Source organism: Schistocerca nitens, chromosome 10 (genome assembly GCF_023898315.1).
Source record: "Schistocerca nitens isolate TAMUIC-IGC-003100 chromosome 10, iqSchNite1.1, whole genome shotgun sequence".
In the NCBI taxonomy this organism is placed as follows: domain Eukaryota; kingdom Metazoa; phylum Arthropoda; class Insecta; order Orthoptera; family Acrididae; genus Schistocerca; species Schistocerca nitens.
The window spans coordinates 51,916,704-52,023,903 of NC_064623.1; the positions used below are offsets into that span (position 1 = coordinate 51,916,704).

Below are 107,200 nucleotides of genomic sequence, written 5' to 3' on the forward strand. Positions count from 1 at the left end.
ATTCTTGTTAGCATCTCATGAATGATCCACAGGCATGACACAGTCTTCTTTCTGCTGGTTTACATTATCTGGTGAAAAGCTTCCTTTGATCAAGGAAATATATTTAGCATTTTGTTAAATATGAGCTTCAAATAGCTAATGGCAAATTCCATATGTTTTGTATTCCTGAACTTAAGCAGACATGTCCCTCAAATGCGAAATGCGTTCGCTACAGATACGTTGATGATGTCACATCAGTACAAAAACAGCCCTGAGATTCTCACATCTCTGCATTGGTAATGGGTGTATTTTCACTTGAAAGTAGTTCACAAGCTTCAATATTGCAGAAAACATCAGTTCGTCTTATTTCACCTTTTATTATTCTCGCGTACACACTTAGCTTCTCATTTGAAACACTTAATACAAAAATTGCGATTTATATCGTTGTTTATCCACTACTACGGTCGATTTTCATGTCGATCTGAAACACCGTGTTATTTTTCTTTTTCTCGCCACAGTTATTCAAAAACACATGATCGGACACAAGTTGCAAATAAATAAATCTGATTATTAAATTAATTCGAAGATAGTGTTTAGCCTGTCGTGACCAGAAGTTTCATAAGTATCCAAACCAATCTAAAGATGCTTAATTGCGAGGTGACAGGATACTAGCGACAAATTATTGCGCAACATAAAAGTAATATTTGATAAGGTGGAACGTACGGCTACTGCGCTTTAGACAGTTCAGAAAGACGTGAAACTCAATGGTGCTTGAGAAGTGGTCAGTTAGTGGCGTTAGTACCGAGAGGTGTCGTCACTAGTGAAAGTGTCTTGGTGCGGCTGGTTCCGTGCCAGGAATTCTGTTGTGCAAGTTACAGTGCTTGCACGCCAAGCCGCCTATTGTTTTTGACGGTGGCACATGGATATGTTTGTAAATAAGCCGTCGATGGCGCGACAGGGAAGGCGAGGCCCGCTACCGGCCATCATGCAGTCTTATGACAGTCTCTCTGAAACTCAGGTAGTGGGAAACACGGTTAACCACGATAGCATAAAACTGTATCATCCCGGAACAGACGGCGTCACCATCACAAATCAGTTTACGAGCTTAAAATTAGGATCGCAGAACGACGATAATGCCACAAACGGAAGCAGCTTCCTGCTCATCGACGACCAAGAAAATCTTCAGGTGAGAGTTATGTTGAGTTACGTTATTTAAAAAAGAACTGTTTAAATACAAAACCGAAGATACCAGTTCAGTTTCTGTTAGCAGTGTTTGCGTTGTTTCTTAAACATATTCCTGGCAATCAATTTGTGAGAGTATCTGTAATTTTGTATCATCCTCATTTTGTTTTCTCATTTCATCATTTGACCCAGGTAAAAAGAAATGTGTTCATGTGATGTGTCTACAGTAGACTTACAGTTATTCAGGAGGTGTGTGGAAAAAGAGAGAGAGAGGGAGAGAGAGTGTGTAAAGAAATCATTATTTATGAAATATAGCATAATGGATAGTTGTTTATCGAATACCTCATAGTGCCACTACTGTCAGATAGTACACTTTTTACAATAAGTAGAAAGAAATAGAAGTAAAATGACGCTAATTTTTTATATTATGTACAGTAGTGAATGTTTGTATGTCTTCTGTTGCTATTGAAAATAATAGGCTTATATACTATGTTCTATGTATTCATGTACAGGGCGAATCAGAAATGAGGAAAAATGTTCCTAGGGATGACAAGCCTTGAAGAATTTGTCCCCTCTTGGATTGTTTTGTCTACAGAATATGTGAAAAGACATAAGCGTTTAATGTAACACTGAGGGTGCATTACATTATGTATCAAAGTCCTTGTTTGTATCAGCCAGCAGTTGAAACGTGTGGCATAAAACTCATCAAATTGTGGAGTATCGGTAATTGTAAGACAACTTGTGAGGAACATATTGCCAGCTGTGGCAGAATGAACTGTGTGTGGGGTCTCCTTTACTCCTAAATTATTTATGTCCTACCAGAACTGTCCTTACCATATTTGTATGAATGTGAGTAAAACAATAATTTGTTTGTAGTTTAGTGTGTGACATTTAAGTGTTTGACACTATTCATGAAGTATTTTCCCTCATTATTGCTTGCCCATTATGCTGCTGCCTCCCTTTCATGTTCACCAGTATCATGTACCCCATGGATCACTCCACTGCCACTCATACTATTAGTTGATAGTTTCACATTTGTCTTTTTAATTGTGAATAAACTTAAATGAAGTAAATGCTAGGCTTCAGTGAAGTAACCTTATTACTGATCAGGTTTGCTTAATTTTACTTTGTATTTTGTGTAGTTTACTTGTACCACATCGTGAATAGTATTAAAAAAACAAAACTGGCACTCATGTAACAGAAAAAAGATGTATGAAATCTCTTCTCAAACATAATCAAGTATTTCTGCTCTTGAATAATCTTTAGACATAAAGCTTTTTTTCCCTTCACAGTCACAATCAAATACAGGTTAATTAAATAGTTTTATTTTAAGTCCATGTGAAATAAACAGAATTGTATAATGTGTGTGTCGCTCACATAACAGAATCGAGGGAAATGCAGATATTGTATTTCCCAAATACAACAATTTTTTAGGAAATTGTCCTTTTTTAGTTGATATTCCTCCATATCACTAGGCTTTGACAACGAATAAATTCCCGTTCATTTTTAAGGAAGGTGGTACGTATTTTTTATATTAAGTGCTTCGTTAAAAACAGATTCTCAATTCATGAGTTTGTTCCCTTCTATATCTGTCTCAGAAATTTCAATCGGTTTTACAGAGAATAAAATGTTGCCAACATAACTTCAAACAGTTCTTTACCCACACAGACTTCCTTTTGTGCTGAATTTGGTAGAGGTATTCATGCACTGGCTGTGCCTTTACCAATAGAACTTTGTTTCTTGTAAGGAAATAAATTTGGCTTTGCTCTGATATATTCATTCCCCCTTTTTCCCTACATTCATTTATCGTGGTGTTTGTTTTATTTGTACTTTTTGTAGTTTCCCTCTTCTTAAATTTCTCATTTTTCTCATTCACTCAGCAGAAGAGTATGACATATCGTTAGCTGTTAGCTGAGGAAGAAAAACAATTGCTTAATTTTGTTTTCGTATCAAATTTTCCAATAGAACTCACAGAAATAGTACAGCTAGTGACTGTTATGTCCCTAAGGTTAATACAGCATCACTCACATTACATAACTGCAGTTTGCCATACCATTTAATAAAAATCATAAAAAGTTAATTATTTACACAGATCATAAAACATTACAGAAGCGTCCGATTCCACACATCTGCTTTGACCCATGACGTCACAAATATGGAGGAAATGACCATTCTCAATGTCTCCAATATGACACCTATGACGTCATTACATAAACGCAACAACATAAAAACAAGAAACACATCTCCCTCCAAAAATATAATCAAACTAACGGGATCAGCATGCGAAATTGGGAGTTTTTGGGTGGGAACAAACTAATTTAAACACACAAAATGACGACAAGAAACACAAAATTCCCACATTCCACTACACTCACAATATCCACAGGAATCTGTCACTTCCCTACACCTACATAGCTCATCAGAAATTGTCTATACCACAAAATAAAAACCAACAACACCCCAAAATCATAACCAGACTGCAGCTCTTGATATCACAAAACCATTCTGGAAACATCCCCCAGGCCGTGGCTAAGCCATGTCTCCGCAATATCCTTTCTTTCAGGAGTGCTAGTTCTGCATGGTTCGCAGGAGAGCTTCTGTAAAGTTTGGAAGGTGGGAGATGAGATACTGGCAGAAGTAAAGCTGTGAGGACCAGGCGTGAGTCGTGCTTGGGTAGCTCAGTTGGTAGAGCACTTGCCTGCAAAAGGCAAAGGTCCCGAGTTTGAGTCTCGGTCGGGCACACAGTTTTAATCTGCCAGGAAGTTTCATATCAGCGCACACTCTGCTGCAGAGTGAAAATCTCATTCTGGTTCCATGAAGTAGTTTAGAAATTTCCTTATCTCTTAAAGTTTAGAAAAGAATTTCCCTAGCCCATCTACCATCCATTTAGCTCACCACATATACGACCCACCTTAATTCTGCTTTCAATACAATAATAAGTATGCCTTCCAATCCAGTGTATTCTGTGAGTCACTTGCTTGTTTTCCTGTGTCTCCCTAGAAATTCCCAATAAGAATGTCTTCATTGCTTAATTAGCGACTGTCAGCTTTTGAATGGTTTTTGTACTAATATACCCTATATTTAAATTTAAAATTAATTTTTGATGAACTTACTAAGTTTAGTGCAACAACTTCAAGCTATTTTTGCTGTTCTCTCCATCCACTATCTGTAACATTGGTTTTTTGTGGAATTCTGAGATTATTCTGAGTTTTAATATAATAAATTTCCGTGAGAAAGAAAAACTTCTGCCCACAAATTGGCATGGATTTAGAAAGCATCATGCATTTGAATTTCCTTTCTTCCCACACAAAGCACAGATGAAGACCAATAGGCAGATTCCATATTCCTAGATTTTCAGAAATCGTGTTACCCTGCTGTGGCTGGTTAATGAAGGTTCAAACATACAAGAGTAGGTTCTCAGGTGTGTGAGTGGCTCGTAGACTTCTTAAGAAATATAGCTCAGTTTGTTGTACTGGACGGCGTTTGTTCATAAAAAAAAAAAAAAAAAAACGTGTTTTGTGGAGTACTCAAGGGGATTGTTATAGGACTGCTCTCATTATTTATATAAATGATATGACAGACAGGATGAGCAACAATCTATGACTGTTTGCTGATGACACTGTAATGTGTGGGAACATGTTGATGTCGAATAGCTCTGTGAGGATACAGGATGACTTAGATAGAATTTCTATTTGGTGTGATGAATGGCAGCTTGTTCTAAATGTATAAAAATGTAACAAAAAAGAAATCATTTATTGTTCTAATACAGTATGACTAGTTTCGTGCTTGGCACAGCAACATCATTAAGAGATATGAAGTGGAATGAACATGTAAGGTCGGTAGTAGGAAAGACGAATGGTCAACTTTGCTTTATTGTGAGAATTCTAGTAAAGTGTAGTTGATCAATAAAGGAGACTACATATAGAACATGAGTGTGACCCATTCGTTAGTACTGCTGGAGTGTTTGGGTTCATCATCAGACCGGATTAAAGGAAGATACCAGAGCAATTCAGAGGTATGCTGCTAGATTTGTTACCTTTGGGATCAGTCAGCATGAGAGTATTATGGAAATACTCTATGAACCCAAATGAGAATCCGTGGAGGGAAGACGAACTTTCTTTTTGTGAAACAACGGAGAAAATTTAGAGAGCTGCCATCTGCAGCTGATTGTAGAATGATTCTACTGCCACCAGCATACGTTTCATGCAAGGACCATGAAATCAAGACAAGAGAAATTAGGGCTCATACACAGACGTACAGTCAGTCGTTTTTGCTTCATTCCATGGGTGAGTGGAATAGTAAAGGGAATGACAAGCAATGGTACAAGATACCTTCCACTGTGCACCATACAGTGGTTTGTGGAGCATGTATGTAAATGTAGATCAAGTCATTGTCTACAGATGCCAAAGTACAAAAATTAGTGACGTAGCCATGGGACTGCATTGTTAATTCGTAATAAAATTTAGATATTTTGGCGATATCATAACATATGATTTCAATGAAAAACACATGTGGTGTAATAGAATAAACAAACTGATGAAACTACAATATATCAACAAAATACATGCAACAAAAAAGACCTATGACCAGCTGCAAAATTAAATCACTAAAAACACTTACACAGCCAGAAATAACATATTTGAGTGAGGCCATTTTCGAAAAACGAACACTGCTGAAATAGACACATTCTTCAAGATAGAAACAATGATAAGCAGAACATGCTTAAGCAAAAAATACCCAAAAATTGGACACTGGAAACTAGTTTCTAATGAAGCAGCGTACATAGATATGGAACTATTAATGAGTTAAATCAGGAAGAAATGCATCTCAGTTTTTGGGTGTTAAAAACAGAACCACAGTAAACAGAATTATCGGTAGAATGACAGAGAAATTATAAAACTATAAAGACAAAATTAGATAGACTGTGGTAACAAGGAAGATATGAGGAAGCTACAAATTGCAGTAGAAGATTTAAGAAACAAATCAGGAAAAAGTAAAGTAACTGAAAAATAAACGAACTAGATTACACATAAAAATCAACATATAAACAATGGGAAGGATGATTTCAGACAGTGAATGAAAATAGGTAACTGCAAAACACTGTGCATAAAACTGGCTTAGATATTCAAGAAAAGATCTTAGTTCCACATATAAAACTTGTAAGATACACTGTTGATACATTTTCGTTTTCACACACGACAAGCTTGGTTTTGAAAATCTTATTTGTTTAATGAAAAACATTTTCAGCCTTTTTTAGTGTCCTGTTTTTTTTTCTGTTAGTCCGGTCATTGTGCACAACTTCCTCAAGTACAAAACCTCATCAAAGGGTTCCAAGGCCCCATTGGTAATTTGTACTATCTTCATTTCAATGTGTTGATTACACCACTATTTTTTCCTACTGAGGACCACATAAAATAATTATGTCTTCTTTCTTCTCTCCTCTCTCTCTCTCTCTCTTTCTTTCTTCTGCCCATATAGGATTAGACTCTTCCTTTGTTTTATGCTGGAAGCCCATGAAACTTTTTACTTTTGCCCTGAACGTTTTCTTTCTTGTATTTCTTCCTCTGTTATTTCCGTTTTCTGTTTTAATGTCTTTGACCTATGTCATTGATGTTTTTTGGGTTTCTATCAAGGAAAATTAAAAGTTCTTTTTTCCATAGAACACAACTCTTGTCTTCCTCATTGTGTCTAATATTTGTTCAGTTCTTCCATACATTTCTTTATTAATTCTGAATAGCCATTTCCCTTTGTCATATTTTGGTCACAAGATTTCCCTGATTATTGTCCTTTTTTTCTTTTCTATTACACCTAATTGTCTGTCTGTAACAAAAGGCATTCTGCAGCATAAAGTCATTCTGGTCTAAAGACAGTGTCGTAGTGTCAGAATTTAGCAGTTATGCATATGCCGTCACTAGCTGAGTGGTCAGTGTCACAGACTGTCAGTCGTAAGGGCCCGAGTTCGATTCCCGGCTGGGTCAGAGATTTTCTCTGCTCAGGCACTGGTGTTGTGTTGTCCTAATCGTCATCATTTCATCCCCATAGATACGCAAGTCACCAAAGTGGCATCAAATCAAAAGACTTGCACCCGGCGAACGGTCTACCCGACGGGTGGCCCTAGTCACACGACATTTGCATTTTATTTTATTTATGCATAAAAATTTCTTGTTATACAGGTTTTCTGTTAATCGAGAAGCCACTTCCATTTTCCTTGCCCTTGGTAAGTTAGCTTCTTTCTCCAAAGCATTTGGTCGTATATTTAAATTTTGTAGCCATTTTTATTCTTCCATAATCAGTTTCTGTGTATTTCGGTTCCTCCTTTGAATCTATCATATACTCTGTTTATTTCTCCCAGAAGCTATACATAGTCTTGCTTTCGAAGCTCTCTTGCAGGAAATTCATCTGCATTATTGCATCTTGTATAGATTCAGCTAAAATAGCAAGGTCACCTTCAGAAGCCCATCAATTAGTTCCCTGATTATTCCTTTTTCTCCCAGCTATGATTCCTTAAAATTACTTTTTCTTATTTTCCCTGATTAACTTTTGCACTACACAATTGAGCAGTGGGCACAGTCCATCTCCTTGTCTTACATCAGTTTTGATCTTGAAAGCCTTGGCAGTTTCATCTAAAAATTTGATTTTGCTTTTTCTATTTGTTTATAAATACTTTGGTCTTATTGCAATTGATTTTCATGTTTGTTTTCAAACTTGCTCTGTTAAGATATTTCCTTTTCTTATTGTATGCCATGTCTGCTCAGATTGCTTTTCATTGCAAAAATTGTTTGTTAGGTGACGTCCGCCGAACAGTTGGCCGGCAGATTAGGTTGTGGTCCTCAGGCAAGACTGAAGGTAGTGTCTGTCCTGGGAAATGCCGGAGATGGCAAATCTCACACGTTAAACCACACCTTCTTCTGTGGCCGAGAAGCATTTCGGACGTCGGAAGGACAGGACTCCTGCACGATGGGGGTGTGGGCAGCTCTAGAGCCTTCCGGCACAGCCATCTGCCTCGATACAGAGGGGCTACTGGGAGGATCAGGCATGGATGAAAACAGGAGAACACGACTCCTCCTTAAGGTATGACGACATTTTATGCTTTCCCGTACTTTTTTTAATAAAACTTTTACAGTGTAGTAGTCTAATGCAACCATTTGATTGCTTGACACAATAAAAATCATTGTTTGACAGTACCAAAAATTAAGTTTGAGATTTTCAAATTATTTAATTGGAAAAGCAAACCAATGAATATCACCAAGAAACTGAACTTCTTCATATGATACTCAGAATTACTTGATATTTTAAATGCTTAACTTTGGATGTAAATTGATTGGATCCTAAGTTTGTGTATGTTAATTAATAACCTGAGAACTATTTGTACTTGATCTTCTTCTTCTGGTCTCCAGGAGCACCAGTTACTAATTATGCTTTGGTGTAAACATCATTTCACTCTCAATTCCAACACGAAACACAATGGTTCTTTCAACAAGGCTTCCTGTCCTGTCCTGTCCTGTCCTGTCCTGTCCTCTCTTTGTTAATATATACGTTTATCAATGTAGTAACTGACAATTCATAGATCCAAGCAAAATTAATCTTGGACAAATGACTTACTAGCCCTATACTAACTCACTGTGTTGCTTCAGTCATTATTGACATTTTTTAGTGCCTGGTTCCAAGCCATCTTTATATGGTACTGTATCTGTACTAGTTCATGAAATAACAAATGAGACTAATGCAACAGGCGTACAACTGGTTCAAAGCAAACAGCCTGTGTAATACAGAACAAATAAAAATTACGTAACAGATGCTATAAACAGTGATCAGTTGCATACACTATGTGGAATTCCACATTTAAAGTTCCTAGGCATGCAGATTAACTACACGAGTAAGTTAACCAGAAATACTCAGTTCTGTACTCGTACTTGGAAGTGGCTCTCATCATGTTGACATACTGACAGGATTGTTAGTATACTCTGCAAATATTGAATTCATTGTGTAATCTTCTGAAACAATCTTCTGAGGTCAAAAAAATATTTCTTCTACAGAAGCGTGGAATAAGAATTATTTAATGAAGACTCTCCTCCATTGTGATATTTATGGAATACAATGTGTGAATGAGTGAACTAGTCACTAGCCACATATAGTAATAAAGTGTGATCGCACAGGGTGAAGAGATTTCTTATTAGGAGGCTATTATATAAAATTGTTGCAGCAGTGGTGTGAACTTGTTAAAAATATGAGAATGCTGGGACTGCCAGTGAGGTAAGTAGTGACAGTAGTCCATCAGAGTAATGTGTTTTTGCCCAATGTTTTCTCCTTCTAAAACTAAATTCATACACAAATTAAATGTCCGTTTTGAAGTTTAACCAGACTAGGAGCACTGTCACGAAATTTAATCACATACATGTAGTGAGCAGTGTGTACTGTTGAGGCAAATCGTGGTTCTCCACAGGTGCTGGCTGTCTCGGACATTGTGATCTTCCGAACGCGGGCCGAGCGCCTGCACCGCGACATGCTAGTCTTCCTGGGCTCCGCATCGCGTGCCTACTCGCAGCACTTTTCCGCCGCCCTCCAGGCAGTCAGTGGGAAGCTGCGCGCTCTGGGGGGAGTGTCGATGCCCTCCCTGGGACCGTCTGTCATCATCTTCCATGAAACTCGACACACCAGGCCCCTGCAGCAGAGTGAGTTTCAGAGCTCTGTAAGACTCAATGTATCGTCACCTCAGTGCTGCTGAGACAAGAGATGTGCTTAGAAATATGCAACATTTAGTTGCTTGTACAAGCAAATACGAGTACTATGTTAAGTAGATTTTTCAGTAAAAACAAAAAGGTAAAGCTGGCGTCAACACATTTTAGTGTTCCATACCTTTATCGGTAAATATGGTACCCTTGTAGATACTCTTTGTTGTCTATCTGTCTGTTTCTCCATCTGTCTGTCTCTTTGACTGTTAAGATTCCTTCTTCTCAGAAATGGATACATGTTCCAAGCTGAAATTTGTCACATACTAAGGTATATGGTCCCTTGATAGTGTAAAAAATTTCATCTTCTATGTCACTGTAATCAAAAGATCACATAATTTTGATACTTCCAAACTTATTTGTTGTTGTTGTGGTCTTCAGCCCTGAGACTGGTTTGATGCAGCTCTCCATGCTACTCTATCCTGTGCAAGCTTCATCATCTCCCAGTACTTACTGCAACCTGCATCCTTCTGAATCTGCTTAGCTTGTTCATTTCTTGGTCTCCCTCTGCAATTTTTATCCTCCGTGCTGCCCTCCAATACTAAACTGGTGATCCCTTTATGCCTCAGAATATGTCCTACCAACCGATTCCTTCTTCTGGTCAAGTTGTGCCACAAATTTCTCTTCTCCCCAATTCTATTCAATACCTCCTCATTAGTTATGTCATCTACCCACCTAATCTTCAGCATTCTTCTGCAGCACCACATTTCGAAAGCTTCTATTCTCTTCTTGTCTAAACTACTTATCGTTCACGTTCCACTTCCATACATGGTTACATTCCATACAAATACTTTCAGAAATGACTTCCTGACACTTAAATCTATACTCGATGTTAACAAATTTCTCTTCTTCAGAAACGCTTTCCTTGCCATTGCCAGTCTACATTTTATATCCTCTCTACTTCGACCATCATCAGTTATTTTGCTCCCCAAATAGCAAAACTCATTTACTACTTAAAGTGTCTCGTTTCCTAATCTAATTCCCTCAGCATCACCCGACTTCATTCGACTACACTCCATTATCCTCGTTTTGCTTTTGTTGATGTTCATCTTCTATCCTGCTTTCAAGACACTGTCCATTCCATTCAGCTGCTCTTCCAGGTCCTTTGCTGTCTTTGACAGAATTACGATGTCATCTGCGAACCTCAAAGTTTTTATTTCTTCTCCATGGATTTTAATACCTACTCCAAACTTTTCCCTTTACTGCTTGCTCAATATACAGATTGAATAACATCTGGGAGAGGCTACAACCCTGTCTCACTCCCTTCCCAACCACTGCTTCCCTCTCATGCCCCTCGACTCTTATAACTGCCATCTGGTTTCTGTACAAATTGTAAATAGCCTTTCGCTCCCTATATTTTACCCCTACCACCTTTAGAATTTGAAATAGAGTATTCCAGTCAACATTGTCAAAAGCTTTCTCTAAGTCTACAAATGCTAGAAACGTTGTTCCAATGTTTCTACAGAATCCAAAGTGGTCTTCCCAGAGGTCAGCTTCTACCAGTTTTTCCATTCGTCTGTAAATAATTTGCGTTAGTATTTTGCAGCTGTGACTTATTAAACTGATAGTTCGGTAATTTTCACATCTGTCAACACCTGCTTTCTTTGGGATTGGAATTATTATACTCTTCTTGAAGTCTGAGGGTATTTCGCCTGTCTCGTACATCTTGCACACCAGATGGTAGAGTTTTGTCAGGACTGTCTCTCCAAAGACCGTCAGTAGTTCTAATGGAATGTTGTCTACTCCCGGGGCGTTGTTTCAACTCATTTATCAAAGCATATATGATACTTTCCGTTGACATAGGGTCATGAAATTTGGCAAGAAGCAAAATTTTACAGCACAAGTAAAGGAAAAAATACTAAAATTGTTAATTTGTAATTGTATCAGATGCAAAAAATATTTTTTGTGATATGTTAAAAATTTTAACTTAAAATTGAAATATTCTCAAAAGTCTTGGAATTCTTAGGATTGGTGTCTTGCAGGTGTCAATATTGACAACAGTCAAAAACCGTCTAGATTCTCGATTCCCTGGATCTGTATACATAATTGAGCTTGTATGGAACCGTCAGTGTGAGGCCTACTTGCACGTGGCCAATTTTTTTTGAGGTATACGGTTGTCAGTACCTGTAGGAAACCAGCAAGTCCTGCTGACACAGTGCCCATGATTAAATCTGCGATCGGCCTGTTGCTGCCCGCAACACTCGACACTGACAACTACTCTTTGACTGTACAGTTTGCAGCCTGGGAACAGTGACTTACATAATAAAATAGTTGATAATTGCTCAGTGTAAAGTCTGAGCTCTGTTGCAGTTGGTCTGCTTGGTCCCACCCATAGGATCTGAGCAGCTCGTGAATTCGAGCAACGGAATTCAGGGAAGTGCAATAGCAGCGCTGTTGTTCTCTATATACATAAATGATTTGGTGGACATGGTGGGCAGCTGTCTGCAGTTGTTTGCTGATGATGTCGTAGTGTAAGGTAAGGTATCGAAGTTGAGCAACTGTGGGAAGATACAAGATCTTTTAGACAAACTTTCCAGTTGGAGTGATGAATGGCAGCTAGCCCTAAATGTGGAAAAAATGTAGTTAATGTAGATGAGTAGGAAGATCAAACCTGTATTGTTCGGATACAGTATTACAAGTGTGCTGCTTGACACTGTCAAGTCATTTAAATATCTGGCCGTAATGTTACAAAGCGATGTGAGGTGTAATGAGCATGCTAAAACTGTGGTAGGGAAGGCAAATGGTTGACTTCGGTTTATTGGGAGAATTTTAGGAAAGAGTGGTTCACTTGTAAAGGAGACAGCATGTAGTATGCTGGTGCAACCTATTCTTAAGTACTGCTCGAGTGTTTGGTATCCGTCAGATTGAAGGAAGACATCGAAGCAATTCAGAGGCGGGCTGCTAGATTTGTTACTGGTAGGTTCAAACACAACATAAGTGTTACGGAGATGCTTCAGGAACTCAGTGGGGATCCCTGGTGGGTTTTCGAGAAACACTATTGAGAAACTTCAGAGAACTGGCACTTGAAGCTGACTACTGAATGATTCTACTGGTGCCAACCTACATTGTGTGTAAGAACCAAGAAGATAAGATACGAGTGATTCTACTGCTGCTGACCTACATTGTGTATAAGAACCAAGAAGATAAGATACGAGAAATAAGGCTCCTATGGAGGCATACAGACAATTGTTTCTTCCTCGCTCTATTTGCGAGTGGAACAGGAGGGGAAATGATGAGTAGTGGTGCAGGGTACCCTCCATCACGCACCAAACGGTGGTTTGTGGAGTATCTCTGTAGATGTAGATGTGGACTCCATTGGTTGCTCTGTTGTTTTCCCTGATTGTGTCTTCAAAATCTGACTGCTTCAAGGCTTTACTGTTTTTGATGCAGAGTTATATGTAATCCTGTGGGACTGGAGGAAATGATATGTGTTCAGAGTGCCGAATTCCTCATCTGTTCTGGCTCCCTAAGTGCTCTGAGTATTAAGGGGAACGAAAGGGTGGATGTAGCAGCCAAGGAGGCGTGCCACTGTTCTCAGATACTTCAACGTGCCACAATACCACATGCTATTGCCTCAATGCTGAGCTGCGTGTTAATGGGAAGAAGAGTGGCTGGAAGTGACAGACAATAAGCTGCATCTTATAAAATCCATGATGCGGCCGCGACGTACCTTCTTCCACCCACACAGTAAGGATGAGGTCCTCTTCACTCCTCTTCACATAGGCCAGAGTCCTATGACCCACGACTTCTTGTCCCAGTGAGAGGATCCTCGTCCATATAGCTCAGAAATCTGACAGTGGTTAAAGTTTGCAGCAGATGTGTTCTGCGATGTGAAAAACTGCACATCAGTCCATGTGTCATGGTTGATGGGAGTTTCCTGTGTCTTAAACATTTTAACCTTAGAGTGTAAACAGCAGAAAGTGCTGCAAAGATTGCAAATGGTGCCTGTGCACAAGGTATGACAGTAGCTGTCTTATGTGAGCATTTCTAAAGCGATGCGAAATTTACACATCTGCAGCCAGTCTGTCCGTACTTATAAGCTACCATTTATATCTTACGCTATCTTACTTTTGTGTTCTGTGTGATTGCAGTTGCACGACACACAAGAATGCAGCACACTACAGCATTAACTGCTAACCATCCTGTCACGCACATGGACTGAACTGAGGGAAACCATGAAAAGCCAAATCAGGATGGATGAACACAATACAAATATTGTTACAGAAAAACATATTGTACATTTTAGTAACAAAGGCAGTTGGTCTCACATTCATCCCATCAGTCATTTGACACCCACTGTTGGATAAAGGTCTTCTGGAGAATTTTCACGCATTACAGCTTTTTGCTATGTGCGTTTGTGTTGCCTATGCTTTTTTTTATATATTATCTGCCTATCTTCGATTAGCTCATCATCTCAGTCTTTTCTTATCTCTTGGAATCTTGCAGAGGATTTAAAAGTTATGGAAAGTTCAATTTCCATAACACAGTCATTTTAAGTGAATCGTTGCAGGCTGATGACATGCGCTCCATGATAATTGGTAATTAATGGATCTGAGGATGACCTAAAAAGTGTCAAAAACTGTTATACACTAAAGTAGAAAGTGACCTAGACTGTGCTTATCTTTCTATACATTGCAAGAGGGTCATGGTGCCCTGTGGACATTCTCTCTTCAGTTTGAATTTAGAATGTGACTTGTGCGTAAGACACCTTTCTTTCCTCTTGATTTTTTTTACCCTCACCCTCAGGACAAAAAGATAAATAGGAAATACTGCCTGTTCCTCTGTTATCAAACAGTGGCTACACTGAATGGTGTAGTAATGATGTTACAATAGGTTCAAAGTTAAGTTAGCTGCTGTGAAGATGATTAGTTCCAGCTCAGGCCTATCGGCAGCAGATAAACAGCACACTGAATTTTGTGGTCGCACGGGATTTACAGCGCTCTGTGTCTGCACAAACTGAACGTAAATTATGGACTGACATTAAGAACTGTTCCTAACAGAAAATTGGAATTGGGCAGTGAGCTATGATTGGTCAGCTCAGTCAATACAAGTGTTGCTGATAAAATGTGAGGGTCTCACTGTTGAGAAATGCTAGGTTTTATTTCTTTGTAGAGTCCACATTGAAGTGAAATTTTGTTCTGGGATTATGTCCTTCATAAAACTGGTTAAAAGCCAATTCACACAGAATGTGAACAGAACTTCAGTCAACAGTACATCAAATTATGGAGTGTTCACACTAGAAAGAACGTCAACACATCAGTTCATTTAGACCAGCACCAAACCAGTCAGAAGGTAGTATCAGCATTAAGGAACTAGCAGTGATAAAGTTTATCTTTGGCCAAAGCAAATTCCATAACAGACGTTCTTGATCAGTTTAGTATAGTACACTACTGTGAAGTGAAACATCATTTCAAAACATGGACATATACACACAAATACAAACAGTGTTTATAAGGGAATAAATAGAGCCTGCTAACCTTATCAATTGTTTTTTTCCCCCAATCCAGCAATGAATGTTAAAAAAATTGTATTTTCCTCCACTAGAGCTGGCTTTTCACTCAAAAAATGGTTATTTAATGGAAATTGCTTCATCTATTGATGATGTTCTTATTTATATATGTTGCAGGTGTCAGCTCTGTTGAGGTATTGTAAAACGTAAATCATTTTTCGCCTCCCTTGAGGAAGAACCTTCAGTGTAAAAGATATGCTAATTGCCATGGAACATTTTCAGTGTGTCTCGAGAAAAAGCAAAATAATTAAAATAAAGGCTCAGAATCACAAAACCGACTGTTAAAACAAGAGTGAGCTAACAAAAATAGGTGGTTAACTTCCAACATCAGCAGGCGATGACATTGTTTTCTCCCCACCAAAGTCAACATCAATACTTTCTTCTTGAGGGACATTGACATTGACATCCCATTTCAGCCTGTTCTGTTGTATGAATGCTTTGTTTTGAAAAGCATTGTGGAATAATGTGACATTCCATTCTGTCTTGTTCTGTTTCATCAAGTTGAAGCAATCTTAAAAGTTTCCACTCGGTGACAAAATGTGTTCCAGTAGTAGTGCTGTGCAATATATTTAAAGAGTGTGTGATCTTGAATAACTTTGGGTTGTTGAATTCTGTACATGGATGTTATGGCCTACTGCACAGCATTCTTTCCCTATGTTTCTTCGCTCTACTTTCATTGTTCACTAGTTGTGAACAAAGCTCTGTGTTGTGCCCACAGCATTAGATGAAACCCCTGAGGACGTGCTGCGGGCCAGGTTTGCACAGTGCGGCCTCGAGATGGACGCCTTCAGCTCGCTGCACTATGTGGGCATCCAGACGGTGAACCAAGCTACTGACTTTGGGACCCTGAGGTTTGCCGTGCGGTCAGAATTGGACAACTCTTCTGTCAGGTCCCCACGGCCTCCTGCACTGGTCTTCCACACTCTGAAGGTAACATTTCTGTGCATGTAGTGTGCAATGATGAGCCTAAAAGACAAATGCCAAAATAGGTCAACAAGATGAAGCTTTCGTTGCATACATATTATTATTATTATTATTATTATTATTATTTCTTTTCTTTCTCAGACGTTATGTCTGGTTAAAAATGGAAAGTGACGTGGATCTTCATCAAGCGTGACTTCCTTTTAACTGTACGGTATATGTTACATTGCATTTAGGAATTTTCGGGTAATGGAACAAGTATCAATAATTACAGATTTCTGTAGTTGTATATACAGGGTGGTCCCGAATTCATGGTACAAACTTTAATGGTAGGTGCAGGACATTGTAACAAGGATATATTGTATAGGAATGTATAGTCCCAGGTGACGCGGTGAGGCGTAAACAGGGGAAATAACGGCCGAAAGGAAAACGAAAGATTTTATTGAAATCGTTGTTGACAAGTGTCATGTTTACAGTAAGTGTTCAAAATTGCGTCCACCATGAGCGATACATGCTTGACAGCGTCGGTGCAGCGATTGGCGTACACGTTCAAAGATGCCTGGTATTTCACGCACACCTGCAGCAGCTACAGATATGCGAGCAACGAGATCCTCATCTGAGTCAACTGGAGTCTCATAAACAAGGCTCTTAAGATGTCCCCATAAAAAGTAATCGAGGCAAGAGAAATCAGGAGATCGGGGTGGCCAAGGGACTGGTCCACCACGCCCAATCCATCTAGCACCAAACGTGGCATTCAGGTAATTCCGTACAGCAGTGCTGAAGTGTGCTGGCGCTCCATCGTGCTGAAACCACATGCGGTTACGAATGGCGAGCGGAACATCTTGCAGCAGTTCTGGTAACACTTCTTGCAGAAAAATAAGATAGCTTTCGCCACAGAGTCGCGTGGGTAGTAAGTATGGCCCAATCAAAAAGTCGTTCACAATACCAGCCCACACATTAATACCGAAATGTTGTTGATACGCATGTGGACGCGTTGCATGTGGATTATCTGTTGCCCACACATGGGAATTGTGCGCATTAAAGACACCCTCGCGTGAAAATGTCGCTTCATCTGTAAGTAGCACATGACCTACGAAATCCGGCTGCAACGCACATTGCTGCAACAACCACTGGCAGAAGTTCACGCGAAGAGGATAATCTGCCGGATTCAATGCTTGTACTTTTTGAAAATGGAAGGGGTGTAAGCGATTTTCATTTAACACTCTGCATACAGTCTGATGTCTCACATGTACGTCACGCGCAACAGTTCTTGTGCTTGACTCGGGTCTATCAGCCACTATGTTCAAGATGCGTTCTTCCAGTCTTGGAGTGCGTACAGCTCTTAATCGACCAGCGTCATGTCTGTTGACGTCGAACGTACCTGTTTCACAAAGTTGACGATGTAACCGTTGAAAAATTCTATGATCCGGCATTCGTCGATTAGGATACTCCGCGCGATACATTCGTAACGCAGCTCTGGCGTTACCATTTGCACGGCCGTACATGTAATGCATGTCTGCTTTTTCTGCATACGTCAAGTCACCCATCGTCTACGGCAGCACAATTGTGAATGGCGCTTGTCCCTACTGCGATACATCATGTTCATCTACTGCCCTCTACCGGCAGTGACACCAACCGATCACTCCATTTCTCTTTCCCCTGTTTACGCCTCACCGCGTCACCTGCGACTATACATTCCTATACAATAAATCCTTGTTACAATGTCCTGTACCTACCATTAAAGTTTGTACCATGAATTCGGGACCACCCTGTATAAGTTTGGATGTAGCTGTATTGCGTTGATGTACTGGTGGATATATTGTGGTATGACTCCTGTAGTTGATAGTATAGTCGGTATAATGTCAACTTTATCATGATGCCACATGTCCGTGACTTCCTCAGCCAGTTGGATATATTTTTCAATTTTTTCTCCTGTTTTCTTCTGTATATTTGTTGTATTGGGTATGGATATTTCGATTAGTTGTGTTAATTTCTTCTTTTTATTGGTGAGTATGATGTCAGGTTTGTTATGTGGTGTTTTATCTGTTATAGTGGTTCTGTTCCAGTATAATTTGTATTCATCATTCTCCAGTACATTTTGTGGTGCATACTTGTATGTGGGAACATGTTGTTCTATTAGTTTATGTTGTATGGCAAGTTGTTGATGTATTATTTTTGCTACATTGTCATGTCTTCTGGGGTATTCTGTATTTGCTAGTATTGTGCATCCGCTTGTGATGTGATCTACTGTTTCTATTTGTTGTTTGCAACGTCTGCATTTATTTGTTGTGGTATTGGGATCTTTAATAATATGCTTGCTGTAATATCTGGTGTTTATTGTTTGATCCTGTATTGCAATCATAAATCCCTCCGTCCCACTGTATATATTGCCTTTTCTTAGCCATGTTATGCGATCTAAAGGGTTGTAGAGATAGTTATGAAATTGTAGTGGTGTAGCCGATGTATTTATATGAGTGATCGCTTTGTGTATTTTGCTAGTTTCGCCTCGTTCTATAAAGAATTTTCTTAAATTGTCTACCTGTCCATAATGTAGGTTTTTTATGTCGATAAATCCCCTTTCTCCTTCCTTTCTACTTAACGTGAATCTTTCTGTTGCTGGATGTGTGTGATGTATTCTATATTTGTGGCTTTGTGATCATGTAAGTGTATTGAGTGTTTCTAGGTCTGTGTTAGTCCATTTCACTACTCCAAATGAGTAGGTCAATATTGGTATAGCATAAGTATTTATAGCTTTTGTCTTGTTTCTTGCTGTCAGTTCTGTTTTCAGTATTTTTGTTAGTCTTTGTCTAGATTTTTCTTTTAGTTCTTCTTTAATATTTGTATTATCTATTCCTATTTTTTGTCTGTATCCTAGATATTTTTGGCATCTGTTTTTTCCATCACTTCTATGCAGTCACTGTGGTTATCCAATATGTAATCATCTTGTTTAGTGTGTTTTCCCTTGACTATGCTATTTTTCTTACATTTGTCTGTTCCAAAAGCCATATTTATATCATTGCTGAATACTTCTGTTATCTTTGGTAATTGGTTAAGTTGTTGATTTGTTGCTGCCAGTAGTTTTAGGTCATCCATGTATAGCTAATGTGTGATTTTGTGTTGGTATGTTCCAGTAATATTGTATCCATAATTTGTATTATTTAGGATGTTGGATAGTCTGTTCAGAGCAAGGCAGAACCAGAAAGGACTTAATGAGTCTCCTTGGTATATTCCACATTTAATCTGTATTGGCTGTGATGTGATATTATTTGAATCTGTTTGGATATTAAGTGTGGTTTTCCAATTTTTCATTGCTATGTTTAGGAAGTGTATCAATTTAGGATCTACTTTGTATATTTCCAATATTTGTAGTAACCATGAGTGGGGTACACTATCAAAAGCTTTTTGGTAATCAATGTATGCATAGTGTAGCGACCTTTGTTTAGTTTTAGCTTGATATGTCACCTCTGCATCTATTATCAGTTGCTCTTTACATCCTCGTGCTCCTTTGCAACAGCCTTTTTGTTCTTCATTTATAATTTTGTTCTGTGCTGTATGTGTCATTAATTTCTGTGTAATGACCGAAGTTAATATTTTGTATATTGTTGGTAGGCATGTTATGGGGCGATATTTAGATGGGTTTGCTGTGTCTGCTTGATCTTTAGGTTTATTCCATGTGTAAGTGTATCAGGCAATGTGTATGGGTCTGCAATGTAACTGTTAAATAATTTAATGATATGAATATAATAGAGGGAAACATTCCACGTGGGAAAAATATATCTAAAAACAAAGATGATGTGACTTACCAAACGAAAGTGCTGGCAGGTCGATAGACACACAAACAAACACGTGTATATTTGTGTGTCTATCGACCTGGCAGCGCTTTCGTTTGGTAAGTCACATCATCTTTGTTTTTAGATGTGTTAAATAATTTAGTTAGATGTGAATGTGTTGAGGTGAACTTCTTTAGCCAGATATTTGCTGTTTTATCTTTTCCAGAGGCTTTCCAATTGTGAGTAGAATTAATTGCTTGGGTGACTTCATGTTGCAAAATGATCTCTTCAGGCATTTGTGGTATCATCTTGTATGTGTCTGTTTCTGCTTGTATCCACCGTGCATGCCTGTTATGTTGTACCGGGTTTGACCATATGTTGCTCCAAAAGTGTTCCATGTCTGTTATGTTTGGTGGATTGTCTATTTTAATGTGTGTGTGTTATCTATTGTCTGGTAAAATTTCTTTTGGTTTGTGTTGAATGTTTGGTTTTGTTTCCTCTATTTTCACTTTTTTTGTATCTTCCAAGTCGTTTGGCCAGTGCTTGTAATTTCTGCTTCTTTTCATCTAACTGCTCTACCGCTTCTTGTTGTGAGATTTTACCTAACCTTTTTCGTTTTTTGTCTGATATTTCATTTCTTATAAATTGTGTTAGCTGTCCGATGTCTTTTCTCAGTTTTTCTATTCTGATCTGTAGCCTGTATTGCCATGCTGGTTTTGTGGGTTTCTTCTGTGTGTTGGTTGGTTCTGATCTCTGCCTAGTGTGTATATTTAGTGTAGTGAGTGCTCCTATATAAATCACTAGTTGTAACTCTTCCATAGTTGCATTTTCATTTATTTTGTTGTGTATGATTGTGTTGATAGTTGTTATTGTTGTTTCGACTTGTGGGTTATTTGGTGGTCTATGCAAGAATGGTCTAATGTCTGTATTTGTATCTTTGTATTCTATATATGTCAGCTGAAATTTTTCTTCTATATCTGTGTGTCACTTCGTGTTCTATTTGTGCTTGTTCTTGTGGCTGTCTTAATATTTCATTTTCCTCTGATTGTTTAATTGATTATTATTATTATTATTGTGGCTCTTTTCCTGGTAACTTTTAATCTTTGATTGGGTGAGTGCCTATTGTGTGTTGTTAAAGTACTGAATGTTGATTTTGCATTGCACACTGCCAGTAGTATCTTGCATGTACATCAGTTTAGTTATTTTGTTAATTCAAACATTGTATTCTGTAGACTGAATGTGAGGGAGGTCCTGCATGGCTCTGTAATTAATAACAAAATACATTATTGTAGGAATGCAGCTTTTCCAGATGTTCTCTGTAGATTACTTTGATAACTACTAATCATTTTTTTAAATGGTTAGGGGAGAAAACAACAAATTGTGATATAGAAAAGGAACATAGAGAAAGCTCTGAGCAGGTTGTAGGCACGCAAATGAAAATTGAAGGCTTAAGTTCACCTTTTGGATATGTTTTAATACAGAAACCTTTTGAATTTGTTTTAATACAGAAACCATTACTTTCCAGAAATTTTAGTCTCCTCTAATTGTACCACTCCACTGCATTTCATCCACTCCAACATACTTAGATGTTAGCTGAGTACTAATCGAGGTTGAATAACAACAGTTATTACGTACTACATGATAAAAGCTTATTTTTCATGAACATTGTCTCCCACTGCGCCAACAGGAATGCACAACACAGTATCTCAATGTCTTGTTTATTTAAAGAAAGGTAAATGTATGTTTTTCATTTAGTCTTGGAGTTAAAGATGTACAGAATTTTCTGCCTTTCCTCTCCAGGACAATTGGTAACATTTTTGCAATATTTAGTTAGTTTCAAGTTCCATGAATCCCTTGCACTATAAATTGTAATGTTGTACAAAGAGTCATTTTATATTTACATTGCACATTAATTTGCAAATGTGGCTGCACGCTGAATATTTGTCAGCATTGTGTGCTTTTTTTGTAGATGGGAATTAGTAATTCTTACCCACCACCTTTTTCACATTGCAATAATATAAGTTGTTCTACAGAATAGTAGGAGTTGTCAAGGAGCAACTTTTTCAGTTGGTTTTCAAGTTTTACTGTGCTGTCTGTCAGACATTCTTATATCACTGAGTAAGTTATCAAATATTTATCACAGCATTGTGCACACTCTTTTTTGAGCTAAAGACAAACTTAATGTGGAGTAACGAATGTCATTTTTCTTTCTGGTACTGTAATTATGTACATCATTGTTCCTTTTGAACTGCAGTGGATTATTTACAACAAACTTCAGTTTCATATGATAACATTGAATGAAAATATGCGAATGTTGAGCTACTGATCTGTCTGCCCCCAAGATTTGCAGTGATTCTAAGCACGAATGTGACTGAACTACTAAAAGATCTAAAATGTTCTTTTTCCATTTTAAATTCTCATCACTATGGACACCTAAGACTTTTGAAGTTTCCACTCTATTTATTATTTCCCCACCATGTGTTATACTTATCACTGCTATTCTACCCCTGTATGTGCAGAATTGAATACGTTGTGTCTTTTTAAAATTGACGTTGAGACCATTTACTGAAAACCAGTCAATGATATTTTGAAGAACACTGTTTACCATTTCTTCTGTTTCTGTATGTATGCTTGGATTGATTACAATTCTTGTGTCATCTGCAAAAAGAACTAATTCTGCTTGTTGCATATTAGACAAAAGATCATCTACACATATGAGGAACAATAGTGGGCCCTTGTTTGAACCTAGGGGAACCTGATATGTGATTTCTCCCCAGTCAAAATAATGTCCCTGGGCTACATTGGTTGAATGTCTAAATGCGGCTTTCTGCATTCTTTTGCTTACATATGACATTATCCGTCAGTTGGTTATACCATTAGTTTCACGTTGTTGTTGTCTTCCGTCCAAAGATTGGTTTGATGCAGCACTCCAAGCTGCTCTATCCTGCGCAAGCCTCATCATATCCGAGTAACTGCTGCAACTTACATCCTTCATCCTTCTGAATCTGCTTACTGTACAAATCTGTCCCCCCCCCCCCCCCTCTCTCTCTCTCTCTCTCTCTCTCTCTCTCTCTCTCTCTCTCTCTCTCTCTTTTTCTCTTCCAGTAGTAAATTGGTGATCCATTGACGTGTCAGAATGTGTTGTACCAACTAATCCCTTCTTCTTGTCAGATTGTGCCGATAATTTCTTTGTTTCCCAATGTTAGTCAGTACTTTCTCATAAAGCTCGTAAAATTTTAGTTTAGCTGTGAGAATACTGTGATCAACACGATTATATGCCTTATGTAGGTATCAGGACATACCAATTGGCACTATTTTGATATTTATAAAGGAACTTCACTATAACCATGAAAAGGTAACTTGTGCAGATTGTGTATCCTGTGCTTTAGTGATGTATACAGCTGCCCATTTAAGAGGAATAACTAAAGCTCTGCAGGAATGGAGCCTTGTAGTACCTGGTCATATTTGAAGGTAGCGTGTTGCGTATCACCGACAAACATTTATTCAAACAAAATTTAAGATAAGTAAGTTCACACAGAATCCTGGACAGCACAGCTAATTGAACGGTGATCAGCATAACGTTGAGGAACTAGGCATAACAAACTTCTGTAACTGAGCTCACTGTCTTTTACATCCTAGACTTTGTCATTTTCAATTGTGTGTAGGTAAAAGAACAAAAGAAATGAAATATGGAAGCTGAGTCCTGTATAGTCTTCAAAAATTGCATTGTCCTGTGGAAATAACAGAGTATAAAAACAATGATTGACTAATTAATTTTTACAACATGCAAATTTTCCACCTTCCCTATTTTTGTTCTTTCATGTGTGTGTATATGTAAATGAGAAACCATTCAAAATTTGGCAATCAATAATTTTTTCTTGAATAAAAACAGCAATGCAGAAAAAATGGATTCATTTAATCTTCACACATAAGATTAAACATTCAGAAACACATATCGCCAAAATATGGAATCATTCCAAGCAGTTCATAAATTAATGTAAATACTTCCATTGGTTTTCATTCTGACAAATGATGAGTGTCTACACATTAACTGTTGTAACTGCTTCATTGTAACTTACTGTTCCATCAAACTTGGTATTGTGCCATATCTTTCTGCAACGTGAATGATGGGAAACTGAAAGTAAGATAATTTCTAGTGCCAAAATCAGTTTGTGTTTAGTATTATTCTGGAAAACATTAAAAATTATATGTATTGAAATTGATGACATTCCAACTCAAAATCATTGGCTGTAGGAGCCCTATCTTTATCATTCAGGTACAACAACAAATTGCTGAAGGTGTTAGAGAGCTGTGAGATAAAATTAAACCACACTCCTCACTCTGCAGCAACAGGTCCTTCATCTGGATACATGCACAACACACAAAAATCCTTCTTGAAACCCAGGGTACAGGAAATGATTTGATAGCAATAACAGCCTTATGGCTGAGATTTGGATTCCAGGTTCTTCCAGTAATGAGCTGTATGGGACAGTAAGTTAGAGACAAGTTTTACTCAAAAGAAATACATTCACAGAAGCAAAAATGTAATTGATTATCTATAGCCATGGTAAGATTTCTTCAATTGAATTCACAAAATCACATAACTGTTTACTGTGTGTGTGTTTTTCTGTCTTGCACTGGAAGGTACAGTCTCGCTCATTCACTGGTTTTCAAGATCCTTACAACAGTAGGTAGCTACATGTTGATGCCACATTTCGAGACTTTCAGAAAATCTTCAGTACAGTTCCGCACTAAACAAAATACTTGCTTACAGAATATTTGAACAGATTCACTATTGGATTCGAGACTTCATCAGAATATTTACGAATGTCACATCCTCTGTGCTTCAAGGTCGTGTAGCTTCACTGTTACTATGAACAATATACAATGTGTTTGACTATCCCATGTACAAATGAAAGAGCTGAGTAAAGGACAATGGAACAAGTGAATAATCCTAATAACCATAGGTCTGCAAATGAATGGTTTCCGTGATACTGCCACATTTCGTACCATGGCAACGTACTGTCCATGTGTACCTTCATTTCCTGCACCATAAGCTAATAGAGTATTTGGGTGATTTTCTGTGTGGTGGAAGGATGAATATGTGGTACATGTGTGATGGTGTACTAGCATACTTTTCATGTTTCTGGTGTTACCAGTTGCGGCTCACCAGTACTGTGACGTCCTAGATCCTCCAACTTGAACCTGTTGGATTTTTTTGTATGGGGATGTTTAAAAGCTTTGGTGTATTCCAGCCCTGTCAATAGTGTCAATGCTTTGGGAATGCATTGTGGGTGATTATTGATGCATTTGGGGCACACCTGGGATTTTGGAACATGCACGGGCACTGATGAGGAGTCATGCTGTAGCCTGTCTTCACATGAGAACAGTGGCCATGAGGAACACTTGTTGTAATGTGTTTGTCCTCAAGTGCATATCTGCAGGTTGGATCATCAGGGACTCTGTTATAAGGTGTTGATGTAACATAACACGTCATGTCACGAAAACCATTGGTTTCCAACCTATGTATGTTAGGATTACTAGTGAACTAACTAGTGAATGTCCTAATCTCCTCCTCTTCCCCCTCCCCCACTTTCCCTCTCCCCCTCCCTTTGTCCTCCCCCTCCTCCCCCACCCTCCACCTCCTACCTCCATCTCTGTTCATCACCTTCCCTTTGCTCCCTGTAAGTCTCTTATCACACACTTTCCTTATCCATCACCTCTTCCCTCATCTCTTTGTACATATCCTCCTCTCTCTTCTTTACATCCATCTCCTCCTCCCCTCACTCTCTGACATTATTTATTATTATTGCAAATGCAACCTTGATTGGGAATGCAAATCGCAGTGAATGGGTAAATCGGTTGCCAAAATTAGTATACGTGGTATGAGGGAGACCTTACCAGCTGCTATATCTGTGAGAATAGTGACTTAATGACAGTATTTAGCTTGGTTTGAGTCTGCGAACAGGTGGGATCATAAAGTTAGCCATAACAACAACTTTTCTGTTTTCTTTAAAAAGGAAAAGAAAACCATGCATTTTCTTAACACAGCTTAATATATTCTTTCCCACAGCCAGTTTAATGGAAAATGTTTATTGTATAATGTGTGTCTATATCTCCAGTGGTTTAGTCAGTTGGTTGAGAAGGAATTCATCCAGCTGAATCTTTACTTGAATTTGTGTGAACTGAAACAGAACAATTTCAGTAAAATCATGAACTTATTGAAATGAAATAAATCAGAATTCATTGTTCTGGCTTTATAGAAGAACATAATGAGAAATTCTTATTCAGTTTGCCCCTAAATGATGTCTACGCTCTCTGACAGGCCCATTGGCTCGACAATCGTGTAGGTAGCCTGTACGGTGCGTACACCAACCAATATTTCAGTGCCTCACTGGTGGCATTTTTTCCAAAGAAATAAGCCACAAACTGAAATCATTTGAATGTTAGCAGCTCACCAAAGTACTACGAACTGACATCAATTCAATCTTTGCAGCACACCAAAGATATAATCGCCGCATATAATACACTGAAATATCACTTTCAATTGTATTTTTTCTCTCAAAATATCAATATTCAATGTGGAACTGGTTGTTGTTATGAAAATGTGTGACAGTGGAACTGTCAGAGTGTAGGCACATTTTTCATTGAGATTTTCATATAAAAATACCATCTAAATTTCCAAATCAGTCGAGCGTTTTGCTAGTGGTGATCTTTCGTACGTAACATGTATAACCCTATGGGGCTTGCAGATGATCAACACTTGATGCAAAGATTGACAGGTGAGACTTGGTATAACTTAATGTAATGTACATAATAGGTAAAAAGGTCCAATATTGTTTTGCTATATAATTGACAGCCAGTTGCTGTAATCATTAAATAATTAGGAGTAACTGTCTACAGAGATTTAAAGCAAAATGGCCATGTAACTGTCACTGGACGTGGGGGTAACAGATGCCAGACTTCGATTTATTGGAAGACTCCCAAGGATGAGCAATTCACTCACGAATGAGGGGGGGGGGGGGGGGAGAGAAGGAAAAAAAAACACTTTCAAAGAAGATATGCACACTTCTACGTGGGTTCATTTAGTCAACAGTGATAAAGCCTTGGAAAGATATTTTGCACCATAGAGAACCTTATTTAAAAATTCCAAGAAACTGTGTCCAAAAACAAATGGAGAACATACTACTTCTTCTGTGGGGCATTCGGAACCCATGTCTGGAAGTGTACCATTTCTGTTCTACAATAGTTTCAATTCAATGATATGAATATAATAGAGGGAAACATTCCACGTGGGAAAAATATATCTAAAAACAAAGATTATGTGACTTACCAAACAAAAGTGCTGGCAGGTCGATAGACACACAAACAAACGTCTGCTTGTGTCTGTGTATGTGCGGATGGATATGTGTGTGTGTGCGCAAGTGTATACCTGTCCTTTTTTCCCCCTAAGGTAAGTCTTTCCGCTCTCGGGATGGAATGACTCCTTACCCTCTCCCTTAAAACCGACATCCGTTCGTCTTTCCCTCTCCTTCCCTCTTTCCTGATGAAGCAACTGTCAGTTGCGAAAACTTGAATTTTGTGTGTATGTTTGTGTTTGTTTGTGTGTCTATCGACCTGCCAGCGCTTTTGTTTGGTAAGTCACATCATCTTTGTTTTTAGATATAGTTTCAATTCAGATGTTTAACTTATCCATTTTTGCTTGAGAAAGTGAATTTGGCATGACAGTCCAGTTATTAGGTAACAGTTCGAAAGGAAACATAATGACATTTCTATTTATCACTTAAGCACATTTGTTTGTAGTAACACTTTAGCATTGCTTATTTACATTACTCCAAAACAAAAAAGAACCCAGCATACTTTACGTACCCTTTGATACTGATGCATTATAACAGTGGTTCAATGTGGCGACCACCAGAGTTGCTACAGACATTATACCAATGAAGCATGTCCTGGAACACATTCTCCATCCCACCTGGCATCTCTTCAATTTCTAGTGCAGTCACCAGAACTCATGCCAGCAGATCTTCCTCTGTCTCTACAGGAGTCTCATAAATTAAACTTTACATATGACCCCCCACAATAAGTGGTCCATAGGAGCTAACCTGGTGATCACATGGTTGGACCATCTCAGCCTATACATCTTTCACTATATCATCTGCTGCAATGTCTCCGAACCCCATGTAAGAAGTGAGGTGGTGCACCATCGTGCTGAAACTACATTTCCTGATGGACATTCAGTGGCACAGCTTCCAAGAACCATGCTGTCAACCCTACTGCACACCAGGACAAGACATTTCTCTTTCCCTCAGCGGAGGTGTAGGAGCTACACATCTGAATTGAGAAATCACCATAGAACAAAAACGGTGCATTTCCGGATGTTGGTTCCTATTCAAAATATTATGTACTCACTCTCCTCTACAAGTCCTAGAAGTTTGGAACAGGAGTTTCCAAACGCCCTGTATATTATCTCGTATGACATATATCTCACATTATAAGTGCTGTTGAAAATAAAAATATAGAAATTCCAGTTCATATGGAAGGATGTTGACAGTATTCTGCCTGCATGCCATCTGCAAGCAATACAGAGTAGGAAGACAGGGAAGTGATTCTGGTAGAATATGTAGCCACCACCACACACTGTACCATGTCTTGCAGAGAACTGATGTAGGTGTCGTAAGTAACAAATTTTCTGTCTTCAAAAATGGAATAACAGTTTTGCAGTAAGCAATTGTAGTCACCAATGTGTGTTGTCTTCTTCTTGCTTGTCAAAAGTGACTATGCGTTGAACTTAATAACTTGAAGCTGCAGCTTGGTAGGTTCCAAGAGAATGGCTAACCATTTAGACAAAAATTTTATTTAATAGTCTGTGTGTATGAAAACTAAATATGCATAAATTAGTTTCCACATAAATTATAGTTAATTATTACTTCAAATTAATTCTGTATCAAGTACTGACACCAGAGATCAGAGTTCAGTCCTGTCATCACTGCCACGTGTAACATAACTTTTTCTTTGTGTCAGGATTCTCTCTTTTGTCTCCTACTTAAAAATAGATACAAAATTATTAAATTGGTTAATGAATAATGTAGTCCATGCCAGTGTGTTTCGAGGCTCATCGTTTATTTTGGCACATTTGTTACAAAAACATGAACAGATCTCGTTTCATCTGCTCAGCTTCACAAGTACCTGGAGAAGACAAGTACCATTTGCAGCTCACTCTTTCATTTAATTCAAGACAGCTGAAAGTGGTATGGTGGCAAACATAAAATTTCTCAAGTGAGTGCCTAGTTGATAATGACATCAAACCACAAACTGAAACACAGCAAGTTAATCTAGGGGGAGGTGTGATGTATTACAAGAGTTACAGTACAATGATCTGGCTTAAAACAGCTGGAAACTAATACACTGAGGTGACGTCATCCGGAGTAGTGCAGCAGCTCAAAGCCGTTGTAAGTCCCCTACAGAAATATTAAGCCGTGCTGCCTCTATAACTGTACATAACTATGAAAGCATTGCTGGTGCAGGATTTTGAGCATGAACTGACCTCTCAGTTATGTCCCATAAATGTTCAGTGTGGTTCATATTGGGCGATCTGGGTAGCCAAATCGTTTTCTTGAATTGTGCAGTATGTTCTTCAAACCAGTTGTGAACAGTCATGACCCCGTAACATGGCACATTGTCATCCATAAAAATTGAGTTGTCGTTAGGGAATATGATGTCCACGATAGCTGCAAATGGTCTCAGTTGGATCATAGGACCCGGTCCATTCCTCGTAAACACAGCCCACACCATTGTGGAGCCACCACCAGTTTGCACTGTGCCTTGTTGAAAACTCAGGTCCACGGCTTTGTAAGGTCTGCACCGCACTCAAACACTACCGTCAGCTCTTACCAACTGAAGCTGAGACTCATCTGACCAGGCCACAGTTTTCTAGTTGTTTGGGGTCCAACCACTACAATCACGAGCCCGGGAGAAGTGCTGCAGGTGATATCGTGCTGTTAGCAAAGGCACTTGTGTTAGTCGTCTCGTGCTGTAGCCCGGTAATGCCAGATTTCGCTGCACTTTCTAACAGATACATTCGTCATACATCTCACATTCATTTGTGCAGTTATTTCATGCAGTGTTCCTTGTATGTTAGCTCAGACAACACTACGCAAATGCCACTACCCTGTCATTAAGTTAAGGCCCTCAGCCACTGTGTTGTCCATGTTGAGAGGTAATGCCTAAAGTCTGGTATTCTCAGCACACTCGACACTGTGGATCTCGAAATATTAAATTCTCTAGCGATTTCCGAAATAAAATGTCCAATGTGTGTAGCTCCAGTTACCATTCCACATCTGGTAATTGCACATGTGTGGCCGTAATCATATTGGAAATCTTTCCTTATGAATCACAAGAGTACAAATGACAGCTCCGCCAATACACTGCCCTTTTATACCTTGTGTACACGGTACTACGACATATCTGTAAATGTGCATATCACTGTTCCATTATCTTAATCACTCAGCTTAGTGTATATTGCGGGATGGAGCACTATTTTGGCTAACTGCCTTGTTTTTCTATATAGTCATTTCCAGGAACAGAACTTTAGCATGCACTGCAAGGGCTAGTCATAAAGTTTTAGTTGTCAGGTCAAGAAAATAAAGCGTTGTTTGTCAGTACATGTCTACAGTCATGCCACAGCCTGTTGATAAAGTGGAGACAGGTAGCAACATTATTTTGTGGCTCTGGGAGAGGTGATAATTTAACTTTGTGTGTGTGTGTGTGTGTGTGTGTGTGTGTGTGTGTGTGTGTGTGTGTCCTATGCTGCGACGTCAGTTGGATGCTACTGCTGCTTCTGTGTGACAGGTACTGAACGAGAAGTTCAGTGGAGAGATGGAGGTGCAGCCACGCACGCTGTTTCCTGACCAGTACTTCAGCTGCCCAGCCCGTTGCCTGTCCTGTGAGCGGCGCTGTGAGGCCGGCATGGGGCATTCCAAAGAGGGCCGGCCCCACATGTCATCTGGCCGCTGCAGGTGCATAAAATCTATACTACTATATAAAGACAAGTCGTAGTTTAACGTTGTTAACAAAAATCTCAAAAAGTTCTTAACCAATTTACTAAAAGTGATTACATGATACTCTAATAAACGTTTATACGGACATAGGATACACTTTTTAATATACGTGGTATATAAATACATATATACTATATAAGGAGGTAAGGTTTTTAACAAAAGTCTCGGACAGTAGTTGACTGATTTCCTTCAGGTTTTCAAAAAAATACCCTAATAAACATTCAGACGGACATAGGTTACATATTGTGTCACAGTTTAACATTTCACTAAAAATCTCAGTTCTCCACCCATTTACTTCAAATTTTCACATGATACTCTAATAAACGTTCAAAATGTTCTTGCAAAAATCTGAAAATTCTTGACCAATTTGAAGTAAATTTTTACACAGTACTCTAAAAAACAATTGGGTGGACATAGGCTACATAATTTTAATGTATATATTATATAAATGTATACATAAAATATAAAAAAGAAATATTTTTAGCAAAAATGTTAAAAAGTTCTTGATCAATTTTCTTCAATTTGTTGCCATCTCTGCAATAAACATTCAGACGGACATGGGCTGTATATTTTTTTCAAACAAAAATATACAGGTTACTGCAAGAGAAAAATATTGTGCCATGAAACTGGGTGACTTAATTTTCTTTCTCACAGTCTGTTTTAACTAAAATATCAGGGAATTTAAGCCATTACACAAACTGTTTATCTTAAATATATTCTTTGTCCTTGTATACAATTTTAAACAAACTGTGTGTACACAACAGATTGCTGTTCACGTTATTACTCACAGCCAGTTTTAACAGAAAACAGGAAAAGTTGTATTTTTAGATTATCAGCTTGTGATTAGAATACTACTACTATGGAGTCTGGATCATCTGAAACTTTGTAATCCTATCAATTTACAGTTTAAAACTTCGCAGTACACTTGTCATTAAAGCAATTCTCCTCACAGACCCATCAATTGGAGATGTCTCTTTCATACTCCATATACAAATGAACACATCAGATTTACCCATTCATTTTAAGTTATTTCATTTTCCAATCGAAGTTTCCTTTAAAACACCAATAAACAAGGCTCGAAGTTAAGAGAGAGCGGGATGAGGAGGTAGACAGAGAGCGAGGGAGGAATAGATGAATAGAGGCAAGGGGGGGGGGGGGAGTAGGAGGAGAATGACAAAGATTGGGGGGAGGAGGTGATTAGTAAAGAAAGGGAAAGGGGGGGGGGGGGGAGGAGATGGACAGAGAGAGATGGGGGAAAAGTTAGATTAGGACATACATGCAATTCCCAATTGCTAAATATACACACATCAAAAAAAGTTTTGCATTACCCCAGTTCCCAGAACTCCTGGAGATAGACGTTGACTGTGGATATTGTATCACAGACACAGTCCCTTTGACTGTTCGGAGATGTCACTAAACCTGCCCAAAGGTGTAAACAACCATGCATGAGCAGCGCCCATTAGACGGAAGGGGTCCGACAGCCAATCAGTTCGTCATTGCACCAGGAAGGAGGTACACAGCTCATGTCTGTATTTCAACCCTGCCTACACGGTCAATACCGCAAATTCAATCACGCCCGCATTGTTACTTTATGCCAGGAAGGGCTCTCAATAAGGGAAGCGTCCAGGCATCTCGGAGTGAACCAAAGCGATGTTGTTCGGACATGGAGGAGATACAGAGAGACAGAAACTGTCGATGACATGCCTCGCTCAGGCCACCTGAGGGCTGCAACTGCAGTGGATGACCGCTACCTACGGATTTTGGCTCAGAGGAACCCTGACAGCAATGCCACCATGTTGAATAATGCTTTTCCTGCAGCCACAGGACATTGTGTTATGGCTCAAACTGTGTGCAATAGGCTGTGTGATGCGCCACTTCACTCACGACGTCCATGGTGAGGTCCATCTTTGCAACCACGACACCGTTCAGCGTGGTACAGATGGGCCCAACAACATGTCAAATGGACCGTTCAGGATTGGCATCATGTACTCTTCATCGATGAGTGTCACATGTGCCTTCAACCTGACAGTTGTCAGAGATGTGTTTGTAGGCAACCTGGTCAGGCTGAACACCTTAGACACACTGTCCAGAGCATGCACCAAGGTGGAGGTTCCCTGCTGTTTTGGGGTGGCATTATGTGGGGCCGACGTATGCTGCTGGTGGTCATGGAAGGCGCCATAACGGCTGTATGATATGTGAATGCCCTCCTCTGACTGATAGTGCAACCATATCAGCAGCATATTAGCGAGGCATTCGTCTTCATGGATGACAATTCACGCCCCCATCATTTACATCTTGTGAATGACTTCCTTCAGGATAACGGCATCGCCCGACTAGTGTGGCCAGCATGTTCTCCAGACATGGACTCTACTGAACATTCGTGGGATGCACTGAATAGGGCTGTTTATGGACAGTGTGACCCACCAACCACTCTGTGGAATCTACGCCGATGCCTTTGAGGAGTGGGACAATCTGGACCAACAGTGCCTTGATGAACTTTTGGATAGTACGCCATGATGAATACTGGCGTGCATCAATGCAAGAGGATGGTCTACTGGGTATTAGAGCTACCGGTGTGTACAGCAATCTGGACCACCACCTCTGAAGGTCTCGATGTACGGTGGTACAACATGCAATGTGTGGTTTTCATGAGCAACAAAAAGGGCGGAAATTATGTTTATGTTGATCTCTATTCCAGTTTCCTGTACAGGTTCTGGAACTCGTGGAACCAAGGTGATGCAAAACTTTTCTTGATCTGTGTAATTAGAGTAGTCTTGTAACCAAGGGCTTAAGTGGCTCATGCTTGTCTCAGCCTGTGCTTATTGTGTATCCTGTCGCTTCTTCTCCTTCTTCTTCTTGTCCCTTTGTGCCCACAATACCCAGCACCTTAGATGAACTGATTTATGTATTCTAATTTTTGCCTTCAAACGAAGTGGTCCAGTGGTAAAAAGCTAGACTCGTTTTTGACAGGATGCCATTTCAAATCCCCATCTGGACATGACTAGTTAGATTTTCTGTGATTACCCGGAATTGTTTTAAGTCAAATAGAACATGATTCTATATCTACATCTACATACATGCTACACAACCCACCATATAGTGCTGTGCGGAGAGTACCTTGTACCCCTACCAGTCATTTCCTTTCATGTTACACTTGCAAACGGAGCAAGTGAAAAAAAAGAGTTTCTATATGCATTAATTTCTTTAATTTTGACCTCACAGTGTCACTAAGCGAAACCTATGTTGGCTACAGTCAGCTGCAAATGTCGCATCTAGAAATTTTCTCAATAGTATTTTGCAAAAAGTACGTCGTTTCCCCTCCAGGGATTCCTGCTTGAGTTCGTGAAACATCTCCGTAATTATCATATGTTGATCAAACCTACCTGTAACAAACCTAGCAGCATACCTCTGAATTGCCCAGATGTCTCCCTTTAATCCAACCTGATGGGGATCCCAAATGCTTGACCAGTACTCAAGAATGCACCTCACTCGTCTTCTATCCATGGTCTCCTTTACAGATCAACCACACTTCTGTAAAATTATCTCAGTAAACTGAAGTCAATTATTCACATTCCCTACTACAGTCGTTTAAGTGCTTGTTCCATGTCACATCACTTTTCAGCATTATGCTTAGATATTTTGTGACTGTGTCAAGTAGCACACCACTAATATTGTATTCAACTTTACAGGGTTGTTTGTCCTACTCATTTGCATAAACTTAAAATTTTCTGAATTTAAAGCAAGCTGCCATTCACCACACCAAGTAGAAATACTGTCTAGGCCATCCTTATCCTCCTACAGTGACCCAACAATGATACTTTGTCGTTTACTACAGTGTCATTAGCAAACACACATTGCTGCTCACCCTGTCCTTCAGATCATTTATGTCTGTGGAGAACAAGAATAGTGCTATCACACGTCATTTAGATACTCGTGATGATACCCTTGTCTCTGAAGAACACTTGCTGTCAAGGATGTTGTGCAGAGTCCCTTGAAACGGCACAGCCAGTGTCCTTCCCCAGTTGTAGCTTGTGCTCTGTCTTTTAATGATTTCATCATTGATGAGATGTTCATCCCAATTTTCCTTCCTTCCTTCCTTTCATTCATTTTCCAATTTTTGCGAGTTCCTAGAAGTTTGTTTCTTATGCTTCTCTTCGCATCAACAAATTAACCTTTCCTCGACGCAAGAATCTCTGTCTGACCATTCCGTTTCAGGGTTTCTGTGTTTTCCACTAAATCACTTGAGATTCCTCTGACACAGCCTCAGCCGATATGCTTTGTGTTCCTTATCTGTTAGGGCTAGTGCTATCCATCAATGCCCTTGAGTTGGTAAACTCCAACCACATTTTCCTTCCTCTTTCTTCCTGTATACCTGGCTGTCCCAAAACAAGTGCCAACATGCACACAACCAGGCACCTGCAAGCAATTGTGCCAAACAAACATTTCTAGCTTACAAACATAGCAGCCATTAGCTGAGTGTGTAGCACAGAAGTCTTCTAATAATGTAGTTGCTGGTTTATCGCTTGTAGTGACACTTTTTTTCTTTTTACTGTTATTTAAGTTCTATATTCATTATCAAATACAGATGTGCAAATGCCTTATTGTTAAAAGAAAAAAAATAGATGCATCAATAATACTACGCTTTTTCCTTTACTATTCAAGTGAACTCCATGTCTGGTAAAACAGCCTCTATCAAGAGAGCGGACATCTGTTAATATAACATTAGTGAACATCTTACATGTGTTTTTAAGTTTTTAATTCATTCTATGAATTTTGTTGTTTATGGGTTTACAGGTCATGTCTGTAGCAAAAGTTTAAGAGTATGATATTTGTATTAGAAGTAATAGATGTCTCAAGAGCTGTTCAAATATGTTTGCAGCTATATTTTTGGAAATGTCATTTGCTCCAGCACAAATCATTACCTTACCCTGTTTAGTATAATCATTTTTCATGATATTTCTCATCACTTGTTTCATATCAGCACCTGGCCTAATCGTACTTGTCACTGCCAATGTGTTACTAATGCTTCTAAGTTCTTGAAGAAGTCCTTTCATGTGGTTGTCTCCATATACATTGATTTTTGTTGCTATCTTCCCAGTGAATAGTTTATATATATTTACACTTTTTGCATGTGTTTTTGGGTCATTTTTCGTAGAGATATTTGTAGTATCAGTAACGGTATTGCTCATTTGTCACGTTTTCATTCTGTCGTTCACTTCTAGTGGAGGGAAAGCACTTTTATCATTGTTCATTTCGCTGCATTTTTCTTTGAGCCCGAGAGCAGCAGATTTGTTCCTGACACTCAATACGTTTGCACTTTCGGTTTTATTTCGCCCAACATATAGTGAGGAATATTTGTAGGTCGGCACCGTGTGTAACTGTGTACATCCGAATTGCTCAAATGACAACAATCCTTAAGAGGCAATTGCTTCTCTAAATTTGTACATTTTTCACTCATTGTATTTCACTCATTGTATTTATTTTTAAGGAGTTGACTTCATTTTGCAGTCTTTTTACTAACTTGTCATTGTCCCTCAAAACTGTTTTAATTTCTCGTTGGCATGTTTTTGTAATGAGCTCTTGACATGACCACACAAACTTGTTTGTTTCAAATTTTATAGACACCTTAGAGCGCGTCTCATGAAACCAAAAGCCACATACAGAGCACCAAATGCCTTTTACAACATTTTTTACCTGCATTTTACACTTATTATCCATAACAATTCCATTTCTTTTAGGTCTTTCTTGTTACAACAATAATGTGCGCCATCTTCTTCACCTGCACGAATCCACTATATTATAGGTGTGTCTCTTGCTTCAAAGCTTTTAGGTAGTGATGTTAGGTGATTGTGTAGACCTTGGAGAGACTGCATATCGATCACAGTACCATATAAGGAAGCTAGTAAAATGAGACATGCCGTGTCTGATCTGAAGAATCCAGAAACTCCTATGTAACGCAGAATTGACCGTTAGGTGTTACAAGAGGTTCACCGCCAGTATGAAAAGATGCGAGGAATATTCTTTGTCAGTAGAAAATCCAGGATGGAATAATGACAATATTGTGAAAACCTTAAATTGCTAGTCACCATGAAGTACAGATATTGAGTCACAGACAGGCACAACAAAAAGACTGCTACACAAGTAAGCTTTCGCCTGAAAAGCCTTTTGAATTAGACAAAACACACACACACACACACACACACACACACACACATATACATTTTCCACATCCTACACACGCATATGCTACCCTGCCTCTTCATCTCCAAGTAACTACTGCAGCCTACATCCTTCTGAATCTGCTTAGTGTATTCATCTCTTGGTCTCCCTCTATGAATTTTACCTTCCACACTTCCCTCAAATACTAAATTGGTGATCTCTCGATGCCTCAGAATGTGTCCTACCAACCGATTCCTTCTTTTAGTCAGGTTGTGCCACAAAGTCCTCTTCTCCCCAGTTCCATTCAATGCCTCCTCATTAGTTACATGCAGGGTGTATACGACCTGGGACAACCGGGAGATGCGGGAAAAACCCGGGAAATTTTTCATCCGGGAGAAAACCGGGAAAAACCCGGGATATTTTTAGAATTTTGGGAATTTTTCATTGTCTTAGTTTTCAGTTAAATTTTTGTAATTTTGACTGGTAAGAACCGATACTCTAACAAAGGATATTACTGTATCCCGTTACTGCAGAATAATACTTCAACAATAAAACATAAATGAGAGAAAAAATGAAAATAACTTAAATTGCAAAGGAAATGCGCCATATGCAACGACGACACACAGTGCTCATGCAAATGTCTGCCAATTGAAATTGTGTCAAAGGCTTTAGGAAGATTATGCAGTGCTTCATAACAACAAATTGCCTCCAACGAGCGTGAAGTCATAACTGTTTACAGTCGATTTGTTTTAGCAGTTACACGCGGGCTCATGCGCATGCGCAGTTGAGTCATGTTTGAGTAGTGAATTCTCCCGCTTCTGGCAACAGGAATGTGGCTGTTGGCTGTGCAAGCAGTTGCAGCAAGCAGATAGATGCTACCGGGAAAAGGGGGCGCCAAATTCATATTCTTGAGGAAAAAAACTTGTTTCACAAAGCACCTAGCGTCCAGCGCATGTTTGTCTACCGATTATTCATATGAATTTGAAACACTTCCCTGTTGGTTTTTGAACATTTTTGAACACATTTTAAGTTATTTCTGAATGAATCATAAGTTGACTTTTGAATGCATACATAGTGGACGTGATGTCTCTGTCATGAGAATCCTCGTCGCATCTAGAAATAAACTTTGCGCAGACAAAAGGGGACAAGACTATACGAGCTGAGGGAGTAAAGCCGATCAGATGAATGCCAATCGCTGTCTGATTATGTGGTTGATTGGGTTTGCGAATGATAAGCATTGTTATAATTGCTAGGGAAATCCATAGATTCAGACCATCAGAATGGATATAAACAACTGACTGGAATAACAGGTGAGAAAGATTATGTGTTATCTTCTCGGTGTATCCAAGAAAATGAAATTTTGACAGAACATTTTTGGCCAAATCGCTACACTAGTAAGGACCAGTAGTACAGTCCCTGGTTAGGAGCCGCGTAAGTTCTATTCTGGAAGTAAGCGGAAAACGTGTTGCTCTAACACGTAATAATGCTTAACCGGAAAATAATCGCGGGGCAACTAAACCTGTGATTCTGGCAAGGTTAGTGAAGTTAATCGGCGAACAAATTTTAACAGTGGCAGCAGTAGCTACAGAATTGGTGATGACAAAATTGTTTGTTAGAACGAGGAAGGAGAAGAAACTGGGACATCACACAAATTATGGAAGAATAAGACGATCCCAAATTTATATAAAAATTTTGCAATACTACTTTTGGATCTCATGCTTGAGAAGCTGGTGCGTATGAATGAAATGTGAAACTATTTCCTAACAAAGCTCTTTGCTTGTAGTAGGCCTAATAGGCATTTGATATTGGTACTTATTGGATTATATTCTGTCATGTTATAAAAATGGCCATTTGTGTCAAAACAGTCTCGTTTATTTGGTGTGTTACAAAATTGCTGCCATATTAGAAAGGCCTATTTTGTTTTTATCTACCAGACAGTGACAAAAGAGACGTAATCAGATCGAGAAACCACACCAGTCTAGGGTATTATTTGTATTAACAGCTTTTTCAGTATTAGATGACGACATTTCAATTTTTCATGCAGCAAAACGTTTGACGAACTTTGATCAGGTAGTAGATTCTTTCGCAGAAAGGAAAGCACGCCATGTAAAGCTGTAGCAAGATCAGAGAGTAAAAAATGCTAGGAGCTAAAGTTTGAAGAAATGTGTAATTTCTTGCTTATCTCTTGTCAGTATTGGTTTTGTATATGCTATATTTAATTTTATGTCACACAAAACCGCAAGTTATTAACTAATAGGCAATAAAGAGTTCAGGTTTTCTGAAGAGTTCTTGTTCTCTCGATTCCAAATAATCCCATCTGTTATTAATTGCGAGATTTTTTTAAAGAGGGGCAGGCTGTCAAACCGGCCAACTGGGAGTAGGAGAGGCACCACAGGACATTTCAATTTCCACTCTCCTGAATATACTTTGGACGTGCGGTAGAAAAATGCTTTATGAAGAGGCGTGGCACTGCACTTTGGCATACTTAAGACCAAATAACATGTCTTATATTTCCTCGAACACGTATGTTTTATGTTTCAGACTCTTCAGAAAGATGTGCACTACAAGATGAACATATTTCGAAAATTCCTCTTTTTTTTTTTTTGACCCAGTTCGCAAACATCGTAGATTCAGGACTGATGCGCAGAGCAGTCGGAGTTATAGTGGGTAGTCTCCACGTGACCCGTGTTTACATTTTGTGATTTTGCTGTTTCCCCTTCGTTTACTCTCACGTCAAATGAAAACAAAACGGATATCTGTGGCCGGGAGCTATCAAGTGAATTAAAACACATCACATAATTACGGAAGGGTGAAGTATGTCATTAGTTTCAGATTTTATTTTATTTCCACCTTTCTGACAGTCAAGCATTAATTGCCTTGTGGAATAATGAAGTTATTTTTGTCTGTTTGCTAAAGAAATTTGACTTTTGTTAACCTTTTCCGCAGAGGCAGTCAATATATTTGAAACAAAATGTTTAATTCCACAGCACTGGCTACTTTCAACTGTTCGCTGCATTTCAAGTGCACATTTTCATTTTCTAGCACGTATGGCATTATGCCATAATAAAGAACCAAACATGATATAATACAGTATTGGTGCACCAAGGAAATTTACATCCAAAAAACCACACTGAAAAGCTTAATATCAGGTCGAGGTTTACTTCATATGAATCTGGACATACGAATGTGCCCTTTAAGTATGCACTTTAAATGTGCACATTTTAATACGGTTCACGAAATTCCGATGCTCTTGCAGTATCCTCTGATGCCTTCTTTCTTTTATGACATAATTTATTATCTTTCAATGTTTTACACGTACGTACATACGGGCTACCTACGTCATGGTAGCTACCCAAGTGTGGTGTCGCCTGTTATCTGCGCTCTCTGGCAACTGCTGAAACGAACCTATTTCTAACAGGTCGCGGGAAAATATTGCGAATGGTGGTTTGAAAAGCATTACTTTCAAAGTAAATATCCTTTCACGGAAGTTGAGCTATGTGCAAAAATGTACCATGAATTTATTAAATCACAGAGCATTTGACTCTCATTTAAAAATCAACTCTTTGATGACAAGCCATTTAGAAGAATTTCGAACCCTGGAAATCAGACATTTATGTCATTATTAAAAATTTTGCTGGCACATTTGTGTGATGTATGTTAAAGTGTAACACGCGCAAAAAAAATCAACAGTATGTGCGAAAGCTTAGCTTCTCTTGCAGCTTGAGACCAATATTATATGTGAAAGCTTTGCTTTTCTTGTAGGAACACTATGTATATTAATTTAAACTATTAACTTTCCCTGTTTGTGTGTTCATGCTACTTAACAGTGATGTTGCTGTTGGCTGACTACATCACGTGTCCTAGGCTCTGAATATCCGCTGTCATCAGCTGGCGAGATCACATGTCATGAGCTACGAACGGCTTACAAAAGCGCATCGAAATCTCGATTTCAATGATTCAGAAAGTAACATGCGGTGTTTGGTGGAATTCCAATGTATGCTTTCATAATACGAAAATATGCGGTGTACATGTTGCTGCACATCAAAGATATTTCCAAAACGTGTCTTTTTCTCTGAGTTTCGCTTTTTAAAGTGCCGGGAAATTGTACGCCCGTGTATAAAACCATAACCATTCAAAGGATTGATAAGGGAAAATATACTGTCACCCGGGAGAAAGTGTATTTTTAACCAGGAAATCCGGGAAAAATCTGGGAATTTTTTTTCCTTGTCCACGTATACACCGTGTACATGATCTACCCATATAATCTTCAGCATTCTTCTGTAGCACCACATTCCGAAAGTTTCTACTCTCTTCCTGTCTAAACTATTTATCGTCCATGTTTCACTTCCGTGCATGGCTACACTCCATGCGAATACTTGCAGAAAAATTTCAAGCTTAAAGTCGGATAATAAATGATTAAAGAAATTTTTTATGTGATATAATAACAATTTTACAATTTTCTGTCCCCCCACCCCTTTTTTTTCTATTACTTGTATTGTGAAATCTTTCATCTTGCCAAATTTAACCCTTTAATGAACAAGTTTGTGAGCGTCAAAATATATGATGTAAATGGTCGTACCATTTGATTGCTTTGATTTAGAAGTGTAATATTTTTACAACACCAAAGGGCTGTTGGCCTCAGCCCGTGGCATACATTTCAACTTCATATGTCTACCCGTTCCAGAGAGAAAACAGATGTACAGACAGACAGTGTGATAATTTGTTTCGTATGATATAAATACAAATTAACAATTTTCAGATTTTTTTCCTTCGGTTGCAATGTGAAATGTTGCTTCGTATGAAATTAACAATTCTCGGTCGACAAGAAGTAACGTGTATGTTTTGATGACTCAGTTTTTGAATATCAAAATGTGTGACATAAGTGGCCGTGTATTTTGACTGCATTGACAGAGATGCTTCAGTTTTTTACTTAACCAAATATACTAATATGCGACATAAAATTTAGCTCGATGCGTGCACTCGTTCCTGAAAAAAAGGGTTTTGGACAGGCAGATAGACAGACAGACAGCCAAACAGACAAAAGGGGACAATAAAGTGATTCTATAAGGTTCCATTTTTACTGATCAAGGTATGGAACCCTAAAATGACCTGAAATCAGTGGACGGGATCACTAGTGAGTTCCAGAGTCGTACCGGCGGGCCAGTTAGCACGAAGACTGCACATAGGGCGTCGAGTAGAATAATTGAACAGGTCCTCATAAGCCACTTGTTTCTGTAGTTTGCTGAGCACTGCTTGAGGAGATATGAAGATTGATGTCACTGGGCAGTGGCTGACTGGGAATGAGTGGTGACTCACAGTATACCCTGTGGCAACCCAATGGAAGGGTTTGGGTTTGGGGATGTATGAACAATGTTGCATACCGTCACATGTAATCCCAGTAGTGAAGTATAGAAGAGACAGTTTTATGGTACAGGACTGTTTTTTTATGGTTAAGGTGCTATCCTTTTATTGTGCTTAAGAAAACTGTAAATGCAGAAGGATGTCAATACTTTTTTCAACACTGTGTACTGCATGCAGTAGAGAAACAGTTAGGAGTTGTTGATTGATTGTGTCAGCGTGACAGTGCTCCCTGTCAGAAAGCAGCATCTGTGAGACAGCTACTTGTGGACAATAGCATTCCTGAAATGGACTGGCCTGCCCGAGAACTTGACCCGAACCCAATGGAACACTGTTAAGATGAATTTCAACACGGGCTTCCCAGCATACAAATCACACTACCACCTGTCACTTCAGCTCTTGGGGATGAACAGAGTGCCATTCTTCCACACACATTCAGACACTTTGTCCAAAGTGTCGTTGGCAGAATTCGAGTTAACAGAAAGGCAGAGGAGAATGTACCCCTTATTAATGTCCACTAATAGTTGTCCGGTAGTGTGTGTCGAACAAATTCCCGTGTGCTCTCATTCTGCCATTCTCCCTGATTTAACCACAACTAGCATAACAACGCCTTTACCTATATAACAGGAATTTGGTGTTAACTTAGTCATTTGTCATTTTCGCTCTCCACCTCATCTTGCCTTTTTTTCTATCAGCTCCCTTTCTTTGTACTATTTATTACATTAACCTTCCTATTTATTATTTCTCTCACTCTTTTAATGTCTTTTCACTTCTCATTTTGAAACTTTTATCTCTGAACTGATGCTGTAGCAGTGCTTTCCAGTCATTTTGAACTCCTGTTTGATACCTTTTCCTTTATGTTTTATCTTCTCTCACCCTCGCAACATGTACATGTACGTCCTGTTGAACCTAGAGTCTGTGCGACCTGTTACCCGCACTTCTCCTTTCTAACTTTCCCTGACAAATTCCTCTTTCCTCAGTAAAGAAGGTACATTTAGTTTGAAATGCTAGAGTTCACATTTTCTTCTTTAATGTATCTTTTAGCAGTACTAGGAATTGTGCCATTTGAGGATAACTATGGATCAGTATTTGTGTCTGTAAATTTAATAACTTTCTCAGTTGAATTTTTTGTTTGATGCATCATAACTTACTTCCTATGAGGAAATATTTCCAGTGAATATACCTTCATTCTTTTTCTTGTGTGTAAAAATGTTGTTGACGATGGAAAATTAAAAAGTATGACATGTATGTGCAAAGTGAGGAAATGGTGTAACTTTTATTTGGCTGTGTTGCAGATTTCAGCACCAGTATGAGAACTGCCAGTACATCTGCAAGATATGCTATGGCAATGGGATGGAAGTTATTGTGACCCCCTGCCTCACATCTACATCGGACACATCGTGGTTTGGATTAGCAAAATACGCATGGTCTGGGTACGGCACTTTCATTAATCGCCTTGGTATCAAATCTCTCTCTCTCTCTCTCTCTCTCTCTCTCTCGCTCTCTCTCTCTCCAGTCCATTGCTGTATACAACAGTACTCATATAACAGAAGCTGTTGAGACTGAGTACTCAGGTACATGGTTTAAACATTTCTACCATGGTGCATTTTTTAAAAAATGTATTAGTGTTGTTTTGTCACTCTATATATAATGTAATATCTTGTACAATCTCAGGTCACTCTCTGAGTACATTTCATTCTTTTATTGTGGTAGATTCAGTAAATAGCAATGTATCATGAAAATAGTTGATTTTTTCCAGTAAATTAAATAAATTGTGCCTGCATCTAGTTAAGTATATTTCAGAGGTCAGGCACTTTGTTGATAGTTATGCATAGAGCTGACAGGTGATGCTGTGTGTTGACAGGTATGTGATAGAATGCCCAAATTGTGGAGAGATCTACAGGAGCAGGCAGTTCTGGTATGGAAACAAGAATCCGGAGGATGCGGCAGTTCGCACAGAGATACGGCACGTGTGGCCTGGGGTGAGTTGCCTTTTCAGGTATTGCTGTGTAGGTTTCTGTGAGGGAGGAGAAAGATAGCAGGAGTAGATAAATTGTTTTGATGGCATTGAGTCATCATTTCTGAGGAAAACTGATGGAACCCACATTGGCAGGTAGTATAAGCCTGTGTAACAATATGGGTGTTGCTCTGTTACAATATTAAGTGTTGTGTATACCCATATATCGTTCATTATAAACTGAAAATTGGGAGGTTATATGTTCTTTAATGCCCGATCGTAACACAACACACAGTCAGTCAACATTTAATGGATCGCAGGCTGTCTGCACAGCAGAAGGTCATAGCAGAAGGTGCTAACTACATAGGCAGCAGGGCAAGTATCAAATAACACACCATAAATTCAGAAATGTATTTGAGTGTATTCTGACAACACTTAAACGAAAAAAATTACTGTTACATTAGACACTCGTACATGAGGGGCTGTTGCAAATTATTGATCGTTCATTATTGAACATGTATGATCTTAATATTTTGTGATCTAGTAACAAAATGAACATTATAATTTCTGGACACACACTGTTAAAATGTTTCAGTGCTAGGCACAGTTCAGTCTGCTAATTTTATTGAAGATTCTCAATATACCGTCACACATCTTGATTATGATTCATGATTGAGTACACATTACCACTGCACAAGACAGTACTTTTGAAGTATTATTGTTATTGATTTCACGTGCCAGCAAAACATAAAATTAGGAGAACCATCACAATGGTTCACTATTCAATCCAACAATGTCTCATTACAGACTTGGACTTCACATGACAGTCAGGAACATCGGCAACAAGGCCCAGCTTCAGTTACTGTGCCTCATGCAGAAATAGTTGGCGGCAGCATGCTGAATTAAATGTTCAAATGCTGAGCAAGGTGGAATGTCTGTACACTTGCAAGCTCGAAGGCAGATGAAACTCAGGACTGTGTATTCATGAATTGTGGCAGAGATTTCTAACTATGGATTCACCATCCAGAAATGCATTTATGCATTGAAAGTTATATGACCATTTACATCTCAACTTACCGGCAACTTTTTAAAAAAATTAGCTTCTCTTAAAGTACAGTTAGAGACGAATCTAAGAGACTTACTAGTGGCCAACCCCTCCTGATTCATTAACGATTTTCGTAGGTGTGCCAACTGCTATATGTCTTCCAAACAATTCCACATAACATGTGTTACACGACCTGCTTCCTGTACAGGAGCAGCTATGAAAGTTTTGAGGATGTAGAACAAAACCTGGAACACACTCTAACAACTGTGTCAGAATCCTGTCGGGAAGTTTCCCTTAAACCAACTCCCTGAAAGGCACAAGTCAGCACCTATATCCTGGACCTGTCAGTGTTACACACACTTCAGTGCAAGAAGACCTGTCATAAAGTAGCAGCAGGACACGGCATGCTGAGAAAATTGGCAACAATATGTGGAGAGCTTGTAACCTCCCCCTCACTTATCGACCTTAATGACAGTGAAAAATTAAACCGCGTGCATCTAATGGAAATTTGGGAAAAGCAATCTTCACCAAAGCTAATCTGTCGGTAAAGAGGGAGGAAAGGGTTACATCTAAATGAAAGGTAATATGCAAATGAAATTGATGGAAATTAACTTTGAAAAGGGGTAAAGTTAATAAGGAAAGTAAATGCGCGGTCGTTACGTTAACATTTAACTGGCGTTATTTAGATATTTGAGATTTGGCAAAAATTACGGTCACCAGTCCTATGGACAACTACTATAATAACTGCAAAAGAAAGGTTATTGCACATATAATTAGCACTAAAAGCGTTGCAACTGAAGGTTGACACATATTGTGTGAAAACTGAATGTTTGTTAGAAGTAATAAATTTCACTACACTCTGACTTAATTTAGCAAAAGAATTAATAAAACTGGAAAATTGAAAGTTAATTTAGTGACTGAAATTAATATTGTTTCTGAAGCACTACGAAATTCAATAAAATAAGGTTAGTCTTGGACTACCTCAACAATTGTTTCAAAAGCTACTTGAATCTACGCAATTTAGAAATAAGAGATTTAACTTTGAACTTTAATTAAATGATTCTGAACAATTAACAATAGTAAAATTTAGTACGTACCAAGCTGAGCTGCAGTCACAGGTAAGCTAAAATGTGGTAACAAAACTCGCACTCTTAATTTGTGCTTGTGTAATCTAAATATTGTAGCCAGCTATGAATACCTTAACTGAACTTTGAAATTAAAGCAGTGAAATGGAATGATATTACTTTAATGCTGGCGTTTGAATTTCAACGACACTCGGGTTTATTTCGGAAAAGGAAGGTACCCTGCTTGGTAATGCAATTGGGACAATGAGCAACAAAGGTTCATGTTAAGTTGCTGTATTTTGCTCATGGAATAGTTTGAAAAGCTGAGGTCTGCCATACAGTTCTAAAACTTTACGTGCTTTTAGTCTTTCTTGTTGGTTGATTGAAGGTTTGAAGTCGTCGGTCGAGGAGGTGGCGTCAGTCACTCATTGTCGGCCGTCGCTGTTGCAGAAGCTGGATGTTGGCACGCCTTCTTCTCGACACGGTCACCAGGTGAAACAGGCTCTTGATGTGTGCCAGCTAACGCTTCCCGTCCGCGACACCGTGTCAGAAACTATCATAGCAAGTCGAGCACAATTACATGCTGCCAAACCCCGAAGGCGCGGCAACTCGCGGGAGCCACACAACACACCTGCTCCACCGCCCTACTACAGCCAGACTCTGCTCTGCCTGCACTCCACGCGGCAGAGTTAACCCTACCAAAGATCCTAAACACTTTGGTTCTCCACACGACCTATCGATGTAATCGTTCGATAGCATAGTTTTCCCTAGGCCAGACCCAGCGTAAAAATACAAATAATATTTCCAAAACAAACCAATTATACATCGACATCAATGCATAAATACATATATATAAATAGTAAAACAAAAACAGTATATAAAGACACAGAAATGTCATATCTTCAGGTAACAAAATAAGGAAAAAAATTTATAGCACAATAGAGGGAAATAGGAGGATATGCATTTCCGGCGTTACAAGTTAGCCCAAGGAAGCTGAGAACAGCAGCCCAGACACTGTACTTCTCCACAGCAGAATATGCCTACCCGGTGTAGTCCGGTTCAAAACTTGACAAAAGATCAACTTAAAACTTAAATGAAACATGATTATTAATAACCGGTTTAGTGAAACCCTCAATAAACTATACAAAATAACCTGATTTGTGCACCCCAAAAGTCCCAAAGAGACAGTTGTGAAATACTGAGCAGCTCACACATACTTTTTAATGATCACCACTCCCTGTAGAATTGGAAGACTAAAATCCTGGAAAAGGTTCCTGAAAAAAGTACTTTGCAAACATCCTAACAACTACCTCCACTAGAGGAGATGGTCAGCAGTGGGAACATGAGATGGAAGCCTGAACCAACTCAGAATGGGCGTAGCCTGAATGAAGATAAACCTGACCAAGAAAGACCTTGCAGATAAATATAGTGACGGAAGTGACCAAGAAAGACCTTGCAGATAAATATAGTGACGGAAGTGATTGTAGGGAATATCATGACATGGGAAATCACCTGACCTGTGCTAACTGTCCCAGTAAATGTACCATTCGTGACTTAAATCAGGGGAAATAGTAAATTGCTGGACATAGCGCCATTTTTGGTTGAAAAAACTTTGCTCTTTGGACATGGAAAAACTGGCTCTGCTCCTCTTCATAATTGAGTTACATAAATGAGGATTGTAAAGTGTGTGTGTGTGTGTGTGTGTGTGTGTGTGTGTGTGTGTGTGTGTGTGTGTTCACTATCTCATGCACAACACCTTGTGGCTTCAATGTCAATGCATGTCAGGGGGGACTGATGACCTCAGAAGTTAAGTTCCATAGTGCTCAGAGCCATTTGAGCCATTTTTTGCATTGTCAGGGGAACACACATGCACAGGATGGGGGAGCGGCATATGGGAGGGATGCACGCACCGTGTTAGCAACGTTTACCATACTGACCTGTTTCTGTGGTGAGTGCTGCAGTGCAGTTTGCCCTGACTATATGTCTGTGTTGTCTGTTGATGTTTACACGGTTGCTGTCAGAATAGCTCCGTTTACGCGGTTGCTGTCTGAATAGTTCCTGAAGGAACCACCTGTGGATGTTGTGATGAGGTATTGACTCTCCGAAACTGGTTTGCCTGAGGAAACATGTCGGATCTGGGGAGAGATGAAAGTGATGTAAAAATCCATACAAAGGGATCGGTTCTTGAATGACCATGACCAAAAAATGCCACAGGAATTTCTTGCCTAGACAGAGGTCCACAGCCACTTCACACTTCATAAAAAGTTGATGTGAGAATCATTTGCGATGAATTATCGAACAGGTGATAGTGTAAGCTCGATTGGTGGGTTTTCCATGGTAATGGTGCTCACTTCTGAGCCAGTGTAGATAAGGGAGTATTGATTTGTTGAGTGGTCTAACTTGTACAAATATCTGGACACAACAGTTTGTAGAGGTATGAAATAGAACGATCACATAGGCTCAGTTTTAGATAAAGCAGATTGCATACTCATTGGCAGGATACTGGAAAAATACCATCAGTTTGCAAAGGAGTCTGCTAACAAGCCTGTCCTAGAATATTACTCATGTGTGTGAGCCCCATATAAATATGTTGAACTGAGGATATTGACTTTATACCCAGGAAGTTTACACAAGGCATCACAAATTTGTTTACTCGCAGCAGAGTGCCACTGAAATGCCATAAACTGAATTCACAGATGCGTGAAGGTAAATGCCGATTAACGGGTGAAAGCATTCTTACAAAGTTTCAAGAAGCAGTATTAAGTGAGGAATCTAAGAATACACTTCCATAGAGAACTTAAGAATGATTCAGACGTATCACAGCACTTTCAGAGATATTAGATGAGCTGTCGTTCTTCTTGTGTTCTATATGTGAGTGGAACAGCACGAAATCGTAATAAGTACTGCACTGGAAATCACCCTCTGTCATGCACTGTTAGGTGGTTTGTAAAGTATGAATGTGGATGAAGAGTGACAAGCAAAACATAAGCATAAAGGTAATTTGTCATCTACCATTTAGGTGGATGAATCACAGTTGCATAGGACTCTTTCAGTGAACCTCAGGGTGGCATCTGCCTTTCTTATACTTTTATGTTATTATCTCACCTTAAATTCTTCATATTCCATACACAGAGTTATTTTGCAGTAAAGACTCTTTCCAGGGATTTATTGGCAATCATGTAATCAAAAAGTAGTGGGTCCTTTTGTGCAGTATGATCGATTTGTTTGGAAAATGAACAGTACTAGCTGTATAGCTGTTTGGAGTTGGCCTGACCGTGCTTCCATATCTAATATCTTCCATATCTAATATTTGCATCCATTAAGGAGGATGAACAGAGATCTATCTACTTGGATGTCCTCAATCCAATCCCAAATTTAATTCAGTATACTATAAGCACAAATTTTGTTCATTAGGCAACTGTGAAAACTGAATCAAATGCCTTCCACCTCCCTTGCCCCCACCCCTCTTTAAATATCATTATACAACAGCAAGTGAATTACATTCCAATTTACCACAAACCCAGAGGTAAAGGTGATCACTGGCATGGAACACTGTGCAAATGTATCCGAGTAACAAAGGTGAAGGTATCTTTGATTTGTCACTGTGAAACGACATTTAAGAGTAGGAGGAACTGTACTATGACTCAGTCACAAACTAACTTCCAAATAATACAGGGTGATCAGTCCTTAACGCAACTGCCTGGTATGCATTTTTTTGCTTTACTGGTACCCAACTAGTGGTGGGGAGTATATTTCCCCTCTGCTGCAAGGTCTTTGTTTGTGTAGAATTGTTGGGATACTAACATGTTTCTTATGTGACAGAATACAGTGAATTGAATGAAAGTGTTTACAGGGAAATGGTGAAATATAAGTACTCTATCCCACTCGAAGTATTAATGTGTATTTCATTTCATATGTGCATACAGAATCAGCATGCGCTGTAAGGAGATTATTTCAAGAAGAATTTCCAGATGTTCAGGTTCCTAATCCGAGTAAGATTCATTTATTGATAAATAAATTTTATGAAACGGGAAGTGTTCTTGACAGGAGACATGACAACCACATCCAGTACTCACAGAAGAAGCTCTCGATAACAATGGGCATGCTCTGGAAAGGTTTCCTAGAAAATCAGTTCGACTTCTTAGCAAATGGGATTTCCTTTGTGTTCAAATGGCTACTAAAGTTATTGAAGTTGCAGCTATATAAAATTACTGCAGCACAATAAATTAAACTGGGTGACTGCAAAATGATGTGGTTTATTGAATGTATTTCGAACAGAGTGCATGCCGCAGAAATTGACTCTCAGCTAACTTTATTTTCAGACGGATCATGGGTCCATGTAAGTGGGTATGTTAATTCACAAAATTACCATTACTGGAATTCTGAAAAGCCTAACGTAATACAAGAGGCTCCCCTGCACGATCAAAAGATAGGTGTGTGTTGCACTGTTAGTGGTGAGAGAATAGTAGGCCTTATTTTTTCCTGGAAACAGTTACCAGCGAGAGCGAGAGAGAGAGAGAGAGAGAGAGAGAGAGAGAGAGAACAATTTGTGGCTTCCCCCCACCCCCACCCCCCACCCCCAATTAACTGAGAGAGAACATGCTTTTATGATATTTCAGCAGTGCTCTGCAACGGCACATAAGCCAAACTTCGCGTTACAGGAAATTTGTGATGTGTTTCGAGATAGAGTTTTCACCAGCAACATACAGCCTCCTTGTTCCCCCAGAGGGAACTGCAGAGTGTAACGAGCAGTTTCCTAGGTAGGAGTCAGAAATACTTGAACAATGAAGGGAGGCAGTTCCAGCTTCTCCTTGCTTAATAAATGAGTGATTTACTTTTCTTTTTTTAAGTGTTTGTTTTGTTTATATGTTAGAAATAACTCATACTGCAAGCTGTACTATATTTACTGCAGACATCCTGTAATCCATGCTACAGGCACAGCAGCCGACCTCCTGGGCCAGCTGCACGCCACGAAAGCTGTAGCATTAACAGTTGATCACCCTGTTTGATGTAAGAATTGAATGGCTGTATCACATAATGAAGCTGTTAGTCCTGACCAAGTCGTGCCCATTTCAACAAATGGTGGATAGGGATCACTTGTCTTCTTCAACACACAGTTTTGGCCTTACAATATTTCATCTTTCATTTGTTCCACATTGTGTTCGTATAACATATTTATGTGCTTACTCATATGTTTATGTGGTGTAAAGAAATGTTTGCCAGATCCTTATGAATGAATTAACATATCAGCTACACAAAGTGGACCTTGAGTATTCAATGAAATCTCTTTCGAGTGGACTATTTTACTGTTAAAAATCTCACTTGTTGATGAAATGATTAATTGCCTAGTATTACCTTCTCCCTTAGTTAGAAATTATTCTGGAGGGATTGATATATGAAGTGTTTTGTAAATGATAGTCTAAGCTATGCTAATTTTACTTTCCACAATTCACTGAGACATTGCAAGAGCTGTTGCAGGTCCTGTTCGTTTTGTTGTAATGCCTCTAGATGACAGCATTGTGCTGAATGAATATAGCTTACTTCAGTGAATTTAGTCAATTGTTAAAAACCAGTGGGAAATCTGTGTAGCATCAGACGAACAGTGTATGCACACTTTTAAGGAAAGCACAAAGAGTGTTTGAGACTAACTGTTGCAGCAGTGTGTAACTGCATTTATAGGATACAGAAGTCTTTTTGGTCAGTTCATATGTATTGTAGTCATTAAGAAGAAGTCATTTTGTGATAGAATGTGTTACAATTAGTCTTTTTCGTCAGTTACATCCACCCAAATAAAAGACTTGAACCTAGCACCTACAATTTTACAAAACTCAAAATAGCAGTCCATTTGTGTATTTTCAACTGCATACAAGGGGCACTAAAAAAACTGGAATTATTTTTTAAAAGCTATATATTTTTAAATTATTTACAAAACTACCTTATCCCTCTCAAAATACTCTTCATTCTCTCTCTCTCTCTCTCTCTCTCTCTCTCTCTCTCTCTCTCTCTCTCTCTCTATCTATTCGTTTAGTCGGTTCCGACTCTTCGTGACCCCATGAACCAAATCACGCCAATTTTTTCTGTCTTGCACTTTCTCCCGTAGACCTTCCAGGTTGGAACACATTGCTTCTGTGATGCCATCGATCCATCTCATCCTCTGACGTCCTCTTCTTCTAGTTTCTTCAATCTTCCCCACCATTAATGTTTTTTCCAGCGAGGCATGCCTTCGCATTGTGTGTCCAAAGTAGGTCAGCTTTTGTTTTAAGATTAGACCTTCCAGGGAGAAATCTGGTTTAATTTGCTCCAATATTGATCTGTTGGTTCTCTTTGCAGTCCATGGAACTCTAAGAAGTTTCCTCCAACACCACAATTCGAAGGAGTCAATTCTTCACCGTTCAGCCTTTCTAATGGCCCAGGTCTCACATCCATACATCACAACTGGAAAGACCATAGCCCTCACAATACGGATCTTTATTGCTAGTGTTATATCTCTGGACCTTATAACCTTGTCAAGGTTTGACATCGCCTGTCTACCGAGCAACAGGCGTCTCCGGATTTCATGGCTGCAGTCACCGTCAGCAGAGATCTGGGAACCGAGATAACTGAATGTGGTCACTACCTCCATGGTTTCTCCTGCTATATCCCACAAATTGGTAGGTGTAGTTGCCATAATTTTCGTTTTCTTCACATTCAGCATAAGACCAGCCTTTTCACTTTTGTCTTTCACCTTCAGTAAGAGTGTTCTCAATTCTTCTTCACTTTCTGCCAACAGGATCGTATCATCCGCGTACCTGAGGTTGTTTACATTTATTCCAGCTATTTTAATTCCTGTTTCTCCTTCATCTAGCCTCGCATTCCTCATGACATGTTCTGCATACAGATTGAATAAGTACAGTGACAGTATGCAGCTTTGCAGGACCCCTTTCTGAATCTTTATCCATTTCGTTGTTCCATACATAGTTCTCACCGTGGCTTCTTGGTCAAGGTATAAACTCCGTATCAGATGAATGAGGTGATCTGGTACACCCATGTTTTCAGTACGTTCCATAATTTGTTGTGATCGACGCAGTCAAAGGCTTTGGCGTAGTCAATAAAGCAGAGTTATACATCTTTCTGGAATTCTCTCACTTTTTCCATAATCCACCGAATGTTAGCAATTTGATCTCTAGTTCCTCTTCCTTTCCTAAATCCAGCTTGTTCTTCTGGCAGCTCTCGATCTAGATATTGGCGAAGTCTATTTTGTAAGATTTTCAACATAACTTTGCTAGCATGTGAAATAAGTGCGATTGTTCGGTAATCTGAGCATTCTTTTGAACTTTTCTTCTTTGGAATGGGGATGAATACTGATCTTTTCGTCTTCTGGCCACTGCTGCATGATCCATATTTTTTGACATATTGAGTGCAGCACTTTCACTGCATCCATTCCAGTGACTTTAAACAATTCTGCTGGTATTTCATCATGTCCACTAGTTTTGTTATCAGCCATATTTTCAAGGGCCCACTGGATTTCGCTCTCCAAAATATCTGGCTCTAGTTCTAAATTAACATTAACATCAGCAGTAGGAGCCCTGTCATGATGCAGTTCTTTCTTGTATAGGTCTTCTACATATTCTGCCCATCTTTCCTGCCGGCCGCGGTGGTCTCGCGGTTCTAGGCGCGCAGTCCGGAACCGTGCAACTGCTACGGTCGCAGGTTCGAATCCTGCCTCGGGCATGGATGTGTGTGATGTCCTTAGGTTAGTTAGGTTTAAGTAGTTCTATGTTCTAGGGGACTAATGACCACAGCAGTTGAGTCCCATAGTGCTCAGAGCCATTTGAACCCATCTTTCCTTAACATCCTCTGCTTCACTCAGATCTTTCCCGTTTCTATCTTTTATCATTCCAATTTTTGCCTGGAATTTTCCTTTAATTTCTCTAATTTTCTTATAAAGATCTCTTGTCTTCCCCATTACGTTACTATCTTCAACTTCCTTGCACTGTTCATTAAAGAATATATTTTTATCTCTTCTAGCTAATTTCTGAAAATCTTTATTTAATTCAAACATAGCTGATCTATCTCCCTTGATTTTTGCTTTCCTTCGTTCTTCTGCAACTTGCAATGCCTCAACCGATAGCCATCTAGCCTTCTTACTGTTCCTTTTCTTGGGAATGTGTTTCTCTGCGGCCTCCTTGACAGTATTAGCTACTTCTGTCCACATCTCTTGCGAGCTTTTGTCCTCCAGCTGTAATACATTAAATCTGTTTTGTACCTCTGCAGCATAGTCGGAGGGTATAGAGTTAAGGTCGTATCTGCAAGTTGGGATACTTTTTGCTACATTCTGAAGTTTCAGCCGAAATTCTGCAATCAGGAGCTCATGATCTGATCCGCAGTCAGCCCCAGGTCTTGTTGTAGCTGACTGAACCGCACTCTTCCACCTCTGATTACAAAGTATGTAATCAATTTGGTTCCGGTGTTGGCCATCTGGCGAAGTCCAGGTATATAGGCGTCGTTTTGGTAGTTGAAACAGTGTATTAGTAATTATCAATGAATTTTCTTGGCAGAATTTTAGGAGTCTCTGTCCAGCTTCATTTGTTGTACCAAGACCATATTTCCCTGTTATACCTTCTACAGCTTCATTTCCCACTTTTGCATTCCAATCTCCAACTATGAAGACGATATCCTTTTTTGGTGTTGACAGTAGTAATTCTTGTAAATCTCCATAGAACTGGTCAATAATTTCCTTTTCAGCATCGGTTGTTGGTGCATAAACTTGAATTACTGTGATGTTGAGGGGCTGACCTTGAAGTCTGATGGACATCATTCTATCATTTTTATATTTGCGTCCCATCACAGCTTTTCTCACTTTATCACTAACTATGAAGGCTACTCCATTACTTCTGTTGTTATCGTGCCCAGAATAATACACCATATGGCCATCCGAAGCAAATTCTCCCGTGCCAGTCCACCTCATTTCACTTATTCCCAATATGTCGATGTTAATTTTCTCCATTTCTCTTTTCACTATGTCTAGTTTTCCTTGATACATGGATCTTACATTCCATGTTCCTATGCAGTGCTTCTCTTTGCACCATCTTACTCTTCGTGAAGCTCCTCTCAACCTGGTTCCCCCCGGAGATCCGATCGGGGAACTTGAAGCTCCGGAACATTTTGAGCTGAGCGAAGCCATGGGGTTTTCTTGGGATAGTTCAGTGGTGGTTTCCCGTTGCCTTCCACTGTCCTCCAACTCCTATCTGCTCACCGACTCAGTTTCCCGCTGGGGTCGGTTACCCAACCTTCCGCTGAGTTGCTCGGCTTAACAGGGGCACCACGTGTAGGTAGGAAGTTGGAGAATTGAGGTGACAGAGGCTGTGAGAACTCTCTTGCTGAGTTCTTGTAATCGCGTATCACCCCCATTTTATGCCAGAGTCTCATGATGTCTGCAGAGACCCCCCCCCCCCCCCCCAGGTCATTTCCTGGGCCCATAGTCTCCATTACAACTAATTTATTTGTCCCATTGGTGCTTCCATTGTTCAAAACACTTTTTGTGGTCATCTTTAAAAATGGCTGACAACTCCTCCCTCATTTTTGTCTTGGATTCTTCAGTGTTGTGAAATTGGTATCCTTTCATGCCCTTTTTCATGTGTGGAGATATGAAAAAATCACACAAGGCTGGGTCAAGCAAGTAAAGTGCATGAGGCAGCAGAACCATGCCACTTTAAGCCAAAACAGAGACAATTGTGTGTGCAGGTGCATTGTCATGGTAGAAGAAATCTTACGTTAAAGTTTGCTGAACCGAGCTCCAAGGTAACCCACTAATCTGAGACAGTTGATCAGTTGTCTGTTGACGGTCTGTGAACACGTGATCTCGAATTTTTTCAATATTTTCTTCAATTCGGGCAGTTGATGGATGTCCAGAATGGGGTCTGTCATCGATCGATATGTCACCATTTTTAAATCGAGCCAACAACTAGTACACTTGAGGTTTTCCCAAAGTGTCATCTTGGTAAGCTTTTTTCAACATTTAAACTGTTTCAGCAGCACTTTTACCGAGTAGAAAGCAAAATTTCATAGCTGCACATTGTTCATTTAAACTTGCCATAATAAAAGCTGAAACACAAAAAAGAGCGCTAGCAAAAACAATCACTACAAGTGAACAGAACAAGCAAGGTCGACAACACAGGTGGTACTGAACTGGCAATGAGTTGTGCTGTACATGCCTGCAGCAGATGCAGAAGGAATATGAATCTTGAAAATTATCTGTCGAACTTTAAAATCTTATATCATTTTAAGTTTCTAATTTTTCAGGTTTATGTAAATTATAGTAGTATAAAGCCCCCAAGTACAAGGATGTTCCAGACAGTAATGATCTACTTTTTTTCTCAACTGCCAACAATTTTGCAGATGAAGGGCACAAAGTGTGAACTCTTTGAAGTTTCCCAAGTGTGTGACAAAATTTCCATTTCCTCCAATAACGTAGCTGCTTCAGTGTTTCAAAATGGCACCTGCAAATGACATGCATTACAAGCAGCGTGCCTTCGTTGGAAACATTTGTGTGAAGTGTATGGAGCATGAGGTGTTGACAAGAAGACGTTTGGTTACTGCACACAGACGGTAAAGCCACCAGAAGGCAGTTTGATGGAGTTCCACTGTTTGCAGCGAGTTGGGGAGACTGTTTGCAGCTGTCACACTTGACACAGTGCAGCATGCGGATGTTTTCATTCGCAAGGATCGACGCATTATGACTTAGCAGTTGGCATTGCTGCTGTCAATCAGCAAAAGAAGTGTTGAAGCAATTAACCACACTCTTGGATAGTCAAAAGTGTGAGCGTCATGAAAAAGGGTTGATTAGTGTTATTCCACCCGCTCTACAGCCCTGACCTAGTTCCCTAGGACTTCCATTAAGGGATAGCATTCGTGAAGACATTTTGAGAAGTACACAGTGGAGAAACGGCTTCGTGACCAGAGCAAGGACTGTTACCGATACGGCATACATGCCTTTGGCTGTTGCCAAAGAAAGGCCATATGCCAGAATGAGATTAATGTGGGAAAAAAGGGGTGTAGATAAAATATCATTGGTTCATTGTGTGATTTTTATTAGATGGGATAAATAATTGTGAAAGAAAAAGAATGTGGAGTATTACTTTCTTGGCGACCCTCATTCGTGTGTGTGTGTGTGTGTGTGTGTGTGCGCGTGTGCGTGTGCGTGTGCGTGTGCGTGTGCGTGTGGGTGTGCGTGTGGGTGTGCGTGTGGGTGTGCGTGTGGGTGTGCGTGTGGGTGTGCGTGTGGGTGTGCGTGTGGGTGTGCGTGTGGGTGTGCGTGTGGGTGTGCGTGTGGGTGTGCGTGTGGGTGTGCGTGTGGGTGTGCGTGTGGGTGTGCGTGTGGGTGTGCGTGTGGGTGTGCGTGTGGGTGTGCGTGTGGGTGTGCGTGTGGGTGTGCGTGTGGGTGTGCGTGTGGGTGTGCGTGTGGGTGTGCGTGTGGGTGTGCGTGTGGGTGTGCGTGTGGGTGTGCGTGTGGGTGTGCGTGTGGGTGTGCGTGTGGGTGTGCGTGTGGGTGTGCGTGTGGGTGTGCGTGTGGGTGTGCGTGTGGGTGTGCGTGTGGGTGTGCGTGTGGGTGTGCGTGTGGGTGTGCGTGTGGGTGTGCGTGTGGGTGTGCGTGTGGGTGTGCGTGTGGGTGTGCGTGTGGGTGTGCGTGTGGGTGTGCGTGTGGGTGTGCGTGTGGGTGTGCGTGTGGGTGTGCGTGTGGGTGTGCGTGTGGGTGTGCGTGTGGGTGTGCGTGTGGGTGTGCGTGTGGGTGTGCGTGTGGGTGTGCGTGTGGGTGTGCGTGTGGGTGTGCGTGTGGGTGTGCGTGTGGGTGTGCGTGTGGGTGTGCGTGTGGGTGTGCGTGTGGGTGTGCGTGTGGGTGTGCGTGTGGGTGTGCGTGTGGGTGTGCGTGTGGGTGTGCGTGTGGGTGTGCGTGTGGGTGTGCGTGTGGGTGTGCGTGTGGGTGTGCGTGTGGGTGTGCGTGTGGGTGTGCGTGTGGGTGTGCGTGTGGGTGTGCGTGTGGGTGTGCGTGTGGGTGTGCGTGTGGGTGTGGGTGTGGGTGTGGGTGTGGGTGTGGGTGTGGGTGTGGGTGTGCGTGTGGGTGTGCGTGTGGGTGTGCGTGTGGGTGTGCGTGTGGGTGTGCGTGTGGGTGTGCGTGTGGGTGTGCGTGTGGGTGTGCGTGTGGGTGTGCGTGTGGGTGTGCGTGTGGGTGTGCGTGTGGGTGTGCGTGTGGGTGTGCGTGTGGGTGTGCGTGTGGGTGTGCGTGTGGGTGTGCGTGTGGGTGTGGGTGTGGGTGTGGGTGTGGGTGTGGGTGTGCGTGTGCGTGTGCGTGTGGGTGTGCGTGTGGGTGTGCGTGTGGGTGTGCGTGTGGGTGTGCGTGTGGGTGTGCGTGTGGGTGTGCGTGTGGGTGTGGGTGTGCGTGTGGGTGTGTGAACATGCTAGTGAGGGTATTGTGCACACAATTGAACTTACATACAGGAATGAAGTGTCGATTGTCTTAGTGTGTAGTAACAGAAGTCTCATTGGCAGGGTGCAGGTGGTAACCTCATTGGCACACAGAACGCCGCCCGCAAAGTCCTCGATGGTGTCAACTACATATCGGAAGCAGTGGCGAGTGTCGGGTCACCGCCTACACGGCTCCTCTCCTCCTGGGTCACAGACCAGATTGCTCCACGCTATTGGAAGCCTAACAATGAAATAAAGGTAAGCAGTTGTTGTTAATGTGGCCATCATTCACATGAGCCTCATACTTTCTGAAGCTTTGATCGGACAGATTTCTTGTATGTGTTAATTATTGTAGGCTTCTCTGTACACTTCATAAGGATAACAGTCAGTCATTTGTGTAAAATGTTATGAGCTGGAATTTTCTGTGAACTGTCTCAGACATTGCTGTGTAAGCTGCAACATTCTTTTGAAGGAAATTAAGCAATTGCAAAAGCATAATGATTAACTTATATTCAACTAATATGAGTAAAGAGTGTTTTACATAGCTCCATCAGTTTGGATAAGGAATACCAATCCGGTTGCAGATAAATCACTGCTGGTAGAACACAGGATTTGATACTGGGTCCACTGCATTCTCAGTTGATGTAAATTATCTTCTCATTTGTTTTTGTATAGTAGCAATAGTTCTCTTTGCTGATATTGCAAATAACACGATGCAGTCCATTAACATAAGTAATTGTACATATACTGTTGGTTCAATTATTGATTGATTTTCTGTAAATGACCTACCATTCAGAAACATTGAGTTTCGTACAGTTCTTTATGAGATAGAATGGAATTTTTGGAATTCTGTGAATCACAGGATAGCATTGAGGAAAGTAACAACGAAAACAGAAGTTCCAAATTCCTGCATGTGCACATTGATAAACATGTTAAATCAAATAGCATATTGTAAAAGTATACTGCAACCAAGCAAATATGCTGCCTTTTGTTGTTGACTTCTGCAACCAAGAAAATACGCTGTCTTTTGTTGTTGACTTCAGTGATAAAAATTTCAAACATTTAATTTATGTACTGTATTGACAGTAATCTTTGTTGGACTGTAAATAAAATATTGGGAAACTGAAGAAAATTTATTAGAACCATTTTAGAACTAAACTTTTGTATTACTGCTGTACATAATCATTATTCATATTTGAGTGTCTTAATTAATCATAAAGTACCGTCTGAATGAAATTTGTCTGTCTGAGATGGCAGCCACCTTCTGGCAGCATCTTGAAGTTTTTCATCAGATTCAAAATGTTGGGAGCAAAGCAACATTCCATGTGCTCGGCAAGTCTTGATGTTCAGTAGATCTTCAGAAATATCTGATATGACCTGATACAGAAGTTATTGCATTTTCTAGGCAATTTGTGGCCAAACATTGTTGTGCAAAAACACAACAGTGGTAGTCAAGAGATTGTGATCTGAATGACTTGCTTCTGTTTTCTAAATGTCTCACAGTAGGCTTCAGAATTCATTAGCCTGCCTTGTACCACAAATGTGATTCCTTTAGCTTATCACCAAATGATAGCCATAACTTTCTGGCCTGAGTGAGTTTGGAATTCTTTTTGGCTTGTTTGGGCAGGGTGGCATGAATGCTGTTGGTTTAGTTTTTTGGTTATCAAAAAGAAGTTTTGGAACTCAACAAGCACCAAAATTCTGGTACTCCAATTATTTAGGTGCAGTCTCATTCAGAACACACAAATCTGAGGAAAGTTGTCCAGTGGATGAAATATAGTGAAATACAGATTTTCATATATATATAAATTAGTTGCTGTCTAGAGATGAAAGACAATTTGTGTAATAATGAAAATGGTGCCGTTGATGCACAACACCTTCACTCTCCATACACACCACAAATTTTCCAAGAAATGTCAACATCTTCTAATTTTCACTATTTTTTTCCCTGTAAAACAATAATGCAGAAGAACTTTTACATTTGCAGCTATCTGACAACAGAAAACTTAAGTTTGTTAGGTGGCTCAGAGCAGAGCATCTCATAAAACTAAATGTATGAAATGTGAACTCTTCAGAACTGCAATATTAAGAACAATAAACCATGACTGAATTAAAAAAAAAAGCACTACAGTGAAATTTGTGACTACATATATACCACTGTGTTCTGAAAAACTAATGTGAATGACTTTTCTTCCATGATTGGGTGTGTGAAAACTGTATGTGATCAACAAAATGTAATATCTTTTCCTTCAACTTTATTTACTGAAGTAAAAAATATTGTAAGTACTGATTTTGGCTGTAATGTGCTTCACCACATGGTGCCTTTGTTTGATTAAATAGAGATCTGTGCTAAAGCACATCTGGATGTACACAGAATGAATAGAAACTGTTTTGAATTTTAAACTTTACATCCATGGATATTACGAGATATGTCTAATAACTTACCTTGGTTTATGGATCCTCCTAAAGCCTATAGTGTATGCCTTTTTTATTTGTAATAATTATGTAATTAAAAAAAAGAAAAAAGTCATATCTTTTCGCAAACTAGGGAGGGATGCATAGAAACAGTTATTGTATTTCTCTTGTATTTCTATCCCAGAACTTGTTGGGTTAATAGAAGCAATCAGTAAAGATGAGAGATAAATAGAAGTAAGCACAAATTGCAAAACAGCCTAAAATTTGTTCAAAACATATTTAGAAAGTTTGCTTGTCCATTTAGTGAAGGGTGATTTCACTAAGATCATCACTGAAACTAATTTTGTCTTTTGAATGAGAAGAGCACTTCAAAGCATCAACACATGGAAGGAATGTCCTGATAACACCTTCTTTACTATTAAAAAGACCTTCATCAGTTAGTGAAAAGTTTTAGTATTAAGATAAGTTGTATAAATAGGCCAACATAACTGTTATCTTAAAACTCTGACTTTTAAATGTATCTTCTATATATCTCTGGTTTGATTTTCCATAAAGTAGCAACTGAAAAATCGCATTGCTGTAGAGAAAGTTGGTCTTTTTAGAGCTGCCTGGAAAATAAGCAAGCTCTTCAAAAGTGGTAGGTAAAATGAGATCTTAATTGCTGTCTTGAATAGAATAGTCAGAATCTTCATCTGTAGATGATTGATGGGCAGATATCTCTCTATATCTCTCTCTCTCTCTCTCCCTCTCCCTCTCCTCTCCCCCCCCCCTCCCTCTCTCTCCCCTCCCTCCCTCTCTCTTCCCTCTCTCTCCCCCTCTCCCTCCCTCTCTCTCCCCCCCCTCCCCCTCCCTCTTTCCCTCTCCCTCTCTCTCTCCCCCCCTCCCTCTCTCTCCCCCCTCCCTCTCCCTCTCTCTCCCCCCTCCCTCTTTCCCTCTCCCTCCCTCCCTCTCCCTCTCTCTCCCCCTCCCTCTTTCCCCCTCCCTCTCCCCCCTCCCTCTCCCTCTCTCCCTCTCCCCCTCCCCCCTCCCCCTCCCCCCTCTCTCTCCCCCCTCCCTCTCCCCCCTCCCTCTCCCCCCCTCCCTCTCCCTCTCTCCCTCCCTCTCCCCCTCCCCCCTCCCCCCCTCTCTCTCTCCCTCTCTCTCTCTCTCTCTCTCTCTCTCTCTCTCTCTCTCTCTCTCTCTCTCTCTCTCTCTCTCTCTGTATTTTTGAAGCACTCAATTTACAGTTATTGGTAATGGCATTGCTAATGCGGTTATTGCTAATGCTCGTAACAGATGTGCTATTATTCTGCTCTGGACCCACCACCATGGCAAAATCTTTGACAGAAACACTCTTCGCAGGCTCATCTGCGATGTTCACTTTCTATCTCTGACTTTGATTGTCTGAAGCCTTTCAGAGAAGATTACTGACAAAAACATGAAATGGACATTGCTGTAAGCATATATTTGGACAACATCTGTGATAAGTGGGTAGCCAGGTTGACTCCAACTGGGTATGTTTATCCATGTATACCTCTCAAAATGGTAGAGCTACAGATTTAAGCCATTGTGTGAAACAGTAGCTGGCAAAACAAGCACTATTAACCTTTTGTTAGTCACTTGCACCTCAGATATGCATGCCTAAAAACTTTTTATGGTTTTCCTATTTCATTGTGTCACAGTCCAGTCTGTCATTAGTTCATGGGTTTACAAAGAGCCCTGCTCGTAATTCCTTCTTACTGGTAAAAGCTGTTAAAGCAACTCATAGGTGCAGTGTAATTATGAATGGGAAGTAACAAACAGAAAGTTGGTCAGATTGTACCCTGAGTCATCGGAGTCTACCTCTTGCCAACAGTCACAAGTTTTGAGATTCGTATGCTGTGTAAGAGAACAACATATGACGATCTCCTGTCACAGCAGACATCACTTATGTTGAGGCTTCAATAGAGTTCACAACTCTTTAACAGTGCTTGCATCCTCATATAGTAATAAATTTGCCTTTACCTGGATGATTGCACACTGATTACTGAGTCACTGATGATCAAGTGATTCTTTTGCCAAGATTTAAGAGTTGATGAATCATTAGGATATTCCAAGACAGCGAAAAGACAACATTCCAACTCTTCTTCTTCTTCTTCTTCTCCTCCTCCTCCTCCTCCTCCTCCTCCTCCTCTCCTCAAAACGGTTTGCCCCCCCTCTCTTCCTCATCTGTTCACACTTTTTGTGATACAGGATACTGTAGTGAATGTTATATTTCTTTGCTGTATTGTGAGGTCTGGGGCCATCTTCTATATTTGCCAATACTTTTCTTAGGTCTCAGCAGAAATACTTTGTTGGGCTTGAGACATTTTTTTGCACTATGTACGATTGAAGCTATAAATTTGAATAAGTGAATTGTGGGAGGGAATTGAAACAACAAAAATCTTTTTTTGTATTTATTCCATACATTATAAAAACATGATATAACCTCAGGAAAAATTGTTACACGAAAATAAAAAAAAAATTATGAAAGTTTGAATTTTGTGTGTCTTCCTACATCTTCAGTGGAAGTACATCCGTGGAAGAAATAGAGTATTGTAACTGTATGAGTTAATGTAGTCTACTACTTACATCTGTAGTTTTGGAGTCAACAAAAGCTGTAGAGATACAAAACAAAACTATGGCTTTCTATGAGTCCAGCTTACTGTGCTGTCAACAACAAAAAACTAATACCCCCTTCATAACAACAGGTTGACAAAAGCATACTACAAAATTACCTCAATAGCATTAGTTTTACCCTTTGTCAGATACCAGCAAATGTTTTCTAAACTTTTGCTTTTATTTACTCTATTTTGAAGCTTTTTGAACTTATTTACTTGCCCTGCTGGTGGCTATATCAAGGCATGTTAACTGATGTCAGTGTGGCTCTTCCGTATTTTAGTTTTCTTGTGTGTCTGTATTCTCTGAATTTTAGTAAGATATTCTTACCTGTGTGCGCCACCAGGACTGCAGCAACTGCCACACATTTTTCGAGATGGGCGATACCAAGCACCACTGCAGGGCGTGTGGTGAGGGGGTGTGTGAGAACTGCTCAAGTCGTCAGATGGAGGTTCCAGAGCGGGGCTGGCATTACCCTGTCCGGGTGTGCGATGAGTGCTACAGTAAAGGTATTTAAACATCTGCAAAGTGCAGCTCCTCACTGTGCCCTGTGTAGTGAATCCAGGTTGTTACATGTTCGATGTTTAGGGCAGTTGAAACTGACTAACCTACGAAACAGTCCTGCAATACAGACATAACTTTTAAACATTATGTATCTACTGTCACTTCAACCATTCTTCTCTATTTTCTGTTGCCCTCGTTACTTCTTAATTTTGACACTGTGTTGCCTACAGTAAATCGTATTTCATTTTCTATCCATTTTCTTTTCTGAAATTTTTACTTAGACTGTATTTGCTAAAAACTTATTGCACCTAAATAAATGTTCAGAATTTCATTTGCTTTTTCTGAAATGTTACTGTAATTTTTTTCATTCATTGGTTTCTTTCAAACAATTTTCATTGCATTTTCTTTCTGCCTTTTCCAAAGGTACATTTGCATCACATCTATGCACTTCCTGTTTGTCTTCTACAGTGTCCAATTTTTACAGCCATACCCAAGCACTTTCAAAATAATGTTTTGACGAAAATTGTCCATGCTCCTTATTCTGTGCTGACTGCCTTCCTTTACTGGAAGCACATTTCACTGTTGTAATTCATTTTTCTGATTTTCATACTCCCATCTCTTGTCTGCTTTAGTTAAGATAACTAAATAACAAAATGTATCAATCTTTTCTATTTTACTTCTTTCTATTTTTATGTTAGGTGTCCATCATGCATTTGAATTTTTAATTCTTTTTTCAGAGTGGGTAAGGATACAAAACTCCAAAATTAAAGTAAAATGGTCATTAAAGCTTGAAGAAAGCTATGGTCTGTAAATTAGAAGTGGAAAGCCATATTCACCAAACTGTCAGTACTTCAAAATCTGTAGTAAACTATTTGTCTGCTGCTGCCACTAACAAGGGGAGGGCATAGGATGGGTCTCACTGATTTGGCTCAGACTGTGAGAATAGAAGCAGGCAGACAACCCTTTAAACTACCTAGAATGTCTCGCCTTATTGGGACATCGGACAAAGTAAAGATTTTAGAGCAGTGTGTGACAGAGTTTTGGACGGTGGTGGTGAAGTAAGTGGCATGGGTCAAGCACATGGACTGGTAATTCGATGACTCTGGTTTGATTCTTGCTGCTACCTCCCCCCCCCCCCCCTTGCTATGTTAACCAATTAATTATAAAATTTAAATATATTTAAACAGTTCAGTTTATATACATGAAATTAATATCTGCATATACATGATTACTCTGCAAATAACACTTAAGTGCCTGACAGGTGGTTCTTTGAACCACCTTCAGACTATTTGTCTATTGATTCATCCTAATAGTGCATGGGAAAAATGGACACTGAAATCTTTCTGTACAAGCCCTTGATTTCTGGTATTTTATTGATGACCATTTCTCGTTACATTGGTTGGTGACAATAGGCTGTCTTCGCCTGCAGAGAAGAATGTTGGTGATTGAATTTTCTTGAAAACATCTCTCAGTGAAAAATGCCTTTGTTTTAATCGTTGCCACCCCACTATCATTACTGTATCCTTGACTCTCTCCCCTCTATTTCACAATAATACAAAATAGACTGCCCTGCTTTGGACTTCTTTATGTCCTCCTTCAATCCTATCCACTATGGATCCCATAGCGCACAGCGATATTCTTAGAAGAGGATGGACAAATGTAGTGTAGGCAGTGTTTTTAGCAGACCTGTTGCATCTTCTAAGTGGTCTGCCAATAAAATGCAGTCTCCCTGGTTTCCTTTCCATACAACATTATTTATTTGATCATTCCAGTGTATGTTTATATTCAAAAAGGAATTGTTTCAAATGATTCATTTGTGATGTAATTTCAACAATTTTCTGGCATTTTGTCACGGGCTCTACAGCTGTGAACAGTGTCTTGTTATGTGTCTGCGGTAATTTTTCCTTAAAAGTTTATTAGTTTATTGAAAAACGTAAACCTGACAAGAATTTTCTGCCTGTGAAATAATTGCCAAAAACATCAAAACTACAAAATTTGGTGAAGATTTAAAAAAAATTAAAAAGTGCTTTTAATTATTCTTTATCAATTTATAAAGAAAAAGCCAAGATCACTGACAAACCTCCTGTGTCTGTAGAACAGTAGCTATGGCTCAAGCAATCTCAGTGCAGGTTATTGACATTATGAATGAAGATTTCAGTAAATGATAAAGATTTGATGTACACCAAACATGACGAACAAAATCCTTATGAAGGGGTATTTGGTTTCTCTCTCTCTCTCTCTCTCTCTCTCTCTCTCTCTCTCTCTCTCTCTCTCACACACACACACACACACACACACACACACACACACAATTTTACTGAATGCCACCCTATTTTATTTGTAACCGGTTCCTTCTTCACCTACATACTTGGACGACAGCAATTACAATCCTAATGAATATTCCTCCCATAAGTTTATGTCATGTGGTGCTACAGAAGAATGCTGAAGATTAGATGGGTAGATCACATAACTAATGAGGAGGTACTGAATAGGATTGGGGAGAAGAGGAGTTTGTGGCACAACTTGACCAGAAGCAGAGATCGGTTGGTAGGACATGTTCTGAGGCATCAAGGGATCACCAATTTAGTATTGGAGGGCAGCGTGGAGGGTAAAAATCGTAGGGGGAGACCAAGAGATGAATACACTAAGCAGATTCAGAAGGATGTAGGTTGCAGTAGGTACTGGGAGATGAAGAAGCTTGCACAGGATAGAGTAGCATGGAGAGCTGCATCAAACCAGTCTCAGGACTGAAGACCACAACAACAACAATTTTATGTCTTTGGCTGATAAGGAGAAAGTCATCAGTTTTGCCGATGATCATCCAAAATGAAAGTTCCCATCATTAAAAGCACGATTACCAATCTTGAAGGAAAAAAAAGAGTATTATCTTCAAATTTGGAGGAAAGAAATGGAACAAAGTGACACTAGAAAAGACAAAATTGCATTCATCAGTTCTGAAACATGGAAAAAATTTCAGGGTGCAGGAGACTCTTATGAACAACTGATGACAAGAATATAACAACTGTGGGACATGCAGTGGTGTTCCCATAATTGTAAGGAAAATTTTAGTTTATTGCTAGTGATACCTTGGTAAAGAGCTTCAAACATAAATGCGACAGTGAAAAATCACTACATTCGCCTTTCAGAAATGATCTCGTAACTTTGTAAGAAACAGCGTAAACAGCCGAGAAGTTTTATGAGATGACACACAAGATGCCAAACTTCAGCCTTGATCACATAATTAACACTGACCAGACTGATGCCAGTATGAATCAATATATAACAGGACACTGGATTAGTGAAAAAACTGAAACTCTTCTAAACCACCCACACTTATACAGTCCTGTACAGTTTAACACTTCAGGGAAACTGTTACACCATGTATTTTTATGTATGCAAGAGCGTGCCAACAAACTTGGTCCTCGAGCTCCTAGTGCTATCGAGAAATGAGAAGAATATAAGATTGTTGATGTTACTTCCTCCAAGTCAGGAAAACTAACAAAAGAACTTTATGCTAAATTCTTGGAGAAACTTTCAGTTCTTTCTATTGACGGATTTGTGGGGAGGCAAAGCAGACGTGACACTGTATGATGAGACATTCATCAGGGAGAGAGTTGAAGTAATGTATACTATGAAGATCATTCCACCCAAATGTACTACCCTTGCTCAGCCGGGTGATGTACATGTCTATTGCCAAGTAAAAAATCTATTTAAAAGACTTCATAATGCTCCTGAATTGCTATAACAACATTGAGAATCGTCGTCGAGAGAATATGCAATTAAAATACATTTTATCAAGCAGAATTAATTCGGTGCTCCTTGTTTTCACCCCAGTGAGTCAGTATGCTTGGTATACACCAAAACTGACAGAGGAAAGACTTTCATTTAAAAACTTGAATAAAGTGTGCTTTCCACCGAAGCACATATTGGAAAAATGTCCTTGTTCAAAAAATACATCCATAAAATGTGTGTGGTGTGAACAGTATTTATGTTTTAAATGTTTCCTTGATGACAATAAACCAAAAAAAATGTAAGGTACTTTCTAATAATAAATAAAAATCAGGTGATTAATTGCTACAATTTTCAGAATATTTTCTTTCATTCAAAACTCCACCCAGTTATTTAAATTAGCAATTTAAATATATTAAATTAAAGTAATCTGAGTTAAATTGAATATTAATTATTCTGTATATGAATTGAAATGTTTAAATATTTTTAAATATTATAATTAATAATTTAACATTAAAAAGAGGGAAGAAGAAGAAGAAACATTAGCTGCGAGAGTAGAATTGGAGCTGGTAGGCTGCTAGATAGTGCACTCAAGGCCAACACAATGTATTTTGTAGACCCCAGGTGTTCTGATACCTGTGGCTTCTTTAACTGCTGTATTTTTTACAGAGGTCTGAAGATTGCTTTAGCAGAGTGTGCTCTAGAAAACTTTTGTAGTGGGTCACACTAATGGCTTCAAGGACTATGTAGTCAAAGAACTTATTAAAAAATAAAAATCTCTGACCACACCCTTAATAAAGATGGTGCCCTGCAGCTCAGCTTGGCACGGGATCCAATGATTATGAGCCTGGTGTCCATGCATCGAACGAGGAGCCCAGTGTGTGCCCGTGTATGGTAATGCCCTCAGCACCAGTGATGTCACAGCCAGCATCTAGTGTATATAAGGGTATACCAGCAGCCCAGCAGCAGTCATTCCACTTCACAATGGCCAAGGAGTGTTTAGACAAAACCTCGTGGGCTTTTTAATCACTCGATGTGGCTGGAAATTTGAGAACGTTTCATTCAGTGTTAACGATAGCCTTAATTTTGCTTTTTATTTTATCCAGTTGTTTGTTTAGAGATGGAGTGAATGGCATCTTATAATATCTGACTATGTTCCAGAGGGTTCTGAGAGTATTCATGAGGAAAATTAAACTCTGCTGAAACATAGTTGTTGTGTCATGGTTTCTCATTCCGTCCAATATTTTCAAAAGTGTTTGAAAAATTGGCCTATAGTATAATACAGGCTCATTTAGGTCAGCAGAATTTGTTAACTGCTTTTCATTTTAGCTTTTGTAATAGGCTCTCCACAGAGAAAGCATTAAAAGATCTCACAAATGAAATTCTAGCAAAGCAAAACAAGAAAAATGATCCTGAAGGTATATTCTGTGAGCTTGCTGAAGCCTTTGAGTGGGTGGATCACAAAATTTGAGTCGATGAACTGAAGTGTTACAGCATTAATGGCTGGCACCCTTCTTGTGCAGATGGAATCTTACCTTTTTAACAGAAATTAGAGGATCTCATTAACAGTGTCTCAGACATGAAACTAACTGCACAATGGGGAAAATAACATGTGGAGTGCCACAGGGATCAGTATTGGACCTACTTTAATCTAAATACATAACTTTTCAATCACTTTAAAGGGTAGTTCAAAAACTGTAATGTGTGCTAATGACAAAAGCATACTACCCAATGTTGCAAGCATGTCTTAGCAGACACAGCTCACAATTGGATTTAATGTATTGTGTTTATCCAGCCATTTTTTTCCTTAAATTCATAATTCAGAGAAAATGTGGTCATCTTATGTTTGCGTATGAAAATATTGCTGAAGAGGTTGAGGTTCTTATGTCGTGTAATAGATTAATTAGGAGTCATTGTACATTTACAAGTGAAGCTTTCCCAATTAACGCCACTTGCAGATTTATTTTGAAGAGTTTAGAAGAGTTGGAGGGGCTAGCAATGACACCATCTTGGCTGACAACTACAGTAAATGTGGGGAGGGGAGTGGTGAATGGGAAGAAAATTTCATCACGCTGCCAACCGTGGGAATGTATAACATGTACTTTTTATTAACTTCAACCCTGTATGAACTGCAGTTTGCAGATTTCACTTGACTTCGACATTAGGCAGTTGGGCAAACACTCGACATTGGTATACATTTTTACAGGAAAAGGTAAAAGTTTAGACACAGGGGTCAGTAGCATACTTACTTGTTTCATGTAGCAATGTTGTCAGTGCTTGCCATGAGGTATGTTGGGAATGGGGGGGGGGGGGGGGGGGGCGCTGTGTCAGCTGCTGGTTCTACACAGCCAATGATGGAGCAGTGGCAGATAGCATGTTGTGATGCAAGAGATGAAAGAATGCTGCCACATTCTGACATCTGTATATTTGTGAAATCTTTGTGTTCAGAAATAAAGGAAAAACACCTATGTTCTCAAGTCCTATCATAACCAGAGCCTTGGAAATTGCGACATATTTGGAAGAAACACCAAAATATCTACATCTCTACCTATATTCGAACCACTGTGAAGTGGCCCCATTGTACCAGTTATTAGGGTTTTTCGCCATTCCATTCATGTGTGGAGCATGGGAAGAATGATTGTTTAAATGCCTCTTTGTGTGCTGTAACTAATCTGGTCTTGTCCTCACAGTCCCTATGTGAGCAACACATAGGGGGTTGTAGTAGATTTCCAGAGTCATCAGTTAAGCCAGTTCTTGAAATTTTGCAAGTAGGCTTTCTTGGGGTAGTTAACATCGATCTTCTACATCTACATCTACATCTATACTCCGCGAGCCACCTTACGGTGTGTGGCGGAGGGTACTTATTGTACCACTATCTGATCCCCCCTTCCCTGTTCCATTCACGAATTGTGCGTGGGAAGAACGACTGCTTGTAAGTCTCCGTATTTGCTCTAATTTCTCGGATCTTTTCGTTGTGATCATTACGCGAGATATATGTGGGCGGTAGTAATATGTTGCCCATCTCTTCCCGGAATGTGCTCTCTCGTAATTTCGATAATAAACCTCTCAGTATTGCGTAACGCCTTTCTTGAAGTGTCCGCCACTGGAGCTTGTTCAGCATCTCCGTAACGCTCTCGCGCTGACTAAATGTCCCCATGATGAATCGCGCTGCTTTTCGCTGGATCATGTCTATCTCTTCTATTAATCCAACCTGGTAAGGGTCCCATACTGATGAGCAATACTCAAGAATCGGACGAACAAGCGTTTTGTAAGCTACTTCTTTCGTCGATGAGTCACATTTTCTTAGAATTCTTCCTATGAATCTCAACCTGGCGCCTGCTTTTCCCACTATTTGTTTTATGTGATCATTCCACTTCAGATCGCTCCGGATAGTAACTCCTAAGTATTTTACGGTCGTTACCGCTTCCAATGATTTACCACCTATGGCATAATCGTGCTGGAATGGATTTCTGCCCCTATGTATGCGCATTATATTACATTTATCTACGTTTAGGGAAAGCTGCCAGCTGTCGCTCCATTCATTAATCCTCTGCAGGTCTTCCTGGAGTACGTACGAGTCTTCTGATGTTGCTACTTTCTTGTAGACAACCGTGTCATCTGCAAATAGCCTCACGGAGCTACCGATGTTGTCAACTAAGTCATTTATGTATATTGTAAACAATAAAGGTCCTATCACGCTTCCTTGCGGTGCTCCCGAAATTACCTCTACATCTGCAGATTTTGAACCGTTAAGAATGACATGTTGTGTTCTTTCTTCTAGGAAATCCTGAATCCAATCACAAACCTGGTCCGATATTCCGTAAGCTCGTATTTTTTTCACTAAACGTAAGTGCAGAACCGTATCAAATGCCTTCCTGAAGTCCAGGAATACGGCATCAATCTGCTCGCCAGTGTCTACGGCACTGTGAATTTCTTGGGCAAATAGGGCGAGCTGAGTTTCACATGATCTCTGTTTGCAGAATCCATGTTGGTTATGATGAAGGAGATTTGTATTATCTAAGAACGTCATAATACGAGAACACAAAACATGTTCCATTATTCTACAACAGATTGACGTAAGCGAAATAGGCCTATAATTATTCGCATCTGATTTATGACCCTTCTTGAAAATGGGAACGACCTGCGCTTTCTTCCAGTCGCTAGGTACTTTACGTTCTTCCAGAGATCTACGATAAATTGCTGATAGAAAGGGGGCAAGTTCTTTAGCGTAATCACTTCAAGAGTCCGCCAGTTCAGTTCTCACCATCTCTGTGACACTCTCCTACAGGTCAAACAAACCTGTGACCACTCACGCTGCCTTTCTCTGTATACATTCAATATCCCCTGTTAGTTTTAATTTTTGTGGATCCCACACACTGGAGCAATATTCTAGGACGGGTCATGCAAGTGATTTGTAAGCAATCTCCTTTGTAGACTGATTGCATTTCCCCGCTTATGTGATCATTTCATATCCCCACAAAGTGTTACACCTAGGTATTTGTATGAGTTGGTGATTCCACCTGCGACTCGCTGATATTATAGTCACACGATACTGCATTTTTGCATTTTGTGAAGGGCACAGTTTTAAATTTCTGTACATTTAAAGCAAGTTACCAATTGCTACACCACTTTGAAATCTTATCAACATCTGACTGAATATTTATGCAGCTTCTTTCGGACAGTGCTTCGTAATCAATAACTGCATCACCTGCAAATAGCCTGAGGCTGTCGTAAATATTGTCCTTGAAATCATTAATGTACAACATGAACAGCAAGGGACCAAACATACTTCCATGGGGCACATCGGAAGTTACCTCTACTTTTGATGACGACTCTCCACCCACAATAACCTGCTGCATCCTCCCTACCAAAAAATCGTTAGTACAGTCACTAATTTCGCTTGATACAACCTACTACTGTACTTTTGACAATTAGTGTAGCTCTGCTACTGAATAAATGATTTTCAGAAATACACAAATATAGTGTCTACCTGACTACCTTGATCCACAGTGAGAAAAATGTGAGTTGGGTCTTGCACGATTGATGTTTTCAGAAACTGTGCTGGTTGGCATGGAGGAGGTCATTCTGTTTTTCTGTTCAAGGGATCTGTGGTAGATCATAGCTGGAGGAGGGGCAAACCAGCCACAAATTCAGTATGGTTCTGATAAGGATTCCATCGGGCCACAGCAAATTGTTCAGTTTTACGATTTCAACTGTTTCTCAACACTAATGATACTATCACTTATATCACTTGTGTTTTCAGTGGTATGAGGATTAAATTGGGGCAATTATCCTGGTTTTTTATTTGTAAAAGAACATTTGACAACAGAGTTAAGAATTTCAGCTTTTAGTTTGCTACCCTCAGTTTCAGTTCATGTCTCATTCGCAAGTGACTGGGCCATAACTTTGGTTCCACTAACAGCCTGTGCATATGATAAGAATTTCTTTGGGTTTTGTGAAAGCTCATTTGACATTATTCTGCTACAGTTGTCATTGAAGACTTCACACATTGATCTCTTGACAGCCAAATGTGTTTCTTTCAGCATAACTCTAACTGTTGTAGAATACTTTGTTTTACAAATATTATGCAGCAGTCTCTGGCCCCTTAGATGTTTCTTTACAGTGATTGTATGCCATGTTGAAATGATAATCAAGACCCTACGCTGTGGACAGGCGTTGATATACATCAATGGGGACAGTTGAAAATGTGTGCCCCGACCGGGACTCGAACGCGGAATCTCCTGCTTACATGGCAGACCCTCTATCCGAGGGCACAGAGGGTAGTGCGACTGCAGGGACTTATCCCTTGCACGCTCCCCATGAGACCCACATTCCCAACTTAATATCCACACACTACATTCGTAGCGCCCCTACCCATTACACTCATTACTCATGGCAGGCAATCTTACCGAGTCCCGTAAGAGTTTGGGCAATATGTGTGCATCTGCACAGGAGGAGGAGGAGGTCAATGGCCGGTTAGCCTTAACTATATATGAAGATGGTATCTGTTCTTTCAGACATGTCCGAAAGAACAGATACCATCTTCATATGTGTATGCCATGTTGTTCCTCCTCCCCCCCCCCCCTGCCCCGCCCCCAATATGAACATTCTATCTAGAGCATGCTCCACTATTCTTTCAAACTTGATCCATAGTTCCTCAACATGCTCCTCTGCTGTGCCAAAAGTTTCAGGTTTCTCTCACAGATATGATATTACTGCTTTTGTATATACTTTACTGAACATACATACCTGTATACTTGTTTTAGTTGTCCTATGTACTTTGGTAATCGTTGTTGCCACAACCACATCGTGGTCACTGATACCAGTTTTGATGCGAACATCCTGGAAGAAATCGGGTCTATTTGTTGTCATGAGGTTCAGTCTATTTCCATTGTGAGAAGGGTTCCACACTATCTGTTCTAAGTAGTTTTCAGAGAATGCATTTAGTAATGTTTCAGTATTTTCCCAATTGATTGTTGCATGGTTAAAGTCTCCTTCGATGATTACAGTATGATTTGGGAGCTTACTTGTAAGTGAATTGAAGTTTTTTCTAAAATTTTTGTTTACATCAGGAGAGGAATTGGGGGATATTAGGATGGTCCAATTACCATTTTATGCCCACCCCTGATACTGAGACTTGCCCAAACAATGTTACATGTAGCTTCAGTTTCTATCTTGGTGATAGAAATTGCTGTTAGCCTTTCCCTTTGATATACACTTACGTTTTCCCTAGAAATCTCGTTGCTATCAATTTCAGGTTTCAGCCAGCTTTCTGAATCTAGTATTATGTGAGTTTCACTGCTTTTCAGGAATGCTTCAAACTCTGGTATTTTGTTGTGAATGCTTCAGCTGTTAACTACTAGGATTTTACTACTCTCACCTGTGGTGGGCAATCCTTTGTATCTTACACTATTACTTCGGAGTGTCCTACAGCTGTCGTTATCTGGACCGGATGGAGAGTCGCCTAACATAAAAATCCCTTGCGTCCGTCTCACACACAGTCAGCCACCTGGGTAGCAGCCTCTGATGTGTAGTGCACGCCTGACCTATTTAAGGGGGGGCTACAGTTCTCCACCCTGTGGTGCAAGTCCAGGAAGTGACAGCCCTGCTTGTCACAGAATCTTTGAAGTATACGGTTCAGTCCTTTCACTCTACTGAGAACCTGGGGCCCACAATCAGTTTTGTGGACGATGCTGCAAATTGTGAACTTCATTGAGACTCCACGTGCAAGGCCAGTCCTCTCAACCCTCTCTGCCAGTCACTGGAATGATCAGAGTATGACCTGGGAGCCTAGACGAGAGACAGGGTTTGTTCTAACGTGTGACGTAGTCTGCAGTTGGATCCAACCTGTTCTCTCAGTGGCTGCCAGTTAGTCTGTTCAACATGTTGAATGAGGCCCCCAGGCATACAAGCTGAGTGCACTTGGTGGTCTTTCCTGCCCCTTGGTGCCAATTCCATACATGGAAATTATAGTTGGGACAACCAAGATCATGAATTTCACTGCTGCTCGTATATAGAAATACATGGAGTCATTTCTTGCCTTTCATTGGTTAGACGAGACTTGTCATCCAGATAATGATAACAGTGATGGTGGGGGTGATCCCACAGATGATTGGCTTAGTTAGTAAACAAAAAAAAAGAAATGAAGATAAAAATTAATGTAAACAATTTTTCTTTTTGTTTATTTTATTTCTCCTTGTATTATTAAAATGTACACACCAATAAATGACACAAGTGTACAATAGCTATAATGTTCACTTTTTAGGCAGTCACTTTATAACAATAAAAGAGTTTGTAATTTTCATTAGAATAAGTTAACAATAAAAAATTTTGTGATGAGCCTTTTGAAGAAAGAGTGGGGGGGGGGGGGGGGGGCGTGCTGAATCGCTGGGACCACAATTGACGCTGACAGGTACTGTGAGACTCTGAAAAAACTCAAATGGGCAATTCAGAACCGGAGAAGAGGAATATTGGGCAAGGGCGTACACATTCTCCATGACAACGCTCGCCCACACACCGCTCGGCAAACCGTTGCTCTCCTGCAACAGTTTCAGTGGAACATAATCACCCACCCACCCTATAGTCCTGACTTGGCACCCAGTGACTGTCACCTGTTCCATAGGTTAAAAGAACATTTGGCCAGAAAGCGATTCAGCTCCAATGACGAGGTGAAAGAAGAGGTTCATAACTTTCTGAACAGCATGGCGGCGAGCTTGTATGACATGGTCATACAAAAACTGCCACAACGTCTACAAAAAATGCATAGACAGAAATGGTGATTATGTCAAAAATAGATAAATGTCAAGCTGTAAACTGGTGTAAACCATTGTAGAAATAAACAGGTCTATGTACTTATAAAAATAAAGGAGACTTTATTTTTGGGATTACCTTCATAGTTTTCTTTGACATGTACAGTATAGAAAAAAGACAGTGGGCTGCACTGTACTACTGTCGTTGCAGCTCAGAGTGAGAAACAGCAGCCGCCACAGCAGCAGCAACGAGCTCCACAGCAGCAGGCTGTCAGCCAATCGGCCGAGGAGGAGGCAGAGGTGCGTGCCCGCAAGGTGGGAGAGGCAGTCATCAGCACCCTGAGCAGTGTCGCAGCAGTGCTGGAATACCCGAGAGGTCAGTGTCTCAAGTCGAAGCTCGTACAGTTAGTAGAAAGATTTTTTAGAGTTGGCACACATGTGAACCACAAAAAAACTAAGAATATAATAAAAGGCTTCGTCGTGTGGGGTGAGGCTTTCGGTATTTAAAATGACATTAGTTTGATAGTTTGCACATTTTTGTATCTGTAGTCCAAAGACTGGTTTGATGCAGTTCACTGTGCTAATCCATCCTGCACAATTGTCTTTATCTCTGTATAATAATGCAGCCTGCATCCCCTGGACATGCTGGTATTTTTGAGCCTTGGACACACTCTACAACTTTCCCATCCCTCATTTCCTTGCATAACCAAATTAACTGTTTATTAATGCTTAAGAATGTGTCCTATGAAACTTAACCCTTTTATTGGTCATGTTCTGCCAGAATGATATTTTCCCCCCAGGGGGTCCACAACTCTTTTGTGGATACGTGCGTAGCGAGCACGGGACCCCGAGCTAATGTGGCCCTCATTCCTTTCCGGGCTGCATACCCTCCCTTTCCGCATCCTTCCCTGTCCCCCATCTTCGCCCCCCCCCCTCACCTCAGGCTCTTTCCTTCCCTTTCTCCTTTCTCCCCCTCTGGGAGTATGGTTTGTGCCTACGTCCGGAGACGGACGCTCGAAACTGTTACAAATTCCTTGCTTTCTTTACTTGCAAGTCTTCGTCCTTCCTCTGTCCTTCTCTTTTCCTTCCCTCTTCTCATTGCACTTTTCTCCGCTGCGGCGTTTGAGACCCCTCTTCTTTCCTTTCCCTTTCTCGTTTTTCCTCCCTGTGCGTGTCTGAAGGCCGACCCACGCACTTTCATGCGTAGCCAGTGACGAGGTAACGCGTAATTCCCTGCCCCGGGTAGACAGGTAGGACACGTACGTACCCACTGGTAACGGCCAGGCCCAGGGAGGGGTGATTACCCGAGCTGATACCTTCCGAAAGTGCCGATTGGTCCCTCCGTCCGTTTGTCGGGAGGTGTGACCTGAGGTGTGAACAATCACCTAAGGCGGGAGTGCCCTCAGAGAGGGCCCCCACAAGGGAGGAGCGTGCCATCGGAGACGCCGGTAATCATGGGGGATTCTTCCGTAATGGTTTCCTCACCTTCCACTATGTCTGCTCACAAGCGTAAGTTCACTGAGTCTCAGCCACAGACAGTTCTTCCATCGTTGCCACAGTTCCTTGTTGTTTCTCGGTCTGACGAAGGTCACGACTTCTCCACAGTCAACCCTTTCATTATTCAGAAAGGTGTCGACGCAATTGCAGGTCCTGTAAAGTCTTGTTCCAGATTACGGAATGGCACCCTGTTGTTAGAAACAGTCAGTGCCCTCCAGGCACAAAAATTGCTGGGTACCTCACTACTACACACCTTCCCTGTCCGGTGGAACCGCACCGTACTTTAAATTCCTCGCGTGGAGTCGTTTATACACGCTCCCTCGATGGATTGTCTGACGAAGAAATTCAGCACTACCTGTCCGACCAGGGCATAACGGCTGTTCATAGGGTTATGAAAAGGGTTGACACGAACATCATTCCAACCCGCACTGTCTTCTTGACATTTGACAAAGTTCAACTCCCATCGAAAATCGAAGCAGGCTATGAGATAATTTCCGTTCGCCCTTACGTCCCAAACCCTACGCGTTGCTATCGGTGTCAGCGGTTCAATCACACCAGCCAGTCCTGTTCCAATCCGGCCAAATGTGTTACATGTGGCAAGGATGCCCATGAGGGTGCTTGTCCACCTCCATCCCCTCGCTGCATCAACTGTATGGGTGACCACACTGCTTCCTCTAGAGATTTCCCCGTTTTTAAGGATGGAAAGCTCATCCAGAAAATTAGAGTGAAGGAAAAGGTGTCGACCTTTGCTGCTCGAAAATTATTCGCCAGTCGACGGCCCACTGTGCCTCAGACAGGAAAATACAGCACTGTCCTTGCTTCTCCTCGGCCAACAAAGGAGGCGGCCACGCAGACTTGCGACCTCACCTTTAGTACCACGGTCGTCAGATCGGCCAACGCGAAGATCGCCCGTTCTACCTCACCACTTTCGCCTGCCCACTCTCTGGCTCACCCTTCGTCGGGTTCTGCTAAATCTTGAGCCCAAAAGTCAGACACCAAGACTTCGAAAAAAGAGCATACTTGTGAAGAGTTTTTACGTACCGCAACTTCCCAACCATCGGTTTCTCCTTCATCTAAACGTCATACTTCCAAGAAGGCTACAAAGAAACCCAGTTCCTCTCCTTCTCCGCCAAGGCGTGTCCCATCTACAGCACCACCTGGCGGAAATCGTCCTCGGCCGTCTTCTGTGTCGCCGAGGCGCACTGCTGGCGGCCGATCAACCGGCCGATCGCTGGTGGCAGGAACTGCTCCTGACCAACCTATGGATCAGGATCTTCTGCCTTCGGCTGAATGCCATTCCATGCTGTCGGTCGCAAGCTCTGAGCAGTCGTTGAGTTGACAGCGACCTTGGTCACATTCCTCCATTTTCTGTTCACCCTATGTCCATTATCCACTGGAATATCCGTGGTATTCGAGCCAATCGGGATGAATTGTCGATCCTCTTGCGATCCTACTCGCCGGTCATCTTCTGTCTTCAGGAAACAAAGCTGCGTCCCCATGACCGCTTTGTTCTCCCTCATTTTCAGTCCGTCCGATATGATCTCCCCTCTGTTGAAGGCACTCCAGCACATGGAGGACTCATGATTCTTCTCCATGAAACTCTCCATTATCACCCAATCCATTTAAACACTTCCTTCCAAGCCGTCGCCGTCCGTCTTTCCCTTTCCGGATACACGTTCTCTCTTTGTACTGTATACATTCCATCGACCACACCAATGACACGAGCTGATCTCCTTCATCTTCTTGGTCAGCTTCCACCCCCCTATTTGCTGGTTGGGGACTTCAATGCCCACCACCCGCTTTGGGGATCTCCACATCCTTGTCCACGTGGCTCACTATTGCTGGACGTCTTCCACCAAGCGGATCTAGTTTGCCTCAACACTGGGGTCCCCACATTTTTGTCTGCTTCCACGACAAATTTATCTCATTTAGACCTTGCGGTCGGTACTGTTCCGCTAGCTCGGCGCTTCGAATGGTTCGCCCTTGATGATACACACTCGAGTGACCACTTTCCATGTGTCCTTAGACTGCAGCCTCAACTGCCATATATGCGCCCGTGACGCTGGACGTTTGCCCAAGCCGACTGGACACTTTTTTCGTCTCTAGCGACATTCGATGACCGTCGCTTTCCCAGCGTCGACGATGAGGTCACACTTATTACTGACGTTATTCTTACAGCTGCGGAACGTTCAATACCACGCACCTCCGAATTTCCCCGGCGCCCCCCAGTTCCTTGGTGGAACGAGGCATGCCGTGACGCAATACGTGAGCGGCGACGTGCTCTTCGCATTTTCCGCCACCATCCTACTTTGGCCAACTGTATCCGCTATAAGCAGTTTCGTGCGCGATGCCGTCGCGTCATCCGCGATAGCAGGAAGGCAAGCTGGAAATTCTTTATTATCTCATTTAACACCTTCACTCCCTCCTCGGAAGTTTGGAGTTGGCTTCGACGGTTCTCAGGCGCGCCTAGTTTCTCCCCGGTCTCTGGGCTCACTGTCGCGCATGACACATTAGTGGACCCTGTCGCAATTTCTAACTCGTTGGGTCAGCACTTTGCTGAGATTTCGAGCTCTTCAAATTACCTGCCAGCGTTTCTCCCGAAGAAACGTGCAGCGGAAGTGCGACCTCTTGCTTTCTCCTCTCAAAATCGCGAAAGCTACAATACTCTTTTCTCCATGCGGGAACTCCAACATGCACTCTCTTCTTCTCGCTCCTCCGCCCCAGGACCGGATGGTATCCACGTCCAAATGTTGCTGCATTTATCAACCCATAGTCTGCGTTACCTCCTTCGCCTTTATAATCGAATTTGGACCGACAGTACTTTTCCCAGACGATGGCGGGAAGCTATCGTCGTTCCCATTCCGAAACCTGGAAAGGACAAACATCTCCCCTCTAGCTATCGCCCCATTTCTCTCACGAGTAGTGTCTGTAAGGTTTTGGAGCGTATGGTGAATTACCGTTTAGCTTGGTGGCTGGAATTCCGCAGTCTTTTAACACATGCCCAATGCGGATTCCGAAAGCATCGTTCTGCTGTTGACCATCTTGTTGCTCTCTCCACTTATATCATGAACAATTTTCTTCGGCTACGCCAAACGGTAGCAATATTTTTTGATCTGGAGAGAGCATATGATACCTGTTGGAGGACAGGCATCCTCCACACACTGTTCTCTTGGGGCTTTCGAGGCCGGCTGCCCCTTTTCCTTCGCGAATTTATGGCAGAGCGCACATTTAGGGTGCGGGTGAACACTACTCTCTCCCGTACTTTCTCCCAAGAAAACGGGGTACCCCAGGGCTCCGTGCTGAGTGTGGTACTGTTTGCCATTGCCATAAATCCAATTATGGATTGTCTCCTTCCTGATGTCTCGGGCTCCCTCTTTGTGGACGATTTTGCGATCTACTACAGCTCTCAACGGACCAGCCTTCTTGAACGGCGTCTTCAAGGATGTCTCGATCGCCTCCACTCTTGGAGCATCGAAACCGGCTTCCGTTTTTCTCCCAGTAAGACCGTTTGTGTTAATTTTTGGCGACGTGAGGAGTTTCTTCCACCCTCCTTACATCTAGGACCTGTCAACCTTCCATTTTCAGAGGTCACTAAATTCTTGGGTCTTATGTTTGACAGAAAACTGTGCTGGTCCTCCCACGTTTCCTATCTTTCGGCTCGCTGTCTGCGATCCCTCAACACCCTCCGTGTCCCGAATGGTACCTCTTGGTGAGCGGACCGAGTGGTCCTTCTCCGCCTCTATCGCGTCTTAGTGTGCTCGAAATTGGACTATGGAAGCATAGTCTACTCCTCTGCTCGGCCGTCTATTCTTCGGCGTCTCGACTCTATCCACCACCGTGGATTACGTTTAGTGTCTGGAGCTTTTTACACCAGCCCTGTGGAAAGCCTTTATGCTGAGACTGCTGAACCTCCGCTGTCCAATCGGCGAGCAGTCCTTCTGAGTCGTTATGCTAGCCATCTGTCTTCCATGCCTGCTAATCCAGCCTATGACATTTTTTTCGACGCCTCCTTTGATGTAGGGTATGCAGGCCGCCCCTCCTCTCTACTACCACCGGGAGTCCGCTTCCATCAACTGCTCCATTCTCTTTCCTTCCGCTTTCCTAAAACCTTCTTGACAAGTTGGGGTACAGCACCACCTTGGCTCCGTCCCCGGATCTGCCTGCTCCGTGACCTTTGTCGATTTCCCAAGGATGGTACCCCTTCACTTGTTTATCGTCGGGCATTTGCTGCTCTATGTGCACAAATGACGGACGCCACATTTATTTACACCGACGGCTCGAAAACATCGTTATGTGTAGGGAGTGCCTATATTGTTGGCGACACACCAAATCAATTTCGGCTTCCAGGCCAGTGTTCGGTTTATACTGCGGAGCTTTACGCTGTTCTCCAGGCTGTCCACTACATCCGCCGCCATCAGCGGATACAGTACGTAATCTGCTCAGATTCTCTCAGCTCTCTCCTCAGTCTCCAAGCTCTTTACCCTGTGCACCCTCTGGTCCACCGGATTCAGGACTGTCTGCGCTTGCTCCACCTGGGGGGCGTCTCGGTGGCATTCCTCTGGCTGCCGGGACACGTTGGTATCTGTGGAAATGAGGCGGCCGATATTGCAGCCAAGGCTGCAGTCTCTCTTCTTCGGCCAGCTATCCAATCGATTCCCTTCGCCGATCTACGGAGCGTTTTATGTCGTCGTGTTGTTCATTTATGGCAGGCGCATTGGTCGACACTTCCCCATAATAAATTGCGGGACGTGAAAGCTCTTCCTTGTGCTTGGACCTCTTCCTCCCGAACGCGTTGTCGGGAGGAGGTAATTTTATCTAGACTCCGGATAGGGCACTGTCTTTTTAGCCATCGACATCTTTTAAGCGGCGATCCTCCCCCACTCTGTCCCCACTGCTCTCAGCTGTGGACGGTAAGACACCTTTTAATTGAGTGCCCCTCTTTTAATCCGTTACACGCCCGTCTACAGCTATCGCCTGATATATCGTCGATTTTAGCAGATGACACGCGCTCAGCCGATCGCGTTCTCGAATTTATTAGTGCCAGCGAAATGACGTCAGTCATTTGAAGCTTTTTTTGGGGACAACCAACCCCTTTCTGTAGTGGATTTTTAAGCCTTCCTTCTGCTTTTAGTTTCTCCAATTTTATGACTTTTGTTCCCATTGCTGCTGGTTTTCAATTTCGGTTTTTTACTGTTTCCTAAGTCACGGACCAGGCGCTTCATTGATTACCCAGCCTAACACTCTAATCTTGAACATTCTTGTGTAGCACCATATTTTGAGAACTTCTGTTGTCTTCACATCTCTACTGTTGTCATCGACATTTCACTACTGTATTAGGTGACACTCCAAACAAATTCTTACAGGAAAGCTTTCTGGTTGTTGCTGGTCTGCATTTTATATCCTGTGTACATTGGCCATCATCAGTGTTTTTGCTGCCAAAATATCACAGATCTTCTACTACTTTTACTGTATCATTTCCTGGTCTTATTACCGTAGTATCGTGTTGTTGTTAAGGTCTTCAGTCCTGAGACTGGTTTGATGCAGCTCTCCATGCTACTCTATCCTGTGCAAGCTTCTTCATCTCCCAGTACTTACTGCAACCTACATCCTTCTGAATCTGCTTAGTGTATTGATCTCTTGGTCTCCCTCTACGATTTTTACCCTCCACGCTGCCCTCCAATGCTAAATTTGTGATTCCTTGATGCCTCAAAACATGTCCTACCAACTGATCCCTTCTTCTAGTCAAGTTGTGCCACAAACTTCTCTTCTCCCCAATCCTATTCAATACCTCTTCATTAGTTTTGTGATCTACCCACCTTATCTTCAGCATTCTTCTGTAGCACCACATTTCGAAAGCTTCTATTCTCTTCTTGTCCAAACTAGTTATCGTCCATGTTTCACTTCCATACATGGCTACACTCCATACAAATACTTTCAGAAACGACTTCCTGACACTTAAATCTATACTCGATGTTAACAAATTTCTCTTCTTCAGAAACGATTTCCTTGCCATTGCCAGTCTACATTTTATATCCTCTCTACTTCGACCATCATCAGTTATTTTACTCCCTAAACAGCAAAACTCCTTTACTACTTTAAGTGTCTCATTTCCTAATCTAATTCCCTCAGCATCACCCGATTTAATTTGACTACATTCCATTATCCTCGTTTTGCTTTTGTTGATGTTCATCTTATACCCTCCTTTCAAGACACTGTCCATTCCGTTCAACTGCTCTTCCAAGTCCTTTGCTGTCTCTGACAGAATTACAATGTCATCGGCGAACCTCAAAGTTTTTACTTCTTCTCCATGAATTTTAATACCTACTCCGAATTTTTCTTTTGTTTCCTTTACTGCTTGCTCAATATACAGATTGAATAACATCGGGGAGAGGCTACAACCCTGTCTCACTCCTTTCCCAACCACTGCTTCCCTTTCATGCCCCTCTTATAACTGCCATCTGGTTTCTGTACAAATTGTAAATAGCCTTTCGCTCCCTGTATTTTACCCCTGCCACCTTCAGAATTTGAAAGAGAGTATTCCAGTTAACATTGTCAAAAGCTTTCTCTAAGTCTACAAATGCTAGAAACGTAGGTTTGTCTTTTCTTAATCTTTCTTCTAAGATAAGTCGTAAGGTTAGTATTGCCTCACGTGTTCCAACATTTCTACGGAATCCAAACTGATCTTCCCCGAGGTCGGCTTCTACCAGTCTTTCCATTCGTCTGTAAAGAATTCGCGTTAGTATTTTGCAGCTGTGACTTATTAAACTGATAGTTCGGTAATTTTCACATCTGTCAACACCTACTTTCTTTGGGATTGGAATTATTATATTCTTTTTGAAGTCTGTGGGTATTTCGCCTGTTTCATACATCTTGCTCACCAGATGGTAGAGTTTTGTCATGACTGGTTCTCCCAAGGCCATCAGTAGTTCTAATGGAATGTTGTCTACTCCCGGGGCCTTGTTTCGACTTAGGTCTTTCAGTGCTCTGTCAAACTCTTCATGCAGTATCGTATCTCCCATTTCATCTTCACCTACATTCTCCTCCAGTTCCATAATATTGTCCTCAAGTACATCGCCCTTGTATAGTCCCTCTATATACTCCTTCCACGTTTCTGCTTTCCCTTCTTTGCTTAGAACTGGGTTGCCATCTGAGCTCTTGATGTTCATACAAGTGGTTCTCTTATCTCCAAAGGTCTCTTTAATTTTCCTGTAGGCAGTATCTATCTTACCCCTAGTGAGATAAGCCTCTACATCCTTACATTTGTCCTCTAGCCATCCCTGCTTAGCCATTTTGCACTTCCTGTCGATCTCATTTTTGAGACGTTTGTATTCCTTTCTGCCTGCTTCATTTACTGCATTTTTATATTTTCTCCTTTCATCAATTAAATTCAATATTTCTTCTGTTACCCAAGGGTTTCTACTAGCCCTCGTTTTTTTACGTATTTGATCCTCTGCTGCCTTCACTATTTTATCCCTCAAAGTTACTCATTCTTCTTCTACTGTATTTCTTTCCCCCATTCCTGTCAATTGTTCCCTTATGCTCTCCCTGAAACCGTAGTATCACATAACTCAATTCTACTATACTCAATAATATTTGTCTTATAATCTCTTTGTAAGACACTAATCCTTTGTTGCTTTTTCTACGTATGGATTGGACAACATGTCTCATTCCCTTCTCAGTTTCTGCATCACTTCTGTATCCAGTTCTTGTAACTGCAGTTTGGTTTCTGTACAAGTTGCATATAGCCTTTTGCTCCTAATATTTTACCCTGATAACTTCAGAATTTCAAACAGTGTACACCAGTCAACTTTGTCAAAAACTTTTACCAAATCTACAAATAGGATAAATAAGGGTTCTAACATAACTTGTTGGAAGGATAGGAATTCAGCAGTCAGTCACAATCCCATTGGTTTTTTATTATTCGAGCATGTTGAGCTTTCAGATATGAATAGCCGTCTTCAGTTTCGTATGGAATCAAAGTTGGTGATAACTTGTTGGGACAATGTTGCCTCACATATTAATACATTTCCCCAGAACTAAAACTGATATTTCTCCAGGTATCAAAACCCCTTCATATATCATTTCAAAAAACTACACTTTCATTGTGATGTCATCATTGCTGCATCTCAGTCAGTAAAATGACAAATACATTATACGGGAGATGCAATAACACACAGTTAAGCATTTCTGAGCACAACAATGAGTTTTATGGTGGTTTGTTTTCAAATTTGTGTCACTGAAGCAGTCATTAATGTGGAATCTTCAAATGTGGTCAGTCACAAACCTCCAGCCAGAGGAACCATGTAGCGTACTGAATTTTACAGTCACGTGTTGGAAGAATATTGAACAGTAATTCTCAAGGTGGAAATGACACCCAACATTGAAGTATTCGTGAAAGTTGAAGTTTTATTTGAATCTTGTGGTATTATGATACAATAATACCTTTTTGAAAATGGATAGAATAAAAGAATGGTGGACTCGCAAGCCATTGTGATTGATGAACTTCATCCATCCAATCATAAAATGTTTGGACAACACAGTTATGGAGTAACAGCAATTAGTATAAAGTAACTTAGTATTAAGAAAACAGTCTTAATCGCGTTTTTTATTTACACTCCTGGAAATTGAAATAAGAACACCGTGAATTCATTGTCCCAGGAAGGGGAAACTTTATTGACACATTCCTGGGGTCAGATACATCACATGATCACACTGACAGAACCACAGGCACATAGACACAGGCAACAGAGCATGCACAATGTCGGCACTAGTACAGTGTATATCCACCTTTCGCAGCAATGCAGGCTGCTATTCTCCCATGGAGACGATCGTAGAGATGCTGGATGTAGTCCTGTGGAACGGCTTGCCATGCCATTTCCACCTGGCGCCTCAGTTGGACCAGCGTTCGTGCTGGACGTGCAGACCGCGTGAGACGACGCTTCATCCAGTCCCAAACATGCTCAATGGGGGACAGATCCGGAGATCTTGCTGGCCAGGGTAGTTGACTTACACCTTCTAGAGCACGTTGGGTGGCACGGGATACATGCGGACGTGCATTGTCCTGTTGGAACAGCAAGTTCCCTTGCCGGTCTAGGAATGGTAGAACGATGGGTTCGATGACGGTTTGGATGTACCGTGCACTATTCAGTGTCCCCTCGACGATCACCAGTGGTGTACGGCCAGTGTAGGAGATCGCTCCCCACACCATGATGCCGGGTGTTGGCCCTGTGTGCCTCGGTCGTATGCAGTCCTGATTGTGGCGCTCACCTGCACGGCGCCAAACACGCATACGACCATCATTGGCACCAAGGCAGAAGCGACTCTCATCGCTGAAGACGACACGTCTCCATTCGTCCCTCCATTCATGCCTGTCGCGACACCACTGGAGGCGGGCTGCACGATGTTGGGGCGTGAGCGGAAGATGGCCTAACGGTGTGCGGGACCGTAGCCCAGCTTCATGGAGACGGTTGCGAATGGTCCTCGCCGATACCCCAGGAGCAACAGTGTCCCTAATTTGCTGGGAAGTGGCAGTGCGGTCCCCTACGGCACTGCGTAGGATCCTACGGTCTTGGCGTGCATGCGTGCGTCGCTGCGGTCCGGTCCCAGGTCGACGGGCACGTGCACCTTCCGCCGACCACTGGCGACAACATCGATGTACTGTGGAGACCTCACGCCCCACGTGTTGAGCAATTCGGCGGTACGTCCACCCGGCCTCCCGCATGCCCACTATACGCCCTCGCTCAAAGTCCGTCAACTGCACATACGGTTCACGTCCACGCTGTCGCGGCATGCTACCAGTGTTAAAGACTGCGATGGAGCTCCGTATGCCACGGCAAACTGGCTGACACTGACGGCGGCGGTGCACAAATGCTGCGCAGCTAGCGCCATTCGACGGCCAACACCGCGGGTCCTGGTGTGTCCGCTGTGCCGTGCGTGTGATCATTGCTTGTACAGCCCTCTCGCAGTGTCCGGAGCAAGTATGGTGGGTCTGACACACCGGTGTCAAGGTGTTCTTTTTTCCATTTCCAGGAGTGTATTTAGTGCCGACTGGTTTCAGCCCATCGCAGGGGCCATCTTCAGGGTGAACATAAGGTCGACTGCTGGTGGCGTCACATCTACCAAGGTCTCCTGCCACACCTTAGTAGAAGTGACGCCACCAGCAGTCGACCATATGTTCACCCTGAAGATGGCCCCTGCGATGGGCTGAAACGAGTCGGCACTAAATAAATAAAAAACGCGATTAAGACTGTTTTCTTAATACTAAGTCAATCATAAAATAATAATAGTGATGAAACAGCCTATCATCGGCAAGTAGGAGGGTGATTATTAATGGTCTAAAGCAAAGTGGCTGGAGCCTGACAACACAACCACAATACTTCCTTTGAACGATGTTACAGATTTTTGCTTGTAGCAGACATTTGTATGATTGAAGACCGCGCACGTTCCTAGCAGTAACGGCCTGTTGTACTTTGTCAGTCTCTGTTTGCAAGTCTGTGCATTATTCGTGTACACCATGTACGAGCTTCACAAGCACCTGCTGATTTCTTGATCACTTATCTTTCGTGTACACAATCTCCTCGCTTTGCAATTTATTTTTATTACTACTTGATTTAGTGAACACTATGAATTCTTTCAATCTTTCCATTGCTCATTTGTAATTTAAGCAAGGCTGGATTTAATTTCTTTCTATTCAGCAAGAACTTTGATATGTAAATCTGAATGTTTGTGTAAATTATTTCAGTGAATCCCTAAACTGCTTCTGAAATTTAAGAGCACTCTTCTTTGAAAACTTTGAACATAGCTGCTAAGGTTCAGTGACCGTGTCAGAATTATATTAGAACAAATAAGCCCTCGGTCACAAATATTAAGTCAAAATTGACCAGGTTTCGACGCTACTATGAGCATCGTCTTCAGAATTAAACCAACTGTTCTAAAACATAATAGGCTAAGGGCAGGCCTTAGCGGCTCGCCATCTTATCTTATTTGCAACTTTTCGTGATGTCGCCTTTCCAGCTTAGATTTTTTTTAGAATGTGACTTGTAAGTACTGCATCTCTGTCCAGTCAGTACACACTTTAGTTTATTAATGTCTTATATACCTATTATGTTTTAGAACAGTTAGTTTAATTCTGAAGACGACGCTCATAGTAGCGTCGAAACCTGGTCAATTTTGACTTAATATTTGTGACCGAGGGCTTATTTGTTCTAATATAACTATTCTTTGAGTCGATTTTCTAACCTTTCGAGCCTTTTATTATTTTTATTTCATTCTCATTTCAGGCTGTGAGGTAATTCAGTGGTTCTTTGTTGAATAGTTTATACCCAGATTTTAGTTCATATTATTGTTTATTTGTTTCATATACCCAAACAACTGACTTAAGATCAATAGTTGCCGATTTCTGCCTAACTGTAGATATGGCTGTTTTCGTTGTTGAGTTTGGTACAGGTTTTCTGAAGTTAACGGAATTCCTGAACTGTTTTCAGAGTCAACATTTACAGCTGAATTGTCTTACATACTGATATCTCCTACACTCGTCATAGTATCTTCACTGTTAGCATTCATTGTTAATGATATCACCCGACCTGTTATTTCTAAAAGTTATATCTGCTCACAGTTTATAGTTCACAGATTGTCATTCTGTACCCTTCCCCTTATCGCATATGGATTGTTTCATCACAATTGTTGTTTAATGATTTGCTGGACGATGTTCATTAAGCACAATGGATGGCCGTGCCACTATTTGTTTATTCAGTCATCTGTCAAAAGGTATTACTGAATCATGTAATTAAATTATGCCATGAGATTTGAATAGAGCTTCAACTTTCACAATTTTTTCAATCTTGGACAACATTCCCTATGTGTGAATTACTGTTCAACATTCTTCCAACACAAGACTGTAAAATTTAGTACGCTTCTTGTCTTTCTCTGAGTGGGAGTTCACCACCGACCACATCTGTAGATAGCATATTTATGACACAAGCGCTGGCATGTGCATGAAAGCAAGCAACCATTAAAATCGGTGTTGAGCCCATAGGAGCTTAACTGTATGTTATTGCACCTCCCAGAGGTTGTATTTGTTCTTGCATCAATCAAGATACAGAGACAGTGACTGCACATACCATCAAAAAAAATTGAATATGACCATTTATGAAAATCAACCTGTTTTGTTTGTAGAGAAGAGAATCACGAAGGGTTTGAGATGTGATGCTATACCAGGATGTTGAAAATTGGATGGATTGATAAAACATGATGATGATGATGATCTCCACTGAATCGATAAGAGGAACATATGGAAAATACTGACCGGGGGGGGGGGGGACAAGATGATGGGACATATGTTAAAGCTTCAAGGAATAACCTTCATGGTATTAGAGGGAGCTGTAGAGGGTAAAAAATATGTGGGAAGACAGAGACTGGAATACATCCAGCACATAACTGAGAACATAGGGTGCATGTATGCTACTCTGAGGGGGAAGGGTTGTTACAGGAGAGGAATTTGTGGTGGGCCACAATAAACCATTCAGGAGACCTATGACCCCAAAAATAAAGCACTTTATCAGAATGCTAAATACACAAACAAAATAACAAATCAGTATTAAAAATATTTATTCTCATGACAAAGAAAACCATGGAAAATCCCATACTAAAAAATCTACTCACCAAGCAGCAGCAGAACACACACATAAGACTGTTGTGCTCTACAAGCTTTTGGAGCCAGCAGCTCCTTCTTCAGGCAGAAGGGTTAAAGGGGAAGGAAGAAGGGTGAAGGAAAAGGACCTTTCCTTCTCATGCCGTAAGGTAAGTCCCCCCCCTGACCTGCGGTTCTGGATGACTTTCCCAAAATGTACTACTTTTTCTAGACCTCTCCAGTCCTTTTCCTTCACCCTTCTTCTTTCCCCTTCAACCCTTCTGCCTGAAGGAGCTGCTGGCTCAGATAGCTTGCCAGTCATAAAAGTCTTTTATGTGTGTGTTCTGCTGCCGCTTGGTGAGGAGATTTTTCTTTTATCTATCCAATTGAATACGGTCTATAATCTCTAAGGAAACACGATTACTCATTTTGGACATTCTTGGAATCGCAAAGGTGATGATTTAATTTGGTGTACTGTGCCACCTACGTACCCACCCCACTTGCTTGCTCACAGCTTTGTATATATCCGTAGTATTTTTCACTGTTTTTATAGTTTTTTTTACTAGAGTGCGGTATTAGATGATTTGGGACATGCTACATCTCAAAGTTCAAAACTATGTATTACTATAGCATATATGTTCCATCAGACACAAAAGTGTTAAGTGAAACACGGACCACTTTATATCCAGTTTGAGGTAGTGATGCTACTTGGGGATCACAGGGGTTGACTGCTCAAAATTCCTTCTCTCAGCATTCAGCTATTGGAAATAGGAGACAGACTGAATTGGCATCACCTCATTAAAACTGCTCTGTAAGCAGTGTTAGATATACTTTCATACATGTCATCTAAGACAGCTATTGGGCCGATGACTACGATGACTTGTTTTGGCAGACTTGATAAAAGAGAGTGCCCGGCCGAGCTACTGGCAGCCGGATGGAGAGGCGACGGGTTGCAACTGCTGCGGTGCCGCGTTCGGTCCACGTCTGTCGCTGCACCACTGCCGCGATTGCGGTCGTGCTGTCTGCCGGGACTGCTCGCAGAGCCGACGGCCTGTGCCCATCCGAGGTTGGGACACGCCTGTCCGCGTTTGTGACTCGTGCATTAAGAAGGCCTAGCAGGACTCTGACATCAGGTAATTTTAACATGTTTTCTTGTTCTCATTTTCTGTTCTCGCTGTAGCGAGTGTCTTTTTCATCGCCGGTAATAATGAAATAACATACCAGTTTCGCAAAGAAAGTGCACATCGGAGTTAAATTTCAGGTGGAGAGAGGATTAAAGTCCAGGAAGAAGAAATAAAAGCTTTTAAAGTTTTCCAGTGGCATCATATTTGCGTCAGAGACAGTAAAGGATTTAGGAGAGGTGTTGAGCAGAAAGGATAGCGCCTTGAAAAGAGGTTATGAGGTGAACATCAACAAAAGTTAAACAACGCTAATCGAATTTATCCAATGTAAATCAAGAAATGCTGAGGGAGCTAGATTAGAAAGTGAGGCACTGAAGGTAGTAAGTGTTTTCTTATTTGGTCAGTGAAGTAACTGCCGATGGATGAAGTAGAGGGGATTTGTGACAGTCACCCAGAAGATAATGCCTTACTTTTTGTCCCTTCAACATTTATTCATTGTGCAGTGCGAAGCTTACAGACTTGAAAGAACGATATTTTATCTACACACCCTAATTTTCCTTGTAATCAGTACTGTGGCCTCCCTCCAGTTAGAAACAAGGATCTACGTGCCCTATCGACACCAGTCCTCGTTCTGATAATTTTTTCACTGTGTGTATCACGTCCTCATCATCCTCAAAATACCTTCCACAAAAGCTGCCCTTCAATGGACCGAACAAGTGGAAGTCTGAGGTAGTTAGGTACAGAGCCATAGGGTGGACAGGGTAACAATGACATGTTCAGAAGTCCTCAGACCTATGTGAAGCGGAGCATTATGTTGTCGAATCAAACTGTGTGGTTAATGTGCTCGTGTATGTCTCCAGAGTAATGGTACTGCTTCTTGGCATCACACCTGTCACAGCCCAGGAGAAGAACCCCTCCCCTTCAACCTCAAAATGTTGCAACAATTCAGTACAAGATTTTTTTTCAGTGAGGTTTGTGTTCCACCATAAACATCGCAGAACTCACCTTGCACACACTTTTGAGAACCCAAGAATAAGGAAAATTGCATCCATAGTTGTTTTCGCAATTGGCAGCAGGTGCAATTTTGAAACATTGCTGCAGTTATGTTAGCTGAGGAAAAATTGATAATTTTTTATTTAGTCTGCCTCAGTTGTGTGAATGTGCAATTTATTGCTGCAGTGGTTTTGGGCTCATTCGCTCACTCTCAAACCACACAACTTAGCTGTAAGTAGTTACACATATTGATACCAAACGGCACACACTGCTTCATACAAAAAAGGCAAATGGTGACAACAAATATGCTCATTATACTAAAATGTAGACTTTCACAGCAGGAAATATCATGTCCATTATAATTATCCGGGCTGTTATGCCGTGGTCGGTTGACGAATTCTGTGTCGATTCCCAACGTTTCGTCTCCGACTGCGGGAGACATCTTCAAGGGGGTCCGTAGCTCGATGGAAGGTCCAACACACCCACTGGCTGTCAACCTTCCATGCCCCTCAACTTGTACAGCTGCACTGTGGTTTCTGTTAAAGTTGTAAATAATCTTTCAGTCCCTATATTTTATCCCTGATACCTCAGAGCTTGAAACAGTATATTCCAGTCAAGAAAGGATATTGTGGGGAAATGGCAAAGCTACACCCTGCTGTAGATTTCTTTTTCTGGAACTAATCCCTTGGCTGTGGCTAAGCCATTTCCCTGCAATATCCTTCAGTCCAGCATAGTCTGCAAGAGAGCTTCCATGATGTTTGGAAAGAAAGAATGAGGTACTAGGCAGAATTTTTCTGTGAGGGTAGCTCATGTGTTGTTCCTGTGTAGCTCAGCTGGTAACAGCATTCTGCAATTGTAATGACATCACAGCAGCATTCAGGCTTAGAGTCCCAATCCAACATCAACTTTTAATCTGTTGAGGAAGCTTCAGTGTAGACTGTATGTGAACACACAAAACAGGAAAATCATTTGGTGTAGATGAGACGAAGGGAGCAGAACTGGGAAGCCTTGAGCACAACTTACAGCACCTACCATTTTGAAAATGATGTTCTCTCAGGGCACATTGGGAGGTAGTGGAACTCTCAGTGAAGAAAATCTCTCACTTTAGTGTGGTAATGGATCATGAAGTGGGTTGAAAGATTTGTTTGTGGACTAGGTTGAGGGGTCAACCATTTTTGGACCCTATCATAACAGCGAATTGTTTTAAAAAAATTTATTAGCTTCTTTGATCTGAGGTGTAAAGTTAAGTGATGTCAATTTTTTTTCCCTTTGCCAGGCTCCAATTGTTAAATAACAAGTCATGTCTAACACACTCAGCCCCTGTGCCATTTTCAAGTAATCATTGTGTACAGATAACTTGGAAAATGCATGTAAAGCTCATTCACATCTGCATATGTATACAAATGTATCAGCTGCTCAAGAATATTCTAAAAACATCTGTCTGTGTGTGTGTGTGTGTGTGTGTGTGTGTGTGTGTGTGTGTGTTTTTACAGAACTGCATTGCTTACTGTTAAGTAAATTTCACAAAATGTGCAGACAATTAACACATTTGTATACAGTGCCTTATTAATTTGGACTGGATTTTTGTTTTTCTGAGTTATTGTGCATATTGATCATTTTTAAATGGTTGACTGTATGATATACGTGACTTGTCAAGTAATGACAGCCAACTAAAGGAAAGATAATGCCCTCCATGATATGAAAATGACAGGCAACTGGTTCATCATGAAATTAGATATACCATGTCAGTGATTACAGGGTCTCAAAATAACTAGATAATAAAGTGAAATTGTGTGCGTATGGAATAATGGCCCAATAAAACTACCAGCTCTTTCTGTTTAGTAGTTTAAAATTTTGCCATTTCATCACTTTTTTATGATATTTAAACCTATAAATCCAGTTACCAATTAAGTAAGAATGATTTATTTTTTAATAAAACTGCACATGTGCCTGGAAAGTAGTTCCCACTGTGGGGTGAATCACTGATTGTTTCTTCTAGTTTGTGACTGCAACCAACAAAAGTTTTCCACACCTTAATGAGATATCATTGACATGTTGCTGCCAATAAACTAACCAGTTTACTACCTTTATTTCTTGTTCATTTGTTAATATCACTGCTTGACAATTGCTACAGGACAATGAAATTTTCATATGCATCGTTATGTTGCAGCCACATATTTCCTTGAAGTTATTAGTACTGTGAAGCAATCTATCTCAATGATACACATAATAGCAGTACAAAGTCCAACTGAAAAGACAAACTTGATGTGTTGAATTTTTAACCCCAAGACACTGTCAGGGGTGAAGGAAGTCATTGGTAGTGTTGTACTTAAGAGTATGGTGAGTACTGCTGTTGGAGTATCACTACATGGTGTCACTTGGGTGACAGTTGGTCAGCTTGAGATGAATTGGTGTCACCACATTTCACAATATACTCTGTTGAGATCCATAGTCGGAGACCCGTATGGTGCATTCCACCGATTGAAACACAGTCATTTTTTAAAATGTGACATAATCATCAAAAATGGGTGATACAGGATTGCAAAGGTATTTTTTCATTGTTTGTTAAATGACCAAGTTAGTTACACGCTGTGGCTGATTTCAGCTTTCTGTTGCAGCTGTCTTCTCATGTAAAAATAAAATAAAAATATCTTCTGAGCATAAAAAGAATGGAAAATCCAGGATGGAATAACAATAATATAAAATGTTAAGTTGCAGACAGGCACAATTAAAAAGACACTTACACAAAGCTTTCAGCCACAGCTTTCATCAGCAAAAGAGGAACACACACCATTCATACACACAGGCAGCATTCAGAAGATTTTTTTCGCTTAGATTTGATGATGAAGATGACTGCAGTGGACAACTGAAATCGTAGTATGTAACTACCTTGTGATTTTTGATGTTCATTGAAGAATTTAAAAAAGCTCACTGTCATTCCCTAGTCAAGAAGGCTCACAGTTGTGGGCATCTGCAACATTCCCAGAAGAATTCTGGTTCAGTATAACATGGAATTGTTGTCACTGCTGGGTGTGGAGAAAATGAGGAACATGTTCCCAATCCCCCGCCCCGGGGGCTCGCCACTCTTTGGCGGGTTCATTCTTGGCTACCACACGGCCCCAGCCTTTGCAGCATTTTTTCCCTTCCGTGTTGCATGTCTATCCTCTTGCTAATTTTTTCCACTCCCTTGGGGAATATGTCCGGGATATTCATGAGAATGTTCTGTATTCTGTCGCTGATGTACAAATGGTCTCGCATTTCTTTTTCGCTCCCTTTTCCTTTCTTTGTTTCCCTTCTTCTCTCGTTCCTCCGCTTCAGCATCTTCTTCCCCCCTGCATGCTCCTGAAGGCCGACACACGCGCCTGACACGTAACAGGTGACTGGGTAATGCATAATTCCCAGCCACGGGTCGACAGGTAGGGTTCGCACGTACCCCCTGGTGCAGGCCAGGACCAGGGAGAGGTGATTGCCAAGCTGTAACCTTCCCAAATTGCCAATTGGTCCCTCCGTCAGGTGAGAGTGTGAACAGTCACCTAAGGCGGGTGTGAACAATCACCTAAGGCGGCTGCACTCCCTTGTGAAGAGGGCCCCCCTGTTGGAAGGAGCAGCCACCAGAGACACTGGCAATCATGGTGGGATTTCCTCGCAATGAGTCAATCATCTTCCCACTCAACTTCAACAAAACGTAAATACAAAAAGGCTAATGATTCGAAGTCCTTCCTGCTGCACCACGGTTCCTCATGGTCTCACGTACTTAAGACGGTCAGTCCTTCACCACGGTAAATCCGTTTATTATTCAGACTGATGTAGATGCAATTTCTGGCCTCGTGATATCCTGCTCTCATTTACGAAATGGCCACTTCAGATTCTCAAGCACAACAACTGCTTGCTGCCTTGCTTCTCCACAGTTACCCTGTTCGTGTCGAGGCCCAAAGAACTTTGAATTCTTCCCGTGGTGTAATTTACACCAGGCTGCTCGATGGCCTAATAGAGACCGAAATACAATCTTACCTCTGATCAGGGTGTCATTGCCGTTCATCGTGTAATGAAAAAAGGTAGAATCCTCCTTAGAGCCCACCCGAGCTGTCTTTCTCACCTTCGATAGAGTGGTGCTTCCGTCCACACTCAAAGCAGACAATGACATTATTATGGACCAGCCATACATTCTGAACCCGATGCACTGCTACCAGTGTCATCGTTCTAACCACACTACGTCTTGTCGACACCCAGCGAAATGTGTCACCTGTGGTAGGGATACGCACAAGGGCGATTGTCCACCTCCTCCTTCCCGCTGTATCAACTGCAATGGTGGCCATGCCGCCTCCTCTCAGTAGTGTCCAGTGTATCTTGAGCGGGCTGTTAAAGAGATCTGGGTAAAGGAAAAGGTGCCTTATCCAGTTGCTCGTAAGTTACTGGCTAGTTGCAGACCCTGTGTTCTCCCATCTGGTACCTATAGTTCTCAGAATGAGATTTTCACACTGCAGCGGAGTGTGCGCTGATATGAAACTTCCTGGCAGATTAAAACTGTGTGCCAGACCGAGACTCGAACTCGGGACCTTTGCCTTTTGTGGGCAAGTGCTCTACCATCTGAGCTACCCAAGCACGACTCACGCCCCATTCTCACAGCTTCACTTCTGCCAGTACCTCGCCTCCTACCTTCCAATTTCTGAGTTCGAGTCTGAGTCTGGCACACAGTTTTAATCTGCCGGGAAGTTTCATATCAGCGCGCAGTGCAGAGTGAAAATCTCATTCTGGAAACACCCCCAGGCTGTGGCTAAGCCATGTCTCCGCAATATCCTTTCTTTCAGGAGTGCTAGTTCTGCAAGGTTCGCAGGAGAGCTTCTGTAAAGTTTGGAAGGTAGGAGACGAGGTACTGGCAGAAGTAAAGCTGTGAGGATGGGGCGTGAGTCGTGCTTGGGTAGCTCAGATGGTAGAGCACTTGCCCGCGAAAGGCAAGAGTCCCGAGTTTGAGTCTCGGTCCGGCACACATTTTTAATCTGCCAGGTAGTTTCACCTATAATTCTGTTCTTGTTACCCCTTGCTCCATGACGGACGTGGCTATGCAGATGTGCAACCTCCAATACATCTCTGAGGTCGTGAAATCGCCCAGTGTCAATGTAGCATCACCATCCCCCCTCCCCCATCAAGCTGTGCAACAAGCCATCAAGCTCTTGCCTCAAGTGGCGAAACCACCTTCATCTACCCAGGAAGGCTCGAAGAAGTCCTCGAAATTGCAAACGGTCTTCTCCTTCGCCACCTCGAAGATCCTCTTCGATGGTGTCGGCACGTGATACCTTAGCCTGGCCAGCCTTGGTGTCACTGGTGTGCACCAACAACTGTTTTTTAGCATTGGACTCCCCAGACCAACCGAACAAACAAGCTGATGCTTATGTGGACCCATGGAGCACGATCCTCCTACTTCTGTGCCCTGTAGCAGCTCCTCTTCCCCAGCTGTCACCCGGCAGCCGCCAAGGTGACACCCTGTCTCATCATCATGACTCTCTTCCAATGGAACGTTTGTGGCCTTCAGTCCCACAAAGAGGATTTACGGCTGCTTTTAGTGTAGCAGCGTCCCCTTGTACTATGCCTTCAGGAAACGAAATTGCGCCCTCACGACCGCTTCGAACTTTCACATTTCTTACCGATTCGTTTTGATCTTCCCCCTGAGGTGGGCATTCCCTCTCATGGGGGCGTCGTGTTGCTCATATGGGATGACATTCATAGTCAGCCCATTTCGCTGACTACCAGTCTTCAAGCTGTGACAGTTTGCCTACTCCTTCCCCACTGGACTTTTTCTCTCTGTACTATCTATGTCCCTCCATCATTCACTGTCACCAGGGCAGACTTCCTTCAACTTATTGGGCAGCTACCTCCCCTGATTTTGCTACTCGATGACTTTAATGCACATCATTCCATTTGGGATTCTCCCAGGACCTGTCAAAGAGGTGCCCTCTTGGCTGACCTTCTTAACCAACTTAACCTCTTCTGCCTTAACACTGGAGCACCCAATTTCCTTTCTGACTCCTTGCCCACCTATTCCCATTTGGCCCTATCCTTTTGCACTGCCCAGCTTTGGCTCTCTCGAACCAAGATCCATTCCCCAATTTCCGGCCTGACAGTAGCTAACAATGTCGTCGTGGACCCTATTGCTATCTCCAACACCTTGGGCCGCCATTTTGCAGGAGTTTTGAGCTCTTCCCACTATCGCCCTGCTTTCATCCATCGGAAGTGAGTGGAGGAGGCTCGAGAGATACCCTTCTCTTCTCAGAAGCATGAGTAATACAGTGCCACCTTTACTATGCTGGAGTTCAGACATGCTCTCAGTTCATCCCGATCCTCCACCCCAGGGGCAAACGCCATCCACAGTTAAATGGTGCAGCACCTTTCTCTTGAGGGCAAGCACTTTCTGCTTAACACGTACAACCACATCTGGCTGAGGGCACATGTCCTGGACACTGGCCTGAAGCCACCATCATACCCATACCTAGGCCCGGTAAGGACAAAAACCTTCCTTCTACCTACTGCCCCATCTCTTTTACCAGCTATGTCTGCAAGGTGATGGAACATATGATTCATGCCTGGCTGGTGTGGTGGCTCGAGTCTCGCCATTTACTATCAAATGCACAGTGTGGATTTTGAGCATGTGACTGTGCAGTTGACCATCTCGTTACTTTGTCCACCCATGTCATGAATGGTTTTCTGAGGAAATCCCAGACTGTGGCCATGTTACTCGATTTGGAGAAGGCCTACGCCACCTGCTGCAGAGGGCGCCTGCCCTGTTTTCTTCAGGCATTTTTACAAGACTGAGTTTTCAAGGTGCTTGTGGGTTCTGCCTTGTTGGACACCTTTATCCAGGAAAATGGTGTGCCTCAGTGTTCCATCCTAAGTGTCGTCCTCTTTGCTATCACTGTTAACCCTATAATGGCCTGTCTCCTGGTGGGCATCTCCAGCTCTCTTTTTGTAGAAGACTGTGCCATCTATTGCAGTTCTTCATGGACCTGTCTCACTCACTGAGCGGCAGCTTCAGCACTGTCTTGATCGTCTTCACTCCTGGAGCATCGACAATGGCTTCTGCTTTACCCTGACAAAACCATCTGTACGAATTTCTGGCGGTGCACTTGGTTTCTCCCACCATCTCTACATCTTGAGCCTGTTGCCATTCCATTAGTTGAAACTACAAAATTTCTGGGGCTCATGCTCGATAGGAAACTCTTGGACTTCTCCTGTGTCTTACCTGACAGCCCGCTGTAGGAGATTGCTCAATCTCCTACGTGTCCTCAATGGAACTTCCTGGGGTACTGATCGAACCACCCTCCTCCATTTGTACCGGTCCCTTGTCCATTCGAAACTAGACTATGGGTGCTTTGTTTATGCATCTGCAAGCCCATCCCTCTTCCCGCCGTCTCAACACTATCCACCATCATGGCATCAGTTCGGCCACGGGCGCCTTTTACACCAGCTCGGTTGAGAGTCTGTATGCTGAAGCTGCTGAACTACCACTGTCCTACCGCAGTGACTTTCTCCACAGCAGATATGCATGCCATTTGTCTGCCATGCATGGCCACCCCCCTATGCTTCCTCCTGTGATGATTCCTTTGGTCGTCAGTATGGGGCTCATCCCTCTTCTCTGTTACCTCCTGGAGTCCGCTTTCGCCACCTGCTACAGTGGCCTAACTTCACACTACCTTGAACTTTCCCAGTGGGTGTGAACCCTTCACCACCTTGGCTTCGTGAAGTGGCCTGTGTTAACCTTGGCCTTCATTTGCTTCCCAAGGACACTACTCCAGCCTAGGTATATCACCTCCAGTTTCATGGCCTTCGCGATAGTACCTTTGTCTACACTAACGGCTCTCGTACTGATCACGGGGTCGGGTGTGCCTTCGACATTGTCTCCTGTGTCTTTGTGGCACACTCCTCAGTATTTACAGCCGAGCTCTTCACCTTGTATCAGGCCACGGAGTACATCCGGCATCACAGCCTCTCCAATTGTGTCCTCTGCTCAGACTCACTCAGTGCCCTCCAAAGTCTATGTGTGCTTTACACTCCTCATCCCTTAGTGCAGCGGGTCCAGGAAAACTGTCACTTGCTCACTCTTCATGGAGCCAGTGTCATATTTCTGTGGGTCCGTGGTCATGTCGGTCTGCCAGGAAAAGAGGCTGCTGATGCTGCTGCCAAGGCTGCAGTCCTCGTTCCTCAGGCCGTGAGTACCTATATTCCCTCCAATGATCTCTTCGTTGCCATCTGTCGGGAGGTGGTGTCCATTTGGCATCGCCAGTGGTCCTCCCTTCACGGGAATAAGCTTTGGCTTATTAAGTTGATCCCAGCACCTTGGACGACCTACTGTCGGCCCTCCCGCCGAGAGAAGATTATTTTAACTTGGCTGCGTATTGGGCACTGCCTTTTTAGCCGACTGTCGACCGCGTTTTACTTTTTATCCACTGTAGCAATATGGCGAAGGCCATGTAATTTTTAGTTTTGGACCTCCGTTTCTGTATATTTTTTTAAGCCCTTTTTGCGTGTGCCTGTTTTTAGCTATCTCCTATTCTGTCCACTGGGACTGACTTCTCTGTGTGTTCGTGTTCTAGAGTTTTGACTTGGGCGCGTATGACCCCAGATGTTTTTTGAGCCGCAAAGCAAAGCAAAACAAAACAAATGTTACCAATTTAAGAGACACTGAAGCACAACAGTTAGGGTAGATGTGGAGTCACCACAATCTGGTTGGGTGTTTCGACTAATTGAAAAACATAACCACACATCTCCACAGAAGAGTTGGGAAAGGTGAACTGTTGTACAGGGAATGTTTTATATTTTTCTGGTAGAGTGTACCATTAATTTTTATGAATGGCAACAATCATCTCAACAGAACTGGCCATATAGCCTGAACAATAAAACGTGATAACATGGAGTGAACATATAGCCAGGCCCAAACCCTCTATAGCATCTGTGGGATGTTCTCAGAAGACATTCTGTGCAGAAAATTTTAACCATGCACGTCGTGAAGGAGGAACACAAATGTACTGCCTGGTACTACCTATGTTAACAAAGGCTATAACACAATATGGAGTGGTTCCTTAGCAATTATCAAGCAGAATATTTGTAGGGAACATTATTAAATGCTGTTCTTTTATCTTTTCAGCACTTTGCCATTTACGTCAACAATGCTGCTACACTATACATGGGACCGACAGTTGCATGCTTTCTCCACAATTATCTGTTATAACCTGAGGTTGTGTACTCCATCAGAATTGTTTCCAATGCAGCTTTCTTTGTGAAAGCTAGAGTAAAGCTACAGTATATTATAAAAGTACAAAAAAAAAAATCAACTACATGATGTTCACAAATAATCGAGGGCATACTATGTAGTTGCCAGTTTATATTGTCCCGTAAAAGTAGTACTACTCCTAAAGAAGAGATGTATAACCAGAGTTTACTTCTGTTTGTGCTGTTAAAAGAGAAAGAAGTGTTAGACTCTAAACCTATAGCAGACAATGCTAAGAAGTTAACATTGTTGAACTGTTACCTATATAACATCACAAGATTTTAGCCATAGTGGAAATAGAAATTTATCTCTATTTTTATATATTGAAGGATAAAACATGAATATATGAAAGTAAATTGATATAATGAAAGGAACAAGAGTATATCAGTGGCATATTTACAAAACTATCTTATGCAAATGTATTTCGTATTCATTTGTCTTCCATTTATTGCACAAGTTCAGTTTCCCTCTTCTTGTGCTGTTTCAGTAAGCACCCTAAACGAGGCCAGCTCGTGTTTCTTAGAATTCAGTGCCGAATAGTCTCAGGCATGTCTGAAAAATTCCCACATACTTCTTCCTTGCTTGTAATTTTGTGTGGGTTGCACCTTCTGGTGGACACTGGCATATGTTTTTGCTCACTTTGTAAGAATTAGGTGCCATCCATGACACTCGACTGTTGTACTATCAGAGTATTGGGCAGGGCAAAAAGAAAGAAACAAGTTCACATAATTCAAGGAAGGTATGGTAGAAGACCAAACACAGAAATTCATACAAGATCTCTGGAATCTTAACTGATGTTACAGTCATTCAGTACGAGAAATGCATATCGCTAAATGTTATCAAAATTCTTGCCAAGCACAACTCTTTACTGTATGTAGATTCAAAACCAGTAAGCATGAGATTTTTAATTTCAGAAATCATACAAGGGGGATCACCTCTGGTGCACCTGTGAAATGGAAGGCCATCTATCTTCTTATCAATGCAATGATGAAGTAGGTGTTTTAATATCACAATTCGTGCTGACGTTGATGAGGTGAAGAATGTACTGTGTCCAGTCCTCATCAAACTGTAGGATTAGCCAGTGTTGTAACATTTTAAGATGTTCCAGCAGTTCTGTTACATTCCATAAAAATAAATGGGCCATATACCATTCTTTGACATTGCACAGCATATTGAATTTTGGCAGATCTCTAGGTTCTCCATATCTCATATCATGGTGATTTACTTTCCCTTTCATCTGAATTGTATATTCACCAAAGAAACAAAATTATCTGGAAAACTCTCATCCTCCTTGTCACTGTGTTATCATTTTGTGTAAGGCTATGTAATAACTTTGACTGACACAGCTTAAAATTCATTTGCTTATCAAAAAGGATACCACACAAGTTTGCAGAGGAGCCGCAAATTATAACATGCGTTATGCATCAGTTCTGCAGATTTTTTGTGTAGACTTCCCTGATATATTGCTTAGATAAAGCAGTGCATTGCTCTTTTGTTTATGCATAGGTCATGTCTCTTCACAATGTTAAAGAACCATCATTAATGTCATGGCATAGAGCTGTAATTATAAAACATGCAGTTGGGGTTGTACAAATGCAACCAAATCCATTTTTGCCAGTTCCAGTACACATTATGCTTACTACAGATAATGTGTTAATTTCTCTCTCACATGATCATAATGTTAATGTCAGAAGCACTCCTGTCATGTCAGTAGCATTCAAATTACAGATAAAGCTTCCAGAGGTTTTGTTTAGAGTGGTACTCTGTGCAATCTTCTGTTGTACTTACTCAGTTGGGATAATTGTTTCATTCTTCTTAACTGATCCTGTATAAAGACATCATTGTGGAACAGAGGGGTCCAATTAGATTCTATGCCCTGATACAAAACAACAAATTATCTGCCATTTTATAAATAAAACGAGATTGTTAGAACAGTGGTACTACTGGGTGCATTTGTGTGTATCGTGTGGTGCAGTCTTTTGTGTCTGGAGATGAAATTAAATGATGAGTACCTCTTTTTGCTGGTTTCTCTTCTGAAGAATTTATCAACATATTTTTATAAGTAGCATTAACAAATGATGAAGAATATACAATCTTCGTAACTTCTCTTGAAGGGAAGCCTTGTGAACCCCGTGTGTGGTCATGAAGGCTGTAGGTGTAGATACATTATTTGCAACAAGTGCTAGGTTAGTAGTGTCTACATAGTAAATGGACCTACTGTTTTTTTAAAACAATGAGGAGTTCTATATATGACTGTTTCATTGTTGGAATCATTATTTGATATGAACAGACATTTCTGCATGTTTCAAAGAAAATTGTTTAAGAGATGCATAAGATTTTAAAAGGTGAAGGAACCTTCACTTGTCTTTAAATTTTTCTGTGTGTGATTCTTGAAGAAGTGTGATTACTTCGTCAAAGTAAGGATTTGAGAGTTGATTGCTGATAGCTCTGGATTGTTGTTTGTATTGTGGAGGTGATCAGAATTGTAAGCTCTTGCCGAGTAGGGTGTGGCAATTTTACTTTGTCCAGTATATGTCTTTCATTTGTAATACAGAAAAATTTCAGTTACTTGAAAATTCTGTCAATGAATGAAAGGTGTAATCTATGTACTAATGAGATGTACTCACAAACCAAAGTAATTGTGAAGAGAAGAAAGAGCTAGCTTGCTTGCTATGTAGTTGTTTGTGTAAAGACACTGTGTTGAAGATACGTGGAACCATTCCATAATGCCTAGTCCTTCATAGTGTGTGAATTGCCGTTTTAATAGATTACTTTAAGCATTTTCTTAAGTTCCTTAAAATGTGATGATACTTTTGCTCTGCGCATTCATTCAGCTCGCTTAATATTTTCTTGGTTTTGTATCAGGCATTCTCTTATTGAAACATATACAATTTAGTGTTTTCCACTGTTGAAAAGTCAAATGTTTGTTGCAATTGGTTTTCCCAAGGGCCACACATTTATCACAACGGAGCATACAATTTTGTATCAATACATTCCTTTCTCATAGTGGAGAAACAGTAAAAGTGTTGCATGTCATCAGAAATTGCTTCAGGATATTAATTATTGTGGTGATTAACAGTTCACCATCATAATGGAATAATTTTGTAGTGACATCAGTTGTTCTCAAATCCTCAAGAGCTGTGCACTGTGCACAGGATGTCCCACACATTGTGGGCCATCATAATATTTATCCTGCATTTCCTGTTGCTACCTGTAACACTTTCTCTACCATGGTATTGAAGCTACTATAATATTTAAAACACCTTATACTGCTCTTTTACATGTAATGGCATCTGATAGCTTCTACAGGGAAGTACACAGTCAGTGTTTAAAGTGAAAACTCATCAAAAATAATCAGAAACGTGCAATAAATTAACTCCCAGACTGTCAAGAACTTTTCATCATCAGAAAATGTAGAGGTGGGAAAAATGTGTAGCAGGTTGTCTTGGGCTGGAATGTATGATAGAGCAGTCATTAACATCTGAACATGGATAAATTTAAATTTAACAAATTAATCCAAAAGAAGAATTATAATCAGTGTACAAGCAAGTGAGCAACACGGTGTAAAGAGCTCTTATGGAAGTTATTGACAGCCTGAGAAACAAGCAAAGTGTTCCTTCCCAGCACTTGGTGGGTGCAGGGACGCCAACAAGCATTTAACAGGTACTTAACATTTAAAGTTTAGCATGTTTCTGCATCTCTTGAACAAAAAATAACATTGCAAATATTAATAAATGCCATATCACCGCACACTTCTTTTCCTGAGCTTTCAAATGCCATTACCTCAGTAGATAATGTAATAAATAACTGTTCCATTACAGTTAGGTTTTGGGAATTAAGTCCTTGAACAACATTTTAAAATTTTCCATTTTACTGAATAATGGCCTTGAGGAACATCAATTGAAAGTCAACTTTTTCTTGTATCATGAACTGTGCCATTACTTTGTTAAAACTGAAAGCCTTCATGTTTTCTTCACATCCCCTACCCCACCTCCCAAAATGAATACAAACACACAAGTTAAATGAAGCCTGCCGCTACAGTGCTAACAGCATTTCAGTGTGCTACCATCATCAGCACATACTACTTACATCAACTCTGCTACATACTTCATATTGATTTGTGGAAAGGAAATATTAAGTTAGCATATATAGCATAGGTTTGCAGAAGCTTCAGGTGAGCATATTAGTTACTCTATTTTAGCACAAGGTCTACATATTTTAATTTTTTGGGGTATCGTGTTCCCCTTTTTATCTTGCATTATTGTATGTATAATTTTTAAGGCTTTGTGTAGTTACGTTACATGGCTACTGATAATTATTTCCATGTGGATATATTGCTCAACCTATAGGTTCATTTTGTGAAGTTAATACCATGTCCACCTGTTTGGTCATAATAGTAATAAATTGATTTTCTCAACAAAGACTTACCTATTTCTCCATTAGCTACTTTGCTCTTTGTGAATTGTGTTTTTACTATTTCTCTGTTGGAGAACCTGGTGGGTTCTAGTATCTAATTTTCATTTTTTTTAGAAGTATGAATCACATCCATGTTGCCAAATCATCTCTGGCTTGATGTTAGATATTCACTGTTGTCTAAAATGTAAGTATGAATCTTTGTCAGCTTTTGTTATATTCATCATCTTTCTTGTCTTCTGCCTGTACCCAGAAAACAAAACTAATGCAACTTGAGGACTTGTACATGATCAACAACTTCTGGTCCAACAAAGACTATCCCCAGCAACTTGACCTTACCTCATATAGTTGAAATACAGAAAACAAGTAGAACCCATCATCTTTTCAAAAGGCAAATGCTCTCTATGGCTTGTTTCTCACATTCCAAACTGAGATTGCATTGTGCCAATGGGTACATCTTGTGGCCACAAAAAGAAGTGGTACACAAATACATGCAGTAACAGGCAGATAAGTAGTTTTTTTAAATTATATATTTCAGCCTAAGATCACACAAAGGGAATCACCAACAGTTTCGACTTATCAAGTTTTCCTCAGATCTATTT

At 41.0% G+C, this 107,200-nt stretch overlaps 1 protein-coding gene across 1 annotated transcript; it reads left to right on the forward strand.

Moving 5' to 3' along the window:
- Positions 1-500: 500 nt before the first annotated feature.
- LOC126210346 (zinc finger FYVE domain-containing protein 1-like) lies at positions 501-104,912 on the forward strand. Its single transcript, XM_049939561.1, has 12 exons — positions 501-1,165; positions 7,948-8,232; positions 9,605-9,833; positions 16,118-16,329; positions 30,942-31,108; positions 43,963-44,100; positions 44,532-44,649; positions 59,259-59,432; positions 64,552-64,714; positions 76,899-77,063; positions 91,705-91,945; positions 102,063-104,912. The coding sequence occupies exons 1-11, from the start codon at positions 899-901 to the stop codon at positions 91,926-91,928; spliced, it is 2,142 nt and encodes a 713-aa protein (XP_049795518.1). The 5' UTR covers positions 501-898; the 3' UTR covers positions 91,929-91,945; positions 102,063-104,912.
- Positions 104,913-107,200: the final 2,288 nt, after the last annotated feature.

Bases quoted from the DNA above. Each gene is read 5' to 3' on its own strand.
- LOC126210346 (XM_049939561.1), top strand. From the start codon at position 899: ATGGATATGTTTGTAAATAAGCCGTCGATGGCGCGACAGGGAAGGCGA. The intron at 9,834-16,117 runs GTGAGTTTCAGA...TTGTGCCCACAG, and splicing joins CACCAGGCCCCTGCAGCAGA to CATTAGATGAAACCCCTGAG. The intron at 44,650-59,258 runs GTGAGTTGCCTT...TCTCATTGGCAG, and splicing joins TACGGCACGTGTGGCCTGGG to GGTGCAGGTGGTAACCTCAT.